Consider the following 144,179-nt stretch of genomic DNA (forward strand, 5'->3'; position numbering starts at 1 on the left):
TGAAAATTACGCTTACGCGAAATCCTTCTTCATTACGATTATGTACTTACGGCCATAATCGTAATTACACTAATTACGCGAAATTTCGCGAAATCGTAATTACGTCATTACGCTCATCTCTAGATGTGCTAACGTCTCCATTTGGTCTCCTCTGTCCAAATGCCAATGCTCCAGAAGTGTTGTGGTTTGTTCAGATGCAGTTGTGAAAATCTAAACCATGTCATTTTTAGTAATAAGAGCTTTTCTTGTGGCAACCCTTCCTAGTTTAGCCTTTTTAATTGTAATAATTGTATTATCATGAACCTTGACCTATAACACGCCATGTAAAGGCCCATTGAGTAAGAGTTTTTTTTTGCAATTTCCCTGAGCATTGTATAGACTGACCTTGGGGTGAATTTGCTGGGATGTCTAGCTGACTCCCCCTCCATTGCAGCCAGCACACACAGGGCTCCATTAGAGCTGATCTTGTTGCCACAGTCCGTGCACACCTGCAGCCCCAGGTCCAGCATCAGCAGCCGAACACATGGCTTGCCAGGATCACCTCCATCACCACCAGCCAGACTTACGGTGGTGCAAGGTACATGGAGCTGTTCGTAAGAGCTTGGAGAGCTGTGGGGCTGGGTTCTGTGATCATCTTATCACAGGGAGGCTGTCAGAGTTGAGTTGAAGGGCTGGCGTGGTGTTATGCATTAGTGGGGGCCGCCGCAGGGGTTTTTGAATGTGCGGAACACGGGTGTGGTGAAAATAAATGCACTACCTTGCACTTATCCCATGTCTAACCTTAACCTACTCTATCCTGTTCCTAAAGCTACACTCCACACATCCCAAGCCAAACTTATCTTATCGTGTGCCTAAAACTACCCTCCACGCATCTCAGCTGTGCAGGCCTGCAGCCCCAGCACCAGCAGCCAAACATTGGTGTTTCCAGGATCACACCTCCCCTCCCCCCCAGCAGCAGCCAGACTCAGTGCTCCACAAGATACCCCTGCACCATGCACCATAGATGTATCAGGGGCATTCATATGAATTGGCCACCGGGAGACTTGGGCGCAGGATACAGCCGGTATGGCTTATCCTGCTGCTGCACAAGTTCCTGGCGGCATTAAATACTATTCCCCCTCCAGGTCCAGGTGGATGGTGAGGAATGATGTAATTCGGCATCCAGCTATTGCTGGAAGGTGAATTACAGTGTGTATTTATTGTGCGCTGCTATAGCCATAATTCCTATTACGGCCTATGGTGGCGCCGGCTGCGCCTAATTCGCCTGCACTGTAATCACAGTGCTCTTACCAGGGTTAGTATATTTTTTCTTCCTTGTTTTTGTCCTCCAAACCCAGGTGCATCTCATGGTCAGGTGTGTCTTATACTCTGAACAATACGGTATGTATGTATTTGACCTTGTATTTCTAGTATGTAATTGTACAGTCTCTTAAACTTCTCATGGACATATGTTCCCCAATGTTTATTTATGTAATAGTGATGATTGTAAAGAGCATTCTAAGCTACGCTGGAATTACGCGTAATTTTCTGCAATTACGTTAGTTAAATTACATTTCAATTTGCTCAACTACTAATGTGCACCGTATTTACGCATTAATCTACAAAATTACACGCAATCCATAACGTAGTTGTATGCGGACGAATATGCCGTCACGCGGAAAAATTCCTCTTACGCGTACATTTCCCTGTCTAATGCATGAAATGCCCCTCAAAAGGAATCTATATAGGAGAGACAGGACAAAAACTGCGCACAAGAATGAACCATCACCGCTTTAAAATTAATGAGGGTAAAATGGATACACCAGTGGCGTAACACTTCTGTGAACCAGGACACAGCATGCAAGATCTAAAAGTACTTATTCTTAAGGGCAACTTCAAAAATGAATAAGCAAGAAAGATTTCTGAGTACAAATTTATGAAGATGTTTAAGACATGAACAAAGGGTTTAAATTGTGGAATGGGATTCATGACTCCTTATGCAACATGATTTACTTGGCTTCATGCTCTTCAGAAACCTGCTAGATTTCATGTTTGCTCGCATGAGCTCACTGGCTCCAGCCTGTTGATCACCTGACACCTAACTGCTAAACAGTAACCAGCACAACTGCCATCTTTGTGTTTACTATTTACCTGCATCAGTGTTTTACTTCAGCTTACATCTGGAAATATGCCTGAAGAAGGGGACTACATCCCAGAAAGCTTGCATTATTTAACTTTATCAGTTAGCCATTAAAAGGTATTACTTTTACAAGACTTTGTTTATTTCTACCTGTCTAATGAGTAATTTTATACGCGTAAAAATAGACGCATTAACACATGCGTAGTTGACTTTGCAATATACATTTTCTATGCGTAGCGGGTGTAATTACACGTAGCGGTACTACGTTACGCGTCAATTCGTAAGTGTAATTTTGAAACTACGAATTGAAACTATGATGCGTAGGCGTCAACTACGATGTGTAATTACGCATATGCTTAGATTACGGGCATCACTACTATGTAAAGCGCTACGGAAGATGTTGGTGCTATATAAATAAAAAATAATATTTTTAGCCATAGGCCCAGAACAAGCATGCAGATCAGATGTTTTACTGTATTTGCCGGTGCTGCATGCTTGTTTCAGGTGTGTGATTCAGACACTACTGCAGCCAAAGAGATCAGCCGGATAGCCAGGCAACTGGTATTGTTTAAAAGGAAATACAAATGGCAGCCTCCATATCCCTCTCTCCCTTCAGGTACTCTTGAAAGAGGATGCGTTTTTTCATTTAGGCTGCTTTCACAGTGGGACGTTACAGGCGCACGTTAGAGCAGCCTGTAACGCAGCCCACCGCACAGCAATGAAAAATCAATGGGCTGTTCACAGTGCCCACGTTGCGTTACATAGTAACGCTGGACGTTCAAAGAATGTGCAGCATGCTGTGTGTTATATGTGGTTTAGCTGTGTTAGACTGCTTGCACATGTGCAGTTATGTTGGAGGAGGAGGGGAGAGTCCGCTAGTGCCCCTAGCCACATGGCTAATTGATATTCACTGCACTATGTGACGTGCAGTGTTTACTTCCTGGAGTGGCTGCTCTGTGCGGCGATTGGCTGGCGGGACCGCGTGATGCGGATCACGTGTTCTCCACAGTCCATAACACAAAAAAGGCGCACCAAGAGCTCCATAACACGACTCTAGGTAGAGTCCTCCTTCAACATCACCAGGCGGTGCGTTTGGGGCTACGTTAAGGTCGCATAATGTGCCCCTAACGTCCTGATGTAAAAGAGGCCTAACCATGACCGTATGGAAAACATGGTAGAGAGAAGACTTGCTTTTACTATTTTTTGATAGTTAATTAATTTGCAGAGGAAGGTGTGGAGTGCCTGGTACACACCATGCAATATCCTGTCAGACGGGTTGAATCGAATATTTCTGACAGGTCCAATCTTACTTCTGATGGTTTTTTTTTCTGATCGATTTTGTGATCACTTCTATCCAAAATCAACCAGAAAAATGATCGGAAATCAGATCGGACCCATCAGAAATTACTCAACCACGGTAATTGCTTGGTGTGAACCAGGCATAAGTTAATTCCTATAGTGAAGCTCTCAGCTTGCGAAGCAGTTGTTGAGCAATGAAAGCGCTCTGAACACCAGCTAGATCAATGATTTATCAGTGACTTTCCTGAAAATGGTTCTCCAGTCTCTGTCGTGGTTTTCTAGCACCTCAATAGATCATTCTATACTTGGACCGTTCCGCTGAACAGATTGGCTATTTATTTAAGAAAAAGTACAATCCCATTGCTGTAATTCAGCTGTTTCAGCTGCGGCCAAAGGAATGTTTTATTTTTTTTTCAGGCGTGCCGTTACATAACCTCACTGCGGCCAGCAAAAATGATGATGTCCTTAAACGAATTTCATCCTCGCTCTGTGTGCCGTCCAACTTCAAATGCAGTTATGGAAATGCATCTGCCATTTCTATGGAGAACAGTTTCATGTTTTTATTCAGTTCATTACTGGATGGGTAAAAAAAAAAAAGATAGGAAAAGGTGACAGTAAAATAAGACCCAATTTTACCCTTTGCATTAGCCTCCCTGGCGGTAATCCCGAGTGTAGCTCGGGCTAGCCGCCAGGAGCTCAATACAGAGTATAGCGCGCAGCTGGTGTTTTTACTCACCTCCCGGGGGATCCAGACATCAGTAGCTGTTCTCCTTCCTGTCCTCCGAGGCTCTGAATCACTCCGGTGAGATCCCCGTCATCGATCTTACCAGAGAGTTACAGCGTCACCCGGAGGACAGAGGTAAAATTGCAGCGCTTGAGCCCAGGGAGGTGAGTGAGAGCAGGGGCTGCTGCAGAGACTCTGGCAGCATGATTTTTGGGTCTTTAAAAGGACCCTAAAATCCGGAAAAAATCATACCGCCAGGGAGGTTAATGCTTAAAGGACTCACGAGGCGAAAAACTGAAAAACAGTTGAATACCTGCATGAAATTAGAATGCACGGAGGACGCCATCCGCGCTCTCCATCCCATTCAGCCGGGTCCCCGCTGCTCAGTGTCCCCCTGGGCCGGCTCCCGACCCCACAGCCCGGGTCGAGCTCTCCTGCTGGCCGCAGCTGCGCAGTCCACACAGATGCGAGTGTGGCTGCGCAGCTCTGAGCCTCCCCCCCGATCCACGCAACAGGACACAGCCTGTAGCGTGGACCGGGGGGGAGGCCCTAGTGCTGCGCAGCCGCACTCGCATCTTTGTGGACTGCGCAGCCGCGCCCATTTTAGGGGAGGCAGGAGAGCCCGACCCGGGCTGTGGGGTCAAGAGCCGGCCCAGGGGGACAATGAGCAGCGGGGACCCAGCGTAACGGCACGGAGGGCGCAGATGGCATCCTCCGTGCATTCTAAGTTCATGCAGGTATACAACTTTTTTTCAGTTTTTCGCCTAGTGAGTCCTTTAAAGTCAATGGGAACCTTTAAAAAAAAAAAAAGCCAGATACCTACCTAGGGGGAGGGAAGGCTCTATAGTAACCAGAGCCTTCCCTCTCCTCTCCCAGTGCCCATTCCAGCACTGGTTCCCATCGTGTCAAATACTGCTCTTTCCGTCACCAACGGAGGTGGACGTATTCGGGAGTCTTCTCTCGCACACTCATGCATGTGCAGCAAGGAGCCGCCTGTCTTCAGGAGGACTCAACTCCCGAAGACTTCCGAAATCCCCCGCGGCGGGGGATTTAAACAGAGGAGCTGCTGCTGCAACAAGGGCACCGGAAGAGGAGAAGGAAGGCTCATTAGGACTTAGAACCTTCCTTTTCCTTAGGTAAGTATCTGGTTTATTATTTTTTTTAAAAGACTCCCATTAGCTTTAAGCTTTAAGTGACATTTTCCAGCAGGTAACAGCCCCTTTTCAAAACCCACTCATTGTGTAATAAATATGGGGTGTTCTTTACATTGAAACAAGAAATTTGTTCGGTGGAGGTGGTGCTACAGTTTGGGTGCCTCTTCGGCGTCCATGTTCATTACGGCTGTAAAGGGAGATTTGGGCATCGGAGGCACCCAATAAAACAATGGTGCTAAAATTTCCCTTTATAGTGGCAGTTAAAGTGATACTTAAAGAGAACACGAGGTGTCTTTAAAGAATGTTATCTGCATACAGAGGCCGGATCTGCCTATACTGCCCAGCCTCTGTTGCTATCCCAAACCCCCCTAAGGTCCCCCTGCACTCTGCAATCCCTCATAAATCACAGCCATGCTGTAAGGCTGTGTTTACATCTGTAGTGTCAGTCTCAGCTGCTCCCCCGCCTCCTGCATAGCTCCGGTCCCTGCCCCCATCCCTTCCCTCCAATCAGCAGGGAGGGAAGGGATACAGGCGGGGACCGGAGTTCTACAGGAGGTGGGGAGAGCAGCAGACTGACACTATAGAGATAAACACAGCCAGCTCTGACAAGCTGTTTGTCAGCAGCGTGGCTGTGATTTATGAGGGATTGCAGAGTGCAGGGGGACCTTAGGGGGGTTTGGGATAGCAACAGAGGCTGGGCTTTATAGGCAGATCCAGCCTCTGTATGCAGATAACATTCTTCAAACCCACCTCGGGTTCTCTTTAAGGAAAAACAAAGTGAAGAGATACACATTGGGCCTGATTCACAAAGCGGTGCAAAGTGTTTGCACGCGAGTGAAAACCCCTTTATCACGCCTAAACTCAGTTTAGGCATGATAAGAAGAAACTCGCGCGAATTTTCCGGCGCTTCGCGCGAAGCTCCCATTAAGCCCTATGCGAGTTAGAGCACAAAGCGGTGATAACTTTGCTAGTGCAAAGGTTATCACGCCTAAAGTCTTTTAGGCGTGATAACTGAGTTATCACCGCTTTGTGAATCAGGCCCCTTGAATCTATCCTCCTACTTCTAAAAATAACTTTTTTAAATACAGTCTCTGTGTCTCAGAGTGCTCAAACATATAAACTATTGGCATTTTGTTATCTACCCTCTACTGGCAGAGAACTGGGCTTCCTAGAGCAAAGTATTTTATGGCTATAATTCCTTATTAGTAGTCCAACCGTCAGTTGTATAGTAGAATGTTAACTCTTTCAGGTAAAAAAAGAAGAAAAGCATCACAGCATATTTATTTGTGTGCCTGGCAACTTTGCTCCTAAAAGAAAAGGCCAATAAACATAGCACCACTGTATAAAGTATATGAACAAATATGCATTCGCAATTCAAATAACAACACAATTATAAAAACACTTTAAGTAAAACTATAAGTAAAAAGTTTCCCTGGGGGTACTCACCTTGGGAGGGGGAAGTCTCTGGATGCTAATGAGGCTCCCCTGTCCTCTTCACCCTCTGAGATCCAGCGATGGCAGCCCCAAAAAATACAGCCTGCAAGCCTCAGTAGCTTGTCAGCTATGGGTCAGTAGCTTGTCAGCTATGGGGTCATTAGCTTGTCAGCTATGGGGTCATTAGCTTGTCAGCTATGGGGTCAGTAGCTTGTCAGCTATGGGGTCAGTAGCTTTTCAACTGTGGCACAGTAGCTTGTCGGCTGTGGCGCAGTAGCTTGTCAGCTGTGGCACAGTAGCTTGTCAGCTGTGGCACAGTAGCTGTTCGGCTGTGGCACAGTAGCTGTTCGGCTGTGGCGCAATAGCTGGTTGGCTATAGCTATAGCGCAGTAGCTTGTCGGCTGTGGCGCAGTAGCTGGTCTGCTGTGGCGCAGTAGCTTGTCGGCTGTGGCGCAGTAGTTTGTTGACTGCGGCGCAGTAGCTTGTGTGGCGCAATAGCTTGTCAGCTGTGGCGCAGTAGCTTGTCGACTGGGGAGATGTAGCTTTTCGGCTGTGACGCAGTCATTTTTCGGCTGTGGCGCAGTAGCTTGTCAGCTGTGGTGCAATTGCTGATCGGCTGTGGCGCAGCAGCTTTTCGGCTGTGACACAGTAGCTTGTCGGCTGTGGCACAGCAGCTTGCCAGCTGTGGCGCAGTAGTGGCTGTGCCACAGTAGCTTGTCGGCTGTGGCGCAGTAGCTTGTCGGCTGTGGCGCAGTAGCTTGTCAATTGTGGCGCAGTAGCTTGTCAGCTGTGGCGCAGTAGCTTGTCGGCTGTGATGCAGTAGCTTGTTGGCTATGGCGCAGTTGCTTATCGGCTGTGGCGCAGTAGCTTGTGTGCTGTGGTGCAGTAGCTCGTCTGAAGTGGCGCAGTAGCTTGTCTGCTATGGCGCAGTAGCTTGTCGGCTGTGGCGCAGTAGCTTGTGGCACAGTAGCTTGTCACCTTTGGCGCAGTAGCACCTGCAGTATTTACCTACCATATGTTTAGAGCTTCTGACTGGCTACCTCATTTACAGGTCCTGTAAAGAAGTGATTAGTTAGTGAGAATTTACAGCTATTTTGTGTTTACACCAGATCTCTCCTGGACTGTCTGATGCTTTCCTTCCAGAAACAAAGAATTGATAAGACACCACTCGCTGTGTAAATGCCACCGTTCAGCAAACTCTTCCAAAAACACATCTTGACATATCGCTGCAATCCCAGTGACAATCGGGTATGTTTATTTTTCAAACCTGGCAGCTCTAACTACAAATGCTTGTTTAGCCGAACTACAACCGAGCATGAATGACAACTCTCTGAAATGAAATATGGAGAAATGTTGAGAAGTTCTTGTCACTGGAAGTGAAGCCTTGGCAGCAAAGCAGCTTGATTCTCAATCATCGCCACTGAGGGCCGGGGGCGCAGGTCCGTGTACCTCTGACCATGTGTGGAGCCGGAGTATATTAACTGATGGGGATTAGACTTCACAGATCAAATCTCTGCAGCTGTGAAATCTTCCTAGTTCAGTACTTTTACCCAGAAAACATTGCAGATCCATTACAGCAATTAAACACCTTATCCTCCCACATCTGCCAACCTCACAGCTAACAAACCGACCCCGCCATTGCCACTTAACATTGATTCTTCCCTTATTTTGCTGGCTACTTGTAAAACATAAAAGCCGTTTCAAGATTGTCTTTCTGACATTTAATAAATCCAGCTGGGCGTTACGGACGAGCTCAGCTCGTCCAGTACCGCTGCGCTGGATTGCTCCGGCCCTGGTGGGCCGATTTGCATTTTTTTTTTTCAAACACGCAGTTAGCACTTTGCTAGCTGCGTGTTTGTTTAAATCGTCGCTGCTCACCACTGATCCGCCGCTACCCGCCGCAAAAGAGGGCCCCCCCGCAGACCCCTTGCGCAGCCTGGACAATCACCGCCAGGCTGCACTATGGGGTGGATCGGGACTCCCCTGACGTCATTACGTCAATGATGAGATAGACATAGGTATGTACAGTGCCTAGTACACAAATAACTATGCTGTGTTCCTTTTTTTTTTCTTTCTCTGTCTGAAAGAGTTAAAAATCAGGTATGTAAGTGGCTGAATCAGTCCTGATTTAGACAGGAAGTGACTACAGTGTGACCCTCACTAATAAGAAATCCCAACTATAAAACACTTTCCTAGCAGAAAATGGCTTCTGAGAGCAGGAAAGAGATAAAAAGGACCAATAGTTCATAAATTGTAGCTCTGGCATACTTCAATTAATGTGTCATTGAGCAAAAACAATAAAACAGTTAAAACTTAAAAAGTAGATTTAAACATAAAATTAAACTGTGGAATATCTAAAAAAGTCATTTTAGGAGAAGGAAGATAGATACAATTGTTTATTACAATAGTCTTTTTTCGCTTCGGGTGTCCTTTAACTCACAGTCTGTCTTTAACTTTAGAATTCTGGGGTTATTTTAAGGATTGAAGAGTTAACTTTAGAAATCTCACCTTAACTTAAACACAGAAGAGTTAACTTTAGGTTTGCCTGAGGTAAAATGTTTCCTGAATACTACATGCCTTATCACCATGGTGATAACTCTAGAAAAGTTATTAAGGACAGGAGATAACCTTAGTGAATTGAGGCCATAGTAAAGTGTGATTGTATCAGCTCCAGGGTCCGTATTCCACATATGGTCTTGAAATCCCTGCACCCTGGCTGAAATCAGGCCTGGGGAATCTATTTTCTTTCCAAACTATTGATGCAAAGGATGCTGGGGGATTGATGTCATACCTCCCCCCCGCCCCCTCCTTTCCGCCTCCCCTTCCCATGTCCTGCTTTCAGCCCACAACCACTGTGTAGGGAGACTAATCCAAGCAGGCAGACAGACGTGAATTAAGAGTTATAGCAAACAGACATGATAAAACAGGCTGCAGCAGTTCTTCTATCTCCACCCTTTCCTACCCACTGAGAAGAGAGATGTAATTTGATCCAGGCAGGCAGAGGGCAGGGGAGGGCACCAGGGTGGAGAGGAAGACACAATGCTCAGAGTGCACTTACAAGGCATCAGCATGAGGAGAAAGATGGAGGTGCTACTACAGATATAAATGTGCGTCTGTTCTATCCACTATAATGTACCAGATGTAAACTTTATTTGTTTATCTAACTCAGTGGTCCTCAAACTAAGGCCCGTGGGCCGAATGTGGCCCCCTGAGGCTTTTTTACCAGCCCCCCACACACAAAATGTATTACTTATAGATAAGGTCAGCCACATCTTTAAATATTGGATATAGAATAGCAGTGCTGGCATCACCCATCCACATGGAAGCCAGAAAGCAGTAATTCACTGGTTTCCAATCAAATTCCACATCAGGTGACACTGCTGTCCAATTGGACTGCAGGTTGTCACCTAGGTATGCTTCACTGTGTGGCCCGCAAAGACTTCTACATCATTTTATGTATCCTCAGGCCCCCCAGCAGTCTGAAGTATGTTGACCCTGCCCTCGACCCAAAACGTTTGGGGACCCCTGATCTAACTGTACGCAGTAGCAGTGCATAGACTTCATATATGTATTGCCATTCAAACCTTTTTATGACAGGAGGTAGTTTAATAAGCTACCCAACATTGGGCCCTTACACACCAAATCGCGCCAAGTAGCTTTAAATTGCACTGAAACTAGCACACTAATACAATGTGACTTTTTTGCCATAGTGATACAACTTTTTTCTGCTTGCAGCTAGTGATGGGCGAACACCTGGATGTTCGGGTTCGGGAAAGTTCGTCGAACATGGCCGAGATGTTCGGCATGTTCGGGCCGAACCCCGAACTTTCCGAACATCCAGCTTTTGGGGGCCCTATGGGGTCGCAGGCATAAGGGGGGAGCATGCCCCGATCGCGGGGGGGGTCGGAAATTCCCCCCACCCCCTCCGCTAGCGCTCCCCCCTCTGCCCGCTTCCCCATAACAAAGTTTCAAGAAGTACCTGCTGTGTCCGGTGGTAGTGTGGGTGGCTGGCAGTGGGCGGCACTATGCAGTGACTGAATGAGGAGGAGGAGTCCGGAGAGTGACGCGTTGAGGGAGGCCGGGCAGCGGGCGGTTCAGCAGTGAACCGTCCGCTGCCCGGCCTCCCTCAACGCGTCACTCTCCGGACTCCTCCTCCTCATTCAGTCACTGCATAGTGCCGCCCACTGCCAGCCACCCACACTACCACCGGACACAGCAGGTACTTCTTGAAACTTTGTTATGGGGAAGCGGGCAGAGGGGGGAGCGCTAGCGGAGGGGGTGGGGGGAATTTCCGACCCCCCCCCCCCGCGATCGGGGCATGCTCCCCCCTTATGCCTGCGACCCCATAGGGGGGCCGTATTCGGCCGAACAGGGCCCTGTTCGGCCGAACAGGGGCCCTGTTCGGCGGCCATTAGAAGTTCGGGGCGAACCCGAACTTAAAAGGCCGAACACCATCAGGTGTTCGGCCGAACGCGAACATCACCCGAACAGGGTGATGTTCTGCAGAACCCGAACAGTGGCGAACACTGTTCGCCCAACACTACTTGCAGCCCACACCTACTGTGGTGATACAAAACTGAGCGCTTCGACCCAATGCACAGTTGCCGTGCGTTTTGCGCCAACGTGCATCATAACGCACAAAAGTCGGGCATTTATATTCAAGTAGCTTTTTACTCTGTGACAAAAATACATCTCCTCACAAATTACTGCACGTACTATGCACTTTGAGTCTTATAAAAAACCAAAATACAAATATTGTTTTTGCCAAATGATGACAGTTTGGACACACCAAAATAATACCGTAATTGCAAACGCTTAGCGCTTTTTGAAGTGATTTTTCTAGGCGATTCTAGGCATGTGCCTAGCAACTTTCTAATCATGCCTAGTGTTTTTTGGAGCGTTTTGGTGTAGTGTTTGTTATTTTTTGTTACAGTAGAGATGTAACTGAACAGCTTCTGTAACAAAAACACTTGGAAAATCGCTCTGATCTGGCGCTTTTCAGAGCGATTTTCCACTTTCCTATACTTAACATTGAGGCTGAATCGCCTCAGAAATCAGCAAAAATGCTGCGAGACCTGTGTTTGCATTTGGGAGAAAATCACATCGCTCTGGTGTGCTCCATCCCATTCAGATACATTAGCCAAGTGCTTTTTAAAGGGATGGCATTTTTAAAAGCGCTCAGAAGCTCTTTTGGTGTGCCCTAGCCCTTTCAGGTAATATTCTGAGGTACCTGTAGACAGCACACAGCAGGTTGAAAAATCCTAATGGTACGTACACACTTGCGATAACAATCGTTTGCAAGGAAAGAACGATCAAAAAGAAATGCTGCGTACATATTTATGTAAAATTTAAAAAAAAAACTAAAATGAAGTTACATTAGATAAAAATATATGATAGTTAACTTGAAAACAAGGTTTATTTGAAATGTATAATATAACAATCTTTACGGGTCGTGCTACACAGGAAGTACGGAAGCTGGGTAGAATCCAACGCAGGCGCATTGGCCCTTGTAACGATCGTGCTCATCAGATAACTGTACACACTATAGTTTTGTAACGATTGTCGCTCGATACGATCCGTCCTGTTGGATTTTCTCATCGTGACGATATCGTTTGTTTGTCGTTGTACTTAATGATCTTTTGGTAAAGTTCTTTACCCGATTGTCGGCAGACCGATCGTTAAGCTGCTGTTTCAAACTACCATAGTCGCAAGTGTGTTCGTACCATAAGACTCCATACACCTATCCAATTTTAATCTGCAGATAACTGGCCAATTTTACCACTGCCATGTAGTATGCTAGCCAGGGATGCTCAGCAGAGCTCGAATATTCGAGTAGCTCGAATATTCGAGCTCTTTTTCAGCTATTCGAGCTCGAATACCGAGCTCGAATAGCTGCAGCTATTCGAATGGGCTATTCGAGTGAACTCGAATAGCCCACTCACTATTCGAGCTATTCGGGCAAACAGCGCTATTCGAGCTCGAATACCGAGCTCGAATAGCGTCATCATAGCCCAGATTGATGTCCTTAGAGCCAATCAGAGGGCTCCCAGGCCCTCTGACGGCAGCCAATCACAGAGGGGGACCCTGGCCAGCCCCTACCCTATAAATAGCGGCCGCCATGTTCCGTTTTTCCGTCCTTGCCTGACTTTGTACAGAGAGAGATCTGCTCCTTTGTGCTTTGGCTTAGCAAGTGCTCTATAGTGGTCAACTACCTAGCGTTTTTGCTCACATACACCTGCTCTATACACCTATATTGTTGTTAGCTAGATAGAGATTGTATTTTAGTTAGTAGCTTGTGTGTTACATAGAGACAGGCAGCTGTTGCAGGCAAGCTTACACAGCTTTAGGCCTCAGGGCCTTGCCTGTGTGGGCAGCTGTCCTCCTGTCCTCTGTTAGTTTATTTCATCTATACCAGTGTTTCTGCTGTTTATTCTACCCTGTCTTGTTCTTTACTTACTGATTGATTATTGTATTTTGTATACTGTACTAGGGACACTCACTGTTACTGTTCATAGCTCCTGCGTGTGTGTGTGCGTGCACTGTCTGTGTACAGTAAACACTCTATTCCCTTCTACTGAATTATCTGATTACTACTGAATCTGATTATTGTATTTTCTAGTTAGTGTACTAGGGGACACACTCACTGTTCACTGTTCACAACTTCACACTTACTGATTACTGAATTATTGTATTTTGTATTAGTACTGTACTAGTAATCACTTAGCGATCTAATCACTTAGTGATTAGTGTCACCTCACCCACCAACCCACTCCATTAAAGTACCCCACTTTTTCACCCGCCCTTTTAAAAAACTTTTTTGTTTACGCCCAAAACATCTAAGATGTCTGGAAGTGGCAGCCAGTGCGGTTTGGGCAAGGGGAAGGGCAGCAAGAGAATCAAGAGGAGAGGGAGCAGCATTGTGGCAAGCCGCGGCCGCGCCACCATGCACAGTTCCGCAGCAGCAGCAGCTGCGTCAGTGGCTAACATTCCGCCTATAGCCACTGGCCGTGGACGCCTTGGGCACCGCCCAGCAGGAGCAACTCACGCTGCAGAGACACAGCAGCAGCAGCGTGTAGCACCTGCTCCTATTTTCCTCCAGCCGGGTCGGAAACGTCCCATTGAGGAAAAGGTGCAGCCACTGTGGTGCAACTGATGACGGAGGATGAGCAGCCCGCCATCAGCTCTGCATCCGAGGCCTCCACCCTCACCACCACCACCCCTGTTCGCAGCAGCCGCCCAGCAGGGCCTGGGGAGGAGGCCAGTTCACCGTCAGTTGGCGACCTGTCATTCAGCAGTCTTTTGACCCCAGGCATCATGAGTCAATTGTCTGCTGTTGTTGGCGATTTGGAGGAGGAGATGCTGATGGGCACTTTGGGGGATGAGGGATTGGACAGCAAGACTGTGGCGACAGTCAAGCAGCCCATCCATGCATCAGGAGAGGAGTTTGGGGGGTCATCATCCCAGCAGGACATGTTTCAGGAGGGGGAGGATGATGATGATGATGATGACGTGGTGACAGACAAAGACTGGGTGCCGCCACCACCAGCACCTGGGGATGTCATCATCAGCAGCTCTCAGGAGGAGGAGGAGGATGCGCTTGTGGGACTTGCAAGGAGGCGCATCATTGCAAGCATTGGCAGCAGTAGGCAGGTCCCACAGCCTGCTGGTGTCTCAGGCTCAGCAGCAGCAGCAGCAGCATCTGCCAGTACTACCACCAGCCGCACCCAAGCCCCCCCCCCCCCCCAACCACCACAGGGAGACAGGCAGCAGCGGCTCCAGGCCGTAGGGGGCTTTTCTTGTCACCAATCTGGCAATTTTTCACCATGCCCACAGTTGACAGCAAGTACGCCACTTGCAACCACTGTCAGCGGAAGTTGAGCAGAGGTGCAGACCCCTTAAAGTTCAGCACCAGCTCTTTGATCAACCATCTTGCTGCTAAACATTTCCACCAGCATGAGGAGTTCCAGAGGCTGAAGACATCTGGTGCTGGCAGTGGCACCACACCCATCACTGCACAGCCTTCAGCAGCAGCAGCAGCAACAGCAGCCACCCGCCCTCCTGCTCCTCCAGCAGCACCAGCAGGAGTGAGGAAACGCACTGCTCCTCCCCCCTCTGCAACTCCTGCCGCCGACACTGAGGCCTGTTCTGGCAGCCAGTCCTCAGTGGCCTCCTCTGCTGTCTCCGCTGGTTCCCGTGCTAGCAAAAGGCAATGCCAGAGCCTTTTGAGCGAGTCCTTCCAGGGGGTGGTTAGCGCTCTGCCTCCCAGCAGCCGTCGCGTGCATCAGCTGAATGGCTTGCTGGCACGGGCCATGTGCTCCCAACTCCTGCCGTACACGCTCGTGCAGGAGGGGAGCGACATGCGTGCGCTGCTTGCTTGTGCAGCCCCAGACTGGCAGCTCCCCAGCAGACACTTCTTCGCCCGCCAGGTCATGCCTGCACTGCACCGCTTTGTCATGGCCAATGTGGAGCGAGGGCTGGAGCACGCGGTTGGTGAAAGGGTCCACGTCACCATGGACTCCTGGAGCAGCCGCTTCGGGACAGGCCGCTACCTGTCCTTCACTGTCCACTGGGTCAGCTTGGTGGAAGGGGGTGAGGATGGGAGAGCAGCAGCGGGCACAGCAGCAGCAGCAACACAGTGGGTGGTGCCACCCCGCAGGGTCAGGGGAACTGCAGCAGGTTCCTCCAATCCTCTGCCATCCTCCGGCACACCTGGCCAAACCCCCCGCCTCAGCAGCAGCGTGAAGCCACGCCACTGCCAAGCGCTGCTGCAGTTGGTCAGCCTTGGGAAGACCAAACTGACGGCAACCCATGTGTTGGCCAAACTCCAGGAGCAGGAGAGGATTTGGCTGACCCCCAGGGGCCTCAGAGTTGGAGAGGTGGTGGCCGACAATGGGGCCAATCTGGTTGCCGCGATCGACAGGGGAAACCTGACCCACATCCCTTGTCTTGCCCACGTGCTGAACCTGGTGGTGCAGAAGTTCTTGCGCACCTACCAGGGGATGGGCGAACTGCTGGAAACAGCAAGGAATGTTGTGCGTCACTTCCGGCGCTCGCCTGCAGCCTCTGCGAGCCTGGAAGACGTGCAAAAGGAGCTGGAGCTGCCACACCATCGGCTGATCCTTGACGTTCCAACTCGCTGGAACTCCACCCTGGCAATGTTGGAGCGTCTGGTTGAACAGAAGCACGCTGTCAACCAGTACCTTGCCCTGGTCACTGTGTCCGCCGCTCGGAAAAGGGACAAGACCAGCAACATCCCGTCCATCGTCCCCGATGACGACTGGGGGCACATGCAGCAGGTGTGCTTAGTGCTGGCTCCCTTTCTGCAGGCCACCAACATGGTGAGCAGGGACCATGCTATGGTGTGCGAGTGGGTGCCCCTGGTTTGTCTGCTGAACAGGGCCCTCGATGCTTTGCTGGAACAGGGAGCGGCAGCTTTGGCCCAGCAGGAGCGGCATGCAGCTGCACAGTCCACCTCTGAGGGAGAGGAGGAGGAGGACTTGGTGGAGGTCCCTGACCTTGCTGCTGATGAGAGGGATCAGCACAGTGCAGCTGAGTTGGTGCGGGGGTGGAGAGAGGATGAGGCGGCAGAAGAGGAGGATGAGGAGGACAGCACTGCCGTCGATGTGCCAGCAGACGTGGCCCGCCTCTTCCCAATGGCAGCGCACATGCTGACGTGCCTGCACAAGGACCCCAGGGTGATCTAGATGAAGCAGAGGGAGGAAATCTGGATCAGCATGATGTTGGACCCACGCCTCAAGGGGAAGTTGAGCCAGTTCCTGCCTCCTGCAGGAGGAGACCCAGCGCAACAAATAAGGAGCTTGCAGCAGGCCCTTGTTGAGCGTTCGGAGGAAGCCTTCCCCCAGCCTTCCACCCCCACTGTCCAGCCAGCACAGAGGCAGCAGCAGGTGCCTGCATCCAGCAGCAAGCGCCCTACAGACCTGCTGTCTCTCAGCAACGAGCTCTACAGGACTGTAGAGGCTCCAGCAGTGACTAGAGAGGAGGTGCATGCAGCAGCATCCTCCTCCGGTCACAGCCAGCGCCTGACCCGCATGGTGGCTGACTACATGGGGTCCTACAGCGGGCTTGACAGCGATGCCCCTGTGGATCCCATGGAGTACTGGGTCAAGCGCCTGGAGATCTAGAGCGAGCTGGCGCAGTACGCCCTGGAAGTGCTGTCCTGCCCCCCTTCCAGCGTGCTGTCCGAGCGCCGCTTCAGTGCAGCTGGTGGCGTGGTCACCGAGAAACGCTCACGTCTGTCTCACAAGTCTGTGGACAGACTGACGTTTCTCAAGATGAACCAGGCATGGGTGGAAGGCGAGTTCCTGGCCCCTGTTGTCGGCGAGAGGGGGACATGAACTGGCTGCCGGAACCATTGTTAATATGCCTTACCACCCTTTACCACCTCCTGGCTCCTGCTCACTACTAAGCCAGCCTGGTTCAGTTTGAATATTACGTCGCCTGTAGTAGCCACACATTTTACACCTCCAGTGGGCTGCTGTGTACTGCCCTTCTGCTGTCTGTGTTTCCCACTGCCAGGGTACACAGATTTTACCTTCTGCTGCCACTCTGCCACCAGCTATTACGTCCAACAATAGCTATATGTGTAATTTGCTGTCAAAAAAAAAAAAAGTAAACCATTAAAAAAAAAAAAGTTTTAATTTTTCTGAGGTGCCCGGGTTGAAAACTGTGTTGTCCCAGTTGTGTATTGGACACGATGTGGGCTGCACGACCGCTGTCTGGGACCTCCTGTTGTGTTTATTTACAGCCCTGGTATCACCGCTAGGTACCAGGGCTATTATGTCACGCTGCCTACCTACCTGCTGCCACACTCACACTACTCATCCATTCCTCCTGCTGCTGCTGCTGTCTGTCTGTCTGTGTTTCCCACTGCCAGGGTACACAGATTTACCTTCTGCTGCCACTCTGCCACCAGCTATTACGTCCAACAATAGCTATATGTGTAATTTGCTGTCAAAAAAAAAAAAAAATAAGTAAACCATTAAAAAAAAAAAAGTTTTAATTTTTCTGAGGTGTCCGGGTTGAAAACTGTGATGTCCCAGTTGTGTATTGGACACGATGTGGGCTTCACGACCGCTGTCTGGAACCTCATGCTGTGTATTTATGGCCTGGTACCACCGCTAGGTACCACAGCCTATTATGTCTCGCTGCCTGCCTCATTGACTGCCTGCTGCCACACAATCATCATCCTCCTCCTGCTGCTGCTCTTGCTGAATTTACCTCCTGCTGTCTGTGTGTTTCCACTGCCAGGGAGCACATACAATGGCGCTTCCACCATGCGCCACCAGCTATTACGCTCAAAAATAGCTGCATTTCTTTAAAAAAAATATATATATACTTTTTAATACTTTGTGATATTATTTTTAGAGGTGTCCGGGTTGAAAACTGTGATGTCCCAGTTGTGTATTGGACACGATGTGGGCTTCACGACCGCTGTCTGGAACCTCATGCTGTGTATTTACGGCCTGGTACCACCGCTAGGTACCACAGCCTATTATGTCTCGCTGCCTGCCTCATTGACTGCCTGCTGCCACACAATCATCATCCTCCTCCTGCTGCTGCTCTTGCTGAATTTACCTCCTGCTGTCTGTGTGTTTCCACTGCCAGGGAGCACATACAATGGCGCTTCCACCATGCGCCACCAGCTATTACGCTCAAAAATAGCTGCATTTCTTTAAAAAAAATATATATATACTTTTTAATACTTTGTGATATTATTTTTAGAGGTGTCCGGGTTGAAAACTGTGATGTCCCAGTTGTGTATTGGACACGATGTGGGCTGCACGACCGCTGTCTGGGACCTCCTGTTGTGTTTATTTACAGCCCTGGTATCACCGCTAGGTACCAGGGCTATTATGTCACGCTGCCTACCTACCTGCTGCCACACTCACACTACTCATCCATTCCTCCTGCTGCTGCTGCTGTCTGTCTGTCTGTGTTTCCCACTGCCAGGGTACACAGATTTACCTTCTGCTGCCACTCTGCCACCAGCTATTACGTCCAACAATAGCTATATGTGTAATTTGCTGTCAAAAAAAATAAAAAAATAAGTAAACCATTAAAAAAAAAAAAGTTTTAATTTTTCTGAGGTGTCTGGGTTGAAAACTGTGATGTCCCAGTTGTGTATTGGACACGATGTGGGCTTCACGACCGCTGTCTGGAACCTCATGCTGTGTATTTACGGCCTGGTACCACCGCTAGGTACCACAGCCTATTATGTCTCGCTGCCTGCCTCATTGACTGCCTGCTGCCACACAATCATCATCCTCCTCCTGCTGCTGCTCTTGCTGAATTTACCTCCTGCTGTCTGTGTGTTTCCACTGCCAGGGAGCACATACAATGGCGCTTCCACCATGCGCCACCAGCTATTACGCTCAAAAATAGCTGCATTTCTTTAAAAAAAATATATATATATACTTTTTAATACTTTGTGATATTATTTTTAGAGGTGTCCGGGTTGAAAACTGTGATGTCCCAGTTGTGTATTGGACACGATGTGGGCTTCACGACCGCTGTCTGGAACCTCATGCTGTGTATTTACGGCCTGGTACCACCGCTAGGTACCACAGCCTATTATGTCTCGCTGCCTGCCTCATTGACTGCCTGCTGCCACACAATCATCATACTCCTCCTGCTGCTGCTCTTTCTGAATTTACCTCCTGCTGTCTGTGTGTTTCCACTGCCAGGGAGCACATACAATGGCGCTTCCACCATGCGCCACCAGCTATTACGCTCAAAAATAGCTGCATTTCTTTAAAAAAAATATATATATACTTTTTAATACTTTGTGATATTATTTTTAGAGGTGTCCGGGTTGAAAACTGTGATGTCCCAGTTGTGTATTGGACACGATGTGGGCTTCACGACCGCTGTCTGGAACCTCATGCTGTGTATTTACGGCCTGGTACCACCGCTAGGTACCACAGCCTATTATGTCTCGCTGCCTGCCTCATTGACTGCCTGCTGCCACACAATCATCATACTCCTCCTGCTGCTGCTCTTTCTGAATTTACCTCCTGCTGTCTGTGTGTTTCCACTGCCAGGGAGCACATACAATGGCACTTCCACTATGCGCCACCAGCTATTACGCTCAAAAATAGCTGCATTTATTTAAAAAAATATATATAAATACTTTTTAATACTTTGTGATATTATTTTTAGAGGTGTCCGGGTTGAAAACTGTGATGTCCCAGTTGTGTATTGGACACGATGTGGGCTTCACGACCGCTATCTGGAACCTCATGCTGTGTATTTACGGCCTGGTACCACCGCTAGGTACCACAGCCTATTATGTCTCGCTGCCTGCCTCATTGACTGCCTGCTGCCACACAATCATCATCCTCCTCCTGCTGCTGCTCTTGCTGAATTTACCTCCTGCTGTCTGTGTGTTTCCACTGCCAGGGAGCACATACAATGGCGCTTCCACCATGCGCCACCAGCTATTACGCTCAAAAATAGCTGCATTTCTTTAAAAAAAATATATATATACTTTTTAATACTTTGTGATATTATTTTTAGAGGTGTCCGGGTTGAAAACTGTGATGTCCCAGTTGTGTATTGGACACGATGTGGGCTTCACGACCGCTGTCTGGAACCTCATGCTGTGTATTTACGGCCTGGTACCACCGCTAGGTACCACAGCCTATTATGTCTCGCTGCCTGCCTCATTGACTGCCTGCTGCCACACAATCATCATCCTCCTCCTGCTGCTGCTCTTGCTGAATTTACCTCCTGCAGTCTGTGTGTTAAGAGAAATAAGTGAAGAAGAAGAAGACGATATAGAAGAAGATATAGAAAAAGAAGAAGAAGATGAAGGAAAAGAAGAAGAAGATATAGAAAAAGAAGAAGAAATAGAAAAATAATAATAATAAGAAGATATAGAAAAAGAAGAAGAAGAAATAGAAAAATAATAATAAGAAGAAGATATAGAAAAAGAAGATATAGTAGAAGAAGAAGAAGAAGAAGAAGAATGAGAAGGAGAAGGAGAAGGAGAAGGAGAAGGTGAAGGAGAAGAAGAAGAAAAAGATATAGAAGAAGAAGAAGAAGATATAGAAGAAGAAGAAGATATAGAAGAAGAAGAAGAAGAAGATATAGAAGAAGAAGAGGAAGATATAGAAGAAGAAGAAGATATAGAAGAAGAAGAGGAAGAAGAAGAAGATATAGAAGAAGATATAAAAGATACAAAAGAAGAAAAAGAAGTATATACAGTACTGAACAGAATTTTGGACACAACTTCTCTTTCCACCTTTTTTTTTTCTTTTTAAAGGAACATCCCCACATAATCACTTGCTGTCGTTACTTGGAAAAAAAGATGTTTCTTGCATCATTCACCCCCAAAACAAGTGTTGGAAGCTATTTAAGGCCAATTCGAATAGTCAGCTCGAATAATGAGCTCGAATACCGACTCGAATAGTGAGCTCGAATTTCGAGGTCGAATCGAATAGTAAAAAATATTCGACTCGAATATTCGACCGACCTCGAATAATTTACTATTCGAATTCGACCTAACTCGAATAATAAAAAGGGGTATCCGAGCATCCCTAATGCTAGCCAACAGATACATAAATAAGAAATTGAGGAAATCAGCTATGGATAAAAAGTAGCAGTAAAGACATGAGGGTTGGTCCACAAAACTTATTTCATGAATTATATCAGCCAGGGAACTAGCATTTTTAGAAAGAGGATTCAGAAAGAGTTTGCTAATAGCAGTTGTCTTATACCTCTCATAATTAACGTCCTTTTAACTTTCAAAAAGCCAAACAAAATTAAAATGATCAGAATACAAATTTCTAAAGCTTTACCTCCGTGATACACATTCAAAAAGGGACAACAGACACTGAAACACAACTCCTAATTGTGTCGCTGCATATTCCAAATACATTATTGGACATTTGCATCTCATTTGCTTGAGATCTGCATTTTATTGCATATTAATGGCCAACTGGGACTGATTTTAATGACCACCTGGTAGGAGGGAATCTGCATATTGGGGTCTCAGCTTGTTTGGCGACCTTGGTCAATCTAAATAAAAAAACCTATTTCCATATTAAAAGAACGCAGGTGGATGAAACACTTTCATTTTGGCGCTTTATCTTGGTCAGCGAAGCGTAATGATAATCAGGGGGCTTTAATGATACGCGAGTATTCATGATGCAGCTTTCAGAATAAACAAAAAAAAATAAAAAATTAAAATGAATAGAGGATTACGCCGGGTTTTTAATTCACCCACTTATCAGGAGTGGAAGCTGGAAGCATTCATTCAAAGTTTATGACAAAGAGATGGAGTTCTCGAATGTTACCATTTACATATCAATGCGATGTAGCCTTGTTTTTGTGTTTGGTAAGTATCTCTAATACGCACCAGCACACCAGCTACGTTCCGTGGCGAGATAACAGAATATTATTTCCTTCAACTTACCCCTGGGGTCATCCTGCCCACTCTGGGAGGCGCGCTCGTTCAGATCCGACCGCAGATGGTTGGAGACACATTTCCGCATTGTTATAATTATGTGCTGGTTTGTGTTAGTGATTTACGGAGAGGAGATGTGCAGTGAAGAGCGGCGATGCCAATCTGTGTACGCATCAAACGTCCAATCGTGTGGGGGAATTTTGTAAATAAAAGAAAAATGAGACACTTTTTCTACCTGTGATTGGATAGAAATGGATGAGCAAAAATTTAAAGGGAACACTAAAGTGTACCTGAGACAAAGGGACTAAAATAATTAATACTTACCTGGGGCTTCCTCTAGCCCCCTTCAGGCCATGGGCTCCCTCCACATCCCCCTGGGTAACTCAGATCGTCCACTAGCTGTCCCAGTAACTTGGCTCATTCGCTCTCTTTGGCGCATGCGCGGCCCGGATGCGGTTTCATGGACGGGAGCCCTCTCACTCTGAGCAGTACTACTGGGCCGCACATGTGTGATGGAGAGTGACTAAACCAAGTAACCGGGATGGCTAGAAGCAGCCCAGGGAGATGGCGATGAAGACCTGAAGGTGGCTGGAGGAAATCCCAGGTGAGTATCCATTCTTTAAGGCTACTTTCCCATCAGGACGTTGCATTTTAGGGGAAGTTATGGTCGCATAACATGCCCCTAACGCAACGCCTGGTGGTGTTGAAGTTGGAGGTCAGATTGAGCCTTATGAGGCTCTTGGTGCTATCCTGGGAAGTCCGGATATTTTCAATGATTCGGTTCATTCGGATCATTGAAAAGATCCGGATCGTTGAACCGAATCTTTGAATCATTTTACTAGGGAAGCAGGAAGCAGGGGTGCAGCAGAGTGAGAGGTGCAGGAGAATGAAGGCACATTGAGGGTGCTAATGGGGAAGGGAGAGATGCAGCAGGAAGATTGTGCTTGTGCACAGAAGCTGCAGTTCCTTCCAGACATCCACTGTGAACCGAATCCTTCATTGTGATGATCCGGATGATTCGACTCACAAAAAAGATCCGGATCAAAGAGCCGAATCGTTCATGATCTGGACTACAGTGCAGTGAATATTAATTAGCCATGTGGCTAGGAACAATAGGGCTCTCCCCTTACTGAGCATGTGCAAACAGTCTAACGCACTTTTTTTGAACGTCCAGCGTTACACTGTAATGCAACGTGGGCACTGTGAACAGCCCATTGATTTTACTGTGAGTTGGGTTGCGTTTTAGGCGGCTCTAACGTGCGCCTGTAAAGTCCCACTGTGAAAGCAGCCTAAGTCCCTTCATCTTAGGTTTCCTTTAAATGACATGTGACATGATGAGATATTAGATATGTGTATGCACAGTGCCTAGCACACAAATAAATATGTTGTGTTGCTTTTCTTCGTTCTCTGCCTGAAAGAGTTAATATTCAGCTATGCAAATAGACAGTTTTTCTCCAGTTGTACTATAGCATCTAGGGATGCTCATTCGGATTCCGCGGACATGCAATTTCCGAAATTCCGATCGGAAATTGCATTTCCGCATCGGAATGCGGAAATCGGTAATCAGGGCAGTTTCTAGGCTAAATAGCTTGCAGGGTGAGGGTATAAAAATCTCCCCCCCCCCCACCCTTCTTTCCTGACTCGAGCATGCTGTTGGGATGTGGTAGACAGAGGTGCACCCCAGCATGAGGGTCTTGGGTAGCCAGATGTACCTCTCACCCTCTCACCCCTACCCCAATAGAGGTAGTCAGATGACCCCTGCAGTATAGGTAGAGAGATGTCTCCTTAGTATAGGCTGCTAGTTGTGCTCTTTCCCCTACATTACATTATAAAAAAAACAAAAACAAAAAGATACACAAACATCACCCCCCCCCCCCATATGTCAGATACACACACACAATTATTATTTACCAATTCATATTTATATAGCACTGACATCTTCCAAAGTGCTGCACAGAGTATATTGTCTTGTCACAAACTGTCCCTCAGAGGGGCTCACAATCTAATCCCTACCATAGTACTAGTAGGATTAGCACTAGTAGAATTAATATTACCCATTGCAGTATAGGGCCAATTTAGGGGGAAGGCAATTAACTTATCTGTATGATTTTGGGTGGTCAATGGAAGCTTGAGTGTCTGGAGGAAACCCAAGCAGACAGGGAGAACATACAAACTCTGTGCTGAAAGTGCTGGGATTCAACAAAAATTTGTGACAACATTAAGAGGAGAGGTACTTACAGACACGAGATAACACACACACACACGCAGGGACATGGACTGAAGCAAAATAACACACAAACTCACTGACGCACGCACACACACACACACACAGACACACACACGCACACACACACACTATCACACACACTGCACACACACTGTACACAAACACTCACACACACACCCAAGCAGGGACATGAACTGAAGCAAAACACACACACACACACACACACACACACACACACACACACACACATACATACATACATGCAGGGCCATGGACTGAAGCAAAATAACACACTCACTGACGCACACACTGTACACACACACACAGACACACACACGCAAAATATCACACACACTGCACACACACTGCACACACACTGTACACAAATACTCACACACACACCCAAGCAGGGACATGAACTGAAGCAAAACACACACACACACACACACACACACACACACACACACACACACACACACACACACACACATACATGCAGGGCCATGGACTGAAGCAAAATAACACACTCACTGACGCACACACTGTACACAAACACTCACACACAACCAAGTAGGAACATGAACTGAAGCAAAATACACACACACACACACACACAAACACACATACATGCAGGGCCATGGACTGAAGCAAAATAACACACTCACTGACGTACACACTGCACACACTCACTGACACACACAAAAGCAAGCAGGGACATGAACTGAAGCAAAATACACACACACACACACACACACACACACACACACACACACACACACACACACATACACACATATCATTCACACAACACAGAGACAGCAGGTCGGATGGGCATAGATAGGAACATTGCTGCAGACCTTCACACATTCTTCAAATGCCCGGGATCTGACCTGTGCATAGCCCCCAACCGTCCCGAATCCTGCGGGATTGTCCCAATTTGGGGGGACTCTCCCGCTAACCCGATATGACCCACCCAAGTCCCGGGCGGCAGTGGGCAGGGAGGAAGAAACAAATGATTGAGGCGCCAGCCGCGCCGAAGAGGGATGCCTGTCCTTATATTCTATCTCCCTCCTCCCTTGGAATCTGCCCCCCTGTGTATCCCCCCTGCTTGCAGAGTGCGCAGCTAAGCGGAGCGGGCTGTCAGCTTACCGGTATCCATGGATGCATACCGATGTCCGGCTTCAATATGCTTCCTGTGACGTCACAGGAAGCAGGAAGCCAGATGGTGGTACGCATCCATGGATACCGGTAAGCTGACAGCCCGCTCCGCTTGTCCCGATTCTTAACTTTAAAATGTTGGGAGGTATGCCTGTGGCTGGCTGCAACTAAATCTCTCTTCCTCACCCTGCGCTTCTTTGCCTCTATTGCACAAACTTCTCCTGCACAAACACAGTGCTCATCTGTCTGTGTCTGCAGGTCTTTGATCTTCACCCCCATTGAAATGACACATTTTTGATTTTTTTACACACAATTGTCAATTTACAGAGAGATTTCTCCCACCCAGCATGGGTATGTGTAAAAATACACCACAAAACACATTATACTACTTCTTCTGAGTACGGCGATACCACATGTGTGACACTTTTTTTGCAGCCTAGGTGCGCTAAGGGGCCCAACGTCCTATTCACAGGTCATTTTGCGACATTTGGTTTCAAGACTACTCCTCACGGTTTAGGGCCCCTAAAATGCCAGGGCAGTATAGGAACCCCACAAATGACCCCATTTTAGAAAGAAGACACCCAAAGGTATTCCGTTAGGAGTATGGGGAGTTCATAGAAGATTTTATTTTTTGTCACAAGTTTGCGGAAAATGACACGTTGTGAAAAAAAACAATTAAAATCAATTTCCGCTAACTTGTGACAAAAAAAATCTTCTATGAACTCACCATACTCCTAACGGAATACCTTGGGGTGTCTTCTTTCTAAAATTGGGTCATTTGTTGGGTTCCTATACTGCCCTGGCATTTTACAGGCCCTAAACCGTGAGGAGTAGTCTTGAAACCAAATGTCGCAAAATGACCTGTGAAATCCTAAAGGTACTCATTGGACTTTGGGCCCCTTAGCACAGTTAGGGTGCACAAAAGTGCCACACATGTGGTATTGCCGTACTCAAGAGAAGTAGTATAATGTGTTGTGTGGTGTATTTTTACACATACCCATGCTGAGTGGGAGAAATATCTCTGTAAATAGACAATTGTGTGTAAAAAAAATCCCCCAAAAATTGTCATTTACAGAGATATTTCTCCCACCCAGCATGGGTATGTGTAAAAATACACCCCAAAACACATTATACTACTTCTCCTGAGTACGGCAATACCACATGTGTGGCACTTTTTTGCAGCCTAACTGCACTAAGGGGCCCAAAGTCCAATGAGCATCTTTAGGCTTTACAGGGGTGCTTACAATTAGGCACCCCCCAAAATGCCAGGACAGTGAACACACCCCACAAATGACCACATTTTGGAAAGTAGACACTTCAAGGTATTCAGAGAGGAGCATAGTGAGTCCGTGGCAGATTTCATTTTTTTTGTCGCAAGTTAGAAGAAATGGAAACTTTTTTTTTTGTCACAAAGTGTCATTTTCCGCTAACTTGTGACAAAAAATAAAATCTTCTATGAACTCACCATGCCTCTCACTGAATACTTTGGGATATCTTCTTTCCAAAATGGGGTCATTTGGGGGGTATTTATACTATCCTGGAATTTTAACACCTCATGAAACATGACAGGTGGTCAGAAAAGTCAGAGATGCTTCAAAATGGGAAAATTCACTTTTGGCACCATAGTTTGTAAACGCTATAACTTTTACCCAATCCAATAAATATACACTGAATGTTTTTTTTTAATCAAAGACATGTAGCAGAATAACTTTCGTGCTCAAATGTATAGGAAATTTTACTTTATTTGAAAAATGTCAGCACAGAAAGTTAAAAAAGTAATTTTTTTGACAAAATTCATGTCTTTTTTGATGAATATAATAAAAACTAAAACTCACAGCAGCAATCAAATGGCACCAAAAGAAAGCTGTATTAGTGACAAGAAAAGGAGGTAAAATTCATTTAGGTGGTAGGTTGGTTGTATGACCGAGCAATAAACCGTGAAAGCTGCAGTGGTCTGAATGTAAAAAAAGGCTCTGGTCCTTGAGGGGCGAAAAGACTGTGGTCCTCAAGTGGTTAAGCAAAATCGATTTTTAGAGAGATGTCCACATAGAAAAATATACATCAGGACAATGGTTACTATGATTGGCTCTGACTGTCTGATGTATGTTTATTATTTTTTATTAATGTTATATACTTATACTAGTTGACCTAAGCCTGTTTAAAAATGGGCTGTAGGTCTCTTCTCACCACGCACCCGTCCGCCTGTGTACACGCCCGCCCGGCTTCCTTGCCCCATCCTCCTCTTGTCCCAACGGCTGCACTTGCGCAGTAGCCAAAAACACGGACACAGGGACAGGAGGATGACTCAGGGATAGAGATGGCTCGAACCTCAGATTATGGGTCAGCGGAGCGCGGACACAAACTTCCGCCAAAGTCCGCGAAACGGCGAACTCGACGTACCGCAATGGACTTCAATGGGCAGGCGAACTTTAAAAACTACAAACACTGTTTCTGGCCACAAAGTGATGGAAAACATGTTTCAAGGGGTCTAACACCTGGAGGAGAGCTGACCTGTACGGTGCCATAAAGAAGTTATGCTGTGTACAAACACCTATGCCTTCTCAAGTTGTAGTATCTGTTTTGATCAGTTTCAGAGTAAGAAATACAAATTTATTTATAAAAAATTAAAAAATTTCAACTTAATAAAATCATTCTAATTGATAATTTTCAAAAAAAAGTAAACAAAGTCAGCAGGTGTCAGGCTGGCAGCAGCAGGCCTGCTTGCCATTCGTGGTGGGGGTTGGGTCACCCAACACCAATGCAGAGCCACGCAGGGGAGACTTGCAAGCAATGGAACGCTTCTCTGATTTTTTGGCTGAGATCAAGTGTAGTATCGGTTTTGATAAGTTTCAGAGAAAGGTAGGTTATTGAAAAAAAAAATATTTTGAAACTTATTTAAGGTTATGGATAGATTTGTTATTTATAACATAGTAAGACATACAAATGTATTTATAAAAAAAAAATAACAGTTAAAGAACAATTTTCATTGATAAAAAGTTTCAATGATAATTTTCCTGCTCTCCCACCATCTCAGGCAAGGATGTGGCATTCCCACTCACTACATATGTGTAAAAAACACAGCAAACCTCAGCCCTGACCATTTACAAAGGTTGACTGCTAAATTGTTACAATTTTTCATTTATAAAAAAATAAGAAATACAACATTTAAATAAAAACAATTGTTAAAGCTTAATTTAAAAAAAAAAAAATTATGGTAATTTTTCTGCTCTGTCTGGGCAGTTCCTTCACCATGAGCCTTCCATTCATTTGTGTGATAAGCTCATCTTTCTTTAAGTGTTGGCAACAACGGGCATCGTTTTTTGCCCCCTTGCTAGGAATAGTTTTTTTATATTTGTGGGCTGTTTTTATTAAAGAGACTCTGTAACAAAATTTTCAGCCTTAGTTCTTCTATCCTATAAGTTCCTATGCCTGTTCTAATGTGCTCTGGCTTACTGCAGCCTTTCCTAATTGCACTGTCTCTGTAATAAATCTTATCTCCTTTCCTCTGTCGTGTCTGTCGGGCTAAGGCTTGAATGTGTGGAATGTGCAGGGCTGCTTGTGATTGGATAGAAGCGATACACACCCTCTGCAGGCCCCCTGCACACTCTGTATGACTCACACACTCTGTTTATGTGAGCCTATAACAAGCTGGTTAGTTTGTTTGTAAACACTGCCTAAAACTGTTAATTACAAGCCAGGATTGCAGCAGAGAGTGGCAGAAACAGCACAGAGAGGCACAGGAGAAAATAAGGAATAGAATGGTATGCTTTTTAGTGTAAGAATATTAGAGTACAGAGTCTCTTTAATGTGTGCATACCATTGGTGTTTGTGTTTTGCGATCAGGTGCTTTCGCAAAGCAGTTGTCCCTAGTTGGGTGTTGGGCTTCCCTAGAGTTGAGCCGAAATTTTCGTAATTTCGCATTACTATAATTACGCATGCGAAATTTGCGATTACGATGCGACATTACGGTAGCGTAATTGCCATTAAAATCGTAATTGAAAATACCGTAAGCGTAATTTTCAACGTGTAATTTCGCGTTTCGTTCATGCCGTAATTTCGCATTAAACGCTACCGTAATTTCGAGTTAAACCGTAACGCTCCGTATAATGTAAAAAAGCCGCCGAATTTAAGGGTTAATAGCAAAGCCCCCTTAAATGCCAAGAGCCTCACATTTGAAGAATATATTAAGGAGATCAGGAGGAATAAGAGGAAAAATTTTTTTTTCAAAAAGACCTTATAGTTTTTGAGAAAATCGATGTTAAAGTTTCAAAGTAAAAATGTATACATTTAAAAACCCGCCGACTTTAACGGTTAATAGCAAAGCCTGCTTAAAGTTTAGGAACACCAAATTCCCAGGGTATATTAAGGGGATCAGTGGGAATAAGAGGAAATTTTTTTTTTTCAAAAAGACCTTATAGTTTTTGAGAAAATCGATTTTTAAGTTTCAAGGGCAAAAATGTCTTTTAAATGCGGAAAATGTCAGTTTTTTTTTGCACAGGTAAAAATAGTGTATTATTTTCATAGATTCCCCCAAGTGGGAAGAGTTTTACTTACTTCGTTCTGAGTGTGGGAAATATAAAAAAAAACCGACGTGGGGTCCCCCCTCCCAGACCTCTTTAACCCCTTGTCCCCCATGCAGGCTGGGATAGCCAGAATGCGGAGCACCGGCCGCGTGGGGCTCCGCACCCTGACTATACCAGCCTGCATGGTCCATGGATTGGGGGGTCTCGGAAGGGGAGGGGCAGCCAAGCTTTCCCCTCCCCCTCCGAGCCCTTGTCCAATCCAAGGACAAGGGGCTCATCTCCACCTCCGATGGGCGGTGGAGGTGGAGGCCGCGATTTCCTGGGGGGGTTCATGGTGGAATCTGGGAGTCCCCTTTAAAAAGGGGTCCCCCAGATGCCCACCCCCCCTCCCAGGAGAAATGAGTATAGAGGTACTTGTACCCCTTACCCATTTCCTTTAAGAGTTAAAAGTAAATAAACACACCAGGGCCGGCCTTAGGTTTTACAGCGCCCTGAGCGAAGCCTGATTATGGTGCCCCCTCATCACACACACACACACACACACACACACACACACACACACACACACACACACACACACGGAATAGGTAATATTGGGATGGACAGACAGACAAATATATATACATTGAGAGAGAGAGAGAGAGAGAGAGAGAGACAGATATAGGGATGGATGGAGGGAGGGGGGGGGGGGAGAGACATACAGAGAGAGAGAGACATACAGAGAGAGAGAGACATACAGAGAGAGAGAGAGAGACATACAGAGAGAGAGAGAGAGAGAGAGAGAGAGAGAGAGAGAGAGATACAGAGAGAGATACAGAGAGAGAGAGAGAGAGAGAGAGAGAGGAGGAAAGAGAGAGAGAGACATACAGAGAGAGAGAGAGAGGAAAGAGAGAGAGAGAGAGGAAAGAGAGAGAGAGAGAGGAAAGAGAGAGAGAGGAGGAAAGAGAGAGAGAGGAGGAAAGAGAGAGAGGAGGAGGAAAGAGAGAGAGGAGGAGGAAAGAGAGTGGAGAGACAGAGACAGAGAGAGACAGAGACAGAGAGAGACAGAGGAGGGAGAGACAGAGACAGAGACAGAGGAGGGAGAGAGACAGAGATAGGAGGGAGAGAGACAGAAAGAGAGGAGGGAGAGAGAGAGAGAGAGGAGAGAGAGAGAGAGGAGGGAGAGAGACAGAGAGAGAGGAGGGAGAGAGACAGAGAGAGAGGAGGGAGAGAGACAGAGAGAGAGGAGAGAGAGAGACAGAGAGAGAGGAGAGAGAGAGACAGAGAGAGAGGAGAGAGAGAGACAGAGAGAGAGGAGAGAGAGAGACAGAGAGAGAGGAGAGAGAGAGAGACAGAGAGAGAGGAGAGAGAGAGAGACAGAGAGAGAGGAGAGAGAGAGACAGAGAGAGAGACAGAGAGAGAGGAGAGAGAGAGACAGAGAGAGACAGAGAGAGAGAGAGAGAGAGGGACAGAGACAGAGAGAGAGAAGAGAGACAGAGAGAGAGGAGAGAGAAACAGAGAGAGAGACAGAGAGAGAGGAGAGAGACAGAGAGAGGAGAGAGAGACAGAGAGAGGAGAGAGAGACAGAGAGAGGAGAGAGAGACAGAGAGAGGAGAGAGAGACAGAGAGAGAGACAGAGAGAGGAGGAAGAGACAGAGAGAGGAGGGAGAGACAGAGAGAGGAGGGAGAGACAGAGAGGGGAGGGAGAGACAGAGAGGGGAGGGAGAGACAGAGAGGGGAGGGAGAGACAGAGAGGGGAGGGAGAGACAGAGAGGGGAGGGAGAGACAGAGAGGAGGGAGAGACAGAGAGGAGGAAAGAGAGAGGACGAGAGAGACAGATATAGGGAGGGAGGGATAGGAGGGAGAAAAAGAGAGAGAGAAAAACATAGGGGGGGGGGGGGGGAGGGTGAGAGAGAGGGATGGATGGATGGATGGATGGATGGATAGATAGATAGATAGATAGATAGATAGATAGATAGATAGATAGATAGATAGATAGATAGGATATAGGAATAGATAATCTAGGGACATATATGAGAGAGAGAGACAGGGCTATAGGGATGGATGTATGTTTGGGGAGAGAGAGAGAGAGACAGACAGATATGGATGGATGGATGGATGGATGGATGGGAGGAGTAGAGAGAGAGACAGATATATAGGGATGGATGGATGCATGGGGAGATAGAGAGACAGACAGATATAGGGATGGATGGTAGGAGTAGAGAGAGGGGGAAGAGAGACAGAGTGAGTGAGTGAGTGAGTGTGTGTGTGTGTACTGCTGCACAAAGTCCGGTCCATTAAGGCTGCATTTCTATCTATGTAAAGCCCCCTGAGTGACTGACCTGCCTCTCTGCTGTCCCCCCTTGCTTGCAGTTTGCTGGCACTCTGTGGGAGCTGGGCGATGTGCTCCTGTCACACAGACCTGTGGGCTGCAACAAGTTCCCCTCTGTGGTGGCTCCCTCCATCCCCGGCACTCAAGACTGCCAGCCATGTAGTTCAGCGGTGGGTGGTCCAGCAGCATTGATGCAGAGCGAGGGAAGCCGCTGTATACTTCAAATACAGGAAGTGCTCATTCAGGAAAGCACTTCCTGTATTTGAGATACACAGCGCCACCACTGGGCTCCCTCTGTCATCACAGCTGCCGATTCACCCACAGCTGAACAGGGCTGACAGTGAGTGCCGGAGATCGGAGGGAGCCGCGAGTGAGGGGAATAGAAACCTCTGCACATGCGCCCCTTGGAGGCCGGCGCCCTGTGCGACCGCTCCGGGTCGCACAGGTCAAAGGCCGGCCATGAAACACACAAACACTTAGAAAAAGTATTTTAATTGAACAAAAAACATAACCACGAAAAAAGTCCTTTAATATTCTTAATTAACCATTAATACTTACCTGTCCCTTTAAATAAATGATCCCTCAAAATAGCCTCGGAAATGTTCTATCAGTTACAATGTAACAAAGTTATTACAATGTAACAACTTTGTTACATTGTAACTACGCCGCACCCGACGTCACTCGCTGCTCAGCCGCCGCATACGCGTCTGCGCTGCACGGTCCCGACAGAGCTCTGAGCTATATAGCTCAGAGCTCTAAGAAGCATCTTTGAATTTGGGCTCCAAGGAGCCCCATTGGTCCTTAGCAGACCAATGGGGTTCCTTCAAATCAGAAGGAACCTCTTATTCCTTCTGATCTCCTTAATATATTCTCCAAATTTGAGGCTCTTAGCATTTAAGGGGGCTTTGCTATTAACCCTTAAAGTCGGCGGCTTTTTTACATTATACGGAGCGTTACGGTTTAACGCGAAATTACGGTAGCGTTTAATGCGAAATTACGGCACGAACAAATACCCATTGTAATGCGAAAATTACGCTTACGCGAAATTTCGCGAAATCCTTCTTCATTACGATTATGTACTTACGGCCAAATCGCGAAATCGTAATTACGTCATTACGCTCATCTCAAGGCTTCCAACAACGTTTCTTTTAGCATAGGTTACAGATAGCATTGCTGGTATCAGAGGCACACAAACAAAAAAAATGCCACACTGGTGAGCTTTGGAATGTCGGCATTCGGGTGGTGGCAACAGCAGGCGTTGAAGGGCGTGTTGGCTGGATGACCCCAAGTGTATCACTAAATGCATCATGTGTAAATAACTCCTCTGACACATCGAGTGGAGCAGCTAGGTTGCTAGTGGTAGTAGTGTTAAGTTTTTGTGGGAAACCAGAAGCTGAGCAGGAGGAGGACGGTGCGTCGCGGAGGTTCTGAGTGGAAGCTGTAGAAGATGTGGTGAGCTGTTTAAGCTTGTCAACCACGTCCTCAGAACTGTGGTGGTTGAGTCGGGTACGTGCCTTCTGAACAATGTACTTTGGTCTAGGACCACACGAAATCACACCAGCGTGACTTTGAAAATACCTGCGGGCCGGGGTGACCATATTTTTCCCATATTGGGGGTATGCAGTACTACTAACAATATTCAATAGTTTTAGACAGTGTGTGTAATCACAATCAGTGTCAAATACACAGCAGGTATGTGGGTGTGTGAGTGTGTGTGTGAGTGTGTGTGTGTGTGTGTGAGTGTGTGTGTGTGTGTGTATGTGTGTGTGTGTGTGTGTGTGTGTGTGTGGTGTGTGTGTGTGTGTGTGTGTATCACTGGGCTTTGTACTTTAACCCTCCTGGCGGTTTTTCAAAATCCGCCAGGGGGCAGCAAAGTCATTTTTTTAAAAAAAAAATTTCCATGTAGCGAGACAAGGTCTTGCTACATGATAGCCGGATCGGTGATCAGGAGATCCCGTTCAAAGAACGGGATCTCCTGGAGGGCTTCCCCCGTCATCGACGTCGTGACGTCAAAGGGGACTCCGATCCACCCCACAGCGCTGCCTGCCGCTGATTGGCCAGGCAGCGCACGGGGTCTGGGGGGGGAGGGGCGGCCCCGGCGCGACGAATAGCGGCGGATCGGTGGGTAGCGGCGGCGATCGCATTGCACACGCAGCTAGCAAAGTGCTAGCTGCGTGTAGCAGAAAAAATAATTATGCAAATCGTGCTCAGCACGGGCTTACCGCCAGGGAGGTTAACACACACAGAGAGAGATCCTATATAGTACTTTCAATCACAAATACAGTTTCAAGCTAAGCACTGCTTATGATAGACACCGCTGGCTTGCTTGCAATAGTTAGAAGAGTATAGTAGAACTACAAGGGCAAGCAACTGACTGTGGCCTGTATGCAGTGTGTAACCCACAAAGATATCAATAATAGATACAGTTGGAAGCTAAGCACAGCTAAGCACTTATAATGATAGACAGTGTGCTGGCTTGTAATAGATAGAAGACAATAGTAGAACTGCAAGGCCCAGCAATGACTGTGGCCTGCCTTGTATGCATTGTCTGTCTCACACACACACACACACACACAAACACACACACACACACACACACGAATAGAATCTGAGCCCTCAAAAGGGTTTTTGTTTTGGGGTGGTTTCAGCAATAAAGAACAGCTTAGCCAACTGTCCCTGTCTCTCTGTGTGCTGTCTCTGTGGGCTGTATGCAGTTTAACTTACCTGGTGCTTCTTGCAGCTGCCCGGAGTCATCCTGTGCCCATAATGTCGATTTGACGTTGTTTTGAAACTGTGTACATAATCATTGGAAACCTTACTTCCGCAACCAGCGGTGTTGGCGTCCCCCACAAAGCTTGCCAATCGCTGCATGAAATAGAAATGTTTGCGTACTGGGCATGCGCAGATCGCTCAGCGCATTGATTAGGTATGTGGCCAGCCAGCATTGCAGGGTCACCACTGGTCGCTGGAGGGACTCGGACCGACATCATGGGCACAGGATGACTCCGGGAGTCAAACTCATTTTTCTTTTAATTAGACTTACAATTTCTCTTAAAGCAGTATTGTCACCATAAAAAATAAAATTTCAACAGCAACTGGTCTCAGTGTTTTAAGTGATAAAGATGCTAATCCTGCGTGTAAAACTTGCAAAACTTTTTCTGCTCTTATGGTTTGGAGTTATCACATACTTTAGGAGCACTGGCCCTTTAATAGCCATTGCCATTCAGTTGAATGCTGGGGGTTCTTTTTATCTATAATATATTCCTCCTCTTCCATGTATTACCCTGTTTAGCTGCTTATCTGAAACAGATCCTCTGCTCACTTGTGTTTACAAGCAAGGCTGAGGTGACTCAGCGATTGGAGGATAAGACAGTTCAGTTGTTAGTATACACCTCAGTGGGAGTGTCTGTAGACTCTGGGAGGAGGGCAGCTAATAAATACACAATGAGCAAGAGAAGGGAGGGTGGAAAACAAGAGTCAGGGAGGATATGATGTCAGCATTAGCTTGGCAAAATGGCCACTGCCTAGAATAGGATTTTCTGCTTTTCATTTATAAAATTCACAGGAATCGTTAGGTGGATAGCACAATACATCTGTTATGTAAGTAGAAGTAGTATTTATCTACTTATATATGTGTTTTTTTTATTTCTAGGTTAGCATGGGTTTCGCTTGTTTTTTAAGAAGGAGGCTTACGGCGGGTTTTTGTATAAAAAGTTTTGGAGTTTTTATTTACCACTTAGGACAACACGTTTTTACGGTGTAAGCCACTTCCTCAGGTAAAATAACGTGCCTGTCTGGTAAATGATGAAAAAAAAGTCACACCACATTGTAAAAGCCAGTTAACCTACCAGAATGTTTAAAATTTGTGGACTAAAACCAAGTGCAAGGAAGGCAAAAACAGACAAGCTCTCACAAACAACAAGCATAGGAAAAGTTGGTGTCCAGTCCAGCCTTATCGTTTTAAGTTTTGATGAAAATATTGTAAACATTTTAAAAATAAATCTTTGTGTCCTGGCGGGGAATCAAATCCCAATCACTGGAGCTGGGAGAGCTTTTATTTTGCTACCATACAAATCTTTATGGATTATCCAAATGGAACTAAGATGGAACTACATTTTGTAAATCCTTTTTTTTTATGTTCTTTCCTTTTACTTCTTAGGCCCGGTTCACATTAGCGGTGGCTATCCGGAATAGCCGTGCCGGAGCCGCACCGCATGCTGGCCGGACGAAACGGACGCACGGCATAGCAATGTAAATCTATGCCAGGGTTCACATGTGTCCGTTTCGTCCGGACCGGAGCCGGACCGGATCCGGACTCCGGTGTCCGTTCCAACATGCGCTATTTTTTGGTCCGGCTCCTCCGGCAGCCGTATCCGGGGCGGAGCCGGACTGCACCATCCGGCCAATGGAAACCAATGAGAACCGGAGAGCGCACAACACACTGGCAAAAAATCCGGATGTTCTACCCCACTTCCCTATGCGGATTTTTGCGGCGATATTGGCTGGGGACACATGGGCAAGCATTTTGGAGTGGAGCAGCACAGCTGGATCCGGATCCGGAGATGTTGGCAGCATGTCGGAGGTGGAGGTGAGTGCTAAACAGCAGAGGGCCTGATTCCACAGGTCCCCCTTCTGCTGACCTCCCAGACCCCAACATTTTTTTTTGTTTTTATACAGGTTGTTACTCTTTAAGAATCCGGATCCGGACCGCAACCGTGTTCATACCGCACGGAAACCGTATGCAACCGGACCGGATCCGGACAGGAACCGTACGGTTCAGGTCCGATCCGGCTCCGGTGCGGTCCGGACATCCGGTGCGGTTTTTGCAAAACCGCAAGTGTGAACCGGCCCTTATTGAGAGCTAATTGAACATGTTATTTTAATTAAAGAAGCTTTGAAAAAAATAAATATTTAAACAGGTTTCAATTTTGACTGTCGAAAAAGTTTCACCTCTAAACAAGGCTAAATTTAGTGGTTTTTTCCTTTTTTTTTTTTTGTCAGCAGTGCTTAAGTAATGATTAAAACTTTCCAATTAATCAGGGTGTACAAGTTGAGCAATGTTCAGTGTTGTTCCTAAATTAATTAATTGGTTCCTTTTAGAGAAGCCAAATGTGACCCTCCTGCAGTTCTAGTTAATGCTTTTGTTCCACGCCAAATACCATAAAATGCAATTAATTAGAGAAAAGGAAAGAGAACATCTATCATGGTGGAGGCAGCCATCAAGATATCGATGGGGGGCTGAGACGTCAACGCCAAAATTGGCGTCCAGCCTCATCAAAGGGTTAGATGAAAATATTGTAAACATTTTACAAATAAATCTTGGTGTATAATTAAATCTGACATGTTTAAGTGGAACTCCAGGTCGGTCAGGTCAAAAAAGAGGCTCCATATAAACTCCAGTCTTAAAGGATCACTATCCCTAAAATTTGTATAATTTAAAACACACGTAAACACGAAAGCAGCTCAATTCCCCCGAAGTCACATGCGCTATAAACTACCTTTTTTTCTATGTTGCTGTCACTTACAGTAAGCAGTAAAACTCTGACAGATCTGACAGGTTTTGGATTAGTCCATCTCCATATGGGAAGTTCTCAGAATTTCCTTTATTGTTCGAAAATTCACAGCCTGGAAAGGATTTATACAAAGATACCAGCCAGTCTCCCTACTCCTCACTTGCACACTATTTTGACAGTTGGACGGAGCAACTGCCATTCTGTAGATGCTTTTGAAAATAAGGAAAACCCTGAGATTCTCCTGTGAGGAGATGGACTAGCCCAAAATCTGTAAGATCGGTTAAATTTTGAACTGCCTACTGTAAGCGACAGAAACACAGCAAAAATTACATTTATAGTGAATTTTATTCTAAATCAAATGTACATTTTATATGTGTGAAATTTAAATTTAACAATTATTCGTGATAGTGGTCCTTTGACTGATTTTTTAAAATATTTTTTTCTTTTTATTCCCATTAAAATGCATTTAGAATAACATAATTCTTAGCAAAATGTACCACCCAAAGAAAGCCTAATTGGTGGTGAAAAAACAAGATACTGTATAGAGCATTTTGTTGTGATAAGTAGTGATAATGTTATTGGCGAATGAATGGAAGGAGCGCTGAAAGGTAAAAATTGCTCTGGTCCATAATGGGAGAAACCCCTTAGTGGTGTACTGGTTAAAGAGGCACTGAAGCAAAAAAAAAATGATATAATGAATTGGTTGTGTAGTATGGATAATTACTAGAAGATTAGTAGCAAAGAAAATATTCTCATATTTTTATTTTCAGTTATATAGTGTTTTTTTTATAACATTGCATCATTCTCTAATATTTGCAGTTTACACACTACTCAGCATTCTAAATGTTTTACAGAGCAGCCTTGTGAACTAGAGACAAGACAAATAAGACAAATAACATTTATATTGCGCTTTTCTCCTTGCAGACTCAAAGCGCCAGAGCAGAGCAGCAGCTACTAGGGCGCGCTCTATTGGCAGTAGCAGTGTAAGGGAGACTTGCCAAAGGTCTCCTACTGAATTAGTGCTGGCTTACTGAACAGGCAGAGCCGAGATTCGAACCCTGGTCTCCTGTGTCAGAGGCAGAGCCCTTAACCATTACACCATCAGCCAACTGTTGACTTGTCCTCTGGAAAGAAAAAAAAATAAAGTGACTGACAGTTGAGATGATAAGCTTCAGAAGAAAGAGCTCTCTTCGACTTCGAAAGTGGTGGAGCTCAATGGCTTTTTTGCATAGATAACAACTGGAGTTTCTTAACTCTTCCTGTACTGGAAACAATATTAGACTTATGCCTCTGCTCCTAATGTTTTATTTCTTAGCTGTATTACACATACAAATCATTATATCATAATTTTTTTTTCGCTTTAGTGTCTCTTTCAATAAAGAATAGTTTCCACTGCTTCGGACGGTCTGTAAAGAAGGGTCTCCCATCATGTCATTTTAACTACTATACGATCACCCCACGCCAATTGGCGTCAAGTCCTGGGGCTGCAGTTTGAAGGAGATTGCGCCCAGGCTGCATGCGCATCTCCTGCTTGGGGGTCGGAGCTCCGCCCCGTCTTCAGTCTCCGAGCGGCGATTGCAGCTCGGGAGACTGTTAGACGGCAAAACCGTTGTCTTTTCTGTTGGTGTAGCGCTGCGATCAGCATCAGCGCTGTACTGGGGAAAGCCGCGTGACACGGCTTTCCCCCTGGGGCACTTGAGAGCGATCGCAGAAGCGGCAGAAGCGTATGACAGCCGATCGCTAGGATTGACCGGCTGGCGGGAGGGAGGGGTTTTAAAAAAAAATTAAATAAAGTAAATAGTAAAAAAATAATTTAAAAAAATGAACATAAATATTTATAAAAAAAATTAAAACCGGGGGGGCAGGGGTTTGGCGATCATCACACCCCACCCAACAGACAGCTCTGTTGGTGGGGGGAAAAGAGAGGGGAGGGGAATCACTTGTGTGTTGTGTTGTGTGGCCCTGCAGCTTGGCCTTAAAGCTGCAGTGGCCAATTAAAGAAAAAACAGCCTGGTCTTTAGGGGGGGTTAGCACTGTGGTCATGAAGAGGTTAATGTTGAGAAAAAAATCTGCTAAATATCCAAACTTCTGCCCAGCAAGAAAGGGAAGTGGCCACAAACAAAGCAAAGCAGCAAGGTGATATAGCACAATGAAACACAAATGACAGTTGATAAGCGGCTTGTAGTCTCTTACATTTCCTGTTGGGTGGAGAGTTGTACATGCAGTAGATACAGAGTGAGTACTTTGCAGCATATCGGAGAGGGTTGGTACAGTACAGTAAAACCTTCACAGATATGTGAGGGAAATTTGCTTTTGACTTGGTGAAGGAGCTGTGATAGAGTCACACACACATGTGGAAGTCTCGTTATCTGGAAGCAGGAAATGTGGACGCCCGTCCATGACCGGCCTTTGACCTGAGTGACCAGAGCGATCACTCAGGGTGCCAGGCCGCCGGCTTCTAGGGGGGCACCGCGCCGCGCTCTGGCCGCATATTGTTAATTTGTGCTCAGTGCTGCAGCGGGCGGCGGCTGTGGGCTCTGGCTTGGTTGCGCTGTCTGAGTCTCCCTCTGGCTGCGCCCCCTGGTGCCGGTGAGGTTGATGGGGGCGAAGACCAGCAACTGCTGTGGCGCTGTCTCTTGGAGGCAGTGTGAGAGTCTCCGCCTGCGCCAGGCCCGTGGCTAATGAACGATTTGGGTACCCCATAGGCGCTAATGCAAATATTGTTAATACAGCACCCAAAGCAGATATTTGGGCGCCCAATAAATATCGTTTTCAACATTGGAACATTGGATTTATTAAAACATGTTATGGCTTTGAAACTAGCATTACAGTCTTCGTAATATTGTTTAGTTTGTATGGACAAATTTTACATCAAATATTTTATAGTTTCTATGTACAAATTTAGGTTTGTAAGGGTGACTGTGTGTGTGTGTGTGTGGGGGGGGGGGATGTTAGGGCTACATCAGGAAAGTTGGGTGGGTTTATGGTTAGGCAGCACCAAGGGGGGGGGGTCTTAGGGTTAGGCACTACAAGGGGGGGGGGCAGGTTAGGATCCACTAGGAGTGGTCTAAGGGTTAGGTGCCACCAGGGGGGGTCTTAGGGTTAGGCACCACCGGGGGGAGGGAAGTCTTAGAGTTAGGCACCACCAGGGGGGTTCTTAGGATTTGGCACCACCAGTGGGGTCTTAGGGTTAGGCGCCACTAGGGAAGGTTGTAGGGTTAGGCGCCACCGAGGGGGGGGGGGGGGGGGGGTCTTAGGGTTAGGCGCCAGTAGGGGAGTTCTTAGGCTTAGGCACCACCGGGGGTGGTTAGGGTTAGGCATCAGTAGTGAAGGGGTCTATGTGAGAGTAGGGTTAGTTTAAGCTGTAGTAAAATATCGGTAATATTTTCTACTTTTTGTTATCGTTATTAACAATTTTTGTTCTGCAATATTATTACAATAATATACACCATCTATACTTTAAAAACAAAGAATATCAGTATATATTAACAATATTTTTATAAACAAAATGGATATTTATGATGGTTTTATTAACAAAACCCTGCACCCCTTTTTTTCCTCGTGCCCCTTTTTATTTCATGCCTATATCTTTGATAGGTGCAGGTTTATTGCTATCTATATTTTATTCACAGTTATACACACTGGTGTTTGAACGTAGATGTCGCTAGGTGGCTCCACTATTTACCGTATTTTTCGGACTCTAAGGCACACTTTTCCCCCCCAAAAGTGTGTGTGGGGGAGAGTTAGTGCGTCTAATAGTCCGAATGTGCAGCCACATGTCCCCCACAAGCAGGTACAGGATGTACTGGAAGCCCTCACCTATCCACTCATGGGCTCCATGTCCTGCATCCTGGCTCTCCTCCTTCCTAGTGCACTCTCTGGCTCTCCTCCTGATGTCACTGCTTCTGTAAAGCCATCAGGAAGGACATCGGCAGCCGCTATGCAGCTGAGCGGCACCCTTGGTTCCTGGGTGCATGATTAGTGGTCTCTCCCTGCTTTTCTTCCGCCACCCAGACAGTAGACATCAGCGGTCGAGTCACGCGGGCCATCAGCTGGAGCTGCCCATGTGACTCCGATCCTCTCTGTGGCTTCAGCAGTCATCTGCTCCTCGACCGCTGATGTCCACTTTCCTCTACAGCCACCCAGACGGAGAAAATCAGCAACTGCTGTGCAGCTGAGCGGCACACTTGATCCCTGGGTGCAGGATCGGCGGTTCCGGCGGTTCCTCCACCCGATAGAAGACATCGGCAGCCGAGTCACGTGGACCATCAGCTGGAGCTACCCACATAACTGAAGTTCTTGCGGTGGCTTCGGCTGGCATCTGCTTCTTGCGGCCGATGTCCTTTCTCCTCTACCGCCACCTGGATGTTGGACATCGGCAGCTGCTATGCTGCTGAGCAACTCTCTTGGTCCCTGGGTGTAGGATCAGGATTCCTGCTTATCTTCTGCCACTCGGACAGTAGACATCAGCGGCTGAGTCAAGTGGGCCATCAACTGAAGCCCACGTGACTCCAGTCCTCCAGACCCAGGACGCCATCCCCAGCAGCCCAGGATCAACAGAAGCCCAGTCCCAGGCAGCACACTTCTCCCCTAGCATCGGTAAGTATGAAGAATGCATTAATAGCTCAGTGAAGGTAGTTGGGGTATAGCTTAGTGTAGGTAATGGGGGCATCGTGGCTTAGTGTAGGTAGTGAGGGCATTGTAGCTTAGTGTAGGTTTTGGGGGGCAGCAGAGGTTAGTGTAATGTAGTTAGTGGGACAGCAGGGGTTAGTGTAGCTGGGCAGTCAGTGTAGCTTAGATAGAGATAGTTTTGGGGGAAAAGGGTCCATAAGACTCCACTGCACCATAGACGCACCAGGTTTAGTCATTTTGTTTTTCTTACCCTTGATTTCTGCCCTCTAAACCTAGGTGCGTCTTATAGTCCGAAAAATATGGTAGTTATTGTTTCACAATTACAGCCTCTTCAATTGTATAGGTATACAAAAAATAGAATGAGGTAGCTCTAGGTGTAGCAAAAGAGTATTTTATATAAGATTCAAATTAATTTCTCAAATATTAATAAAACATATGAGTGAGTGTTTAGAATAATGATTTTATTGTGTAAAAGATATACTGTATACATATACACATATAAACACACACTATGAATATGCTCATACAATAGCTATGCAAGCAGCTGAAAATGTAAGTTTGTCAATTCATATACATAATGCAGATAATTTCACTACATTCAATCTATCTGTTATGCAGCTGTACATAAATTACAGCACTGGGCTGAGGCAGAGGCAGTGTAGGAGGGTGCGCACAACTCACTCAGCTATCATTCCCCTATTATATTTGAAGCAGAGAGAAATAAGAAAAGGGGATACATGGGATACAGGTTATGCTAAAGTCAGTTCTGTTATAAAGCCTCCCGCAATGATAATGTCTCAGATGTCTACGATCTGGAAATATTCCCTTAACAAAATAAAAATTGTGTACAGGTAAAAAAGGGAAGGGGGGAATGTCTCCATATGACCTCTGCTGGTTCAAGTATTGAATGACTAGATATTAGTATAGGAGCACTATCACACCCACTTGGTAGATGCCGGGGGCAGAGCCAGATTTCTGGAAAGGCCGCAAAGGCCCGGGGCTTGGGTGGCTGCACTCCAATGGGGCACCTGGACATAAAAGACTGGTTCCTAAATATGAAAAAGGAGGCTGAACATGGGGAGCAACACATGAAAAAGGGAAACTGATGCTCAAGGGAGTGGTTCATGAAAGAAATGGACTGTTGTACATGGATGATACACATGGAAGAGGGGGAGGCACATGGGAGGGGCTTCTGTACATGGATGATACACATGGAAGAGGGGGAGGCACATGGGAGGGGCTTCTGTACATGGATGATGCACATGGAAGAGGGGGGTTGATTATGTAAGGGGAGGAGAGGTGCTGCACAAGAAAGTGGAGCCACAACAGACTTGGTGTCAAGTCCTGGGGCCCGGCTAGAGCAGGAGATAGCGCGCAGGCTGCGCGCGCATCTCCTGCTTGGGGGGCGGAGCACTGCCCCGCCTTCAGTCTCCGAGTGGCGACCGCCGCTCGGGAGACTGTTAGACGGTGTAACCGGCATCTATTTACATAATACAGCGTTGTGATCTGCAGCAGCGCTGTACTTCGGACAGCCGTGTGACATGGCTGTGCCCCTGTGGGACACAGGAGCGATCGGCAGTGATAGGCTGAAGCCTATTACAGTCGATCGCTGTGATAGGCTGGCCGGGGGAGGGAGGGAGGCTTCAAATTAAAGAAAAATACCATTTTTTTTACTTAAAAAAAAAAGTAGATAAATATTTGTAAAAAAAATAAATAAATCTGGGGGGGGCGTTCAGACCCCACCATTAGAGAGCTCTGTTGTTGGGGGGAAAAGGGGGGGGGGTCACTTGTGTGCTGTTTTGTGCAGCCCTGCAGCTTGGCTTTAAAGCTGCAGTGGCCATTTTAGTAAAAAAAAAAAAAAAGGCCTGGTCTTTAGGGGGCTTTAACACTGCAGTTCTGAAGAGGTTAAAAGGAAATAAATATGGCAGCCTCCATATACCTCTCAAAACAGTGACCTTCAATAAAAAATAAATAAAAAGTTCTAATATAATCAAGTACTGTTCATAAAACAGTTCAAATCTAGACTGACATTTGGAACTTTTTTCAATCTTGTAGTAAATACATTGGCCTCGATTCATAAAGCATTTCCGCATGAGGAATGCTGAAAACGGCTCACTTTACCGACCACACAGCCAAATCTGTATTCATAAAGGCTTTTTCCGCATGAAAAGCCGACATCCACGAGCAGAGTGATAAATCACCGCCTTGCGCGGTGATTATCACAGCAAAAGTAACAAATGTCAATTCATAAAGATTAGAGGTAGCGGTATGCGGACGGGTATTACCGCTACCTCTGATGTGGCGAGAAGCGTGCGGAATCCGTTGCAGTGAATGGGACAGACCTCCCAAGCAGCTGCAGAGAGAACACCGCACGGAGGGATTCCGCCTGCTTCTCCTGTTTCCGCATGTCTCCCGACAGCCTAACGCCTGCCTACAGCGGAGTATCTCCGCACGCCTGTCACAACTAGCTAAATTTTTATGAATTACCACCCTGAAGGCGGAAATACCGACAGCGGTGTTTCCCCGCTCGACTTTCCCCGCTCGCAGGCACTTTTATGAATCGAGGCCATTGTGTGTTTGTATGTGCTTAAAGAGAACCCGAGGTGGGATTTACTTATGCTAGTGGGGCTGATTGGAGGGAAGGGACGCGGGCGGGTAGCGCCGTTACGGAGGAGGCGGGGGAGTGGCGCTAACAGACAGGCAAGAGGTAAACATTGTGCTGGCGACACGCTGCGTGTCGCCAGCACTGCGGGGGGTATAGCGGCGCGCAGGGGGGTCTTGGAGGCACACCATGGGGCAACAGAGGCTGGTGTTAGTGTGCACAACCAGCCTCTGTGCCCCACTAGCATAAGTAAATCCCACCTCGGGTTCTCTTTAAGCACTTCAGCCTTCAGTCGTTTTTGCACCTTATGCATCCAAGCAATTTTCACCTTCCACTCATTCGCTAATAACTTTATCACTACTTATCACTAGAGATGTGGCAAACATCTCCAAATCCCTGGGGCTCTTACTACTTCCGGGTCGCACTGACCCGGAGTAGTACGCCTGCGCTGCCCGGCGGGAGCGCATTCTAGATCGCGCTCCTGTTGCCGGGCACTTAATGCGCGTGTGCGTGACGTCATGAATGACGTCACGCTCATGCGCAGAGAGTGCCCAGCAACAGGAGCGCGATCTAGGATGCGCTCAGCCGGGCAGCGCAGGCGTACTACTCCGGGTCAGTGCGACCCTGTCACGGTCAGTTACCTGTCCAGGCGAGGTGGTCGGCACGTACGGATGCTGGCGGTCATCCTGGAGGGTCTCGGCGGGGTGCCCTGTCGGTACTTTCCAGTGTGCGTTGCGTTGCGCGGCACAGGCGTTGGCGCCGGAAGGCGTTGACGTAGGCGTTGTGTTTCGCGCGTGCACAGGGATGGTTGTTATGCATGTTTGTTCTGACAATGCGTCTGCGCGTGTGCGTGCGCGCGTGTGTGATTGCGCATGCGCGCGTGCGCGATCGCGTCTGCGCATGCGCGCGCTGCGCGTTGCGTGCATCGCGCGCGTGTCTTTGCGCATGCGCGCGCTGTGCGTGGTGCGTTGCGCGCCAAAACGCCTATTTAAGTCTGGAGAATGCAACAGCTCAGTGCTGTAGTATTGCAGCTAGTGTTGTGTTCCCGTGTCGTGACTTAGTGTCTGCCTGTTGCCTGATTCTTGGATCCTGACCTCGGCTTGCCTGATTACCAACTCTGTTACTGAACCCGGCCTGTACGACTTCCCGCTTTGTTGATGATCTCTGCCTGCCTGACTACCCGCTCTGTTGCCGAACCCTGCTTGTATGACTACCCGCTCTGGTGCCGACTTCTGCTTATCCTGGGATCTGCCTTGCTGTTTACTACACTGGTCTCTGAGTCCTTGCACTACCAGACTCAGCCAGTGAGGAGTGCCGTGGTTCCAGCCTGCTTACCTGATCTCCGGTTCCAACGAGCACTCCTGCCTCTTGTATACCTTGGTCCTCCTGTCACAACTCCAGGAATACCGGGTGTCGAGCTGCAAGGGTCGCTACACTCAGCACAACGGTCTCCGTCACTAGGACCTCGTGACATAATACTACAGCCAACAATGGAGACCGCTGAGGTAGCAAATGTGTTAAGCACCCTTTGCAATCAGATGTCTGCTTTAACTGAAGCCCTTAAGGAGCTACAAGCCGGACATCAACGCCTGGAAGGCCGAATCAACACTATGTCCTCGATTGTACCTGCCTCCAATCTGCCATCTGCCCCTGCCGATGCATCTCAGTCAGCTCCACCCGTCAACCCTGCACCTGCAGCAGCCTCCGCAGCAGCGCCCGAACCCCGGGTACCCACACCGGAACGCTTTTCAGGAGACAGATCCAAGTTCCGGGCCTTCCAGCACGCCTGCCGAATATATTTCGCCTTGCAACCACGTACGTTTTCTCTTGAAGAAACAAAGGTGGGATTTATTATTGCCCTACTCCAGGGAGAACCTCAAGCTTGGGCTCACAGGTTAATGGAGCAGAAACATCCAGCTCTAGCATCCATGGAGACCCTGTTCACTCACATGGCTACTTTATATGATGATCCACAACGTCAAGTAACAGCTGAGATGGGGCTGCGTAATCTTCGCCAGGGCCGAAGACTCGTAGAGGAATATACGTCAGAATTCCGCAGATGGTCAGCTGATACTGATTGGAATGAGGGAGCACTTAAACATCAGTACCGCCTTGGATTATCGGAGTCCCTGAAAGATGAGCTTGCTCGGGTTGGAATACCCGCCACCCTTGAGGAGTTGATCGAACTAGCAATCCAGATCGACAGACGTTTTCGGGAACGCCAGATGGAAAGAAATGCAGGTAGCTCGTCCCGTGCATCCTGGGTCCCTGCTTTTCCGGTCTCCTCCGCCACAGTGCCTGCTGAAGTAGGAGATCAAGGTGAACCCATGCAGCTTGGGGTCATGCGTCCATCATTATCAGCAGAAGAAAGAAACAGAAGGAGACAAGGAAATTTGTGTTTCTACTGTGGAGCCGCTGGTCATCTGATCAGAACTTGTCCAGTCCGACCTGCAGGTGAGGATCGCATTTCTAGAGACCCACCTACCGGGGGCCCCGCAATAGCCACTAATCATTTTATCATTCCTATCTCGTTCCAGTTCCCAGGAAGAACCATTAGAACCACTGCCATCATCGACTCCGGAGCCTGCAGTTGCTTTATGGACATTCATTTCGCCACTAATCATCAAATTCCGGTACAAAACCGCAAAGAACCCCTCCATATCCACTTAGCTGATGGATCAACCGTCAGCTCTGGACCAGTTACCATGGAAACCATTCCTGCCATGGCCCTGATCTTTGAAAAACATCAAGAACTCATCAAATTCGACCTGCTGACTTCTCCAATGTTTCCGGTAATCTTAGGATTACCTTGGCTTCAAGCACACAGTCCACTCATCAACTGGTCCACAGGAGCGGTTTCTTTCAATTCCGTTTACTGTGGGAGCTGCTGTTTACCCATGAGTCCTGTTTCCACTGGTCCACTGCTTTGCACATCAGAGGCACTTCGGAACACCGTTCCTCCTCAGTATCACGAATATCTTGACGTATTCGACAAAAAAGGAGCCGATTGTCTACCACCTCACCGTCCCTATGATTGCCCTATTGATCTAGTTCCCGGCTCCAAGATTCCGTTCGGGCGAATGTTTCCGCTTTCTGACCCTGAACAAGAAACTCTCAGACAGTATATTGAAGAGAACCTGAGGAAAGGTTTTATCCGCCCATCCATTTCTCCTGCTGGTGCGGGGATTTTCTTCGTGCAAAAGAAGGATAAGACACTTCGACCCTGCATCGACTATCGGGAATTAAATAAAGTAACCATCAAAAACCGTTATCCATTGCCCTTGGTGCCAGAACTTTTTCAAAAACTCCGTGAAGCAAAGATTTTTTCAAAACTGGACTTAAGAGGAGCGTACAACCTGGTGAGAATAAGAGCGGGGGACGAATGGAAAACCGCATTCAGATCTCGTTTTGGACACTTCGAGTACCTGGTAATGCCGTTCGGTCTCTGCAACGCTCCAGCAACATTCCAATATTTTATCAATGATGTGCTGAAAGACTTTATTGACCAATTCATAATCGTATATCTAGATGACATCCTGGTATTTTCGTCAACTCTGGAAACCCATCGTCATCAGGTGTGCCAGGTACTTGCTCGTCTCAGGCAACATCAACTCTTTGTCAAGGCTGAAAAATGCGAGTTTGAGAAGAGATCAGTACAGTTTCTGGGACTAATTATATCAGATGAGGGGTTTGTAATGGATCCTCAGAAGGTTCAGGCAATTTTGGATTGGCCAGCCCCCACCAACAGGAAGGCAGTTCAGAGGTTTGTGGGCTTTGCCAATTTTTATCGACGCTTCATAAGAAACTTTTCCGCTATAATTCTTCCCATTACCCAACTCACTCGCCAGAATACACACTTTTCTTGGAATAAGGAGGCTCAGGTGGCATTTGATAGATTGAAACAACATTTTACATCTGCTCCTGTTCTTAAACATCCGGACCCGGCATTGGCATTTGTATTGGAAGTAGACGCATCCAACTCAGCGGTAGGGGCAGTGCTATCTCAAAGACAAGGAATAAAAGCATTACTGCACCCAGTGGCATTCTACTCAAGGAAGCTCTCGGATGCGGAAAGAAACTATGATGTGGGGGACAGAGAACTGCTGGCTATCAAAGTAGCATTGGAGGAGTGGAGATACCTTCTGGAAGGTGCATCCCAGCCCATACTCATTTTCACGGATCACCGGAACCTTGAATATCTAAAGACCGCAAAAAGATTGAACCCGAGACAGGCCAGGTGGGCACTCTTCTTTTCAAGATTCATATTTCACATCACGTACAGACCAGGAGAAAAGAATATTAAACCAGATGCCTTGTCCCGCATGTTTCCTGAGGATGAAGGAGCAGGAACACATGATACAATCTTGTCCAACCAGAATTTTCTGATGATTCAGCCAACCATAGTCGACCAGTTTCGCCAGGGTTCAACCGAACCACCGGAAAAGTTCAAGGAATCAATGAAGGAAAAAGAGGGACTGTGGTGGTGGAATGATAAATTATTTGTTCCAGAAGAGTTTCGTTCAGTAGTGCTTGAAACTTGTCATGACCACAGACTGGCAGGGCACTTTGGAGTAACCAAGACCCAGGATCTGGTGCATCGCTCCTTCTGGTGGCCAAACTTTAGAAAGGATTGTAAGTTGTATGTTAACTCCTGTCCCACGTGCTGTCGGTTTAAAGGGTCAAAATTCAAACCATGGGGTCTATTAAATCCACTACCAGTCCCACCTAGACCTTGGCACTCCATCTCAATGGATTTTATCGTGGAGCTCCCAAGATCTGAAGATTGTAGTACTATCTTTGTAGTGGTGGACCGATTGTCTAAAATGGCTCACTTTCTACCTATGGAGGGCATACCTTCAGCACAGACAACAGCCAATACGTTTATAAGAGAAATCGTACGGTTGCATGGAGTCCCAGCCGATATCATCTCTGACAGGGGCTCACAGTTTACGTCTCGCTTTTGGAAAGCCTTGTGTGAGTCTCTAAATATCAAATTGAACTTGTCGTCAGCTTATCATCCCCAGTCCAACGGCCAAACTGAACGTACCAACCAAACTTTGGAGCAATACCTGAGATGTTTCTTGTCGTCCTCTCAAGACAATTGGGTTCAGCTATTACCATTAGCTGAATTCGCTTACAACAACTCGATCCATGCCTGTACGCAACAAACCCCGTTTTTCGCCAACTATGGCTTTCATCCATCATTTCTGCCGAATCTTCTTCCGGAATCCTCAGTTCCTGCTGCAGATAACCTGATCAAAAATTTACAGGATAACAATCAAATACTACAACAAACTATGGCCCGGACTCAGGAGAGTTACAAGAGGAAAGCTGATCTACACAGGAGAGGTAACCCTGATCTTAAAGAAGGGGATACTGTCTGGCTATCTACAGTAAATCTAAAATTGGCATGTCCGTCCAAGAAACTGGGTCCTAAATCAATTGGGCCATTTGCTATCAAAAGGAAGATAGGACAAGTGGCGTACGAATTGGATCTTCCGGACAGTCTGAAGATTCATCCGGTCTTCCATGTATCATTACTGAAACCCACTGGTCAAGATCCCTTCCCGGGCCGAAGAACGACTCCTCCACCACCAGTCCTGGTGGAGGGAGAAGAAGAATATGAGGTGGAAACAATCCTGGACTCCAGGAGGAGGTACAATCAGATCCAGTACCTCATTAAATGGAAGGGTTATGGTATAGAAGAAAGTTCATGGGTATCGGCAGCCGACATCCATGCCTCTCGATTAATCAACAGATTCCACAGGGAGTTCCCTGAGAAGCCGGCCCCTGGGGGCATCCGGAGGCTGCCCCTTAGGGGGGGGCATTGTCACGGTCAGTTACCTGTCCAGGCGAGGTGGTCGGCACGTACGGATGCTGGCGGTCATCCTGGAGGGTCTCGGCGGGGTGGCCTGTCGGTACTTTCCAGTGTGCATTGCGTTGCGCGGCGCAGGCGTTGGCGCCGGAAGGCGTTGACGTAGGCGTTGTGTTTCGCGCGTGCACAGGGATGGTTGTTATGCATGTTTGTTCTGACAATGCGTCTGCGCGTGTGCGTGCGCGCGTGTGTGATTGCGCATGCGCGCGTGCGCGATCGCGTTTGCGCATGCGCGCGCTGCGCGTTGCGTGCATCGCGCGCGTGTCTTTGCGCATGCGCGCGCTGTGCGTGGTGCGTTGCGCGCCAAAACGCCTATTTAAGTCTGGAGAATGCAACAGCTCAGTGCTGTAGTATTGCAGCTAGTGTTGTGTTCCCGTGTCGTGACTTAGTGTCTGCCTGTTGCCTGATTCTTGGATCCTGACCTCGGCTTGCCTGATTACCAACTCTGTTACTGAACCCGGCCTGTACGACTTCCCGCTTTGTTGATGATCTCTGCCTGCCTGACTACCCGCTCTGTTGCCGAACCCTGCTTGTATGACTACCCGCTCTGGTGCCGACTTCTGCTTATCCTGGGATCTGCCTTGCTGTTTACTACACTGGTCTCTGAGTCCTTGCACTACCAGACTCAGCCAGTGAGGAGTGCCGTGGTTCCAGCCTGCTTACCTGATCTCCGGTTCCAACGAGCACTCCTGCCTCTTGTATACCTTGGTCCTCCTGTCACAACTCCAGGAATACCGGGTGTCGAGCTGCAAGGGTCGCTACACTCAGCACAACGGTCTCCGTCACTAGGACCTCGTGACAGACCCGGAAGTAGTAAGAGCTCCAGAGATGTTCGCCGGGCGAACAGTTCGCCACATCTCTACTTATCACAATGAATTGATCTATATCTTGTTTTTTCCGCCACCAATTAGGCTTTCTTTGGGAGGTACATTTTGCTAAGAATTATTTTTTTCTAAATGCATTTTAACAGGAATATTAAGAAGAAAATGGAGAAAATTCATTATTCATTATACATGCTACCATAACTAAAATCCACGTACTTTATTTACCCATTTGTCCCTGTTATTACACCATTTAAATTTTGTCCCTATCACAATGTATGGCTCCAATATTTTATTTGGAAATGAAGGTGCATTTTTTTTAGTTTTGTGTCCATCACTATTTACAAGATTATAATTAAAAAAAATATTAGTTGTATACCTTCTTCACATGCATATTTTTAAAAAATCAGACCCTTAGGTAGCTATTTATGTTTTGTTTTTGTTTTAAATTGTATTTTTTTTGTTAAACATTTTATTTGGGTATTTTTTGGGTGTGGGAGGTAAACAGTTAATTTTAAATGTAATTTATTGAGTCTTTTTGTAATAAAAATGTATGTGCATGTAGTTTTACTATTTGGCCACAAGATGGCCACAGTGATTTTTTTTGTTTTTCTATCCTGTGAGCGAGCACACTCGCTTACAGGAACTACAAGGTGGATGTGAATTTTTTTCAGAAAGACCGCGCCCTCTGAAAAGAAGCCTTCGATTTTTCTACCGGGGACTTAGATCAATGAATGGGAACAATGTTCCTATTCATTGATCTCCGAGCTACCGGGGGGCCGCACGGGAGCGCGCCAGGGCATGCACGATCACGCGCGGGAACGTGCAGACTTGCGCAGCAGCCTTTTGGATGTGAAATTCACATCCAAAAGGCAAAAATGGTTAAATGGCCACAAGGTGGCACTATGCATTTTCTTAGTACGCACGTTTAGTGTTATGCCTTGTTCTTTTACTCTCTGTTCTATGATTTTTTTATTTATTTTTTTATAACTTTTCACCATGTGGTCCTACATGTGGAGTTCTTTTTATTCCAGTTTGATACACAAGTTCCATTCAGCTTTCAGTATTGCAAAACGTTTCAAAGTTTTATAGCATTTACCATCCAGCCTGTTTTGTACAGTGAATGTACAGCTTAAAGCGGAACTGAAATCACCGAAAAAATAAGAGCTTCACTTACCTGGGACATCTACCAGCCCCCTGCAGCCAACCTGTGCCCACCCCGTCCTGGATCAATCCTCTGTTCCTGCTCCACATCTCACTTTTCTTCACGCAGTGGAAGCCGACTTCCTAGTCGACGTCCACTGCGCCCTGGCCGCAGGTATTCTCATACACGTTCCCGTAGCCAAGAGCGTCCTGCGCAGTACGGGAAAATGTCTTCTGCGTCTGCGCAGTACGCTCCTAGCGAATGGGGACGCTCCCTTCAACTGTGTGAAATGAAAGTTAGCCGCACCAGGGAAACATAGACTCGCATGGTAACTTTGGGGGCACAGGTCTGCTGTAGGGGGCTGACAGAAGCCCCAGGTAAGTGAAACTCTTGTTTTTTTTAAGGTGATTTGACCTTAAAGAGAGAGGAATACGGAGCCTGCCATATTTTGTTCCTTTTAAAGGCTGTCAGTTGCCCGACTGACTCAGAACAAGTATACAAATAAATGTTCTGAGTGAGCCTGACGCGATTTTGAAATAAAAACAAACAAACAAACAAACAGATAATTACCTAAGGAGAGGGGAGGCTCTGGGTCCTATAGAGCCTTGCTGTTCCTCTCATGGTCCCCTTTTTCCAGCGCTGTCACCCACATTAGTAGTCTCCAACCGATGGGTTGGAGACTGCTCTCTTCGACCGTGGGAGGCTTCAGAATTCTTCGGGAGCCCCAGTGCATGGCTCCATAGTGCGATTGCGCGAGCGCGCTCTCTCACCCATGTGCAGTACAGAGCCACCCATCTTCGGGAGCACTTGGGCTCCCGAAGACTTCCAAAGCCTCCCACGCCAGGAACAGGGGGACCCCCTCCTTAGGTAAGTATCTTTTTATTTTATTTTTAAATTGCTTCAGGTTTACTTCAAAGGACCACTATCATGAAAATCATAACATTTTATATATACTGTAAGTAGCCCATTTCCACATGGAGATTCTCAGGGTTTTATTTATTTTCAAAAGCACTCAGTGAATGGCAGTTGCTCAGTCCAACTGCCAAAAAAAGAGTGCAGCGAGCAGGAAAGCTGGCCAATATCTCTGTATAAATCCTTTTCAGGAATGTCTTTATAATGAATAAAAGCCATGCTGAGAATCCCCCCATGAAGAGATGGACTAGCTCAAAACCTGTCGGTAATGTAAAAAGATTTCTATTACCCATTGTAAGTGACAGCAACATAGGAGAAAAGTAATTAATGGCTCATTTTATTCTGGAAGAAACACACTTTTATTTGTATATGTTTACACATATTTTAAATTTTACAACTTTTATCGTTTACCGTAGACCCTGAACAAGCATGCAGATCAGGTGTTTGACTGGATTTATGATGGTGCCATTATGGCAGAAAAGTTACCTACAGATGTACTTAGCTAGTCTAGTTTGCTGGCATGCATTAATCCTTACTTGCTAGCATGCTGCTCCTTTGTGGACAGATCACAGACAAATCACTCCAGCCCCCAGCCTGTGTTTCACTAGTGTACATACAAGGAGAGGGGGAAGAGGCAGGAAAGAGAGAAACACTGTGTGGATAATTCCTTATCTTAATATCTAAGCATTGCTGGAGACTAGAGCTTGTATTTTATAGACAGGTAGTTTTTTTTTACAGTCCCTATCCTGCTCAGTGTATGCTGCTGGAGCCTGTATACAGTTAACTGTATGTTACTGAGCAGGGAGGGGTGGTACTCAGAGGGGCACAGTGAGTCCCAAGGCGGCTAGTATCCCACCGTGCCCTAGTTTAGTGCCACTGCCACAACTTCCCCCCAACACAAATACCCTACCTGACACCTAACCCTAACCATCCAACCCCCCCCCCCCCCCCAAATCACTAAAAAAAGTTAACCGTAATTTTTGGAGTGCCGCCATAGGCACTCATTGAAATAGCACCATTGAGGGCTAATTTGGGCGCCCACAGTGCCCGATAATTATACTCAGGGCCTGCTATTTATCTGAGCCATGGGCGCCAACATTTTCCCCCGATTTCAACAGGTGCCTATAGTGGCGCCCAAACTTTGGCTGCTTTATTTTTAAGTCCCTGACTCCGTATTAGGGTGTATATTCAGATTGGTTTCTGCTGCTTTTAGTAATACCCCCTCCTTCCTTCTCTCCACTACCGTAGAAAGGTTATTAATAGTTTACAGGATATTGTATTTTTGAAAGATATGTTTTTAAATTACAATAGAAATTAATTCTTCTTGTACCATTATATCTCACAAAGATTCATGGGTAGCTGTTAAGTTTTTTTCTTTTTCTCCCTCAGAAGGGGAGATTTGTCTGTACAGCAAGTTTAATTTTTAATGGTATGTTTGGAATTTGCTAAGCATCATAATTTCTCCTGTTTTGATGATGTGTTTTATTTGCAGCAGACAGGCGTTGCTATGGGCGCCAAGTACGCTACCACTCGAGCTAATTTATTCATGGTACTCTGGGAGGAAGAGGTTATATATTGTAGTAAGAGGGATAATATTATTTACTGGAAAAGATATATCTATGATATACGGCAGATTTGGCAGGGAGATGAGTGCTCTTTAATGAATTTTATTTCAGAGATTAACAATAATAATAAAAATATTAGATTCACACATAAATTTCACGAGGGAGGCATTGACGCTTCTGCATTTAACAATTTTTGAGGATGGTAAGAATTTAAAGGGAACCTAAAGTGTTTAAAAGAAAAGCGAGTTTAATTTACCTGAGGCTTCTACCCGCCCCCTGCAGCCGTCCTGTGCCCACACCATTCCAAACCGATCCTGGTCAGTCGCAGGACAACAAAACTGGGCCGTGGCGGGGGACCGTTGGAACAGTTTGACACGCCGTGGGCACAGGGCGGCTGCAGGGGGGTGGTAGAAGCCCCAGGTAAGTTGAACTTGCTTTTTTTAAAAACACTTTAGGTTCCCTTTAAAGAGACTCTGTAACAAAAAAAAACATCCCCTGGGGGGTACTCACCTTGAGAGGGGGAAGCCTCAGGGTCCCAATGAGGCTTCCACAGGCAGTCCAGCGCTGGCTCCCCCGAAGCGTTCCACAATCCTCCCCGAAAAGCCTGACAAGTGCTGATAAGCGCTGATTTATTTACCTTGCCGGGATCCAGCGCAGGCGTACTAGCGGATCTCCCTTCGGGATAAGGGGGAAATAGCCGAACCCGATCGTATCTGCTCTACTGCGCAGCGGAAAATCCACTAGTGCACCTGCGCTGGATCCCGGTAGGTAAATATTGACATCGCCGCACTTCGGGGGGCTGCAGCTGGACAACGGAGGGACAGAAAAGAATGGAGGAAGCCTTGTTAGGATCCAGAGGCTTCCCCCTCACAGGGTAAGTACCCCCCAGGGGACTTTTTCTTCATTACAGGTTTTCTTTAAAGAGCAAGACTTTACTGAAATCCACTGGTACGATAAGTAGTAAGTCTGTTTCACAGTGCGATTCAGCCTCAGTGGTTAAAGAATGTCCCTATCGGGCTGTTTCGAAGGATTAATAAACTGCCATTATTCTGAAGATTTAAATCCTCAGTTGGATAATATTAAAGTGTACCAGAGCTGAATTAAAGTAAAAGTTTTATACATACCTTGGGCTTCCTCCAGCTCCATACGCGCTGATCGCTCCCACGCCGCCACCCTCCGCTTTCTGCAGCCCTGGTACTGGGTCCCGTTACTTCAGCCTGTCGGGGCCAGTCTACGCAGAAGGAGTGCACCCTCTATGTATCTCTCCAGCAGCTGCAAAGAGAACACTTCTCTTACAGCATACTGGCCGTGACTGACAAAAGTGACGGGAGCCGGTACCAGAGCTGCGGGCAGCGGAGGAAGGCAGCGTGGGAGCGATCCGAGCGGATGGGGCTGGAAGAAGCCCCAGGTATGTATAATACTTTTTCTTTTATTCAGCTCTGGTTCTCTTTAAAGACCACTATTGCAAAATATGGAAACATTTAAAATACAAGAAGTATGTTTCTCTCAGAGTAAAATTAGCTATAAATTACTTTTCTCCTATGTTCCTGTCACTTACAGTAGAAGAAATATGACATAACTGACAAGTTTTTGACTAGTCCCTCTCTTCATAGGGGGGTTCTCAGTATTTCATTTATTCTTTACAAAAGCACTCACTGGAAAGGATTGATACAAAGCTGCCCCCCACCCCCACCACCATCAGCTGCTTGCACACTATTCTGGCAGTTGGACTGAGCAACTGTCGTTAACTCAGTGCTTTTAAAAATAAAGTAAATCCTGAGAATCCCCCAGAAGGAGATAGGTTAGTTCAAACCCTGTCAGTTCTGTCAGGTTTCTACTACCTTCTGTGAGTGACAATAACATAGGAGAAAACTAATTTATAGCACATTTTACTCTGGAAGAAATGTACTTTTTATGTGTTTTCATGTATTTTTAATTATCATTTTTCGTGATCGTGTTCCTTTTAAGCAGCAATTTTTATGGGGGAAATTTGTTGCGGTAACCGGCAGCATGTTGTCTAAATTGCACCGGTGTTGTGTCTGATTACGCTACCTGTGGATTTGCGCTGCCGCGCATGCGCAGTAGGAGACAGTGCGGCCACAGTTCCTATTGAATGATGCTGCTGGAGGTAAAATACTAAATATCTCCGCTCCCACACCTCTTACACTCCCCAAATTTTCAGGGTAGGGAGGGGACCCCCCGAACTACCTCTATGCCGAATTGCAGCCCCCGAGACCTGCTGGTTCCCGAGATAGGTTTCTGTAATCCATCTCCTGAACCAGCGGGTCTCGGGGGCTGCAATTTGGCATAGAGGTCGTACTGGGGGTCCCCTCCCTACACTGAAAATTTGAGGAGTGTAAGAGGTGTGGGAGCGGAGATATTTAGTATTTTACCTCCAGCAGCATCATTAACTTCACACTGAGCATGCGTGCTACTTAGTGTGGAAGGGAGCTTCCGGGCAGCGCAATCAGACATTACACCGGCATGCCATTCAGATGGCAAGCCTACTGACAGAATAGGCAGCATGTCCCTGCTCAAACTGCATGCGGGGAAAAGCTAATCCAGTAGTGGAAATTGGCCCTTATGGCTGTAATTCCTTATCAGTAAGGATTACACTACAGTCCAACTAAGTCCCCATTGGAGGGGAAGGGAACTGTCACTTGCAGACTTTCAAGGCAGAAAAAGAAAAAAAAAGGATCACAGGATCACGGCACAGTAAGGCTTTGTTCACATCTAAAATCAAAATCGCTGATGCCAGCGATTTTCTTTTTTTTCGCGATTTTTTTTACCCTTCCGGCGCTTACTTGCATGTTGCGATTTTGTGTAAAGCACTTTTCAAAGCATTTTTGGAGAGAGATTTGTTTTTTCACTTCCTAACACAAGACAGGAAGTGAACTCTTTGACCCGGAAAATAATAAATACAATGTATCTATTTTTAAAAGTGCTGGGGAAATCGCAATACCAAGCGCTTTTTTAAGCATTTTGCGATTTCCCTATACCTGCCATTATAGGGAAATAGCCCCCAAGAATGGTACAGGCAGCATTTTGGTGAGTGGATCGGAATCGAACCGCTCAGATGTGAACTCTCTCATTGGGAATCATTGCACAAGTGCTTTTAGGGTGATTTTGAAAATCGTCAGCGTTTAAAAAAGGGCGAAAACGTCCCAGGTGTAAACAAGCTCTCACTTGTATGCTTGGCACTGTACCTACACATGTCCCATGTCACCTCAGGCACTCTTTATGAAGGATGCAGGTTTGAGACTGTCTTACCTGATAGGTCAGGTGTTCTTTTCAAGAGGCATAGAAGCCTAGATAGTATTTTTGCCCTGGAATAATACAGCATTCCATTTGGCCTTTTATATGTGACACCAAAGGTTTTATCCTTGTTAAAGCTGTAGGGCCTGTGCTCATGGTGAAGGCAAAGTGCAGAAGCAGGTATGTTTGAAGGAAATGCGGGTACATTCTATAAACTCAATTTGTTTTATTACTTGGAATGTCAAAAAAGTAGTATACTTGCTGGGATGTTGTTGTGGTATTTATCATACTTTTCAGGTTGTAAAACGCACTATTTCTCTCTCAAAAATGGGGAGATAAAGTTCTTGTGTCTTATGGTCTGAATAATACTTTAGGACCAGCGCCAGGTGTCCCCCCTCCCCCACACACATCCACGTTGCAGCGGCCTGCTCCCCGGATCACTCACCCTCTGTGGGAGGGGCAGCATGTGTAGGAAACCAGCCTTCAGTCTCAGTGAGTGCAGTGATTGGCCACATTGACAGAGCCATGGTCCTGTCCTCAAGACCATCGGCTCCAGTAGCAGTAAAGAAGCAGCCATGATTGGCAGCGCCCCCAGCCTGATTGGCTGCAAATCATGTGAAGGCTGGCCTCCTACACACTCTGCCTCACCCACGGAGGGTGAGTGATCAGGGAAGCAGACCGGGGACAGAGGTGGACACGGGGGACACAGGAAGGACAGAGGGGGACACAGGGGGACAGAAATGGACACAGGAAGGACAGAGGAGGACACAGGGGGACAGAGGGGGACACAGGAAGGACAGCGGGGGATACAGGAAGGAAAGAGGAGGACAGAGGGAGACACAGGAAGGACAGAGGGAGACACAGGAAGGACAGAGGGAGACACAGGAAGGACAGAGGGGGACACAGGAAGGACAGAGGTGGACACAGGGACACAGGAAGGACAGAGGGGGACACAGGAAGGACAGAGGAGGACACAGGGACACAGGAAGGACAGAAGGGGACACAGGGGGACAGAGGTGGACACAGGGACACAGGAAGGACAGAGGGGGACACAGGAAGGACAGAGGAGGACACAGGGGGACACAAGAGGCAAAAAGAGGGACACAAGAGGCCCAAGGGGGACCCAAGAAGAAAGGAGGCCCCATAATTGCAGGATATTGGGGGAGAAGATTCACAAGATGCCCTTGCATCATGGATGCACCAGGATTAGTATTTTTCGTTCTCTAAACCTAGGTGTGTCTTATGTTTCAGAGCATCTTATGGTCTGAAAAATATGGTACATGTACGGACAACAAAAATAGTGACTCGCGGTGTGTTACCATAGCAATGTACACGTTAAGTCGGTAACACACGTGGCCACACTGCAGCTATAATGAGCGGTGCAAAATGGTGGCTGAGAAGGTATGAGAGTGGCTGTGAGGGAATGAGGGTGTCTGAGACAGAAATGAGGGAGGATAAGAGAGTGAGTGAGAGTTTTTAATTGTAAAATGCTTAAAAGTTATTTTAAAGGACAACTGTAACAAAAGGGATATGGAGGCTGCCATACCAGTAGCCTAGCACCCCTGCTGATCTATTTGGCTGCAGTAGTGTCTGAATCAGACCAGAAACAAGCATGCAGCTAATCTTCTCAGATCTGACAATAATGTCAAAAACACCCGATATGCTGCATGCTTGTTCAGGGGCTGTGGCTAAAAGTATTAGAGGCAGAGGATCAGTTGGATAGCCAGGCAACTGGTATTGTTTAAAAAGAAATACATATGTCAGCCTCCATATTCCTCTTGTTACAGTTGTCCTTTAAGAGAATATGAAAATTATTTCCTAGGAGATAACTCAGGAAAAAAAGTTAATTGCATGCGTGCCAAGGAGAGATAATTCATGAGATAACTGTAAATCAACTCCAGTCATTAATAGTCATGGTTTGTTGCTCCCTCTTATATTTACCAAACAGCAGTAAAACCCGGACCTTCATGCAATTATAAGACTTGCCAATCAGCCAGCAGGTGGAGCTCTAAACAAATATCAAAAACTACCTTAAAGCGGATCCGAGATGAAAAACTAACTAAATCAAGTAACTTGTCTATATATCTTATCTAAAGTTTACACAGCAAATCTAGCTGCAAACAGATTTAATAGAAAATGATTATTTCTTCCTGTGATACAATGACAGCAGCCATGTTGTTTGTAAACATTACACAGAGGCAAGCTTATCTGCATCTTCAGCAAAAAAAAACCTAATCCCCCTCCTCTTCCCTCCTCCCCCCTCCTCCCCTCTGCCTCTGAAATCTCTGGCTAGTAATACCTCCCCCTCCTCCTGCCCAGACTAAGCTCCCATGAGCCCTTGCTACTGTCTGAAAGTGCCTTGGCTCTCTGAAAACCTGTGGGCGTGGCTTCTTTAGTTTATAGGGAATTAGAGTATTAAGACAAAAACAAAAAAGTATTTGGCTTGAGGAATGCCCAATAAACAATAGGAAAGGAACACAATTATGCAATGAGTAAAAGTTAATCTCGGATCCAATTTAAATTTTAAAAACTCCCTGTAACTTGGAAGTTTGAAAAGCTCCTTTTCAAGAGAAATAGAGTTGCCATGTTATAGTTGTTTCGCTTAGTATAAGGAAGAAAAAAAAAAGAGTAATTGTTTAACGACAACATAAGTTAGCCATTGTGATCAGCACTAGAAAGGTAGCAGTTTTCAGAGAATAATTTTGATCTTCACAATTTAAGGCTCTCATGAATAAAACATAAAGCCTGAAAATTTTCTGCACTTAAGAATCATATTATGTCTGATTTCCATAAGAAAAGGGTCATTTTACATCATATCTGTCTCTTGCTGACTTTAAAGTGATGGAAGCAATCATTGCATAGCGCCGAGAAGACCTTTATTGCCATAATTGATCAATCTTCTCAAACATCATTTTTTAGGGAAAAAAATGCAATTCTTAAGATTCCACTCCATTGAAGGTTAATCAAAGTAAGACCATGCTAAATGGTACAATCAAGTCAAACCGTGGTGAAGAGGGTGTCGTATTTAAGATGCATTGTTGTGCAACTCTGTTAAGTGCCCATTTTACCTTTTTTCTTGCTCCGGCGGAGAGCTCATCGACATAGCTTTCTAATCAACATGGTGAGATTACATTCAAAAAAGCAGAAGGGCCCACGATGACAGGGCAGCAGAGGTTAAAAGGTAATCAGGAGCAGAATGGTTCGCTCAAGTTCTCTCCAATCTGTATAGGATGTAGTCGGCAACCTTACAAGCCTTTATTAAACCCAAATCAGACAAGATAAAAATAAACTGCAATAACAGAACATAATAAAATATTCAGCATCTCCATTTTTACCTTAATTTACATTAATTTTTGGCACCAGAAATGCTTCTTATATTTATATACTAGCTGATTTCCCAGCGTTGCCAGGGTATGTATTTGGCTGGTGTTGGCTCCGCCCACTTTTTCTAACCATACCGCACAAACACTCAATGACCAAGTTTGTGAGCTTTGGGGTCTATGGCATCAATATTTTGTATATTTCCATAGAAATTAAACAAATCAGATTAGCAGTTTGTGACTCCGCCCCTCTCCAGCACTTGAACCCCAGTCACCCAATGACCAACTGTAGCAGGTTTGAGGCATCTGCTATTAAGAGTGTAAAAATGGCAGCAATTTAAATATTCCCCTTGAAAATCAACAGGTGAATTTTGATTGGCTATTATAGGCTCCACCCACTTCCATGAATATTAATCTCGGTCACCCAATGACCATTTGGGCAAAGTTTGAGAAGCCTGCCATTAACAGTGTAAGAAGGCCTGCAGTTTATATTTTCCCAGTGAAATTTGTTTTTGGCTCTGCCCATTTCTGTAACCTGGACACACAGTCACTCAATGACCAAGTTTGTGAGCTTTGGGGTCCTTGGCATCAATTTGTATTTTCCCAGTGAAATGAAACAAATCTGATTGGCTGTTTGTGGCTGCACCTCCTTTTCTGAATTTGAACCCCAGTGACCGAATGATCAACTGTACCAGGTTTGAGGCTTGTGCCATTAACAGTGCAAGAATGGCAGCAATTTTAATATTCCCCTTGAAAATCAACAGGTGAATTGTTATTGGCTTTTTTATGCTCCACCCACTTTTCTGAATATTAATCCCAGTCACCCAGTAACCAACTGTACAAAATTTAAGAACTCTGCCACTAAAGAGACACTGAAGCGAAAAAAAATTATGATATTATGATTTGTATGTGTAGTACAGCTAAGAAATAAAACATTAAGATCAGATACATCAGTCTAATTGTTTCCAGTACAGGAAGAGTTGAGAAACTCCAGTTGTTATCTCTATGCAAAAAAGCTATTAAGCTCTCCGACTAAGTTAGTCGTGGAGAGGGCTGTTATCTGACTTTTATTATCTCAACTGTAATTGAACTGTTTACTTTTCCTCTGCCAGAGGAGACTTCATTACTTCACAGACTGCTCTGAAAGACTCATTTTGAATGCTGAGTGTTGTGTAATCTGCACATATTATAGAATGATGCAATGTTAGAAAAAACACTATATACCTGAAAATAAAAGTATGAGAATATGTTCTTTGCTGCTAATCTTCTAGTAATTATTCATAGTACACAACCAATTCATCATATCATATTTTTTCGCTTCAGTGTCTCTTTAAGGCTACGTTCACATTATGAAACGCAGATGGCCGTGCATTTGGAATGCAATGCGTATAAACGCATGCCATTCGCATTTCTATGCATTGCGTGGCTGATCCCATTCACTTTCAGTGAATGGGTCAGCCACGCCTTTTGGGAAAAAATGCGTGCAGCGTGCGTTCCCGGACCGCACTGGTCCAGAACGCATGCAGTGTAAACATCAGACAGTGCAGTCTATGCACTGTCTGATGTCCTGCGTGTCGGCCTCCCGCACGCAATGCTGAAATCCGGACGGCAACACGTGCAGTGTGAACAGGGCCTCACAGTGAAGAAGGGCTGCAGTTTACATTTTCCCAGGGAAATCTGTTTTTTACTCCACTAAGTTTTTGTAACCTTGACACACAGTTACTCAATGACCAAGTTTGTGAGTTTTCGGGTTCCTGGCATCAAAATTGTGTGAATGGAAGCAGTTATCCAGCAAAGAAATCTGACTTTTTGTGGCTCCGCCCTTTTAGTGAATTTGTACCCCAGTCACTTAATGACGTAATGACTGTAGAAGGTTTGAGGCCTGTGCCATTAACAGTATAAGAATGGCAGCAGTTTCAATATTCCTCTTGAAAATCAATAGGTGAATTTTGATTGGCTGTTGTAGGCTCCACCTATTTTCCTGAATATTAATCCCAGTCACCCAGTGACCAACTGCAAAGTTTGAGAACCCTGCTATTGCCAGTGTAAGAATGGCTGCAGTTTACATTTTCACAGTAAACTGTGTTTTTGGCTCCGCCCACTTTTCGTAACCTTGACACACACTCAATGACCAAGTTTGTGAGCTTTCAGGTTCCTGGCATCAAAAATTTGTAAACACTGGTTCGCATGACAGCCGGGGGCCCCAGCCTCTCTCACTTGCTGGGGCCCCCAAACCACCATGCGATACCCAGAGGGAAATGTGGGCGAGCCCTGGCTCTCTCACCTCCAGGTACTTCACCCCCATCACCTCTAAACTGAATGCAAACTGCAACACACACAATTGCTCACTACCAGTTCAGGCAATTTCCTACCTCTATCTGGCCAGCAGGCACCCCCAGTCAGCCAATCAGGTGTACGGTCATACACCCTTTGCCATCAAAAATTTGTGAAAGGAAGCAGTTTATCCACCAAGGAAATCTGATTGGCTGTTTGTGGCCCCGCCCCTTTAGGGAATTGGGACCCCAGTCACCCAATGACCTACTGTAGCAAGTTTGAAGCCTCTGCCATTAACAGTGTAAGAACGGCAGCAGTTTCAATATTCCCCTTGAAAATCAATAGGTGGATTTTGATTGGCTGTTGTAGGCTCCATCCACTTTCCTGAATATTAATCCCAGTGGCCAAGTGCAGCAAGTTTTAAAACCCTGAGATTAACCGTCTAAGAATGGCTGCAGTTTACATTTTCCCACTGAAAATGAATGGTTGAAATTTGATTGGATGTTTTATGCTCCGCCCACTTTTCCTGGATTTGTAACCTCCATCACCAAGTGACCAACTGTGCCAAGTGTGGGGACTCTGGCTTGATTACTGTGAGAATGGCAGTCTTTTCCATTGACATGAATGGGTGAAATCTGATTAGCTGCTTGTAGCTCGGCCCAGGTGGGCAGGGTGGGACACGATACCCCCAGAACATATCATCCCAGGTAGTAAGGGATCTGTATACCAAGTTTCGTTCAAATCGGTGAAGGTGTTTTTGGTGATACACACACACACACAAGCACGCGCGCGCGCGCGCACACACACACACACACACACACACACACACACGATTTTATATACATATAGATTGCTGTATATTAGTATGTAGCCATGCTCCCCAGTGATGTTTAGCCTAGGCTGTGATGTCACACATTTTTCTTCCCCAGAGCACTCTGGGAGATCATGTAATGTACCTGGTTACTAGGGATGGTCCGAACTGCTGATTTCCGATTTCGTGGAAATTCCGATTGCCGCCAATGCCGATTACCAGTTCCGTGGGTTTCTGATTTCTGTATTCCAATTTCAGAGGAGTCTTTTTTTGGTCTTTTTTTGCATTCTCTGATCGGCTAAATACTTCTGAGTTGACTCTCCATTCTCTGATTGGTCCGATGCTTACAAGTTCTGTGATTGGGCTAAAATTACAGAATTGTAGTAATGGGGTATTTCTGATGAAATCTGATTTCCGATTTCTGGGGAGGTTTTTTTGGGTCATTTTTGGCATTCTTTGATTGGCCAAATAGTTCCAAGTCTGCATTCTCTGGTCCATTGTTTCCAAGTTCTGTGATTGGGTGAAAATTACCAAATTGCTGTAATTTCCATTGAAATCCAATTCCCAAGTTCTGGTTTCTGATTTCTAGCGTCCACGCTGGCTCCAGGCCTGGTGCAGGACAGGAGTACCTTCTGTAACCCTCGGACACTGGCTGTAACGATTGGTGTCAGCAAGAACAGATTTTCTGATTATTGGTGATCTGCAGTATCACCAATAATACAGATGCTATACCTGATTATGTAGTGATCTGCAGAATCACCAATAATGCAAGTATAGCGAGACACAGGACAATCAGATGTAAAGATAGGTGTTTGGTGCAACAGTAATACAACGTATACTGATCACCCGAGGAGCAGTTGATTTAGACTGCACTGCAGCCGATGATCACCTGAGGAGCAGGTGATTAACACCGTACTGCAGCTCCTAATCACCAGTGGAGCGGGTGACTAAGAGTGTACTGTAGCTACTGGTCACCTGAGGAGCAGGTGATTCAGACTGTACTGCAGCTACTGGTCACCTGAGGAGCAGGTGATTCAGACTGTACTGCAGCTACTGGTCACCTGAGGAGCAGGTGATTCAGACTGTACTGCAGCTACTGGTCACCTGAGGAGCAGGTGATTAAGACTGTACAGAGAATCCCTCACCAGGGACTTGGCTCACTGGTGAGGGCAGGAGAGTCAGACAAGCAGATTCGGCAACACACTGACAGATACGGTACAAAGATAGAAGGCTAAATCAGAGTAGTGTTCAGGCTGAGTCGGCTAAATCAGAGTAGTGTTCAGGCTGAGTCGGCAACAGGATTAGATAGGCAGAAGCACAGAATCAGTAAGCAGAAGAGTAGTCAAGGCTAGCAGAAGGTCATAACAAGTAATACAATTCAATTAGTACTTTAGCTATCCACAGAAACTGACTAAGTGTGGATCCCCAGCTCCTGCTGGTTCTAGCACACTTTGGGATTTGACTAAGGTCTGAGTGTTAACACATAGCATTTGCAACAGCAGACGAGGAGCTACTGACAGGCATGTCCTATATATACTGAGAGCGCCCCACAGCGCCGCCCCAGTCACTCAGCCAATCAGGAGCACTGCTGGAGTCAGCTGACTGGCCGATCAGATGACTCACCTTCTATTCGCATAAAGGTCCTGTCGCCTGGCGCGCACGCGTAGCCCTCAGTCTATGTGCGACTGAAGGACCAGGCAAGACTCCACCATGTGATAGCGTGGCGGAGGCCGCCGGCTGAGATGCGGAGACAGCCGCCATGCCGCTCACCGCAGCGGCGGCATCTCCGCTATCCATTACACTGGCTCTGAAAAACGTACAGAGCACAGACAGTAACAAATAAAAAAGATAAATAGCGGGCAACTTCTTTATGCTTCATTTTATTTGTACATGCATTAACTTTTTTTAAGCAAATTTAATTTTTGATTCACTTTTACAATAACTACCCCGCAGCAAGCAAACTACAAACGCATACGTCTCTAAGTAAAACGATTTACATGTTATAATTAATTAACAGCATTTTGTTGTGTTTAGAACGAATTCCACCGCTGATTTGTCGTTTTTCTAGTGGCCTAAAGTAATAATTTGTTTATGGTTTTGCCTTCCAGCCCATACATCTGTCACATTTCCCACCGCCGGGGCTGCCAGTCGCCGCCGTCTCGCTCGGCCATTATAGCGGATGTTATTTGCGGATGTCGAGGCTGGAGAAGGAGGGGGATGGAAATGACTCTCCTGATTTTCGAGAGACATCTGTTGTGATGGGCTGTGATACGATTGGCTTGAGAGTTTGCTTGCTCTGGCTTTTATGGTAATGTATTCATGTGTTTATGCTTTAGCTGGGATTCGGAGTACTGAACACATTTTTCGCCTGCCATTATATGGTCTGCGGAGTAGTTGTAAAACATTAGTGGCAAGATGGGAAGTTACAGGGACCCGTTTACTTTCCTACGGATGCTATTTACCAGCATCTACAGAATGAGGAGGCTGCTATTTATATAAACATGAATATAAATGCAGCTGAGAAATATAGGCTCGCTCTTTGTTCCTCCTCCTTGCCTTTTCTTTTTTCCTATTCACATTTTCTTTTGTTTTTGCTCATTTTTTTAATTCTTTCTATCTACCTTGGCTTGCCTTGCCTGGTCTTCCCTTCAGGGTTGACTCAAGTCACAATGACCTGGGGGCCCCTCCTGACCCCTCACCACCCAAAGCAAATTCACCCCACACGGACCCTGAGCAGTAAAAAGCTTGGCAGTTTTCTCCAAGGAGATAGTGTTGTCCGGATCATGAACGATTCGGATCTTTGATCCGGATCTTTTTTGTGAGGCGAATCATCCGGATCATCACAAGGAGTGATTTGGCTCACAGTGAGGAACTGCAGCTTCTGCTGAGCTGCGAAGAGTTAGGGAAGAGTTAGGGACTCGGGAGTGAGAGAAGCAACTCAGCTCACTGAGGGTGAGGGATCAGGTTATAACAGCATAAGCAGTAGAGGCATCTCTTTGGTTACAAAGTTAATAACTCCTGGTCTCACACGCCCACTATCACTGCTGGCCAGGCCTTGTGTCCTCACACAGCCACTATTATATATATATATATATATATATATATATATATATATATATATAGTTTGGCATACTGGGAGCTGTATCCCCCCCCCCCCCCATAGACACACATATAAGGCTTGGGAGGCATGGTGGGAGTAGTGATGCTCAAATACCCCTTTTCAAAATTCGAGTTAGGTCGAATTCGAATAGTAAATTATTCGAGGTCAGTCGAATATTCGAGTCGAATAATTTTTACTATTCGATTCGACCTCGGACTTCGAGCTCACTATTCGAGTCGGTATTCGAGCTCACTATTCGAGCTGACTATTCGAATTGGCCTTAAATAGCTTCCCAACACTTGTTTTGAGGGTTAATGATGCAAGAAACATATTTTTTTCCAAGTGACAACAGCAAGTGATTATGTGGGGATGTTCCTTTAAAAAAAAAAAGGTGAAAAGAGAAGTTGTGTCCAGAATTTTGTTCAGTACTGTATATACTTCTTCTTCTTCTTCTTCTTTATCTTCTATATCTTCTTCTTCTTCTTCTATATCTTCTTCTTCTTCTTCATCTTCTTCTTCTTCTTCTTCATCTTCTTCATCTTCATCTTCTTCATCTTCTTCTTCATCTTCTTCATCTTCTTCATCTTCATCTTCTTCATCTTCTTCTTCATCTTCTTCATCTTCTTCATCTTCATCTTCTTCATCTTCTTCTTCATCTTCTTCATCTTCTTCATCTTCATCTTCTTCATCTTCTTCTTCATCTTCTTCATCTTCTTCATCTTCATCTTCTTCATCTTCTTCTTCATCTTCTTCATCTTCATCTTCTTCATCTTCTTCTTCTTCTTCTTCTTCTTCTTCATCTTCTTCTTCATCTTCTTCATCTTCTTCTTCATCTTCTTCATCTTCATCTTCTTCATCTTCTTCTTCATCTTCTTCATCTTCTTCTTCTTCTTCTTATTCATCTTCTTCATCTTCTTCTTCTTCTTCTTCATCTTCTTCATCTTCATCTTCTTCTATATCGTCTTCTTCTTCACTTATTTCTCTTTTCATTTTTTTTTTTTTAAAGAAATGCAGCTATTTTTGAGCGTAACAACAAATAGCTGGTGGCGCACGCATGTTGGAAGCGCCATTGTATGTGCTCCCTGGCAGTGGAAACACACAGACAGCAGGAGGTAAATTTAGCAGCAGGAGGAGGAGGATGAGTGTGTGGCAGCATGCAGTCAATGAGGCAGGCAGCGTGACATAATAGCCCTGGTACCTAGCGGTGATACCAGGGCCGTAAATAAACACAACAGGAGGTCCCAGACAGCGGTCGTGCAGCCCACATTGTGTCCAATACACAACTGGGACAACACAGTTTTCAACCCGGGCACCTCAGAAAAATTAAACCTTTTTTTGTAATGGTTTTGTAGTTTTGGTTTTACAACCAATTACACAGATATATAGCTATTTTTTGACGTAATAGCTGGTGGCAGAGTGGCAGCAGAAGGTAAATCTGTGTACCCTGGCGGTGGGAAACACAGACAGACAGCAGCAGCAGCAGGAGGAGGAATGGAGGAGAGTAATTATGTGAGCAGCTATTGTTTGACGTAATAGCTGGTGGCAGTGTGGCAGCAGAAGGTAATTCTGTGTACCCTGGCAGTGGGAAACACAGACAGACAGCAGCAGCAGGAGGAATGGAGGAGTAGTGTGAGTGTGGCAGCAGGTAGGCAGCGTGACATAATAGCCCTGGTACCTAGCGGTGATACCAGGGCCGTAAATAAACACAACAGGAGGTCCCAGACAGCGGTCGTGCAGCCCACATTGTGTCCAATACACAACTGGGACAACACAGTTTTCAACCCGGGCACCTCAGAAAAATTAAACCTTTTTTTTTTTTTAATGGTTTTTTGGTTTTTGGTTTTACAACCAATTTAGCTATTTTTGGACGTAATAGCTGGTGGCAGAGTGGCAGCAGAAGAAGGTAATTCTGTGTACCCTGGCAGTGGGAAACACAGACAGACAGCAGCAGCAGGAGGAGGAATGGAGGAGTAGGCGAGCAGCTATTGTTTGACGTAATAGCTGGTGGCAGAGTGGCAGCAGAAGGTAAATCATCTGTGTACCCTGGCAGTGGGAAACACAGACAGACAGCAGCAGCAGCAGCAGGAGGAGGTATGGAGGAGCAGTGTGAGTGTGGCAGCAGGTAGGCAGCGTGACATAATAGCCCTGGTACCTAGCGGTGATACCAGGGCCGTAAATAAACACAACAGGAGGTCCCAGACAGCGGTCGTGCAGCCCACATTGTGTCCAATACACAACTGGGACAACACAGTTTTCAACCCGGGCACCTCAGAAAAATTAAACCTTTTTTTTTTTTTAATGGTTTTTTGGTTTTTGGTTTTACAACCAATTTAGCTATTTTTGGACGTAATAGCTGGTGGCAGAGTGGCAGCAGAAGAAGGTAATTCTGTGTACCCTGGCAGTGGGAAACACAGACAGACAGCAGCAGCAGGAGGAGGAATGGAGGAGTAGGCGAGCAGCTATTGTTTGACGTAATAGCTGGTGGCAGAGTGGCAGCAGAAGGTAAATCATCTGTGTACCCTGGCAGTGGGAAACACAGACAGACAGCAGCAGCAGCAGCAGGAGGAGGTATGGAGGAGCAGTGTGAGTGTGGCAGCAGGTAGGCAGCGTGACATAATAGCCCTGGTACCTAGCGGTGATACCAGGGCCGTAAATAAACACAACAGGAGGTCCCAGACAGCGGTCGTGCAGCCCACATTGTGTCCAATACACAACTGGAACAACACAGTTTTCAACCCGGGCACCTCAGAAAAATTAAACCTTTTTTTTTTTTAATGGTTTGTTTGGTTTCGGTTTTGCAACCAATATAGCTATTGTTTGACGTAATAGCTGGTGGCAGAGTGGCAGCAGAAGAAGGTCATTCTGTGTACCCTGGCAGTGGGAAACACAGACAGACAGCAGAAGGGCAGTACACAGCAGCCCACTGTAGGTGTAAAATGTGTGGCTGCAGGCGACGTAATAGTCAAAGTGAACCAGGCTGGCTTAGTGAGCAGGAGCCAGGAGGTGGTAAAGGGTGGTAAGGCACATTAACGATGGTTCCGGCAGCCAGTTCATGTCCCCCTCTCGCCGACAACAGGGGCCAGGAACTCGCCTTCCACCCACGCCTGGTTCATCTTGAGAAACGTCAGTCTGTCCACAGACTTGTGAGACAGACGTGAGCGTTTCTCGGTGACCACGCCACCAGCTGCACTGAAGCAGCGCTCGGACAGCACGCTGGAAGGGGGGCAGGACAGCACTTCCAGGGCGTACTGCGCTAGCTCGCTCCAGATCTCCATGCGCTTGACCCAATACTCCATGGGATCAACAGGGGCATCGCTGTCAAGCCCGCTGTACGACCCCATGTAGTCAGCCACCATGCGGGTCAGGCGCTGGCTGTGACCGGAGGAGGATGCTGCTGCATGCAGACTCCTCTCTAGTCACTGCTGCCGGAGCCTCTACAGTCCTGTAGAGCTCGTGGCTGAGAGACAGCAGGTCTGTGGGGCGCTTGCTGCTGCTGGATGCAGGCACCTGCTGCTGCCTCTGTGCTGGCTGCTGGACAGTGGGGGTGGAAGGCTGGGGGAAGGCTTCCTCCAAGCGCTCAACAAGGGCCTGCTGCAAGCTCCTTATTTGTTGCGCTGGGTCTCCTCCTGCAGGCGGCAGGAACTGGCTCAACTTCCCCTTGAGGCGTGGGTCCAACATCATGCTGATCCAGATGTCCTCCCTCTGCTTCATCTGGATCACCCTGGGGTCCCTGCGCAGGCACGCCAGCATGTGCGCTGCCATTGGGAAGAGGCGGGCCACGTCTGCTGGCACATCGACGTCAGTGCTGTCCTCATCCTCCTCCTCTGCCGCCTCATCCTCTCTCCACCCCCGCACCAACTCAGCTGCGCTGTGCTGATCCCCCTCATCAGCAGCCAGGTCAGGGACCTCCACCAAGTCCTCCTCCTCCTCCCCCTCAGAGGTGGACTGCGCAGCTGGTTGCCGCTCCTGCTGGTCCAAGGCTGCCGCTCCCTGTTCCAGCAAACCATCGAGGGCCCTGTTCAGCAGAGAAACCAGGGGCACCCACTCGCAGACCATAGCATGGTCCCTGCTCACCATGTTTGTGGCCTGCAGGAAGGGAGCCAGCACAAAGCACACCTGCTGCATGTGCCTCCAGTCATCATCGGGGACGATGGACGGGATGTTGCTGGTCTTGTCCCTTCTCCGAGCGGCGGAAACAGTGGCCAGGGCAAGGTACTGGTTGACAGCGTGCCTCTGTTCAACCAGACGCTCCAACATCGCCAGGGTGGAGTTCCAGCGAGTCGGAACGTCAATGATCAGCCGATGGCGTGGCAGATCCAGCTCCTTTTGCACGTCTTCCAGGCTCGCACAGGCTGCAGCCGAGCGCCGGAAGTGACGCACAACATTCCTTGCCGTTTCCAGCAGTTCGCCCATCCCCTGGTAGGTGCGCAGGAACTTCTGCACCACCAGGTTCAGCACGTGGGCAAGACAGGGGATGTGGGTCAGGTTTCCCCTGTCTATGGCAGCAACCAGATTGGCCCCATTGTCGGACACCACCTCTCCGACTCTGAGGCCTCTGGGGGTCAGCCAAATCCTCTCCTGCTCCTGGAGTTTGGCCAACACGTGGGCTGCCGTCAGCTTGGTCTTCCCAAGGCTGACCAAGTGCAGCAGCGCTTGGCAGTGGCGGGCCTTCACGCTGCTGCTGAGGCGGGGGGTTTGGCCAGGTGTGGCGGAGGATGGCAGAGGATCGGAGGAACCCGCTGCAGTTCCCCTGACCCTGCGGGGTGGCACCACCCACTGTGTTGCTGCTGCTGCTGCTGCTGTGCCCGCTGCTGCTCTCCCATCCTCACCCCCTTCCACCAAGCTGACCCAGTGGACAGTGAAGGACAGGTAGCGGCCTGTCCCGAAGCGGCTGCTCCAGGAGTCCATGGTGACGTGGACCCTTTCACCAACCGCGTGCTCCAGCCCTCGCTCCACATTGGCCATCACAAAGCGGTGCAGTGCTGGAATGGCCTTGCGGGAGAAAAAGTGTCTGCTGGGGAGCTGCCAGTCTGGGGCTGCACAAGCAAGCAGCGCCCGCATGTCGCTCCCCTCCTGCACGAGCGTGTACGGCAGGAGTTGGGAGCACATGGCCCGTGCCAGCAAGCCGTTCAGCTGCCGCACGCGACGGCTGCTGGGAGGCAGAGCCCTAACCACCCCCTGGAAGGACTCGCTCAAAAGGCTCTGGCGTGGCCTTTTGCTGACACGGGAATCACCAGACACAGCGGAGGAGGCCACTGAGGACTGGCTGCCAGAACAGGCCTCAGTGTCGGCGGCAGGAGTTGCAGAGGGGGGAGGAGCAGTGCGTTTCCGCACTCCTGCTGGTGCTGCTGGAGGAGCAGGAGGGCGGGTGGCTGCTGTTGCTGCTGCTGAAGGCTGTGCAGTGATGGGTGTGGTGCCACTGCCAGCACCAGATGCCTTCAGCCTCTGGAACTCCTCATGCTGGTGGAAATGTTTAGCCGCAAGGTGGTTGATCAGCGAGCTGGTGCTGAACTTTAAGGGGTCTGCACCTCTGCTCAACTTCCGCTGACAGTGGTTGCAAGTGGCGTACTTGCTGTACACAGTGGGCATGGTGAAAAAGCGCCAGATTGGTGACAGAAACATCCCCCTACGGCATGGAAGCGCTGCTGCCTGTCTCCCTGTGGTGGTTGGGGGGGGGGCTTGGGTGCGGCTGGTGGTGGTACTGGCTGATGCTGCTGCTGCTGCTGCTGAGCCTGAGACACCAGCAGGCTGTGGGTCGCTGCCAATGCTTGCAATGATGCGCCTCCTTGCAAGGCCCACAAGCGCATCCTCCTCCTCCTCCGAGCTGCTGAGGACGACATCCCCTGGAGGTGGTGGCACCCAGTCTCTGTCTGTCACCGGGTCATCAACATCATCCTCCCCCTCCTCAAACATGTCCTGCTGGGATGATGACCCCCCAAACTCCTCTCCTGATGCATGGATGGGCTGCTTGACTGTCGCCACAGTCTTGCTGTCCAATCCCTCATCCCCCAAAGTGCCCATCAGCATCTCCTCCTCCAAATCGCCAACAACAGCAGACAATTGACTCATCATGCCTGGGGTCAAAAGAGTGCTGAATGACAGGTCGGCGACTGACGGTGAACTGGCCTCCTCCCCAGACCCTGCTGGGCGGCTTCTGCGAACAGGGGTGGTGGTGGTGGTGGTGGTGAGGGTGGAGGCCTCGGATGCAGAGCTGATGGCGGGCTGCTCATCCTCCGTCATGAGTTGCACCACAGTGTCTGCATCCTTTTCCTCAATGGGACGTTTCCGACCCGGCTGGAGGAAAATCGGAGCAGGTGCTACACGCTGCTGCTGCTGTGTCTCTGCAGCGTGAGTTGCAGATGCTCCTGCTGGGCGGCGCCCAAGGCGTCCACGGCCAGTGGCTATGGGAGGAATGTTAGCCACTGACGCTGCTGCTGCTGCTGCGGAACTGTGCATGGTGGCGCGCCCGCGGCCGCGGCTTGCCACAATGCTGCTCCCTCTCCTCCTGATTCCCTTGCTGCCCTTCCCCTTGCCCAAACCGCGCTGGCTGCCACTTCCAGACATCTTCAATGTTTTGGGCGTATAGACAAAAGTTTTTTAAAAGGGCGGGTGAAAAGTGGGGTACTTTAATGGAGTGGGTTGGTTGGTGAGGTGACTGAGTGAGTGTCCCCTAGTACAGTAAGTAAGTAGTAACAGTCAGGAAGTACAACTAGCAGTTACAATAATCAGTAGTAATCACAAGTAAATTTAGTGTGTGTACACTCAGACAGTGAGTGCACGCAGGCAGGAGCTAGTAGCCTATGAACACAGTGACTAAGTGTCCTAGACTCCTAGTACAGTAAGAGTAAGTAGTAGCAGTAAGAAGAACTAACTAATTACAATAATCAATCAGCGATCAGAAGGAAATGGAGTGTGGGTGTGTGTACACTCAGACAGTGAGTGCACGCACGCAGGAGCTAGTAGCCTATGAACACAGTGACTGAGTGTCCTAGACTCCTAGTACAGTAAGAGTAAGTAATAACAGTAAGTAGAACTAACTAATTACAATAATCAATCAGCGATCAGAAGGAAATGGAGTGTGGGTGTGTGTACACTCAGACAGTGAGTGCACGCAGGCAGGAGCTAGTAGCCTATGAACACAGTGACTGAGTGTCCTAGACTCCTAGTACAGTAAGAGTAAGTAGTAACAGTAAGAAGAACTAACTAATTACAATAATCAATCAGCGATCAGAAGGAAATGGAGTGTGGGTGTGTGTACACTCAGACAGTGAGTGCACGCACGCAGGAGCTAGTAGCCTATGAACACAGTGACTGAGTGTCCTAGACTCCTAGTACAGTAAGAGTAAGTAATAACAGTAAGTAGAACTAACTAATTACAATAATCAATCAGCGATCAGAAGGAAATGGAGTGTGGGTGTGTGTACACTCAGACAGTGAGTGCACGCAGGCAGGAGCTAGTAGCCTATGAACACAGTGACTGAGTGTCCTAGACTCCTAGTACAGTAAGAGTAAGTAATAACAGTAAGTAGAACTAACTAATTACAATAATCAATCAGCGATCAGAAGGAAATGGAGTGTGGGTGTGTGTACACTCAGACAGTGAGTGCACGCAGGCAGGAGCTAGTAGCCTATGAACACAGTGACTGAGTGTCCTAGACTCCTAGTACAGTAAGAGTAAGTAATAACAGTAAGTAGAACTAAATAATTACAATAATCAATCAGCGATCAGAAGGAAATGGAGTGTGGGTGTGTGTACACTCAGACAGTGAGTGCACGCACGCAGGAGCTAGTAGCCTATGAACACAGTGACTGAGTGTCCTAGACTCCTAGTACAGTAAGAGTAAGTAGTAACAGTAAGAAGAACTAACTAATTACAATAATCAATTAGCGATCAGAAGGAAATGGAGTGTGGGTGTGTGTACACTCAGACAGTGAGTGCACGCACGCAGGAGCTAGTAGCCTATGAACACAGTGACTGAGTGTCCTAGACTCCTAGTACAGTAAGAGTAAGTAATAACAGTAAGAAGAACTAACTAATTACAATAATCAATTAGCGATCAGAAGGAAATGGAGTGTGGGTGTGTGTACACTCAGACAGTGAGTGCACGCACGCAGCAGCTAGTAGCCTATGAACACAGTGACTGAGTGTCCTAGACTCCTAGTACAGTAAGAGTAAGTAATAACAGTAAGTAGAACTAACTAATTACAATAATCAATCAGCGATCAGAAGGAAATGGAGTGTGGGTGTGTGTACACTCAGACAGTGAGTGCACGCAGGCAGGAGCTAGTAGCCTATGAACACAGTGACTCAGTGTCCTAGACTCCTAGTACAGTAAGAGTGAGTAAGTACAAGTAGTAACAGTAAGTAGAACTAACTAATTACAATAATCAATCAGCGATCAGAAGGAAATAGAGTGTGTGTTGTGTGTGTACACTCAGACAGTGAGTGCGCACACGCAGGAGGTAGTAGTAGCCTATATGAACAGTGACAGTGAGTGTCCCTACGGGTACAGTAAGAGTAAGTAGTAAGTAAGTACAACTAACAATAATCAAACAGTAATGAGAAGGAAATAGAGTGTGTGTACACACAGACAGTGAGTGAGTGCACACACGCAGGAGCTAGCTAGTAGCCTATAAACAGTGACAGTCAGTGAGTGTCCTACTCCTAGTACAGTATAACTACAATACTATTAGTAAAGGACAGCAGAAATACTGGTATAGAATATGAGAGAAATAAACAGAGGACAGCTGCCCACAGAGGCAAGGCCCCCCTGAGGCCTAAACCTGTAAGCTTGCAGCAGCTGCCTGCAGTTCTCTAATGTAACACACAAGCTACTAACTAAAATACAATGTCTATCTAACTAACAACAATATAGGTGTATATGGCAGGTGTAGGTGAGCAAAAACGCTAGGTAAATGACCACAATAGAGCACTTGCTAAGCCAAAGCACAAAGGAGCAACCCTCTCTCTGTACAAGTCTCAGGCAAGCATGGAAAAACCGAACATGGCGGCCGCTATTTATAGGGTAGGGGCTGGCCAGGGTCCCCCTCTGTGATTGGCTGCCGTCAGAGGGCCTGGGAGCCCTCTGATTGGCTCTAAGGACATCAATCTGGGCTATGACGCTATTCGAGCTCGGTACCGAGCTCGAATAGCGCTGGGTGGCTCGAATAGCTCGAATAGTGAATGGGCTATTCGAGTGTACTCGGATAGCCCATTCGAATAGCTCCAGCTATTCGGAGCTCGAATACCGAGCTCGAATAGCTGAAAAAGAGCTCGAATATTCGAACTACTCGAATATTCGAGCTCTGCTGAGCACCACTGGGTGGGAGTTGTATTCCCCTCGCCTCCACCCTCTTGCCCTGGATCTCCAGGCTCTTCATACTGAAGTCCACCCTGATGGCGTTGGCCTGTCTCTCCACAAACACGCCGCTCTTGAACTTCTGCACGACGTACGTCTTCCCGACCCCGGCATCCCTGACCAGAACCAGCTTAAACAGGAAGTCATACACATCGTCCGACTCCAGCGGGGGCTGCATGCCGGGGGCCCGGGAGCATGGGAGCGCACCACGTGACGTGTGCCGACACTGCGGAACTACAGCGGCAGCTTTACAGAACACCCAGCATGCTCAGGGAGAATCAGATGGGCAGGCCATAAAATGTTAACTCTTGACTGTTACTTAAAGGGAAGGTTCGCGCAGACTATAAACAACAAACTGCACTTACCTGGGGCTTCTTCCAGCTCCTGGTAGTCGATCGGTGCCCTTGCCGCAGCTCCTATCCCTCTCGGTGTCCAGTGATGAAGAAGCTGACCTCGCCAGGTCGGCTTCTGTGCGCTCCATGGCGGGGGGGTCACGTGGTGTAGGAACGTCATCGGGTCATCGGGATTGTACAGCGCTTGCGCAGTAGAGACCAGATGACGTCACTTACACCACGTGACTCGTGCCGTGGAGCGCACATGAAGCCGGCCCGGAAACCGCTGGACACCGGGAGGGAGAGGAGCTGCGGCGAGGGCACCGATCGACTACCAGGAGCTGGAAGAAGCCCCTGGTAAGTACAGTTTGTTTTTTATAGTCTGCGCAGATCTTCCCTTTAACTCTAGAGGGGATAAGGCCCCTTGCTTGCTAAACCTCTCTCTTTAGGTGGGGAAAGGTTATCTTATCATCCTGCAGGAGTCTACATATCATGTCTTAAAACAGAACTAAAAGTAAACTATATCACTGAAGTTGACACACAGCTTGCTATACTAGCAGCCCGGATTGAACAGAATGTACAGTGCAGGGAAAGTCCTGTGCTGCTAGTCATTTCACCCCCAGTCTGCTTCCCTAGTAAAATGATTCAAAGATTCGGATCAAAGATCCGGATCTTTTCAATGATCCGATTCGAATGATCCGAATCCTTTAAAAGATCCGGACTTCCCATCTCTACAAGGGGAGGCGGGGCAGGAAGTCGAGGGATGTGACTCCTCGGTTGACTACAATTTTTTTTTACTAGGAGACTGAAGGATTTTTAAAATTTCTCCGGAGAATCGCTTTCAGGTTCACTCGGACCGAGGACTTTTTCTTTAAATCAACAAATTCAAAATACAACAATCTCTCCCGGAGAAGGTCGTCTCTATTTCAAAGCACAATAAACATGCCTATCTATTGAATTATTTGACTTTTGTTATAGCAGAATTCATCACGGGTGCTTAGTCACATTCATAAGAAACTTTACAAGCTCGGTTTTGTTTGATAACTTTCTAGTTGTTATTTACTCACATTGTTACAGACGCTAACGCGTCTCGATGTTTTTACTCATGCGTCCGAAGGGACCAAAACGATTTCTGACACAATCATCAATCATGTCAGTTAGTAAATGACACAGAGGGGCTCCAAACAAGTTTTCCTCTTAAACAATGTCGTCTACCAGTTGTAGCAACCTCTTGAAGACAAAAGGGGATTGTACAGCCTCGTTCCTCGTAAGGAAATAAAGGATACAACTGTAACTTCAGAACTAAGGAGACAACTGAATTGATGGCATGATTAACTGGAAGGCGATGGGGGAAATAATGGCTGAACAAAAAAAAAGTGAATTGGAAGGGGGATAGGAGTATTAAAAATAAAATAGGACATGAGGCTGGCACAGTAAATGGATGTCCGTTGGGACGGTTTGAATGACAGCAGTAAAAGACAGGTATTTCTTGAAAGCCACAGGGAAGCGGCCAACAAAATGAGTAAACATGGAAGTTTCTGTAGTCGGGGACTTCTTTTTTTTTAATCAGCTGTCTGGAGATTTGAAATGTTGTCTAGCAACAAATGGAAGACCTTGGTGACTGTGACATCAATGTCACAGAATCTGGAGGCACACTTTTTATATACTTAAAAGGAAACTCTACTATTGTTAAAAACTAATATATATATATATATATATATATATATATATATATATATATATATATATATATATGTGTGTGTGTGTGTGTGTGTGGATATGCCAACTCCCCTCCTTCCATACACACACATAAACTCCCATGCTTTTAGCTTGCAAAGTAGGCCAAAAGCCATGATGTTGTGTCTGAAGATCAGGAGTAGAGATGGCTCGAACGGTTCGCCGGCAAGCGGTTCGCGTTCGCCCCCATAGTGCATCATGAGGGTCAACTTTGACCCTCTACATCACAGTCAGCAGGCACATTGTAGCCAATTGGGCTACACTGCCTCCTGGAGCCCCACCCCCCTTATAAAAGGCAGGCAGCGTCAGGCATTGGACTCACTTGTGTGCCTGCATTAATTAGAGAAGGGAAAGCTGCTGCAGACTCTCATAGTGAAAGCTTAGTTAGGCTCTTGTAGGTTTGTTAGCTTGCTCCTTGCTGATTCTTATTGCTAAAAAAAGCACCCCTCAATAGCTCTTTTGAGAGCTAATCTTGTTCTGGTGATCTATTTTTTTTTTTTTGTGTGCGTGTGTCCCACTGACACTTGTGTTGCGTAGACAGCCTTGGTAATTCCTATTGTGTGTGCCACTGCCAGGCCCAGCACATTCAGTGACTACCTGTGTGTGTGACAGGTGCACATTGTAATACCCATCACTGCATATAACTACCTGTTGTTCACTGTGCACCCACCTACCTACGTGAGTGCATGCAGTGTGATATACCACTCCGTACAAGTCAGTGTATACCTCTTACTTCATCCCCCCAATATGGACAAAATAAAAGGCAGAGGCAGGCCACCTGGCAGGTCTGTTCGAGGTCGCGCTGTCGTGATTTCGTGCGACCCTCGACCAAAGTACAGTGTTCAAAAGAAGGCTCGTGCCATCAACCCCCAATATTGTCAGACTCAGGATGTAGATGACTATTTAACACAGAACACCTCATCTTTCTCAGCTTCCACACGGAAGCTGCTCTGCTCCGAGCTTCCTGCTCTGATTCTGGCACCCCACTTAACACTCGGCCGCCACCGCCAAAGTGCCATCACCCCAAGGCTCAGCGGTGTGGAATTTTTTTTTGTGTGTCTGCCTCAGATTAGAGCAATGTCATCTGTACTCTCTGCCACCGAAAATTGAGCCGTGGAAAGACCAAGACCTGCGTAGGGACAACTACCTTACGAAGGCACATGATTACAAAGCACAATCTGCAATGGGATGACCACCTGAAGAAAAGCAGCACACAAAAGCAAAGCCACACACCGCAGTGGAAGATACCAGGCCGCAATTTTATCTAAAAAAAGGTGATACCTAAACTGTACCGTGATGTTGAAAGGCAAGTGGTACATCTCTGGCACACAGCGTTGGGTCAAGGGACCATCTGACCACGGATGCCTGGTCTGCAAAGCATGCTCAGGCCTGCCCAAAGACTAAGTCACCCACACAGCACCTCTGCCTGCAGGCCGCTTGACTGCCTTTTCCGCCACCACCAACAGGGTCCAGGACTCCAGGTGGATTCTTGAATTTTTAAGGCCGCTGCTAGCAGCAGCCGCTATACTAATTTTTCTGGTGCGTGTACATGCCTGCCTAATTTTTCTGGCTGCATTGCAGCTGCAACAACAAAACAAAAGGCATGTACATGTGCCAATTCCCCTTCGTGATCATTACCTTGCCGCGGTGAAGGGGCTTGTGTATCACAATGAAGCAATGACAGCCGGCTATATGAGTGTCTCGGGAGGGGGGCACACCCAAGATAATAAGGTCGTTGCTTCATTGTAGACAGACCAAAATTGATCAGCTGGACAGTCACTGTTGCTCTATCATTGAGCTACCACAGCCCGGTGACCATATGGGCTTGAAAACTGCCAAGGCCTGCACTCTCGCGATGGTGCGCACCAGTCCAGCACGACCGTCACTACACAAACAGCTGTTTGTGGTGCGTTACACAGTGAGTTTGATGTGTCAGTGCGAAGCAGTACTCTAATTACACTCCCTCATTGATGTATACACATGCAAGATGTTTGAAAGCACTTTAGGCCTGCAATTTAGCATGCAATGTGATTTCTGCCCTTAAAACATTGCTTTGTGTCAAATCCAGATTTTTCCCTGGGACTTTTGGCATCTATCCCACTCCGCCTTCCTCCAGGTGTTAGAACCCTTAAAACATCTTTTCCATCACTTTTGTGGCCAGCATAAATGTTTCTAGTTTTCAAAATTCACCTCCCCATTGAAGTCTATTGCGGTTCGCGAAAGTTTGCAGGAACCGAACTTTTGCGGAAGTTCGCGAACCCGGTTTGGGTTCGGGCCATCTCTAATCAGGAGCAGACCCTGTTGACCCAGTCACAGGCAGTAGGCATGGGCTCTCCCGGGGCATGAAATCTAAGTGGCTATGGGTCTTCACCAGAGCACCCTGCAAGGGATGATGGGCCACTACCCATACTGGGCAATGGGCTGCTTTGCTGCCTGGTGGCCACCAGGTCACGACCCCTGGGATTGCCCCACCTGTGACCAAGGAGAACAGGTGACGCTGCAGTGTGGAGATCTGTAGAAGTAGCACTGGAACAGCAGAATGACAGTGTACTGGAGGTCACTAGCCGAGGTCAGGGCAGGTGGATAGCAGGCAGAATCGAGGTCACTAGCCAAAGTTGGGGCAGGTGGATAACAGGCAGAACCAAGGTCAATAGCCGGGGTCAGGGCAGGCGGATAGGAGGCAGAATCGAGGTCACTAGCTGAGGTCGGGACAAGTGGATAGCAGGCAGAATCGAGGTCACTAGCTGAGGTCGGGACAAGTGGATAGCAGGCAGAATCGAGGTCACTAGCTGAGGTCGGGGCAGGCGGATAAACAGTGGAGTCGGGTAAACAAGCCAAGGGTGATGACGAAAGATCAGCCTGGAAATAGACTCAGTAGAGCAGGGATTCACCAGGGACAGGCTCATCCAGAACTGTCAGAACAAACAGCACTGTGGTTGTAAACAGGGGTGGTTTTATAGAGGAATTTGGCACCAAAGTGCGGCGCATGCGTACTAACGTACGCTGACCGCCCACACATCATATTCCAGAGCATTTCGCGTCCGCATGCATTACTTTACTCACCTGCCCCAGTGACCTTGCGTACACCTGCGCACTACGTGAGCTACCTGAAAACAGCCTCCACAAGGCAATAAAGCCACGAGATGTACTGGATGTAAAGATGCACGCATGAAGACGTGGGCTGGAACCAGGATGGTGAGTATGACACATGACCGGCCGGTGGCCTATCTCCACTTGTGTAACAATAGGGGATGTGACCCCTGGCGCCACGGGGGGGGGGGCCTTAGGGCCCGCTCAGGGACTTTTGTGGGGCAGGAGGGATCGCAGCATAAGAGGAGAGCGTGGCCGCAGATCGGTGGGGTGGGGGGACATTACCCTCCCTCACCTCGGGCTCTCCTCTCAGTGCTCCCTTCCTGCAATCATTGGTGACAGCAGCGGCGGCGGCAGGCAGGTCACATACCTTCTTCTCGCCTGAGGTTTTCCGATCTCTAAGAGCAACTTCCTGTTTACACAGGAAGTTGCATGAAGCTCTTAGAGATCGGAAGACCTCCGACGAGAAGGAGTTAATGTGTTCAGCCTGCCGCCGCTGCTGCCTGCCTGCTGCCACCAATGTATAACGATCGGTGTAACACAGAGAGGATTTGATTACCGGCGATCTGCAGTATCACCGAGAATGCAGATATATACCCGATTATAGATGATCTGCAGTATCACCGATAATCAGATATATCTCTAACCTCTGGACACCTGGGTAATATATGAGTGTTTTGATGCAACAGTAATACTTTGAGGAGAGCACCCGTACAGTGGGTGTAAGGCAATAGGAGGTACTGCCCAGAGAACAGATTCCTTCCAATGGCCTGAGGCTCCCCAAGGGGCGGAGCCAGGCTGAGAGTGGGAAGGACAGAACGTGAGTGACACCAGTGAGGGGGTGCCACTGACAGATCTGTGAACTATCTCTTAACAGGAGAGAGAGTTCTCGAGGTCGGACAGGCCAGGTCGTTAACACACGGACAGATAAAGTACAGAGACAGTATACAGATGCAGAATCCTAAGACCAGCAGAGTTTGGCAACAGGGAATCAGAAATGACAAAGGTACAGAATCAGAGATCAGAAGAATGGTCAGGAAAGCAGAAAGTCATAACAGATAATCAACAATGCCTAGGCTTGAGTGTGAGCTCCAAGATTCTCAACACTCCTGGAACTAGACTAGATAACAATAATAATACAGATGGTACAGAATTCCTAGACTAAGGTGTGAGTTCCTTGATCATCAACACCTTGGAAACTGGTCTAGATAATAATCACAGATAATAACAGAATTCCTAGACTAAGGTGTGAGCTCCATGATCATCAACGCCTAAGAAACTGGTCTAATAAACACAGATACTGACAGGGTCTGAGTGCTACCACGTAGTGATCGCAACGCCAGACACCAGAGAAATGACCAGCACCCAGTATATATACACCAGCGCTCTCCAGTGCCTCCCCTAAGTGCTGGACCAATGAAAGCTGCTGAATTTGTCAGCTGACCGGCTTGGTCAGCTGACCCCCTTCTGACTGTCATAAAGGCCCTGCCTCTCTGCACGCGGGCGCATCCTTCTGAACCTGTGTGGACTATCAGTCCCAGCCACACCAGACATGTGTTGTAATGTTTCTGCTGTGTTGGATGCGGAATCCGCCGCAGCGCTGTCTGTGCGTGCGGCGTTTTCTCCGCATTCAGCATTGCTAATAGGAGTAAGCCTATGCGTGCAACCTGCCGTGTCGGACGCGGAATCCGCCGCCCTGTTGTCTGGGCATGCGGCGGTTTCTCCGCGCTCCGACTGCGCGCCAGCTGCCATGTTGAACGTGGAATCCGCTGCCTTACTCTGAGTACTGGCGGCGGCTTTTCCGCGTTTCCTCACACAATGATTGTAGGAGGGGAGCGCTGAGAGGAGAGCCCGAGGTGAGGGGTGGGGGGAATGTCCCCCCTCCCCACCGATATGTTGCCACGCTCTCCTCTTATGCTGCGACCCCTCCTGCCCCACAGTCATTCTCTTTACTTGCTGTTTCTTTTTTTGTCATACTTGTTTTTATTTTTAGAAAGTACTGATTTCTCATGTTTTACAATATAAATAATAATACACCAAATATGATTATATGGGGGAGGGACAACCAGAACAGTAGTCCAAATCAGAAGGGTAGATATAACAGAGTCCCAATCAGTGTCTTTCCATGAAGCTTTAAGAAATAAACGAAGAAAATTGAAGAAGAGGAAGAATCTTGACTCGTAGGCGTAGGGTTTCAGTTGGAGATGTGGCAGATAAGTGGAGTCTAAATTCGGTGGGTGATAATGAGCTTCAGAGCCACCTTCCCGAGTCATTTGTAGAAATGGAGAAGCGGTAGGAGAGGAAGGAAAAGAGGGAGGCGGGAGGAAAAGATGGGCTTTACTTGCTGTTTCTGCCTGTGCCTGGTGCTGGAAGTTGCCTCACTTGGCAACATGGGTGGACCAGACCTGAGTACATAGTAATACAGTTGATACAAAAAGATACATATAGATAAGCCAAAGAGAAGGACCAAGGGACAATCTGTTGCCATCGGTGCCACTTTGCAGCGATATATCAATCAGACGCCCCACTAGTGTTGGGCGAACAGTGTTCGCCACTGTTCGGGTTCTGCAGAACATCACCCTGTTTGGGTGATGTTCGAGTTCGGCCGAACACCTGATGGTATTCGGCCAAACTGTTCGGCCATATGGCCGAACTAAGAGCGCATGGCCGAACGTTACCCGAACGTTCGGCTAGCGCTGTGATTGGCCGAACGGGTCACGTGTAATGTTGGGCGAACATCTAGATGTTCGGGTTCAGGCCGAACATGGCCGCGATGTTCGGGTGTTCGAGCCGAACTCCGAACATAATGGAAGTCAATGGGGACCCGAACTTTCGTGCTTTGTAAAGCCTCCTTACATGCTACATACCCCAAATTTACAGGGTATGTGCACATTGGGAGTGGGTACAAGAGGAAAAAAATTTAGCAAAAAGAGCTTATAGTTTTTGAGAAAATCGATTTTAAAGTTTCAAAGGGAAAACTGTCTTTTAAATGCGGGAAATGTCTGTTTTCTTTGCACAGGTAACGTGCTTTTTGTCGGCATGCAGTCATAAATGTAATACATATAAGAGGTTCCAGGAAAAGGGACCGGTAACGCTAACCCAGCAGCAGCACACGTGATGGAACAGGAGGAGGGTGGCGCAGGAGGAGAAGGCCACGCTTTGAGACACAACAACCCAGGCCTTGCATGAGGACAAGAAGCGTGCGGATAGCAATTTGCATTTTGTCGCCATGCAGTCATAAATGTAATACAGATGAGAGGTTCAATAAACAGGGACCGGAAACGCTAACCCATCACAGATGTTCATTGTTCATGTTACTTGGTTGGGGTCCGGGAGTGTTGCGTAGTCGTTTCCAATCCAGGATTGATTCATTTTAATTTGAGTCAGACGGTCTGCATTTTCTGTGGAGAGGCGGATACGCCGATCTGTGACGATGCCTCCGGCAGCACTGAAACAGCGTTCCGACATAACGCTGGCTGCCGGGCAAGCCAGCACCTCTATTGCGTACATTGCCAGTTTGTGCCAGGTGTCTAGCTTCGATACCCAATAGTTGAAGGGTGCAGATGGATTGTTCAACACAGCTATGCCATCTGACATGTAGTCCTTGACCATCTTCTCCAGGCGATCGGTGTTGGAGGTGGATCTGCACGCTTGCTGTTCTGTGTGCTGCTGTGCAAATTTTCCCACTCCAAGGACACTGCCGATACCATTCCCTTTTGGGCACTAGCTGCGGCTTGTGTTGTTTGCTGCCCTCCTGGTCGTCCTGGGTTTGCGGAAGTCAGTCTGTCGGCGTACAACTGGCTAGAGGAGGGGGAGGATGTCAATCTCCTCTCTAAAGTCTCCACAAGGGCCTGCTGGTATTCTTCCATTTTGACCTGTCTGACTCTTTCTTCAAGCAGTTTTGGAACATTGTGTTTGTACCGTGGATCCAGAAGGGTATAAACCCAGTAATTGGTGTTGTCCAGAATGCGCACAATGCGTGGGTCACGTTCAATGCAGTCCTAGGCCGAAGAGGTCATAGCCTAGGGTCACAAAAACCTGTTTATTTGGGCAATTTCAATGGTAGTGATGCTGACGTACATAAATCTCAGCCATGGCCGTTAGCAACGTCTGAATTTCACGAAATGTCTCATGCAGGTAGAAGACATATTGTTAGACTTGGATTCCAAAGATGGGGTCCCTACATCTCTGCAAACCAGAGTTACAGGGGTCCAAAATTGGTAAAATCCCCCATAGGTTTTCATTGCCTCCCTATTTCACTTTCCAAAATCTCACATCTTTTCAAAGGGCAATTGCTCAGCAGTGGCAAATTTTCTAGCATTGTAGGGACCCTTAGGGGGAACATGACTGGTGAGTTTCGGGCCCCTAGGCCGAAGAGGTCATAGCCTAGGGTCACAAAAACCTGTTTATTTGGGCAATATCAATGGTGGCGAGTCTGACGTACATAAATCGCAGCAATGGCCGTTAGCAACGTCTGAATCTCACGAAATGTCTCATGCAGGTAGAAGACATATTGTTAGACTTGGATTCCAAAGATGGGGTCTCTACATCTCTGCAAACCAGAGTTACAGGGCTCCAAAATTGGTAAAATCCCCCATAGGCTTTCTAGATGTTCGCCCAACACTACGCCCCACAGTCCGTAAAGTCACGGGGAAGAGAAAAAGTGAGAGCGATATGGTGGGTGCTGGCTGGATAGTGTCCTGGAGCAGCAGCCAGCTAAAAGAGGGTGCAGGGTGAAGACCCAGAATGGAATAGTGGTGAGAGAAACACATAGAGAGGAGGGGAGGACCTCTGCACCTGCTCGCTAGTGTTGGGCGAACAGTGTTCGCCACTGTTCGGGTTCTGCAGAACATCACCCTGTTCGGGTGATGTTCGAGTTCGGCCGAACACCTGATGGTGTTCGGCCTTTTAAGTTCGGGTTCGCCCCGAACTACTAATTGGCCGCCGAACAGGGCCGAACAGGGCCCCTGTTCGGCCGAACAGGGCCCTGTTCGGCCGAATACTGCCCCCCTATGGGGTCGCAGGCATAAGGGGGGAGCATGCCCCGATCGCGGGGGGGGTTGGAAATTCCCCCCACCCCCTCCGCTAGCGCTCCCCCCTCTGCCCGCTTCCCCATACAAAAGTTTCAGGAAGTACCGGTCCGGTGGTAGTGGGTGGCTGGCAGTGGGCGGCACTGTGAAGTGAGTGACTGAGGAGGAGGAGTCCGGAGAGTGACGCGTTGAGGGAGGCCGGGCAGCGGGCGGTTCAGCAGTAGTACCGTACTACTGCTGAACTGCCCGCTGCCCGGCCTCCCTCAACGCGTCACTCTCCGGACTCCTCCTCCTCAGTCACTCACTTCACAGTGCCGCCCACTGCCAGCCACCCACTACCACCGGACCGGTACTTCCTGAAACTTTTGTATGGGGAAGCGGGCAGAGGGGGGAGCGCTAGCGGAGGGGGTTAGGGGAATTTCCGCCCCCCCCCCCCCCGCGATCGGGGCATGCTCCCCCCTTATGCCTGCGACCCCATAGGGCCCCCAAAAGCGGGATGTTCGGGGAGTTCGGGGTTCGGCCCGAACATGCCGAACATTGCGGCCATGTTCGGCGAACTTTCCCGAACCCGAACATCCAGGTGTTCGCCCAACACTACTGCTCGCCACCGTTGAACTTTTGCTCACTGCCATTACAGGATAGGCTTCTTTAGGCCAGCCAGAGTGCTAAACAGGGGCGTAGCTAAGGGTGGGCAAAGGGGGATATATGTTCCTGGGCGCAGCACTGTGAGGGCGCTCAGCATGGCTGCGACGCCCCCAAATGTGTGAGAGACAGCTTGCTGGCCACCTGTAGTGCCACTGCTTCTCTCCCTCCCTCTGCAGAGGAGTGAGTAAACGTTAACACCAGAAGATTTACCGGCTCTGACGTTCCGGAGATGACATCATCTCTCTTCTGGAGAGGATGTTGTGCAGTGCAGAGGACAGCTAATGGCGTCACTGGAACGTTGGAGCCATTGAGTCTTCTGCTATTCCATCTAAACGGAGGAAGGAAGGCACATCTGGCAGCTATAGGGGGCACACGGGCTATCTGAACGGGGAAAGGGGCACATTTGTCTATCTAAACGGGGGGGGGGGGTGGCTTGCACATCCGGCTATATAAACAGCATTTGTACATTTGGCTCCACCCATGACCTCGCCCGCTTTCTGATGCGTGTTCACACCAATTTTTTTGCTGGTGCACAAAAACTGTCTTTGTCCCCGGATGCTGAAAACCCTAGCTACGCCTCTGGTCCTGAAATATAAGTTACCCAAAAGTCTCTTTCCATATTGGCAGAATCAGCCGGCCACTTCACACATTGGTCAGCCAAATCTCGAAGTGGTCAACTTCGGTAAGGTTCTGGCCATAACACACACACATATTTACTGGTGTAGACTCAATGCCGGATTTATACTTTTTGTGCCTCTAGGCCAGGTGTATATGGCTCCCCTTTCTTGCGCAGCAGCGGCCCTCTCATTCCATGTGCAGCCCCCTCTTCCATGTGTATCATCCATGTACAGCCCCTTTCTTTCATGACCAGCTCCCTTGAGCATTAGTTTTCCTTTTTCATGTGTTGCTCCCTGTTTTTAGCCTATGTAGCAACCCCTCTTTCATGTCCCGGTGCCCCCTTGGGCTGCAGCCACCCAAGGCCCGTGCCTTTGAGGCCTTTCCAGAAATCTGGCCCTTTGTAGACTGCATTCCCAGTGTCCCGTCATCATCCTGTATCATGCCAGTGTTTTAAAGAGACACTGAAGCGAAAAAATAAATAAATGATATAGTGAATTGGTTGTGTACTATGAATAATTACTAGAAGATTAGCAGCAAAGAAAATATTCTCATACTTTTATTTTCAGGTATATAGTGTTTTTTCTAACATTGCATCATTCTATAATATGTGCAGATTACATAACACTCAGCATTCAAAATGAGTCTTTCAGAGCAGTCTGTGAAGTAATGACCTCTCCTCTAGCAGAGGAAAAGTAAATAGTCCAGGAACAGTTGAGATAATAAAAGTCAGATAACAGCCCTCTCCACGACTAACTTAGTCGGAGAGCTTAATGGCTTGTTTGCATAGAGATAACAACTGGAGTTTCTCAACTCTTCCTGTACTGGAAACAATTACACTGATGTATCTGATCTTAATGTTTTATTTCTTAGCTGTGCTACACATACAAATCATAATATCATCGTTTTTTTCCGCTTCAGTGTCTCTTTAAATGTGTTGTTTATAGGGAGGGAGCACTGTATGGCCCTAAAACAATCGCCAGTTATCGTATGGTGCTTTTTGAAGAATGAAATGTGATTGGGCCTCATAATTCTGCACTGACACACCTCTGGTTTTCTGGGGAGCAGCGAGGTCAGCAGCAGAGAGCTCAAAGGCATTTGTACTATTAGCTACATTTTCGTAAGTGGTTTGAACTCACTTCAGCTGCAGGATTTTGTGACTCTGTACTCACTCAGGAGTGGAGCGGCACGTTTTGTTATCAGTATGAGGTCAGGCATTGGAGAGGATAGCAGCTGTCAGAATTCACAAGACTGACGCTCTTCCCCAGAGTCATCCTCAGACAATGAAAGCAGGATAATTCTTTCATGATTAATTCTGCACAATTATGATAATGTAATAACAATGCATATTCAAATTCCTGCACAATCCCAGCCACCACCGGTTGTCTCTAAGCATCTTTGTTCTTTTATAAAAAAAAATACTCCTATGTTACCTATGACATAATTAGCAGTCATGCACAATCAGGGCCGTTTTAAAGGGACCCCGAGCACCTCTCATGGGTATGGTTTTCAAGCCAGACGACTTCCAACAAAGTCGTGCTATGACCCCTCTGGAGGAGCCTCTTGCAATGGCCATGCGTGTCACTTCCTCTTCCTCCTTCATTCAGTGATGCACTTCTCTAACAAAAAAGACAGGGGTGACCTGGAAGTTATAACATAGCCAAGATGGCAGTCGTGGTTTTTAAATTGAAATCGAACGAAATAGAACGGCGATTCAGGCATCAAATGAAAGAGGAGAGCACAAGCTACAGAAAGGTATGCATCTTTAAGTACTTTGCAGTACTTGTTGAGTCTCTAGGCATATTCATGAGAGGTGCTCGGAGTCCCTTTAAGGCATAGACATCCTAGGCAGATGCCTGGGGTGAGTTCTGCTTGAGGAGACAAGAAGCCATTCTTTTCAGACTGTGCTTGATGTAATTCCTATACACAGCTGCTAGTTCCGTTAAAATGGATGAATGGTGATTTTAACACCTAAATGGGCGCTGCTGATTAACATAACTCAGGCTTCCTGAATAGCATAACAATGAATGTGTAACGATTTGTGTCAGCAAGAAACAGAATTCTGATTATTAGGTGATCTGCAGTATCACCTATAATGCAGATATATACCTGATTATATGGTGATCTGCAGAATCACCTATAATGCAGGTATATCAGACGAGTACATTTGAAATCGGTGCCGGTAGACTTAGGCGCACTGTCTTAGCTGATCCTGCTTCTGCACAAGTCCGGGCCGATTTAATTACTATTCCCCCTCCAGGCCGCCATGGATAGTGGGGAATGAAATAATTCGGCTTCCAGCGATTGCTGGAGGCCGAATTATTATGTTTTTAAGCAACCTCGGCTCTGTCTGCTGACGGCCCTGACGTTACTCACTGAGCGCTGCAATAGGAATGATTCCTATTGTAGTCTATGGAGGCTCTGGCTGCGCCCAAATCTAGCAGCGCTGTAAAAGCACTGCTCCGATATCAGACAGCTGATGTGACAGCAATAGCAAGTATAGTGCTTGGTGCAACAATAGTACTGATAGGTTTAGCTATACCTCACCAGAGGAGCTGGTGGGTACTAACAGTGCAGTGCCCCTCACCAGAGTCAAGGGCTCTCTGGTGAGAGTAGAGTACTCAGACTAATCAAGTTGGCAACAGACAGGCAGAGAAGGTACAAAATCGGAAGGCAGAGACTAGAAGGTATTAACAGGCAGAGTCGGCAGCAAGATCAGATGGGCAAAAGTACAGAATCACAAATCAGGAGGGAAGTCAGAACAAGCCAGAGTCATACACAGAGATATACAGTCTAACAATGCTAAGCTTTAAGCTATCAAAGAGTCTGGGCGCTAAAACCTAGTATTTGCAACAGCAGACAAGTTGCGAGTGAAGACCCAGTGCTTAAGAAGCCGCGGTGAGCCTGCGGCACGCCCCCTGACGCCCAGCCAATCCGGAGCGGCGGCCGCGTCCTATGACGTGACGCGACCTGTATGTCAGGTGACGCGCCTCTTCACCGCATAGAGGTCGCATCGATGAGCGCGCGCACTCGCTAAAGCGACCTTGTGGGCAAGAGAAAGACCCGTCCTTGGCGTGCTAGACGCCCGAGGTACAGGAGTACTGCTAGGCAGGGAGGCCGAGACAGCTGCGGTGGCAGTACGGTTCGCCGCAGCTGCCCCATTAACATTTATTACAGAATGACAGGTACTGCTCACTCATTAGCTAATTAAGCTGTAATTCTTTTGATTTGGTCTCTATTGACTAGTGTTGAGCCAACATTTTCATAATTTCGCGTTTCCTTAATTACGGAGGTGAATTTTGCTGCTACGACACAAATTCGTATTTTCGTAATTGCCATACAAACTGTAATTCGGAATTCCGTAGACGAAATTTCAGTTTCACAATTTCGCGTTTCGGCGCAAATTCATGTGTGACACGTAATTTCGAGTTTTCTATAGAAACAAAGTTATTTTTTTTTTACAATAATGGACGTTTTTTCATTTCTAATAGTAATTATGCACATTTAGATAATGACTAAACTCAGGAAAGTCACTCATTGATTGCAATTACTGATAATGTAAAGGCCCCTGCACATCACTTTAAATCTATCAGGAGGCTCTATCTGCAGCCACTTCTAAGACAGGTGCTTTTTGCCAAGGTGCACTTAGCGGTCATGTTGAGACACTTGGTTTTGGGCCTTGCAATATCTGATAATGCAAAGGTCCCTGCACGTGCTGTCCCTTTAAATATATAAGAAGTCTCTACCTGCAGCCACTTCTAAAGGCTCATACACACATCAGACCATAGGCTTTGGAAAATGAAAGATCACAGACCAATTTTACCCCCTTCCATGTAGTATGAGAGCCATACCTACACAGTCTATTCTATGGAGCTGAACTCCCCATCAGACAGAGATCTTTGCAAGATGCTGCACACACACATGCTGTACAGACACAAAAGATCAGTATCTGCAAAAGATCTGTTCCTGCAAAATGCATTCAGGCCTGGTGCACACCAAAAACCGCTAGCAGATCCGCAAAATGCTAGCAGATTTTGAAACGCTTTTTCTTATTTTTCTGTAGCATTTCAGCTATCATTTTGCGGTTTTGTGAAGCGTTTTTGGTGTAGTAGATTTCATGTATTGTTACAGTAAAGCTGTTACTGAACAGCTACTGTAACAAAAAACGCCTGGCAAACCGTTCTGAAATGCCGTTTTTCAGAGCGGTTTGCGTTTTTCCTATACTTAACATTGAGGCAGAAACGCCTCCGCAATCCAAAATCTGCAGCAGCCCGGGCGTATGCGTTTCTGCAAAACGCCTCCCCAGGGGCGTCGCTAGCCCTGTTTTAGGGGGGCACGTGCCCCCAATCTTTCCTGGGGTGCCACGGATCTCCGCCCGGCCACCCCCTCTGTCAAGACTCAGCGGCTCCCTCCAGCCGCCGCGTCACTGACAGTCTCAGACCTCAGGATCAGGCGGCGAGCCGGCGACCAATCGTGCGGGCGCTAGGACCCAGCGCCCGCACTGATATGCGGAAGTGACATCACTTCCGCATATCGAGTGGGTGCGTCCAGCGCCCGCTCGTACATCTGGTCGGGTCGCCGCTGATTCTGAGGTCTGCTGAGAGGTAGGGGGGGGGAGCGGCGGCGGCTAGAGGGGGGGCCTCCCTGTCACTCACTCACTCACTCCCTAAAGGGGCTCCCTGGCACGCACTCACTCCCTAAAGGGGCTCCCTGTCACTCACTCACTGCCTAAAGGGGCTCCCTGTCACTCACTCACTCCCTAAAGGGGCTCCCTGTCACTCACTCACTCCCTAAAGGGGCTCCCTGGCACGCACCCACTCCCTAAAGGGGCTCCCTGGCACACACTCACTCCCTAAAGGGGCTCCCTGTCACTCACTCACTCCCTAAAGGGGCTCCCTGGCACTCACTCACTCCCTAAAGGGGCTCCCTGTCACTCACTCCCTAAAGGGGCTCCCTGGCACGCACCCACTCCCTAAAGGGGCTCCCTGGCACGCACTCACTCCCTAAAGGGGCTCCCTGTCACTCACTCACTCCCTAAAGGGGCTCCCTGTCACTCACTCACTCCCTAAAGGGGCTCCCTGGCACGCACCCACTCCCTAAAGGGGCTCCCTGGCACGCACCCAGTCCCTAAAGGGGCTCCCTGGCACACACTCACTCCCTAAAGGGGCTCCCTGTCACTCACTCACTCCCTAAAGGGGCTCCCTGGCACGCACCCACTCCCTAAAGGGGCTCCCTGGCACGCACCCACTCCCTAAAGGGGCTCCCTGGCACGCACTCACTCCCTAAAGGGGCTCCCTGTCACTCACTCACTCCCTAAAGGGGCTCCCTGTCACTCACTCACTCCCTAAAGGGGCTCCCTGTCACTAACTCACTCCCTAAAGGGGCTCCCTGTCACTCACTCACTCCCTAAAGGGGCTCCCTGTCACTCACTCCCTAAAGGGGCTCCCTGTCACTCACTCACTCCCTAAAGGGGCTCCCTGTCACTCACTCCCTAAAGGGGCTCCCTGGCATGCACTCACTCCCTAAAGGGGCTCCCTGGCACGCACTCACTCCCTAAAGGGGCTCCCTGGCACGCACTCACTCCCTAAAGGGGCTCCCTGGCACGCACTCACTCCCTAAAGGGGCTCCCTGGCACGCACTCACTCACTAAAGGGGCTCCCTGGCACTCACTCACTTCCTAAAGGGGCTCCCTGGCACTCACTCACTCCCTAAAGGGCCTCCCTGTCACTCACTCACTCCCTAAAGGGCCTCCCTGTCACTCACTCACTCCCTAAAGGGGCTCCCTGTCACTCACTCACTGCCTAAAGGGGCTCCCTGTCACTCACTCACTGCCTAAAGGGGCTTCCTGTCACTCACTCACTCCCTAAAGGGGCTCCCTGTCACTCCCTCACTCCCTAAAGGGGCTCCCTGTCACTCACTCACTGCCTAAAGGGGCTTCCTGTCACTCACTCACTGCCTAAAGGGGCTCCCTGGCACTCACTCACTGCCTAAAGGGGCTTCCTGTCACTCACTCACTGCCTAAAGGGGCTCCCTGGCACTCACTCACTACCTAAAGGTGCTCCCTGTCACTCACTATCGGGGTCCCTGTCACTCACTACCTAACTGGAGGTGCCTGTCACTCACTAGCTAACCTGGGGGTCCCTGTCACTCACTACCTAACTTGGGGGGGGGCTACCATATTAAGGTGGCATTCTGCCTATTTATGTGAAATGCTGTCTATTTATGTGCCTCATGACTGCTGAATGTGTCTTGTTGGGAGCCTTATGATTTGTTGGGGGCCTCATGATTGCTGAATTTGTCTTGTTGGGGGCCTCATGATTTGTTGGGGGCCTCATGATTGCTGAATTTGTCTTGTTGGGGGCCTCATGATTGCTGAATTTGTCTTGTTGGGGGCCTCATGATTTGTTGGAGGCCTCATGATTGCTGAATTTGTCTTGTCGGGGGCCTCCTGATTTGTTGGGGGCCTCATGATTGCTGAATATGTCTTGTTGGGGGTCACATGATTGCTAACTGCGAGACTATGGGAAAAGCTGAATCCTTATCATATGAGACAATAGCATTAAACCTACTTTTTTAGCGTTTTAAAACAGAAAATAAAACTGGGAGGTTCTAAAAAATTGAATACATTTTTCAGGAGTAGGATGGATGAAATTGTTTATCTTCACAGTTTATTTTCAACTTGGATTTTCCATAATGTTCATGTATGAGTTAAAACGTTTGTACAGTATTTAGTTTAAATTGCTGTTGCCACTTTGCGATAGATACCGGTAAGTGACTTTTGGGTTGCAGTTTGGGCACTCGGCCTCCAAAAGGTTCGCCACCACTGTCCTAATCTGATGTCCCACCATTGCTAGGTTCATGTAAATTTGTCTCCACCCGTTACTACACCTATATTCTGGTCCATGGCCCACCCATTTTTTTGGTGCGGCGCGATAAGCACGCCGCACAACGTGATCGTCATATTTTTGGCACGCTAGCTGCAGTGTGCTGAATTCTGCTGCCTACAGTATGTACAGTATACGCTGTTCTCTAGTGCTTGCACTGTGTGCTGATTTACCTCCAGTGTGTACAGTGTAAGGTGTTACTCTGTGCCTTTATTGATTGTAAACCAGCTGTATTGTATGCTGATCCCTGCTACTTTCAGTATGTACAGTATTAGCTGTAAAGCCTGGTACACACATACAATTTTAATTAGCCAATTTTAGCTCTGTTCATAAAATTCATTGTCTGTTGGCCCACTTACTGCACGGGGGTGGGAAATTGGGGGTCAGTGATTGACCAATCAAAATTGTATGTGCGTATACATCTTTGATCTATGCCTATACTGATTGTAAATGATCGAAATAAAGGACAGGGGGCTCCGTCCAATATTTCGATGGGCAGGCCCGTTATCCGTAGCTTACACCGCTGCTAAGTTCATGTACATTTGGCCCCACTCATGGCCACGCCCACTCACCGCATGGCCACGCTCCCCGCCTGGTGCCCACAGGTGCCACTGATCTCCAAGGACCCTAGAAACGCCCCTGCGCCTCCCGCTCTGGTGTGCACCAGCCCATTGAAATACATTACCCAAGCGTATCCGCAGCCGCAAGCGGATCGCAAAACGCAGCCGAACCGCTCTGATGTGCACTAGGCCTCATAGTCTATGATATCTGCAGATCCTCATACTCACCTTGTTTAACAGACATTCATCTGCAGATCAGATCCACCAGGATGGATTTTCAGATCTGCAGATGATTGTCAGATCTGCAGATGAATGTCTGTTAACCACTTCAGCCTACAGCTTCGAAAATCTTATGCATCCGAGCAATGTTCACCTCCCATTCATTCGCTAATAACTTTATCGCTACTTATCAAAATTAATTGATCTATATCTCGTTTTTTCCGCCACTAATTAGGCTTTCTTTAGGTAGTACATTTTGCTAAGAGCCACTTTACTGTAAATACATTTTAACAGGAAGATTAAGATAGAAATGGAAAAAAATCATTATTTCTCAGTTCTTGGCCATTATAGTTTAAAATTAATACATGCTACAGTAATTAAAACCCATGCATTTTATGTGCCCATTTGTCCCGCCTATTACACCATTTAAATTACATCCCTATCACAATTTATGGCGCCGATATTTTATTTAGAAATAAAGGTGCATTTTTTCAATTTGCGTCCATCACTATTTACAAGCTTATAATTTAAAAAAATTTAATAAGATACTCTCTTGACATGTATATTTAAAAAGTTCAGACCCTTAGGTAACTATTTATGTAGTTTTTTTTTTTTTAATTGTAATTTTTTTAATTTTTTTTTTAATACAAAACTGTATTTGGGTAATTTTAGTTTGGGAGGTAAATAGCCAATTTTAGATGTAATGTAATGTATTTTTTATTCAGTACAGGTATGTGGGTGCAGTTTACTATTTGGCCACAAGATGGCCACATTCAAAAAATTCCTAGATGCGAACGATGTCGCATCTAGGAACTAAAAAGAAGAGAAGAAGTTTCCTGGGGGCAGAAATGCCACGCTCTCTGATGAGAAAGCGTCTGTATTTCTGCCGGGGATTTAGATCGGTGAATGGGAATTATATTCCCATTCACTGATCGGGGGGGCAGCGGGAGGGAGCGGGAGCACGTGCGGGCGCGCGCCCGATCGCGCGCACCACACGGCTGCAGCACCACTGCCTATCTGGACGGATATATGCGTCCAGATATGGCGAAGTCGTTAAACAAGGTGTGTATGATGATCTGCAGATATCATAGACTATGAATCCATTTTGCAGGAACGGATCGTTTGCAGGAACAGATCTTTTGCAGATACTTATCTGTTGAATGTCTACAGCATCTTTTTGTGCAGCATGTTGCAAAGATTTATGTCTGAAATCTTCAGCTCCATAGAATAGACTGTGTAGGTATGGCTCTCATACTACATGGAAAAGGGTAAAATTGGTCTGTGATCTTTCATTTTGCAAAGACTATGGTCTGATGTGTGTATGCACCTTTAGACAGGTGCTCTTTGTCAAGGTGCATTTAGTGGTCCTGCATGCTGAGACATTTGGTTTTGGGCCTTGTATATCTGATAATGCAAAGGTCCCTGCAATTACTGTCGCTTTAAATGTATCAGCAGGCTCTGGACTGGAACACAATTTCGAGAAAAGTCGAATTTCCGCGTTAAGCACAAAATTCTGATTTGTTTGTGTGGAGTGTAAATTTGTTTGTGTAAATTTCATGTAATTTCTTGAAATTCATGAAATTTGGATTATGGCCATAATTGTAATTTCGTGAATTACGCAAAATTTTGCATAATTGTAATTAGGTCATAACGCTCATCACTACTATTGACTATGCAACTCTTCTGGATTTCAAGGACAATTTCCCGACCTGCAAAGACCCAGGCTTCGCACAAACAGTATTTTTTTTCCCTAAAGTTGCTACATAACTCCCTTAATATTTACAGGATTGATTTCTTATGTGGATTGAGTGGGTTTGAGAAAGTGTGGTATATATGGCCTAATCCTCTGTTTATCTATCCTAGTACAAACTTCAGAGGCTCATCAGATCAATGGAGAGGATAATCGGAAGACCCCTCCTCTCACTCGACCTCCTCCAATGCTCCAGACTACACTTCAGAGTACTGAGGATCGCCAACGACCCCTCACACCCTGGTCACCACTTCTTCAGGCGTCTCCCATCAGGCTGTAGGTTTCGGGGCAATCTCCACCAGAACTTTGACGCATAGGAACTTCTTTTGCCCTCTGCTGTCAACTTCTTGAACTCTCTTCAGGCACTCCCACCTCTAACTCCCACCCTCATCATTTCCCCCGCCCCCCAGGCTGCAGTTGTCAGATTGATAAGACTGTCTAGTGCAACAATGTGTTTGTACTTACATCCTGATGTCACTCCTCTTGTCACTCCTGGCTATGCTTGTTGCTGTATCTATTTTTCGTATTCCTACTCTGGGCAGTTGTATGTGCAAAACCCAATTCCAGGCACGACCTGGTCGTTCTTGGCGATTAAAAACCTTTCTGATTCTGATAATGGCCTCAATTCACTAAGCTTATCTCCTGTCTTTAATAACATTTCTATAGTTATCACCATGGTGACGAGGCATGTAGTATTCAGGAAACATTTTACCTCAGGCAAACCTAAAGTTAACTCTTCGGTCTTTAAGTTAACTCTTCAATTCTTAAAATAACTCCAGAATTCTAGACAGGCTGTTAATTAACTGCATGTGAAATAACTACAGAGGAGGTAACTTAGCTACAGAGGAGGTAATTTAACTACAGAGGAGGTAACTAAAGGAATGAAGAGATAAGATAACTCTCTCACTGTGCTGTGGCAAGTTTACTCTGGCCTTATTATCTCCAGCATGATCTTAGCGAATTGAGGCCAATGTGTATATCCTTTATAAGTTTGAGAAACAATATTTTTTGTATACAACCAAAGCCAATTAAAGAGGACCTGAACTCTTGCACAGTACAAAAGGAAAACATAGAGAAATGCACCCTGTATGTACAGTATTTAGAGAGTTAAGCCTGTCTAATCCCCCTCATCTGTGATTAATCACAAGTTGTAATTTGATCTCTCCCATGTCAGATGACTGCTACGGCAGATAAGCTAATTTGAAAAGCACAGGAAGTTAACTATTGTCTGCTTTCATGAAAGCAGGAAGTAGAAACCGTGTAGATTTATTGTAGGATTTCTAGCAGCTGTTACAAAGAAATGTTTTTCTGTAAAGCTTATTATGCTGTTGCGTATCTTTTAGAGCAGAGAGGAAGTTCTGAGTTCAGGTCCGCTTTAATGTAGGCTACAGCATTCATATTAATTATTATTATGGGGGGGGGGGGGGGTACAGGCAACAGCTGCTTGAGTGCCCAAATGGCCAGAGCAGGCCCTGTGCAGGGTACTTGACATTCAGTAGGTCAGTGGGCGTGTCATTAATTGCTGCTGCTGCTGCTGAGAGCACAGACTATAAGTTAGCGGCCCTATTAGTTGCAGTGTATATCGGGGCACTCAGTGTTCAGCGATAAGCATATGTTCTCTATCTGTAAGCCTGGTACAGGCTCAGCCAGCCGCCTGCATGCTGAATAACAAGCTGATGGCTTATTTTTCCATGAAAATGTCATTTGTTCATGACCCATTCAAATCGCAACTGTCACGGTCTATTCTGCTGAATGTAATTCATTCTGTATTCCGTGGCCCCGGCGGTCATCCTATTATTTGTTAATATATTACTGGTAAAAAAAAAATACAGCACACTTCTCCAGGTCTTCTTCCCTGCACTGAATCCTGCTCTGAATGTTTGTGCTGTAGAGCGGTAGATACAGGTAAGTATATAGATAGATAGATAGATAGATAGATAGATAGATAGATAGATAGATAGATAGATAGATAGATAGATAGAGATAGGTAGATAAATATATAGAGACAGACATCTAGACAGACTTACTGTAAGTAGACAGACAGACAAATACATTAGATAGATAGATAGATAGATAGATAGATAGATAGATAGATAGATAGATAGATAGATAGATAGATAGATAGATAGATAGATAGATAGATAGATATCCATACATAAACATATTGGTAAATAAATAAATAGATAAATAGAGAGATAGGCAGACAAACATAGATGGATAGGTAGATAAATAGACAGGCAGACATACAGTTAGGTCCATAAAATATTTGGATTTGCTGGCTTTTTTAGAAGTTCACCCTCTGTATTTACTTTCATGCAGTCTACTCTTTATGGTAGACTTGCATAGCAATACAATTAGCCAAAGGAGAGTATTGTTCACTTGGTTGGCTGTTCTGAAGGGGGTTCTCTTCTCCATGGAAATGATTGTGTTATCGTCCACCACTGTTGTTTTCCTTGGTTGTCCAGGTCTTTTTGCATTGCTGCGCTCACCACTGCTTGCTTTCTTTCTCAGAATGTACCAAACTGTAGATTTTGACACTTGTTAAAAATTTAGCAATTTCTTGGACTTGTCTTTTCTGTTTTCGCAACTTAACTTAACCACTTGACCACTGAGGTTTTTTTCCCCTTTAGGACCTGAGCAATTTTCACCTGTCAGTGCTCCTCCCTTTCTTTCGCCAATAACTTAAAGAGGAACTCCAGTGAAAATAATGTCATAAAAAAGTGCTTAATTGTTACAATAATTATGTGTAAATAATTTAGTCAGTGTTTGGCCATTGAAAAATCTTTTAAATCACTGATTTACATTCTGACATTTATTACATGGTGACATTTTTACTGTTGGCAGGTGATGTAGCTGCTGCATGGTTTTTTGGCAGTTGGAAACAGCTGTAAACAGCTATTTCCCACAATGCAGCAAGGTTCCCAGACAGGAAACTGCCAGGAGTACGTACTCAATAGTTTCTTGTGGGAGGGGTTTCACCACAATATCAGTCATACAGCGCCCCCTGATGGTCTGTTTGTGAAATGGAATAGATTTCTCATGTAAAAGGAGGTATCAGCTACTGATTGGGATAAAGTTCAATTATTGGTCGGAGTTTCTCTTTAACCACTTCACCACTAAGGGGTTCTACCCCTTGAACATCAGAGCAATTTTCACCTTTGAGCGCTCCTTCCATTCATTCGTCTATAACTTTATTATTACTTATCGCAATGAAATTAACTATATCTTGTTTTTTTCGCCGCCAATTAGGCTTTCTTTAGGTGGGACATTATGACAAGAATTATTTTATTCTAAATGTGTTTTAATGGGAAAATAGGAAAAAATGTGGGAAAAAATTATTATTTTTCAGTTTTCGTTTAAATTATGTCCCTATCACAATGTTTGGCGCCAATATTTTATTTGGAAATAAAGGTGCATTTTTTTCAGTTTTGCATCCATCCCTAATTACAAGCCCGTAGTTTATAAAGTAACAGTGTTATACCCTCTTGACATAAATATTTAAAAAGTTCAGTCCCTAAGGTAACTATTTATGTTTTTTTTTATTGTATTTTTTTTTTATTACAAAAAAAAATTGTGGAGTGTGGGAGGTAATGAGTTAATTTATTGTGTAAAACTAATGTGTTTGTATGTGTAAAATGCTTTAGGGTGTAGTTTTACTATTTGGCCACAAGATGGCCACAGTGTGTTTGTTTACATACGACCTGTAAGCGTCCAGAAGGACGCTTACAGAAGCAGTACGAGGCTGGATAAATCACTATGATCGCGCTGTTTCTAATAGAAGCAGCGGATCATTGCGGGTGCTTAGATCAACGAACGGGAATGGACTTTCCCGTTCATTGATCTCTGGGCGAGCGGGCGGCGGCATGCACGAGCGGCGGGAGCGCGCGCACGAGGGGCGGTAGCGCGGAAGGTACGGATTTCTCCGTCCCTGGTTTTTTAGGAGGGAAAAAGGGGACGGAGAAATTCGTACCGCGGGGGGTAAAGTGGTTAAGCACAACTAATCACAATGACATGATCTATACCTTGTTTTTTCACCACCAATTAGGCTTTCTTTGGGAGGTACATTATCCTAAGAATTATTTTATTCTAAATGCATTTTAATTGGAATAACAAGAAACAAATGTAAAAAAAAGTCATTATTTCTCAGTTATTGGCCATTATAGTTTTAAAATAAAACATTCTACTGTGGTAAAACCCGCACATTTTATTTTATTATTTGCCCATTTGTCCCAGTTATTGCAACATTTAAAATATTTCCCTAGTACAATGTATGGCGCCAATATTTTATTTGGAAATAAAGGTGCATTTTTTCAGTTTTGTGTCCATCACTGATTACAAGCCCATAAATTAAAAAACAACATTAATTGACATACACATTTTAAAAAAATCAGTCCCTAAGGTAAATATTCATGTATTTTTGTTATGTCATTTTTTTATTTTATTTTTTATGAAAAAAATATTTGGGTACTATGGGAGAGTGTGGGAGAGAAGAAGGTAATTTTAAATGTAATTGTGGGTATTTTTATTAAATAAAATGTATTTAGGTGTAATTTTACTATTTGGCCACAAGATGTCCTCATGCATTATTTCTTATTTGCATATGTAGGTATATAAATAGGAAGTAATGCGTGGCACTGTAACTCTGGAAGATACAATGACACGGGGGGACTTAGATTAATGAATGGGAACTGGGTTCCCATTCATTCATCTCATCACTAACGGGAGGCGATGAATACCCATGCGGCAGAGCGTGTGGAAGCGAGCAGTGGCCGCCCGCCATTGAAGACAAATATTTACGGCCCTGGGACGTCACTTCAAGTTATGTTTTCCCAGGCTGAGATTATACTGCACCTGGTGCAGTGGCCCTATGGAAAAACTTTCATGGGGCCCTCAGATGTAGGCACTCTTAAGCAATGCCACCTATGGATATGTTAATTGGGCAATTTACATTTTCATGCAATTAGCACTGTACAAGTTCATGGACATTGAGACAAAGTCAGAGGTTGGAGAAACACAAGAAAGTTAATGGTGAATACATTAAGTACCACCCGGGCCCCCTCTCCTCCAGGGCCCCATAGCAGATGCTGTGACTGCTATGGCTATTGCCACACCCCTGACCTGGTGCAATAAGTGGTTAAAGTGAACCTAAACTGAACAGAAAAAAAAAGAGTTTCACTTACCTGGGACGTCTACCAGCCCCCTGCAGCCACCCTGTGTCCGCTCCGTCACTTAACGATCCTCCGGTCCTCCGCAGTGGCTAAGTTTTTAAAAGCCACTATATTAATCCAAAGCTTTGTGGTCTGAGCAGCTTAGGAAGACAAGAGAATCATATAAGATTACAGAATCATGTAAGATTTGGAGACCCTCTGCATAGTAATGTGAGGTTGGAGAAACCATTGAAATGGTTCTGTATTTAAAGAGACACTGTAAGAATAAAAACGTCCCCTGGGGGGTACTCACCTCGGGAGGGGGAAGCCTCCGGAACCTAATGAGGCTTCCCCCGTCCTCCTCTGTCCCACGGGGGTCTCGCTCGAACAGTGGACCGACAGACCCGACAGCCTGTTCAATATTTACCTTTCCAGGCTCCAGCGGGGGCGCTGTTGCGGCTCTTCTGACAGAGATAGGCGGAAACAGATGATCTCTGTTGGGTCCGCTGTACTGCGCGGCCCGACGGAGATCGGCTATTTCCGTCTATCTCCGTGGGAAGGAGCGGATACTGCGCCTGCATGGAGCCAAAAGGTAAATATTTACATCGCCGCCGCTCCGGGAGGATTTTCGTCGCCACCATGGGACCGAGGAGGACAGGGGAAGCCTCAATAGGATCCGGAGGCTTCCCCCACCTGAGGTGTGTACCCCCTAGGGGAGGTTTTTGTGTTAGATTTTTTTTAACCTCCCTGGTGGTAAGCCCGAGCTGAGCTCAGGCTAAGCCACCGCGGAGAATTTCTCAGGCCCTGGTGGGCTGATTTGCATTATTTTTTTTTGTTACACGCAGCTAGCACTTTGCACTTTGCTAGCTGCGTGTACAAACCGATCGCTGCCGCTCTGAAACCAATTCGCCGCTACCCGCCGCACCGCCCCTCCCAGACCCCTTGCGCAGCCTGGCCGATCACCGCCAGGCAGTGCTAAGGGGTGGATCGGGACTCCCTCCGACGCCATGACATGGATGACGTGGATGATGTCATCCCGATCGTCGCCATGGCGACGGGGGAAGCCAAACAGGAATCCCGTTCTGAATGGGATTTCCTGTTTGCTCTGATCGCCGGAGCCGGTCGGAAGGGGTGGGGGGATGCCGCTGCACAGCGGCTATCATGTAGCTAGCGCTAGGCTAGCTACATGATTTAAAAAAAAAAAAAAAAAAAGTTCTGCGTTGCCCCCTGGTACTTATAATAGACCGCCAGGGAGGTTAAAGTGCACCTCTGGCCAGAAAGCTATTAATGTTTACATTATCAACCCAAGTTATATTTTTTGGGAAGTGTTTTTTTTTCCCTCTCACCTGTGCTGTGTTTCAGCCTACTTCCTGCTGTTAGCTCCGCCCCATGAACAAAAGGCCATGCCTTTTTCGCTTTCTTCTGCTAGAGGCTGTCCCAGTGAGGTATGTGTGGTATATTACAAGCAGGCTTTCATATAGGAGAGAGGGAAGGGAGGGCACAATGCTAAGGTGGACTTGAAAAGAATCAGCCATCAGTGGTGCCAATTAGAGATGCCGCGAACCTCCGATTTTCGGTTCGCGAACCGGGTTCGCGAACCTCCGCGGAAGGTTCGGTTCGCGTAAAAGTTTGTGAACCGCAATAGACTTCAATGGGGAGGCGAACTTTGAAAAATAGAAAAAATTATGCTGGCCACAAAAGTGATGGAAAAGATGTTTCAAGGGCTCTAACACCTGGAGGGGGGCATAGCGGAGTGGGATACATGCCCAAAGTCCCGGTGGAAAAAATTTGGATTTGACGCAAAGCAGCGTTTTAAGGGCAGAAATCACATTGAATGCTAAATTGCAGGCCTAAAGTGCTTTCAAACATCTTGCATGGGTATACATCTATTAGGGAGTGTAATTAGAGTTCTGCTTAACACTGACACACCAAACTCACTGTGTAACGCACCGCAAACAGCTGTTTGCGTAGTGACGGCCGTGCTGGACTGGTGCGCACCATGGCCAGAGTGTAGGCCGTGGCGGTTTTCAAGTCCATATGGTCGCCGGGCTGTGGTAGCTCAATGATAGAACAACAGTGACTGTCCAGCTGATCAAATTTGGTCTGACCACAATGAAGCAATGACCTTATTATCTTTTGTGTGCCACCCCCACCCGAGACACTCAAATAGCCGGCGGTCATTGCTTCATTGTGATGCGCAAGCCCCTTCACCGCGGCAAGGTAATGATCACGAAGGGGGATGGGCACATGTACATGCCTTTTGTTTTTTTGTTGCAGCCACCCGCAGTGCAGCCAGAAAAATTAGGCAGGCATGTACACGCACCAGAAAAATTTGTGTAGCGGCCGCTGCTAGCAGCGGCCTTAAAAATTCAGGAAACCGCCTAGAGTCCTGGACCCTGTTGGTGGTGGCGGAGAAGGCAGTCAAGCGGCCTGCAGGCAGAGATGCTGTGTGTGGGGACTGACTTAGTCTTCGGTCGTGCAGTAGCCCTCCGTGATCCATTCCTCATTCATTTTGATAAAGGTCTGGTACTGAACACTGTCGTGACTTAGGCGACTTCTCTTCTCAGTAACTATGCCTCCAGCTGCACTGAAGGTCCTTTCTGACAGGACGCTTGCGGCAGGGCAAGAGAGAAGTTGTATGGCAAATTGGGACAGCTCTGGCCACAGGTCAAGCCTGCGCAACCAGTAGTCCAAGGGTTCATCGTCGCTTTTTGCAGAATCTACATCCACACTCAAGGCCAGATAGTCGGCTACCTGCCGGTCCAGGCGTTGGTGGAGGGTGGATCCGGAAGGACTATGGCGAGGAGTTGGACTAAAGAACGTCCGCATGTCCGACATCACCCTGAGATCGCTGGAGCGTCCTGTCCTTGCCTGCGTGGACTTGGGAGGAGGCGGGTTACTGCCAGTGGTACCTTGATTGCGTTGTGCAGCCACATCACCCTTAAACGCATTGTAAAGCGTCATCGACAGCTTGTTCTGCAAGTGCTGCATCCTTTCCGCCTTGTGTTGACTTGGTAACAGGTCCGCCACTTTGTGCCTGTACCGAGGGTCTAGTAGCGTGGCCACCCAGTACAGGTCATTCGTCTTGAGTTTTTTGATACGGGGGGTCCCTCAACAGGCTGGACAACATGAAAGAGGACATCTGCACAAAGCTGGATGCAGACGTACTCTCCATCTCCTCTTGCTCTTCCGTAGTGACGGGATGCAACTCCTCTTCCTTACCCCAGCCACGAACAATACCACGGGAACGTGGAGCAGCAGAAGCCCCCTGTGACGGCTGCCGCGGTTGTTCTTCTTCCGCCGCCTCTTTCTCCTCCACAGAAACACCTTCCTCATCATCACCATTATCAGAGTCTGACTCCTCTCCTTCCCCACACGACTCCTCTTCTTCCTCCTCCTCCTCCCCCCTCTGTGCTGCCGCAGGTGTTGTGGGAACATCGGGTTCGGGTGTAAATGGCTCCCATGACTCCTGCTGCCGTAACTCTTCTCGTTCACGCTCCTCCACAGCTGTATCCACCCCTCTACGCACGGCACGCTCCAGGAAGTAGGCGTAGGGGATCAAGTCGCTGATGGTGCCCTCATCGCGACTCACCAGTTTGGTCACCTCCTCAAAGGGCTCCATGACCCTGCATGCATTTCGCATCAGTGTCCAGTTGTTGGGCCACAACATCCCCATCCTCCCAAATTGTGTCCTTGTACTGTAATGATACAGGTACTGGGTGATGGCTTTCTCCTGGTCTAGCAGGCGAGAGAACATCAGCAGGGTGGAATTCCAGCGAGTCGGGCTATCGCAAATCAGGCGTCTCACCGGCAAGTTGTTTCTACGCTGAATGTCCGCAAAGCGTGCCATGGCCTTGTAAGAGCGCCTGAAATGCCCGCACAACTTCCTGGCCTGCTTCAGGACGTCCTCTAAGCCTGGGTACTTGGACACAAATCTTTGCACGACCAGATTCAGCACATGTGCCATGCAGGGTATGTGTGTCAGCTTTCCCAAATGCAATGCAGCAATGAGATTGCTGCCGTTGTCACACACCACGTTGCCGATCTCAAGCTTGTGCGGGGTCAGCCATTGCTCCACCTGTTTGTTAAGAGCAGCCAGGAGAGCTGCTCCAGTGTGACTCTCAGCTTTCAGGCAAGACATGTCTAACACTGCGTGACACCGTCGTACCTGGCATGCAGCATAGGCCCTGGGGTGCTGGGGCTGTGTAGCTGGAGAGGAGATTGCGGCACCAGCCAAGGAGGAGGAGGAGGATGACGACAGCGAAGCGGTGGTAGCAGGTGGAGAGGAGGTGGCTGGAGGCCTGCCTGCAAGCCGTGGAGGTGTGACAAGTCGGTCCGCTGCGCAGCCACGTACTCCCTGCTTGCTGCCATCGGTCACCAGGTTGACCCAATGGGCTGTGTATGTAATGTAGTGGCCCTGCCCGTGCTTGGCAGACCAGGCATCCGTGGTCAGGTGGACCCTTGACCCAACGCTGTGTGCCAGAGATGACACCACTTGCCTCTCAACTGCATGATACAGTTTGGGTATAGCCTATTGCGAAAAATAACTGCGGCCTGGTATCTTCCACTGCGGTGTACCAATGGCCACAAATTTACGGAAAGCCTCCGACTCCACCAGCTTGTATGGTAATAGCTGGCGAGCTAATAGTTCCGCCACGCCAGCTGTCAGACGCCGGGCAAGAGGGTGACTGGCAGACATTTGCTTCTTACGCTCAAATACTTCCTTCACGGACAGCTGGGTACTGCTGTGGGCAGAGGAGAAGGAACCGCTGAAGGGAAGAGGTGGTGTGGAGGAGGGTGGCTGTGAAGGTGCAAGGGAGAAAGTGGATGAAGACGATGCACCTGAAGGAGGAAGACGTTGAAGGACATGTTGGCTGGCTGGCCATAGCTGGTGATACATGGCGCCGGACACTGCCCCCAGCTGTTTCTGAGGACGAGCTCCCTCTGCTTCTATCATGGAGTCGTCTCCTCCTACTCCTCTCTGACTCCTCCTCTGAACTGTCCCCCTGGTCATCTCCTCTACCGGGAACATATGTGGTATCCGTATAATCGTCATCATAATCTTCCTGGCCAGCTGCGCTTTCCTCAGACACCTTCTCAAGTGCACCAACTTCAGGTGGTCCACCATCATCCCCATCCACACACGTTATGTCCATAATATCGCCACCTAACTCAGACGTATGAGGTAGTGTACCTGTGCCTTCTTGTTGTTGTTGCAGTAGTGGCTGGGAATCAGTGATTTCACCACCACCACCAAATAACTCCTGCGAAGTGTCAAATGCAGCGGATGTGGTGCTTGTTGTAGCGCTGATGGCTGCGGGAGATGAGGTGTTCTGTGTTAAATACTCAAGCACCTCCTCACGATTTTGGGAAGTGATGGCACGTGCCTTCTTCTGAGCACTGTATTTTGGGGCAGGTCCGCAAGAAATCACAGCAACACCACCTTGCACAGCCACAGACCTACAGGTGCCTGGTGGCCTTCCTCTGGGTCTGCCTCTACCTCTTCCTCTACCTGGTTTGTCCATTTTGTCTATCTCGGGGGTATGCTAGCTATATGCAGTGAGGTGGGTTCTCACTCAACACAACAGGTAGTTAGATGCAGTGAGCTGGGTTCACTGAACACAGCAGGTAGTTAGATGCAGTGAGCTGGGTTCACTGAACAGTAAAGGTACTTAAGATGCAGTGAGGTGGGTTCTCACTCAACACAACAGGTAGTTAGATGCAGTGAGGTGGCCAGGTGGGTTCTCACTCAACACAACAGGTAGTTAGATGCAGTGAGCTGGGTTCACTGAACAGTAAAGGTACTTAAGATGCAGTGAGGTGGGTTCTCACTCAACACAACAGGTAGTTAGATGCAGTGAGGTGGCCAGGTGGGTTCTCACTCAACACAACAGGTAGTTAGATGCAATGAGCTGGGTTCACTGAACAGTAAAGGTACTTAAGATGCAGTGAGGTGGGTTCTCACTCAACACAACAGGTAGTTAGATGCAGTGAGGGGGCCAGGTGGGTTCTCACTCAACACAACAGGTAGTTAGATGCAGTGAGCTGGGTTCACTGAACAGTAAAGGTACTTAAGATGCAGCGAGGTGGGTTCTCACTCAACACAACAGGTAGTTAGATGCAGTGAGGTGGCCAGGTGGGTTCTCACTCAACACAACAGGTAGTTAGATGCAGTGAGCTGGGTTCACTCAACACAACGCTAGGTATATGCAGTGATGAGGTGGGTTAAGTAAACACAACAGGTACTGGGGTATATGCAGTACTGGGTAGTACAATGTGCAGCTCCCTGTCACACACACAGGTAGTCACTGAATGTGCTGGGCAGTGGCACACACAATATCAATTAGCAAGGCTGTGTATGCAACAACAGTGTCAGTTTGACACACAGAAAAAAAAAATATGTACAGGATGAGCTCTGAAAAGAGCTGTTGCTGGGTGCTTTAAAAGCAATAATAATCAGTCAGGAGCAAGCAAAGCAGCCTAGAACCTAACTAATCTGTCCCTAGGAGAAAAAGTCTGCAGCAGCTGTCCCTTTCCTCTCTCTAGCAGGCACACGAGTGAGGCTAATGGCTGCCGGACCCTGCCTTATATAAGGGGGGTGGGGCTCCAGGGCTTAGTGTAACCTGAATGGCTACAATGTGCCTGCTGACTGTGATGCAGAGGTCAAAGTTGACCCTCATAGTGCATTATGGGGCGAATCGAACTTCCGCAAAAGTTCGCCTGGTGCAGGCGAACGCGAACCCCCTAAGTTCGCCTGGAACCGTTCGCCGGCGAACCGTTCGCTACATCTCTAGTGCCAATAGAGAGTTTGATGTGATTCTCTACTACTCACCAAGATATAGGTTTGACAGATATCACATTTTTTACCTAAAACTAAGTGTACAGAGTGCATAGACTAAATATGAGAGTTGTTCTTTGGATTGTTTTTTGTTTAGTTTTTTTTTGCCCAGAGATATTTATGATTATTATTATTATTATTAATAAAGTATGTATATCTGATTTAAGCACAATTTCTCCCACTAAAGCAAGTGGTGTTTACCCAGCAAAATAGTGGCCCCCTCCACTATACAGTTCCCTGGTGTCTAATGCCTCCTCCCTTCCCTATACAGTACCCTGATGTCTAGTGGTCCTCTCTCCCCTATACATTCCCCCGGTGTCTAGTGGCCCCTATCCCTCCCTTATACAGTTCCCTGGTGTCTAGTGGCCCCCTTCCCTCCCCTACACAGTTCCTTGGTGTCTAACGCTTTCCCCCTCCCTGCTCCATAAGGATTCCCTGGTAATCTAGAGCTTCACCTCCAATATAGCTTACCTGGCTGTCTAGAATAGGCCAAATATAATACAAAGTGGGGAATCCACTTGCAGACCAAATTTGATGGCTCTGTGTTCCAAATATGGCCCATGGGTCGGAGGATTTGACATGTATACTGTAGATCTGACCAGCCAATTTGCAAAGTAGCTGACTACTGTGGCCATTGCACCTTTATTGGACTTTGGCTTTCTAAAACGCGAAATGACTAGACCAAGCCAACCAAGAAGGCAAGAGAGTTCAGCAGCATACGCACATTCCTCCTCTTCCTCTCTCCCCCTTTCACTTTTTTACCCCACCAGGCTAATTTATAGCACCATCTGCACCCCTGCTTTGCATCATCAACTCTTTACTCCTGTTCACCTCCATGCCGGAGGAAATTCTGATTTAGAGATAAGTTGCCTTGCCAGTAAAGCATCACATAATGCCAGAAGATTGAGCTATAGATGCCTCCAGTTGTACTCTACTAGAGCCGGACATCGGAGGTGAATTGGAGTTAAGGGCAGGAGGTGTAAAGTGGGGGACAAGGGGGTGCGTATTACACCATAAATCAGCGCAGGGGGTGAGAAAATAGATGGTGAATGTACGGGGGAAACATGGAGAGTGGAGAGGTAGGAATGTGCAAATGCCACTGAATCTCTTGCTTTCTTCAGGACTTGGCCAGCCAGGTCCGGTCATTTTGCATTTGGCTGGCCAAAGTCTGAACAAGGAAAAAATGTTTGCATGCATATTGGCCGCATCTGAAAAAGGAAGAAATGTTTGCATGCATATTTGCCACATCTTGGCCAGCCAGATCCCAAAGTTTCCAAGTGTAGTTGAGCATTAAAAGATGAATAAGCAGTAGTAACAGGCATCAGTTTGTGTTATGTAAATATTACAATTTCACATGTGATACTTTTTTTTTTAATCAGAATTTGTTCCCCATTAACAGTTGCTTTTATCCGAGTGTCAGAAATACGAGCGCCTGAAGAAACAATGGAGATTAGATCTTAGAAGCCTGCTGCTCCCGCCCGCTCATATATCATTGGATGTCCTACATGTTCGCTCTCTCTGGGCCTGATCCAATTCGCCTAAGTTTTCTTCCAGGAGACAATTTTCATCTTCTGTTTAAAATAACTTCTCGGCACTCTGCAAATTAAAAAAGTACCACAAGGTAAGTAAAAAAAATAATGGCAAAATTATTCTCAGTATTCTTTTGCTTGCTGGTGGCTTAAAATGTTATTGGTAAAATGTAAAATATCAACTAGGAGAAAAAGGGAATTGGAACGGACCCTCACTGTCAGGGCTGGCTTCCATGCATGGGATGATGGGCACTAATAGGAAAGCAGGAAACAACATCAGGTGGGTGGGGAGAGACAGGCTGCAATGCAGTCACATGCAGTGGAGGGGCGTGGCCACTGTTGCACTTCTGCCCTCACCCCCTGTATGGTATCCTTAGAACCACAGAGAGGGAGCCAATGGGAGAAGATGAAGATAAATTATTTTAACCCTTTGAGGACCGGCCACCTAACCCCCCTTAAGTACCAGGTATTTTTGCAGAAGGGGGGTGGAGGGGCACGTTTGGTGGGTCAGGCAGCCAGATCCCCAGTGGGGCTTGCTAGGCCAGGTGTCCCTTCCTGTAGCTGGCAGCCATTACTCACCTTCCAGGCTCCAGCGATGTGCCGCAGTGGACCCCTCTGCTCCGGCCGGCATCTCCGCTCCTACTGCCGCTCAGTTCCGGATCGAGGCTTGATGACGTCATCAAGCCGGGACCCGGCACTGACGTCAGAGGGAGCGGGGATGCCAGCCAGAGTGGTGGGGAGCGCCGATCCTCGTGGGAATGTCAGGGAGGTGAGTGGATGCTCTTCTTCCCCCCTACCTCCGCGGCTGCCAATAGTGATCACTTCGATCCACCGGCGATCGTAGTGATCACGTGATCAGCAGCCATACACGATGGCTGCTAGTCACTGAGGGGAGATGTCAGCTGTCATATGACAGCTTAATCTTCCCTCTCTGGTGCGCACGATCGCATCGGGAGCGGTAACAGTGGGTGGCGTAGATCCTACGCCGCATCAGGCTAGAACAACCACAAGTGCGGCGTACGATCTAATACAGGCGGTCCCCAAAAGGTTAATTGAGTGAGTGCAGAATCTTCCCCTAGGTTTGCTGCATTTTACCTATAAACATCCTGATAGCTTGCCAACAAAATGCGAGTATAGGTATATTTGAAATGGTAGATTTATTATTTTTAGATACATTATCTGAAAGATCTTTAGTTTAGGTTATTGTGCATCTCTGAAATGCCATTTCCATGTTTTTTTCCTATTTCTCAAGTACTATTTATTTTCTAATGCACTAAAAAAGTGCTTTAACCTGTGTCAAGATGTTCTCTTGTACTTCACAACTCCTACAGTTCTGCTCTTTAAATTCCATTTAGTCTGTTTTTCTTTTTTTCTTCTTGGATGTTTAAATGTATTTGTAGAGTGTGACTTGGGCCAAAAGCTTTGACTTTTATTTACAAAGTGCCTGAAGGCAGCTGCTGTGTAGTCAATACACAATCTCTGGTTTGGGCCCCACTGTGGACTCCTGGGTCACTCGGTGAACGTGCGAACACAATGAGCGTGTGTCTGATCCTAAAATAAAACAATGTGTATTGATTTACTTTAGGAAATAACAAAAAGTGGCAGTCGACAACCCTTTTTTTCTTTTTCTTTTTCAGAACCCAAAGTAGAATTCACATTTGCAGCCCCGAAAGTGCCAACACTACCTACCAGAGGCTTAGCTTCATCCGTCTAGTAGTTGTTTGATGATGAAGGCTAGAACTTAAAGTGTTCTCAAGGCAACATGTGACATGATGTGATAAACATGTATATATACAGTACAAAACATATTAATAACCAGGCTATTTGACTTGTTTTATGTTGCTGCCTGAAAGAGTTAATTTCTAGGCATGGAAGTGACAGCTTCTGTCTTGTCGGTACCTTGTCAGGAATATAGCAGGCCTACTTCACTGATAAGCTAATTACAGCCATAAAAGATTTCCTGGCAGAATACAACTTTTGAGAGTAGGTCGAGATCAAACACATGAACTAATGATATTTTCTAACTCTGGGACACTTAATAGGCTGCCACTGATTAGAGACATTCAACCTATTTTGTAAATGTTTAAATATAAATAAAGCCATGGAGTAGGAGGATAATTATAATTGTTTCTCTCATCAGTTTATTTTCACCTCAGGTTCATTTTAAAGGGAACTAAACACCTTTTAAAAAAATAACAAAACATCAAATGTAAATTTTCAAATGGTATTGGCCTATTTTTGTTGGGGCCACATTCACATACGACGGCCCCAGCTGCTGCAATACATGCCGGGAGATAGTGCATGTATTGCAGCAGCTGCATGTATTGCAGCAGTGTTCATTTTCTCCTCAAGTCCTGGCAGTGCTGCTCGGATACCCCTTTTCAAAATCCGGATTGCATCTGGATACCCAGATATCCGTTCCAGGTCGGATATCCGAGTTCAAAATTTTCTGATCCAAATCGGATAGTCGACCTCAGTATCCGGGGTATCCGGGCGGATTCGCATATCTGGATAGAAAAACCGGAAGTGGCCTTTAAGTTGCTTTAAAACGTTTTTTTTTTAGGGTAAATGAGGCATGTAGCATCATTATTTTTTTAAAAGGAAACACTAATTGATGATGTGGGGACTTAAAATCCCCCCCCCCCCCAAAAAAAATATGGCTGTCAATTAACATCAGGACTAGGTTCCAGACAGCGGTCGTGCAGCCCACATTGTGTCTAAAGTCCAACCGCACAACTGGGACATGGCAATTTTCAGCCCAGACACCTCCAAAAAATTACGCAGCAATTGTGTTTTGGATTAAATACAGGTGGTATCAGCACAGCAGCAGCGACCTGTGGCACCCTGGCGGTGGGAGCAGCAAAGGCAGCGGGAGCAAGGCAATGCAGCAGCAGCAGGTGTAACATCTGCCAGGAGCATGCCAGACGTGGCACTTGGCACATTGCACTTTGCACGTTGCACTTGGCACGTGGCACTTTATACTTTGCACTCGGCACTTTGCACTTGGCACGTGGCACTTTGCACTCGGCACATGGCACTTGGCACGTGGCACTTTGCACGTGACACGTGCCAAGTGCCACCTGCCAAGTGCCACGTCCCACGTGCCGAGTGACAGTCAGACAGCAGAGGAGAAGACACTAACTGTCACACTGGCACTGCTCAGCAGCACAGCAGTTCTGTAGTAAGCTAACACAGTAGTACTACTACTCTAACAACTACTAGCACTGACTGCAGTACTACAGTACTAACTACACAATAACACTGTAATCCTATTCCCTAACCTAACCTATACTGTAGCTAAGGCTAGCTGGCCAGCAGGAAGCAGCTGGCCTGGTCTGTGCACAGCACACACACAGACACATAGCAGCTGCAGCAGCCCTGCAGCACACATTCTGACTGTCACACAATTAAATCAAGCTAATTAACCACCCTGGCGTTTGATTGTTTTGCGGCACTCGGCCGCGGGTGGTTTTTTTTAATGTTTTTTTTTTATCATGTAGCTAGCCTAGCACTATCCACCCCTCCGATCGCCGCAGACGATCATACCCAACCGGAAATACCGCTCTGAACGGGATTTCCTTTTAGGGCTTCCCTTGTCGTCATGGCGACGATCAGAATGACGTCATCAACATCATGACGTCAGGGGGAGTCCCGATCCACCCCTTAGCGCAGCCTGGCGGGAATTGGCCAGGCTTCGCAATGGGTCTGGGGGGGGCCCTCTTTTGCGGAGCGTAGTGGTGGATGGGCGGCGAGCGGCGGCAATCAAGTGAAACATGCAGCTAGCAAAGTGCTAGCTGCGTGTTTTAAAAAAAAATGTCAAAAAAGACCTGAGCAATCCATTGCGGTGGTAATGGACGAGCTGAGCTCGTCCATACCGCTAAGGTGGTTAACAATAGAACAATAGTAGGGATGGGACGAATCCACAATTTTTTCGAATCCGAATCCGAATCTGAAAAGGTTCTCGAATATCTCGAACCTTTCAAATCCCGAATCTCACGAATCTTGTACAAAATAATTGTGTGATATATGGAAGAAACATAGTAAGGTACAGTACTTTGTGCCCCTCAAAAAGACAAACAGAATGCGAGTATATTACTACTTTTCTTACTGTAGCAAGATGTCTGTGGTGGTGTCTCTTTCCTACTTTGGAGGCAGCTTGTGTGAGGCTCAGGCAACAGCAGCCATCAGCGAGTATCTGGCTTGTGTGGGACTTCGACTGCAGGCATTCATAAAGGGAGAAGGGTAGGAAAGGCTCATTAAGTTCAACCACCAAACCTTTTCTCAAAGAACAAGCACATGATAATCAAAATGACAGTATAGGTAGCTTCTGGTAAAGGTGCCCCCAGTATAGATAGTCAGGCATAGGTCCCCCCAGTATAGATAGACAGGTAGATAGGTCCTCCCCCCCCAGTGTAGGTAGCCAGGCATAGGTCCCCCCAGTATAGGTAGCCAGGCATAGGTCCCCCCAGTATAGATAGACAGGTAGATAGGTCCCCCCCCCAGTGTAGGTAGCCAGGCATAGGTCCCCCCAGTATAGATAGACAGGTAGATAGGTCCCCCCCAGTATAGATAGCCAGGTAGATAGGTCCCCCCAGTATAGATAGCCAGGCATAGGTCCCCCCAGTATAGGTAGCCAGGCATAGGTCCCCCCAGTATAGATAGCCAGGCATAGGTCCCCCCAGTATAGATAGCCAGGTAGATAGGTCCCCCCAGTATAGATAGCCAGGCATAGGTCCCCCCAGTGTAGGTAGCCAGGCATAGGTCCCTCCAGTATAGATAGCCAGGCTTAGGTCCCCCCAGTATAGGTAGCCAGGCATAGGTCCCCCCAGTATAGATAGCCAGGCATAGGTCCCCCCAGTATAGATAGCCAGGCATAGGACCCCCCAGTATAGATAGCCAGGCATAGGTCCCCCCAGTATAGGTAGCCAGGCATAGGTCCCCCCAGTATAGATAGCCAGGTAGATAGGTCCTCTCCAGTATAGGTAGCCAGGCATAGGTCCCCCCAGTATAGATAGCCAGGCATAGGTCCCCTAGTAGGCCGCCCGCCCGCCCGACCTCACGTAGGCCCGCACCCGAACTCCAGCCGACCACCAGCTGACCCCCACCAGCAACGTCCCCCACCAGCAACGTCCCCCATGGGTGCCCCCAGAAATACTGTACCTGTCGCTGTTCTGTCCGTCCACGCCTTCCGATCTAGTCCGTCCGTCCACGCCGGGTCTTCTCCGTGAAAGCGACGTCTAGAGGCAGGGCAGCGTCAACGTCATCACGCGGGAGCGACGCGCGGATGGACGCGAGGTCGGAGGTGGTCGCGATGACGTCACAAGCGGCGCAGGTAATGTATACGCGTGCGACGAAATGTTGCGGCGGGTTGCGCGGATTCATCGGATTCAAATGCGCACAAATGGCCTGGGGATTTGAATCCACGAATCTCGAATCTTTCCTAAGATTCGATGGATTCGTGGATTCGCCGGATTCGAAGTCTCATCCCTAAACAATAGTGTAGTGATAGTGAAGGGGTTAATCACTGAACAGCTTTAGGTTTATCACTGTGTACAGCACTTGCTAGGCCAGCAGCACTGGAGCATGTCTCTCAGTGAGCATTTAGCAAGGACGATATTTCTCATCATGGCATCTCTCCTTATTTTACAGGGGGGCTGGCCAGGGTTCCTTTCTGTGATTGGGTGCCAGGGCTTAGGCTGGGAGCCCTCTGATTGGCTCAATGAGGTCAGGTGGGGCTGGCCAGGGTTCCCGTCTGTGATTGGTTGCTAGGGCTTCTGCTGGGAGCCCCTGGGAGCCTTCTGATTGGCTCAATGATGTCAGGGATGTCATATCCATAGTTACAGTATTTCAATAGTCGGATATCTGCAGATATCAAGCTAAGCTCGTCCATAACCGCCGCAGGGCACCACTCAGGCCCTGGCAGGCCGATTTTCGTAATTTAAAAAAGAAAAACCATGCAGCTAGCACTTTGCTAGCTTCGTGTTGGGGACAATTGTCGCCGCTCACCGCCGATGCGCCACTACCCGCCGCATAACAGGGCCCCCCCCCCAAGACCCCATGCGCAGCCTGGCCAATCGATGCCAGGCAGCGCTGAGGGGTGGATTGGGACTCCCTGTAACGTCACGACATCGATGATGTCGATGACGTCATTCTGTTCATCGCCATGGCGACGGGGGAAGCCCTAAAGGAAATCCCGTTCAGAACAGGATTTCCGGATGGGCTTGATCGCCGGCAGCGATCAGAGGGGTGGGAGGGATGCCACAGGGAGGGGGGAATCATGTAGCTAGCGCTAGGCTACAGATTAAAAAAAAATGCAAAAAATACTGCTGCGCCGCGACCCTGGCGCAATCAATAGAACGCCAGGGTGGTTAAAGGATATCCAAGGTGGAATGAAAACTGTAATGTGGAGTGGGGAGGGGTGTAAGTGACATGTGTTGTGTGTACGGGATGGGAATTGTGTTTTGAATGGCAGTGTATAGGAGGGGAACATTTGCATGGTGTAAGATTTCAGCCGTGTAAGGAGGAGGTGTGCATAGATTAGTGGCTACTCCCACAAGGCGGGCACTCTAAAGTGTTAAAAACTCCTGCAGGATGTGAACAGCTGAGGGAAGAGGATATGACATCATACGCAGTCGTCTTGCAGGTCCACACTCCCAGATTTGATACTTCCTGGTTGATCAGTTTGAATATATATATATATATATATATATATATATATGTATATATATATATATATATATATATATATATATATATATATATATATATATATATATATATATATATATATATATATATATATATATATATATGGATGCAAAGGGTTTCTGATGCTGAAACCAGGGTGACAGCTGCAGCGCCTCTTTAAATTAATCCTGTGTTTACGATGGAGGTGCCACAATTCCCTAACAATGTGTTTTACTTTCAAGCCACTTCCTATTCATGCTTACAGATCACAGCACCATGCCGCAGCACCATGCCTCAAAAACTGAGACTTGACTTTTTAAAAAAATCCCCAGCGAGCCTCGAGAAAAAAATAGAAGCAAACAGATGTCAGCAATAGACGGGCCTCTAGAGTCCTTCTACCTGGCGCAGGGACGGGTAAAATATGGCTCTGCCAGTGAAAAAAAAATAAATGATTTTCCTGTAGCAGCCAGCATGCGAGTGGCAGGGAATTATCCTGCCGAGGATACAGGAAAATAAAAATTTTCTTACAGTGATTCTATATTTAATCAGCCGCTCGCTCTAAACAGTAAAATGATGGGAAGCGGCCTTCTGTCAGCCGATGTCCTGGGAAGAGGGGCGGAACTGACAGCACAACTGGTAATAAAACTGTAAATTGGAAAAAAATATATAATTCTCAAAGGGCCCGAAAGGAATGCATTGCAAATCTATCTGGCATCATTAAAGGTAATGGATAGCTTTCCTCTTCATGTGTGTATGTAGGCATGTATGTATATGCTCACTCGGTGCTAAAAGAATGGGCTAGTGTTATTTACTTACTTGGAGTAGTGAGAAAATACAGAATGTTAAAGGGGAAAAAAAAACTTTACTTATCTCGAGAGGGGGTGGGGGGAAAACTTTGGGTCCTCCAGACGCTTCCACTGTCTTTCTCCACCTAGCTATTCAGGAGGAACCCCTGCAGCTTAGCATGGACCCGTTCTGGCTTCAAAAGAAAAAAGCCAAAGCCCGAGCAGGTCTGTGTTACAGCACAAACACGAGCAATCAGGAAGCCCTTAATGATGGTTTTTGTGCAGGGACAGCACTGGAACTCTTGAGTGACTCTTGGGGGAAAGGAGTGTTGGGCAGTGAGTGAGTCTGATAGAGAGTGCTGGTTAGTAACCAGTACCTTGTCCCCCCCACCCGAAAAAAAAATCTTTGATGAGACACCCTGTCTTAGCCCCACCCACACATGCCGTTCTTTATTTCCTCTTTGGACGGGAACCGGGCGGAGCCGGACTGTACAGCGTGTCTGAGGAGAGGAATGAGGTAGGTCTATAGCTTAGCTGAGAACAATGAATGTGTGTTTCGTCCACTTACGCACTTTGCATCTCACCACAGAAGCAAGCCCCCTTTGCCCCCAGTCCCTGCGCGGTGTTGGAGCTCACGGGGGCTATTGTTATGCCGTTGACCAGAGCAGTCTCATATTCCAATTTTCAATTTAATCTGTTAAAGAGACACTGAAGCAAAAAAAAAATGATACAATGCTTTGTATGTGTAGTACAGCTAAGGAATAAAACATTAAAAGCAGAGACATAAGTCTAATATTGTTCCCAGTACAGGAAGAGTTAAGAAACTCCAGTTGTTATCTATGCAAAAGAGCCATTGAGCTCCACAACTTTCAAAGTCGCAGAGAGCTCTGTCTTCTGAAGCTTATTATCTCAAGTGTTAGTCACTGTATTGTTTTTTTTTTCCTGCAGAGGACAGTTCAAAAGTTCACTAGCCTGCTCTGTAAAATTATTTAGAATGCTGAGTAGTGTGTAAACTGCAAATATTAGAGAATGATGCAATGTTATAAAGAAAAAAACTATATAACTGAAAATAAAAATGAGAATATTTTATTTGCTACTAATGTTCTAGTAATTATCCATAGTACACAACCAATTCAGTATATCATTATTTTTTTTTCGCTTCAGTTTCTCTTTAAATTTGATTTCTGGAGGAAGCACATCAGTCATTTCAACAAGGTCTAAAACTTGGTTCACTTCTTATCAAAAAAAAAATAATCAACATTTAAACGTACTGTATTTTTTGTACTATAAGACTCACTTTTTCTACTCCAAAAGTCGGGGGGGGGGGGGGGGAGTCACTGCGTCTTATAGTCCAAATGCAGGGAGTTCCTGACTTGTGAACGCCTGCAAATACTAACCTCCAACCCACCGCAAGGGTTTTTGTCCTCTAAACCTAGGTGCGTCTTATGGTCCAGAGTATCTTATAGTCCGAAAAATATGGTACTCTTTTTTTTGTAACAGCAATGTTTGCTCACCCAGATAAAACAAATGTGCTTCTATTTCCTCTTCAGGAGAGCTGTGGCTGCATTCAACTTGCTGTTCAATTGCCCCAGTTGCATACTGATATAACATTGCTCTCTTAGCTTAGCTCCCGTATCCAGGAAAATAAAAACTAGAGACAAACAGATTCTAAGTAGGTTTATTACCATATGTACCTTAAAGAGAAACTCCAACCAAGAATTGAACTTTTTCCCAATCAGTAGCTGATACCCCATTTTACATGAGAAAGACAATGATTTTCACAAACAGACCATCAGGGGGCGCTGTGTGACTGATTTTGTGCTGAAACCCCTCCCACAAGAGGCTCTGAAGACCGCGGTACTGCTGGCAAACTGCTACAATGTAACAATGTTCAGAGACAGGAAATAGCTGTTATTAGCTGTCTAACAGACAGAGCAGCTAGAAACAGCTAAATAACCTGCCCACAGTAACAATGTCTCCATGTAATAAATGTCAGAATGTTAATCTGGGAGAGGAAAGATTTTACAATGAGCAAACACTGACTAAATCATTTATACATAATTATGGTAAAAAATGAAGCACTTTTTTTACTACATTATTTTCACTGGAGTTCCTCTTTAAGTTTATGTTATTATGTCACATTGAGGTATTCTTTAAGAGCAAAGCTGAAGCAAAAATTCTATATCTGCAATGAGGGTGGCTTATATGCTTGCCTTGCATTGCAAGACATCCATGGTTATAATTACTAGGTAATGGTGTTGATCCAGGGATTTTATCTGATTGCCATCTAGAGTTGTCTAGAGTTGGGAAGGATACTTTTCCCTTTTGGGGATAATTGGACCATGCCTTGTAAGGTTTTTTTTACCTCTCTCTGGATCAACGGGGATATGCGACTTATTTATTGGTTGAACTTGATGGTCGTATGTCTTTTTCAACCTAAATAACTATGAAATTAAAATAAATGTATGGCATACAGTAATTCATTGTATGTATAGTATGGATAATAAATAGAATATTATTAGAAAAGAATATAGTCTCATATTTTGATTTTCAGTTATATAGCGTTATTTATAACACTGCATCATACTGTTACAGTGGCAGTTTAGAATACACACTGTAAAACAAAGCAGACCCTTCAGTAAAACCTTTTCTCAAGCTGTCTCTCACTGTTTATTGGCTGTTTAAGCTCTTTAAAAAGGCAGGACATAGCTTAACCAAGTTAGTCGACTAGCTCAGAAGCTCTTTTGCATACATAACAACTTTAGTTTTTTTTTAACTCTTCTTGTACTGGAAAACAATATGAGTTTTTTTTCTTTGCTACTAATTCATTTTTCATAAGTTTATTTTCGCTTCAGATTTGCTGTAAGGTCCAAGGAATGCCAGATAAACAGTACAGCTAAAATCCTGAAGCCTACTACACCGGGCATGGTAATTTGGAGGGGAAGGGCACATAAGTTACACATTTTTATCTGGGCAGGTTTTTTTTTCTCCTGCAATTTGTCCTGGTTTCTAAAAGCTGTAGGAGCTGCCATTCCTCTCTAACCCCTTCTCTTCCCTCTGCCCTTATTTATTAAGAGTAACATGTGAATGTAATCAAGTGTGACTTTCTGTTTCAAATACAGTGTCCTATCTCCCAAACCCCTGCTAATGAAAGCTTTTCTTTGCTCATTGCTACTGCTAATTACAGCAGTCCTTATCGTGTACGAGAGATAACGACGCTGGAGACTTGGGCGCAAGACACAGCCGGTATCTGGCTCATACTGCTGCCGCACAAGTCCGGGCCGTATTAAATACTATTCCCCCTCCAGGCCATCATGGATAGTGGGGGAATGAAATAATTCAGCTTCCAGCTATTGCTGGAAGCCGAATTATTGTTTTAAAAGCAACTTCAGCTCCATCTTTTGATGACGCTGAAGTTACTCCCTGTGCGCTGCTATAGCCGTAGTTCCTATTACGGCCTATGGTGGCGCCCAAGTCTCCTGCGCTGGATTCAGCGTGTTCGTCCTTATCTGCCTGTTCTCTCTGAGGACCACAGGTGCGAAAGTAGAGCAATAAAAGCCTCTAACAAACATTTAAGTGTAAAAAGAAGAGGTAGAATTGATATTTTTTTTTGTAATGAGCCACATTGTTAGCATGCATTTTCAATGTGCTATTGAGAAGCCATGGGTGCTAAAAATGCTGCTTGATCCACTTTAATACGGCAATAGCTTGTTTTACTGGAGTCACAGGGGTTATTAAAAAATAGATCTGTCACTAGTTTAGCTCCTCTGTGGTTTATTATTCAATAAAAGTTGTTTTGTTGTTCCCATGAAACTGAAAGCTCTGAATACATTTAGACGTTATCTGCTCAGAGTACACAAGCCGTTACATTGTTGCATTATGATCTATAATTTGGCGGCTGAAATGATTTAGCTTATCTAGATGAATCAAAACATTTCCAGACATAAAGGAATCTTGTAAGAGATGATAAGGGCTATCTGTGGTATGAAATAGGTTATATAGCAACTATGATCTGATGTTACCAGTACTATGAAACAGCACTTTTTTATCATTTACTCCTCACACGCTCTGGTGAGCTTAAAGTGCACTTAAAAAAACAAACAAAAAAACACTAATTGAAAATTAAACAAAGTGTAAAATTGCTCAATCTTCATCTTGATATACTGATCTATTGTTTTCTTTCTCAGAAACTGCAGCAACCATCAGTAAGTGCGCCAAGACTGTAAGACTTCCAAGTACTGGTGATCTGGGCACACCTTGCAAGCCACGCCCTGTGCACCAATACATGAGCAGAGCATGGTCTTATGGGGAGGGGGTGTGGCAAGCAGGCCGCTCCTGGTCAGATTCAACCATTTTTTGGAATCTGTAGGGGTAAGGAAGTGTTACAGTACTACTGTTAGAATTGTGGCATGCAAATAGGGAGGCCGGCCAGAATTTTTGTATAGCTCCTGGTTGCCATGGAGTAATTATTAAAAGCACAAAGGAAACCTTGAAAATTATCCCATGATGAGATGAACTAGTCCAAAACATGCTGGTGGTTTGAAGCTGCCACCTTAATAATACCTATTATACATATGACCCTATACGGGTCAGGTGACATGTTGGGATCCGTACACTGAGAATGCCGGAAAGCTGCTGGGAGCTGCAGGATGCATAGAAATGGGTTCCTGGAAGATCAGTGAGTAGTTCCTGCTGCTCTGGGGGAGGGAGGGGTAGTGCTATTTAACAACGGTTCAAACAAGCGGCAAGCACATGTATGCAGCATCAGGCAATCCCTGCCTCTGCTGGATACTGGGGACATTGCTGCAGTGGTGTAACAATAGGGGCTGCAGCCTCTGCACTAAGGTGGTGGGGCCTGGGGCCCCTCCAGGGCCTGCTCGGGGCCATTTTTGGGAGGCCGGAGGGGTCGCAGCATGAGGCGAGAGCATGAGCACACCACGGCAGGGTGGGGGGGCAGTCTCCCCCCTCCCCCAGTCCCCCCTCCCTCACCTCGGGCTTTCCCCTCAGTGCTCCCCTCCAGCATCTATCAGTGGCAGCAGGTGGCAGGCTGGAACACATACCGATGTGTGCCCATGTTCTCCTCATGCTGCGACCCCTCCAGCCCCCCAAAACTGCCCTGAGTGGGCTCCCATCCAAAGGTCATGAGCGGGGCCCATCCACATTTGTTTGCAGGGGAGCCCGGTGATTTCTAGTTGCGCCCCTGCTTTACTGTATAATTTAGTGCACTTTCTTGTGAAGCTACGAGTGCACTCTTACGGCTTAACTCACCAAACTTTTGTAACGTAATAGCACAATATTCTTTTTGAAAAAAAAAATGCAATTGAGTTCATGTTCTCCAAGCTATGTAAATTTACCCAAAAGTGCAGGCTGATGTAAGGTACCACTTTAAACATGCAATAAAGGAGTTTGAAAATTAGCATCCATCACGCAATAAAACAAATATTAACATTTTCTCGTACAGCCAGCGCTACATAATTAATCTCCTGGCCTTTTGGGCAGGAGGCTACGGAAGAACATTTCTGGTGTGTTTGTGGTGGTAATGAGGAGCGGGACCTAATTTGGCTTTAGACCACCTCATTTCAGCCTTGATATTTCATCCGAGAGTGAAGTCCGTTTTTCGAGACATACCCCAGCCAGATCTGATTTTTCTGCCTGCCCCGTGGATACGTCGGTCGCGGCATCGCAGGGTTGTTGTTTTTTTTAATTTATGAGATTATGCATCTTGTCACCTTCTGTCATTTGGCTTCACGCTACAGACTTGGAACTCTGATTTAACCTGTCTAAATGTCTGGCCGGTGAAGTCTGAGATTTGGATCAAAGCACTCGCTCCTCGCCCATCTCTTCAGCTGTAATAACCGTTTCAGGAGGAAGCCAGCGTTGCCCGTCTCTGCCTCTCATGCCAGCTGGCTGGAGCTTTTTTTTTTGGTGTTCATTTGTTTTGCAGTAATTTAATTTTTGCAGATAGCATTGCAGGTTTCTGCAGCTGCCAGGGTGACCATCGAGAGCGGCGTTATCAGAGAGAACATCAAGCATGCTAAAGCACGGGGGTAAAGTTAAATGGGATAGCCAAAGAGACGTAAAATACTCCTTAACCTCCTTGCCGGTTATCCCGAGCTCAGCTCGGGGTAACCTGCGTAGGAGGATTTCTCAGGCCCCGCTGGGCCGATTTTCAAATGTTTTTTTTCTACACGCAGCTAGCACTTTGCGGTATGCGATCGCCGCTGCTACCCGCCGATTCGCGCTACCCGCCGCGCCGATCCACACCCTCCCCCCCGGACCCCTGCGCAGCCTGGCCAATCAGTGCCAGGCAGCGCTGAGGGGTGGATCGGGATTCCCTCTGACGTCCCGACGTCCATGACGTCGACGACGTCATCCCGCCCCGTCGCCTTGGCGACCGTGGAAGCCCAGCATGAAATCCCGTTCTGAACAGGATTTCCTGCTTACTCTGATCGCCGGAGGCGATCGGAGTGGGTGGGGAGATGCCGCTGCTTAGCCACAGCCTGCCACAGACAAGCATCCCCTGCTGACCCGCTTCACAGCTCTCTGTCCACAAATAACTTCAACACCCATCCTCGCCCCAACCTCATTTACATCCATCCCACTCACAAGCACATGCTCCCCCTACCCTGCGGTCTCTGGAATGCCAGATCCGTCCGCAATAAACTTACAGAGGTCCACAACCTCTTCCTCTCCAAATCCCTCACCATCCTCGCACTCACTGAGACATGGCTCACCCCCTCTGACTCTGCCGCAGAGGCTGCCTTCTCATACGGGGGGCTTCACCTCAGTCACACCCCCAGACCAGACAACAGGACCGGGGGAGGGGTGGGTCTGCTCCTCTCCCCATCCTGCACATTCCGTGTCCTCACTCCATCTTCCTCCCTACAATTCACATCATTTGAGGCCCACACTATCCGCCTCTACAATCCCCTCCCAGCCATTGTTGCAGTCTTATACCGCCCTCCGGGCTCCACACGACAATTTCTCGACAACCTTGCCTCCTGGCTCCCACACATCCTCTCCTCTGACCTCCCCACCATCATCCTCGGGGATTTCAATATACCCATCAATGAACCCAAGAACTCTGTTGCGACCCGGCTACTCACCATAGCCAACTCACATGGCCTAGTACAACACACCAACGCCCCCACTCACACTGCACGTCACACTCTCGACCTTATATTCACTAAATCCACCACCATTGCAGACCTCGACATCGCACCATTTCCACCCTCAGACCATTACCTTCTCGCCTTCAACCTCCTCACGGAAGGCACCTCCAAACTACCCGCCCACCCACCTGGTCGATGGCAGCGAGACCTACGCAAGCTCAACCCTGGCGTCCTTGCTGACTCCCTCCATGGCCTATCCTCCACTCTCCCCACCCTAACCTGTCCTAATCTTGCTGCAGCTCAGTATCACCAAATTCTCTCATCAGCCCTAGAGAAAGCTGCTCCACCAATATTCCGCCGCAACCGACCCCCTAACCACCAGCCCTGGCGCACTACCCATACTCGCAACCTCCAGAGGGAAACACGCGCCACTGAACGAAAATGGCGGAAAACTCGACTAAACCAGGATTTCCTACAGTACAAGACTAACCTGCAGCAGTTCCACACTGCCCTTGCTGATGCGAAGCAGGAATACTTTACAAAGCTCATCGGAGCACAAGCTTCCAATCCCCGGCGTCTTTTTAGCACCTTCAACTCCCTGCTTAAACCCACACCCCCACCTTCTGTTTCCTCCCTCTCTGCCACAGATTTAGCCACCCACTTCACCAACAAAATAGTCTCCATCCGTCAGGAAATATCCAATCTTCAATCTTCACCTCCCACCTGCTCACAACCTACTCCTTCTCCACCCTATCCTCCCCTCACCTCCTTCACTCCTACTACCACTGAGGAGGTCAACCACCTACTGCAGACTTCCCATACCACTACCTCCCCCCTTTACCCTATCCCTTCTGATCTACTTCAGCCTCACTTCACGGATCTGGCCCCAGTCCTCACTACCATGTTTAACCTCTCCCTATCCACAGGCACCTTCCCCTCAGACTTCAAGCAGGCCACTGTACTGCCTCTGCTCAAGAAACCCTCCCTCGACCCCTCGCTACCCTCCAACTACCGCCCGATCTCCCTCCTCCTCTTCGCCTCAAAACTCCTTGAGCGTCTGGTTCACAAACGCCTGACCCAGTACCTCAATGCCAACTCACTACTAGACCCACTGCAATCTGGATTTCGGCCTGCCCACTCAACAGAAACGGCTCTCACCAAAGTGGTCAATGACCTTGCCTTAGCTAAAGCTGAAGGTAAATACACCATTCTCCTCCTCCTTGACCTTTCAGCAGCTTTTGATACAGTAGATCATACCCTACTCCTCCAGTCCCTCCAATCCATGGGCATTCACGATCTCGCCCTGACCTGGCTTTCATCCTACCTCTCCAACCGCTCCTTCACGACCTCCTCCAATGAGTCCTCGTCAACCCCCAACCACCTCTCAGTGGGAGTCCCCCAAGGCTCGGTCCTTGGCCCCCTACTGTTCTCCCTATACACATCCTCCATTGGCAAGGTTATCTCCTCCATGGGTTTTAACTATCATCTGTATGCAGATGACACCCAAATCTATCTCCACACCCCTGACATATCCACCACTACCATGGACAAGGTCTCCTCCTGCCTATCTGCCATCTCCTCCTGTATGTCCGCTAGGTTCCTAAAACTAAATCTAGACAAAACGGAATTTATGATCTTCCCACCCCGGTCATCCCTGGACCTCCCAGATGTGCAGGTCACTGTTAACCACACTACTATTCACCCTACCTCTCAAGCCCGCTGTCTGGGTGTCACCCTGGACTCCGCACTCTCCTTCACTCCCCACATCCAAAACCTCACAAAGTCCTGCAACTTCCACCTTCGTAACATCTGTAAGATTCGCCCTTTCCTGACCCCTGCCACCACCAAACTCCTCATCCATGCCCTCATAATTTCCCGCCTCGACTACTGCAATGCCCTTCTGTCTGGACTCCCTAAGATCCGAATAGCCCCACTGCAGTCCATCATGAATGCGGCTGCCAGAATTATCCACTCCTCCCATCGCTCCACCAGGGCGGCTCCCCTCCGTGAATCCCTCCACTGGCTTCCTATCCAGTCCAGAATCAGATTCAAGATATTGTGTCTGACCTACAAATCCATCCACAAAACCTGTCCAACCTACATTTCTGATCTTACTCAGAGATACACACCAAGCCGCTCACTCCGCTCCTCCAATGAACTTCGCCTGACCGTCCCCCGCATCACCCAGTCCCATGCACGCCTCCAAGATTTCTCAAGAGCCGCTCCGACACTATGGAACTCCCTACCTCCACCCATTAGGGCAGCCCCCTCCTTCAACACCTTCAAGAAGGCCCTCAAAACTCACCTTTTCACTCTTGCCTACCACCCCTCACAATTGCTCTAAACCCACAGCCAAACTCTGGTCCCCTACCTCTCGTGTCCCTACCTCTCCCTCTAGATTGTAAGCCTTTGGGCAGGGTCCTCACTCCTTTTGTGTCCTACCTGATCATGCACCTCTATTACTGTGCACCCATGCTATGCATTTGAGTGAACCTAACTTGCCTAACTCCATGCTCCCATCCAGTGACTGACTAAGCATTACCTTGTACTCATACTGTGCTGTGTGATCTGGTTTTCTTGTATTCCTGTATTGTCATATTGCTGTTTGTCACCCCTAAATATTGTCTGTAACCTAAATTAATGTCCAGCGCTGCGTAATATGTTGGCGCTTTATAAATACAACAAATAAATAAATAAATAAATAATAATAGCGGCTATCATGTAGCGAGCCCTGGGCTCGCTACATGATTTAAAAAAAAAATTTTAAAGTGCTGCGCTGCCCCCTTGCCGTGGGAATTGGACCGGCAAGGGGGTTAAAGAGAGTCTGAAGCATTTTAAAATACCTGTTTTTATGGAGCAGGCTGCTTCAGCATTATAATCCAAACAGATTTGCCACATTCCCGCGGCAGAATAAGGTCTTAATCATGCCAAAATCCCCAGGGCGAAATCCCCAGGGAAATCCTTCTGGGTAGAGGCAGAGCTTTGTGCAGTAGCTCTGCCTCTGCTTCATTCAATCTCTGCCTCTCTCCGCCCCTCTCAGTCTTCTGAGAGGCGGAGATCGACGGATATTGATTGGACTGGAGGCAGAGTTACAGCGCAAAGCTGTCTCCCCGGGCTGCGAAATCCATGTCCTGGAAAGTTGTAGAAATTTGCCCCGGGATTTCTTGGGGATAAAGACCTTATTTTGCCGTGTGGATGCGGCGAATCACTTTGGATTATAATGCTGAAGCGGCCTGCTCCACAAAACAGGTATTTTAAAACACTTCAGACTCTCTTTAAATGATGATTGCGTCTACCTGACCATCACTACTTCACGCTATATTGTATTGCTATATAAGCTAGTGAGAGGTATGTGTACGCAGGTCTACAATATGCGTACATGTTTTTGGTATACATTATATTGTATTTATGAAAGGAATTTTTCCCGTTTGAACACGAACAGTATGGGCTTGATTCACAAAGCGGTGCTAACTGTTAGCACGCCTGTGAAAACCCTCTTAGCACGTCTAAACGAGTTTTCGCGCGTAAAACTTTACGTGCGCAAAACTTTATGAGCGTAAAACTTTACGCGCGCACTGCACAGAGCGCAAGGCGATCCGCGCGAAGTGCCCATTAAAGCCTATGGGACTTAGCACACATAAGACTTTGCGCGCGTAAAACTTTGCGCAATCTGATTGAGAAATCCGGTGCTAACCTACTTAGCACCCTGGTTAGCACGTCTAAAGACTTTAGACGTGCTAAATAGGTTAGCACCGCTTTGTGAATCAAGCCCTATATGTGTACTTTTTGTTGATATTTGTACTCTGTGCATGCATTGAGGAGTATTGATTGTTGTTTTAGGCACTGTGATTGGCCTGAGGAAGTGGGCTGAGACCCGCGAAACGCGCTGCCTGTGCTAAATAAAATTCTTTGTTCATACAAGAATTCTCGTAATTGAGGTAAGCCACCTCACCTTTTTGATTTTAAACAGCTTTTTAATCCATTTTATACATAGCAGGTCGCCTTTTTCCCTTTAACTACGTGGTATATGTAGTTACGCCCCCCCCCCCTCCATCGGGATGCACATTGGAGCATTCACTCGCCACTCCATGCCACCAGGTCTCATTTTTAGCTTGTCTCACACACAGAGGGCGCATAGAAAGGAGACTGACCAGACAACCTAACGATGGGCCCTGGCAGTGTGAGGTAGTAAATGAATGCTCCACTGTGCACCCCCAGGGGTAACTCAGGACACTCGGGGGTACTTTAACTACATACACCACAGGAGCATATGACGGGTAGCCCACTCGGGAAACGGAAATATATTTACTGCTTAGGAAATGGCACTACATATAACGTTCAGGTGGGGGGCACATAATAGGGAACACACTTGGGGGAACCCAGATATAATTTATGCATATGGCTCCAGCAGGGTACCCAGCATCATTAGTGATTCAAGTATAAGCCGAGGCCCCAACTTTTGGGCACATTTTCTGGTCCCAAAAACTTGGCTTATGCTCGAGCACATGCATTTTCATTGACTTAATCCAAATGCAAACAAAGGAGAAATGCTACTCGCAGTGCATTGAATCGTACCAGTGGAAAAATGGCATCCCAATTACTGTGTGAGTTACAAGGCCTTTGAAATCACTGAGTCATGTGCGATCTGAAACGCAGCGTGTGGAAAAGGTCTTATTTTAACCATTTCAGACAGTTGTTTAAATTGGAGTCTTTTCTTGGTAATTTTACAAAAGTGCTGAATCCTTTGGAGAAAACAGGACATTTTCACTGTAATTGCGCTTTACAACCGTATACATTTTTTTTTTCAAGGAGAACTGAAGTGAGAAGAATATGGAGGATGCCATTTTTATTTCCTTTTGAACAATACCAGTTGCATGGCAGCCCTCCTGATCTGTTTGGCTTCAGGAGGGTCTGAATAACACCAGAAACAAGCATGCAGCTAATCTTGTCAGATCTGACAATAATGTCAGAAACACCTGATCTCCTCGGCGCTCAGAGGGTAACTTGGGCGCTGGCAAAAGACAGAGCCCAAATTACACAGACACAGAACATTTATATTGCACTTTCTCCTGGCCGACTCAAAGCTCCAGAGCTGCAGCCACTAGGGTATGCTCAAGGCCGGTTCAAGTAACAATTGGGCCCTAGGGCAAAAGTAGCCTGGGGGCCCCCCAACAGAGACCCCCGACCAAAAATGTCATTAGAGGCCCTTTGTTGCAGGCCAATTTTCCTCCTGAGCCCAAGAGCTGGCTGCTGACCCTCCCCCAACCACCTCCCAACTTAACAGACTCTGCAGAGTCCCTGGGGAGCAACAGTTAAGATGGGGAGGGACACCTTGGGGGGCCCCTACAGGCTCTGGGGCCCTGGGGCAATTGCCAATTTTTTCTATGGTAGCTCCGGCCCTGGGTATGCTCTATAGGCAGTAGCAGTGTTAAGGAGTATTTCACAAGATCTCCAACAGGTGCTTGCCTACTGAACAGGAAGAGCCAAGATATAAACCCAGGTCGCTTGAGTCAGAGTTCTTAACCAGTACACATTCATACAATTATGCAAAAAACTGTGCAATTCAAGCACCAGGAATAGCTAGCAGCCAAATTGCATGTTACACCTGAATCCTTGGCAGCCAGAAGGAGGAATAGTAATCTACGCTTCCAGGAAATTTGCGGCTTCATCCTGCACCCAAATGTCCCAGCACCCTCTTTTACATGTATACCCACCTCTTAAATCTCTTAATTTTTGTGTATTTATGCTCAGTTTAATTTATAATAATATTGATCATATTAATAATGTTAAATATGCCGTAAACCTATTATTTTTTTTCCTAACTTTTGTTAGGAGATGAATGATCTCATGCACCACTGGTTGTAAGTTGAAGACTTCTTGTGCATATTAGATTTTTTGCATGCGTATCCAGGTTTTTGAAACAGTTCAAACCTTACTTCTTATAATTAGAATCTTATCTCTGAGCTCTGTCTCAGCTAAATTAACTACTTACTTTGGTTCAATCCCCGTATTAAACAACTTTTTCACAACGGAATGACATTTAAGTGCCTGATCCATAGTTTTAATTATGTATTAGAAGGGAGAAAAAATCTATACGATTGACAGAGTAAGCAGACAGGAGTTTGAGAGGAATAAGAAGAGAAAATTCATAATTTTCTCAAGTTGTCAAACTGTCACGTCAATATTTTTTAAGACTCCTAATAACTGCAGTTGCCAGGGAAACAATTGTGTCAAATCTCTGCACAGACATGTATTTCACTGATAATTGCTAATGTGAACAAGTGCTATCACATACCTTAGACTCGAACTCTTGAACATGTCTATCTTACCGTAATTGGATGTGCCAAATTGGAAAGGTAGGTAACATCTTTATTTTAAAGCATTGCTACAATTTTTGTATTATAATTCTTCACTAAACTACACATTACAATATTGATTTTGATCCACATGGCGGGTAGACCTGGTAAATACAGATGCTGTATGAAGTTTTGTCTTCACTCAGCGGAGCCAGCTGAAAACGAAGATAAGTGGGGAAAAGAGGGGGAGTGTTATGCTAAAGGGAGGGGCTTACAGGCTTTCTGCTGAATTTCTCAAGGGCTGTTACAGGTTTTTTCTAAGAGAACTGACTTCTATAGATAGGAAAGGAAGGGGTGTGATATATCATGCAATAGGGGTCCAAGTCACACACCCCTGCTTGTAGGGCGGGTAAATAACTCTACTTACTGACTGTACATTCCTAATTGCAGTTATCTATGAACGTGTTCATCTAATCACATAATTTCCAAGAACATACACTTTCAAATCCTCCTCTCAAGTGGGATAGCATGTGACTAAAATATTAGAAGTGATTAAAAATTACTTTTTAACTGGCTGGACTATGGGAGAGCTGCGTGCCCACTCTCCCCGCTGCATGGACTATGGGAGTGGGCGCGCAGCTCTCCCATAGTCCAACCGGTCGATCCAACTTGCACCACTAAAAAGGAGTCTTTTCACCTTGCCCTTACCAGTGAGTGCCTATCGTGGATCTAGCAGCCTCCGCCCAAGTCGTCCAAGGTTACATGAGTGAATCAGCAGCACAGACTGCCCGACTACCTGAGGTTTTCAAGCCATATTTACTGCATGAACTATGCCATTATTTGCATGAGTACTCACGCACAATTAAGCTACTTATTATCATCGTAAACGAGCCATAGTGCATCAGGCTCCAGTTGTATCAATCTGTTTGTACCCAAGAAGATTGCAATTATATTGCACCCAACTATAGCATCTAGACTAAGGAAACTTTGAAACCTTCAATTATTTTTCGGTCTTATTTGGGCATTTATCTTTTTATTTTTATATTCTCATTTTTAATTTTTTTATTTTTGGACACAACCTTGTCCCCTTTTTCTATATGCATGTTTTTGTGTGCATGAGATTTGTAAGCTGGGTGTGACAACGCTGCACGTCTTACAGAGTTTTGTCGTGTACACAGCACCATGGAAAGTATGTTTTTATGCTATTTTAATAAATGTTCATTTGTTCATATGCAAAGATTTGTATTGAATTATTACTATAACTATTGTGGTTTAAGTGCAGATTAAGAAAAACTGTTTATCATTTACTTTCTTGACAAGGAAGGGATCACCCTTGTCTCTTCAATCTGCAGCTAATATAAGTGTCAATTGGGCGCAGAGATCGTGAATCATTCACTAATTAATATATTAGTTTCACCTTTTAACCACTTCAAGCCAACGGGAGAGTGGCGCCCCCAGGACCGCCTAACGCTGATTGGCGACAAAATGCAGGAGGTGGGACTAGTAGGAAACGAGCGCTTGCATGGCCATTCCATGCGGGTGTAAACAGCTGGGATCAATGATCAGCCTGCCAGCCACGATCAGAGCTGGCAGGCTGAAATATATAAAAAAAGACAAACATTTGCACAATGCAGTGATCTAATGTAGCGCTGTACAGGGGAAAGCCTTGTCACTTAACTGTCCCTCCTAACGGCTTACAATGTAATCCCTATCATAGGCTAATGCCTATGAGAGTGTAGAGTAGTGTATGGATCACAGTCTAGGGCCAGTTTAGTGGGGAAGGGAAACATAAATGTAATAGGGTTTAAAAAAAAGTTTTATCACACAAATCCCACTGGTCCTTTCTGTCATCAGTAGTTTTCCTTCATTTTAACATTTGAAAATAAGAAATAAATCAATTTAAAGGATGGGAATAAAGTTTACAGTCTATAAAACACAGCTTTCAGTTGAAAAAATACATATATTTACAGAGATCTGTACACCCCTCCTGAAAGAGGGACACATGAGGAAGAAATAGGGACAGGGGGATTGGGTTCCCAAAGAGGGACTGTCCCTCTGAAAAAGAGACGATTGGGAACTATGCCTTAGCGCTGGTTCACACGGATGGCAGGTGGCATTTGGACGCCCGGTACAGCGCTCATCGGCTTCCCGTCACGATCAGTGTTTTTCGTCCCTGCAAGGGGACATGAAGCCGTGGCGGCTAGGCGACCCTGGACGCCACATGCGGCTTCTAGGGTCATCTGAAACGACGGGGAAAATTGGGATCGAAATGCTGCATTTGCGCAATCGACAGTAATCGCCGGTAACCGCGCAATGCTAAACGCTCCCATTCAATTGAATGGGAGCGTTTAGCGACAAGTCCCGAACGCTTAGCGGTAAAAGCCGCCAAGCGTCCGTGTGAACCGGCCCTTTGTGATAGACGTAGAACAAAAACAGTATCCCTGGACAGACCACCATACTCCATGTATTCCCTTCTAGGATTTCATTTTTCCATATCGATTGGAATCTTTAAAGACACCGTCTGTTGCAATTAGTCCAGGATTGACTTGGGATGGAGTTAAAAATTGAAATTATAAATACCATATTTTCTACACGCCGGAGATGTAGTTAATATAAAATGTGACACTTGGTGATTAGATGGTGACATTCTATTCCTTCTTATCATGTTTTATTTCATTAATATCTTCATTTCAACTGAGATGATTCCGACCTTGCTGGAAATTAATGTGATTTTAATAAAGCCTTACCAATCTTCAATGAAACTCCAACTATTAATTAAAAGTTTCATTTTTTTATTTATTTTTTCCAGAAAGGGAGCAAAATTTCTTATTAGCGGAAGATTCACAGGTCAGTAATAAGACCTCCTTTATTTTACATTACCCATTTAATAAACCCTCGGAGACCTGAGACAATTACGCATTATCAAAAATATTTGTAAGAGGAGCCTGAAGAGAATTGGATTTAAGTTTGTCAGATTAAAAGTAGATTACTTTTAGATTACCAGAGAGTTGAAAAGGTACGTGCTTAAATAGGATTCATGCTTAGCATTCCAACGATGTTGATTACGCGAAGTATGTAACTATGCCATAACTGTCATAAAGCCACAATTTAAAAAAAATTGAATTTAGTATCAGTATGAGGTATTCTTTATATTTACTGTAAAATTTTGGAAAGAGGAAAGAAGGGCGCCGGCGGTCGGTGGACGAAAAGGGCTCCCCCATAGACTCTAATTCATTTATCACTAATACAGTACTCAAAGCAGAAAAAAGGGCACCTGATAAATATCATTAACAACATTAGTACTTTAAAGTTTTTGAAATGTTATCGTTTTAGAAGATCGCAATGTTATAGTTTTTGTCATATAATTTTATTTGTAAGTACAGATTTTACGTTATCAAATATATTATCGTTTCTATGTGTGTAATGGTGTTTCTGCTGGTGGAGTGGTTAGGGTTAGGAGAGAGGGATAGGGTTAGGCACCACCTGGGGGGTTGTTAGGGTTAGGCACCACCAGGGGGTGGTGGTTAGGTTTAGGCACCACCAGGAGGGAGGGTTATGTGTGAGAGTAGGGTTAGGTTAAGCTGCATTGTTGAATTACGTAATGATTTTTAACATTAATATCTTTTCGTTTTCATCTCCCGTCTGTTTTAAAACAGTATTTATCATTAACTAATTTTGTTACTGATGTTTATCGTTATTGAGATTTTACTCTGTACAATCAGGAAATCCAGGAATACTAATACATACTGTATGTAGTTGATGTGTGTGGTTTGAGACCTCACAAATACTGGTACATGTATATGATAAATTACAGTAGAATAAGAAACACTAGGTGGAGGTCCCTGCCCTTGCGAGCTTACAATCTAGAGGGTAGTAGGTTTGAGACATTAGGAAAGGAGACACCGGGGTTAGCAGATGAGGCAGTGAACCTCCATTGCTATCTATAGCAGATTATAGGCTTGCCTGAACAGGTGTGTCTTGAGGGGATGTTGAAAGGTTTCCAGGCTCAGAGCATGGCAGATTGATTGTGGGAGAGCATTCCAAAGGAAAAATGATACCCGTGAGAAGTCCTGGATGCGGGAGTGAGAGGAGGTGCCAAAGCTATAGGGTAAAGGGTGTCATGGAAGGAGCGAAGGTTCCGGGAGGGATGGTATCTGGAAATTTAAGGAGATAACAACTTATGTCGACCTTTGTAGTATAGGGCGAGGAGCTTAAACTCGATCCCTTGGGTAAAAGATTGCCAATGGAGAGATTGGCAGAGAGGGGCTGCGTCAGAGAGGGACGGTCGCAAAATTTATATTTTTGCCAATGCCGATGACCAATTTAGTAGATTTCTGTTTTCCAATTTCCGATTTTCAAGTTGTCTTTTATTTGGTCATTTTTTGCATTCTCTGATTGGCTAAACACTTCTGAGTTGACTCTGCATTATCTGATTGGTCCAATGCTTCAGAGTACACGATATTTTTTTCATACTATGTACAGCGCTACGAAACATGTTGACGCTATATAAATAAATTAATAAATAAAACAGTACAATAATTTAAAAAATACAGAGGAAGGTAAACCCCAAAACAATAATTTTTTTGCACACATTATCCAACATTCAATTGATATTTTTTTCTTTCTTTTTGGACATCATTATTGCAAAAAAAAAAAGTTTAAAAAAAAAAAGCTGTGAGTGACAGCAACATAGGAGAAAAGTAATTTATGGCTCATTTTACTGTGGAAAAATGTACTTCTTATTTGTATAGGTTTGCACATATTTTACATTTTACAATTTTTCGCCATAGTACCCCATTAAATGCACTATAATTTACTTATTTAGTTATTTTCCAGTGTTGCTGTCAGTAACAGTAGGTAGTAAAAATCTCAGGATTTTCCAAAGTAGTGAGCAAACAAGCAGGAAGGCACCTTTGTATAGATCCTTTCCAGGGTGTGCTTTTGTGAAGAATCAAAGAATCAAGGAAATGATGATGAGAATTTCCCATGAGAATAGGGACTAGTCCAAAATCTGTTGAACTGTAAAAGTTTTTTACTACCTACCGTAAGGGACAGCAACACAGAAAAAAATTAATGCAATTTACTCTGTGACAAATGGACAGAGCTATGATATAGCCCCAGCAAGAACCAGCTCACCCATCTAACCCCTCTGACCCCCACCCTAGTTCTGCCACTGACACCACTGCATGTTTTGAACGGACCGTTTTTGTATTATAAACTTTTTCTACTTTCAGGAAGCCTATGTACTTTGTGTTTATTTAAACTTCGAAAAAACGACTTTATGTTTGTGATGCCAATATCAGCTGATGTAGGTAAAATATGATATTCTTGTCCTTTAGTTCAAAAATGACAAAAAAATAATAATAATAAAAAAAGGTTTTGGCCCGTATTGGCTGCCCTTTTCCAGGGAGGATGGATTGCTCTGGACACGAGCGGAAGACCTGTATATAACATTCACGTCCGATAGAAGAAGATGAATGGCTTTACAAGCTGATAACTTTGCTGCACATTCTTACCTCATGGGTCTTCCACAAATTAGCAGCAGCGTGACAGGGCTTGCCTGCGGATGCAACGTGCGGAGGATGGAGATGTCAGGGTGACAGCGGCAAATGATGGTGTTTGCCGGATGTGTACCGAATTGTACTTCTAGAGCGTTGAGAAGCACGTCTCGGCTGCTTGAGCGAATGTCAAGCTTACTTTGCTGCTGCTGGACACCAAACATCCGAAGTGACAGCGTGATTAGCTGCCGTAGCTGGCGATGATGGATTTCTTCTTACATGTAAATTGTTGCTGATGTTCAGTCCCGCAGTGGGAAAAAATAAAGGAGACCGGAATGAAACAGACAATTCTTTTATTCAGGATGGTTGTTGCTATCACAAGCTTTCAAAAACGTTATTAAATCATTGGATACCGGCTGAGACAAGGATCTACAGAACTTTAGGCGGAGATTCCAAAGTGTGCCCCCCCCCCCACTCCGAATTGTGCCCCTTCCAGTGTACGTAGCAGATGCAGAGGCATAGCTAGGGTTTTCAGCGTGGGAACGAAGACGGGTTTAGTGCCCCCTTCCCCATGGTTAGGTCTGTGGTGCTTGTAATGCCCTCTTCTGACCGCCTGTGCCCTCCAGACGGTCTATTCAAGACCTTTGACCTGGAACTAATGGCTGCCGCATGCTTAGTAGCTTTCCTTTACATGGGTAGACAATGCTGTCCACACTCCCACTGCCAGCCACACATTCTCCTCAGCTCGGCTTCTCTGGTGGGGGCGGGCATTTTTCAGGCAGGGAGAGGGCTCCTACCAGTCCCAGACAGACAGGCCCTCCCCCATTGCTGTATTTAGTTTCTCTGGTGGGGTGGGGTGGAAGAGGCTTCAGGATTGTTCATTCTGTGCAACATAGTAGATATGCTGCCAGCTGCGACAGGCAGCCACTGAGCACCCCTAAATCACTGTGCCCAGGGACATATGTCCCCACTTGCCCACCCTTAGCTACGTCCCTGAGCAGATGTGGCCCCTGTTATTAACCTATTTTGGTTTCTGGACGTAGAAACTACGTGCACGCGCACTCCCGGCCGCGGATTCGGTAGCCACGGAATCAATATATCGGGCTATGGTGGCCGATCACTGATTCCTCTCCCCCGCTGAAAAAGCGGCAGCTTCTCTCGGGAGCTGTGCTTTTTCTGGCCGTTGCCTCCCCACTGCGTCACTCTAAGCGTGTGCTACGCTTAGAGTGACGAAATGTAAACAAACTCATGGCCGCCATCTTGTGGCCAAAAAGTAAAACTACGACTAAAAGTGAAAAAAATTGAAAACAACACACAATTACATTATAAAACTATAGTTTACATCCCACCCTCCCAAAAATACCAAAATAAAATGTTTTAATATAAAAAAAAAACATTACAATAAAAAAAACATGTAAATATTTACCTAAGGGTCTAAACTTTTTAAATATCAATGTAAAGATGAAATATTTCTATATTTTTTTTATTTTAAACTTGTAAATCTTGATAGATGCAAAACGGAAAAAATGCACCTTTATTTCCAAATAAAATATTGTCCCCATACATTGTGATAGGGACATAATTTTAACGGTGTAATAACCGGGACATATGGGCAAATACAATACGTGAGTTTTATTTGTGGAGGCATGTATTATTTTAAAACTATAATGGCTGAAAACTGAGAAATAATGATTTTTTCCATTTTTTTCTTATTTTTCCTGTTAAAATGCATTTACAGTAAAGTGGCTCTTAGCAAAATGTACCCCCCAAAGAAAGCCTAATTGGTGGCGGAAAAAACAAGATATAGATCAATTCATTGTGATAAGTAGTGATAAAGTTATAGGCTAATGAATGGGAGGTGAACATTTCTCAAGTGAAAACGACGGAACGCGAATGGGTTAAGTACGCTGCCCCATCCCCCCTCTATAAGTAGGAAGATATGCTAACAATATAAGATAGGTACCTCCCAGCAGTGTTGCTTGCAAATTTTAAACATCAAAAAAAATTGTATTCACCAAAATACATTATATCACCATGTCAAAATAGCTAGAATTTTGCATAACTTGCCATTCACCAGTTAAGTTGTCAAAAATAGCAAAAAACAAAAACAGAAAAAACCCTGAAAAAACTTTTAAATTCCAAAGTTATTTTCAAAGGCATTCTCACTCAAAAGTTGAATTTTACATAATTTTCACAAATATTAATGAGAAAATAATATTGGCACTTTTGCTCATCACTGCCCCCCCCCCCCTTTCCCCTCCAGGATAGGCAGCTAGTTGTTTCTCAAGTAATGTATTAGATAGTTCCCTCCCCAGGTTACATATCCAGATGTGCCCCCAGTATTAGGTAGATCCTCCCACCCCTTCTTATAACTATAACTAGTCAGATGCGCCCCAAGTATTAGGTAGCCCCCTCCCGGGTTTAGATGGCAAGATAATCCTGCAGTATTAGGCAGATCCCCTCCCCAGTTTAGATTGCTAGATGTACCTCAAGCATTTGGCAGCCCCTCCAACATGCAGAGCATGCGTAGCGAGGTGCTGAAGAAGTGCTACTCACATTTCAGCTACACAAGTACACAAAATTTCCTCTCAATTTCTTCTAGTGACACTTGTAATGATATATGAAACTCAGAGGAGCATAGAGGCACGGATGTGAGCCTGTGACATGCTAAAGAGAGATCCAGGCACTGAAACTTGAGGTGGTTAGTACTTCTACAGAACTACGTTCTGCGTGCTATGCAATAGCTGGGTAAGGGGAGCATTTGGGGGGGGGGGGATAAGGGGCATGTCCATGCCCTCAGGGCTGTGCACCCAAAGGTTGGTGACTCCAGAGCCTTGACTCAGCCCTGATCCCCAGAACCCATTTCACTCAGTTGGCACGGGCATAGCCACAAATTTCAGTGAGGTCTATGCCGGCGGACAATCAAAAGTGGGATTAAACTCCCGAAACATACAATCATTGCCAGACAGCTGAAGCTCTCTGCCTCTCTGTCCATCCTCCTCCCTATGCTTTCCAGCCTCTTCCGTGCTTTGTGGCTTTTATGTGCCCCGTACTCGGCTTGCACAATCAAGATTGTATCTGTAAAATTCTGTGCTACCTTCCTGCTGTGTTTCCTTGAAAGGAGGGGACCTCTTCAGTTGTTGACTCTTTAACCAATAGTTACTGCTTTACCCCTTACCTCCCACTACCTGCTCCTCCTCTCCTTTCTTGCCAAACCTTCTTTCAATAAATTATAGAAACTGGACAAAACTCAACCCTACTACAAACACTAAAGCCTCACATGCACTTTAGACCTTTCTCGGCTCAGGTGGCTGGTCAGGGTGGCTGTCTCAGCTGAGAATCTAGCAGTTGTCCTCTGAGGTCTGCCGCAGCTGCTTTCGGATATCAGATCTTCAAGTGACAGTCAGTAGCCGAGTCCATTGCTCCCTGTCCTAGCCTGCCCATGGAAGTCACCCTAAAGTTTGAGTTCGAACCCGGCGGGTGAAGAGTATTGAGGGGAAATTATGGAATTTTATATGCCTATTATAGAAGTGTTAATTAGTAATTAGATATGTACATATTCTGCCCACTATAAAACAATGTGTCCCCAAAATAGAACGAAAAGATGACGTTGACTTCAATAGGTTAAAACTATTATTGTTTTATACAAAACGCCCTTAAACATTTGCCACTAAGAAAGAAAGGAACTTTTTGTGGATTCCTCCCGTGAGGAGGAAAAAGTGAAAGTTAGAGAACGTGACCGTTCTCACGCATGCATTGGATAGCGACCCTAGTAGGAATGGCATATCTGTAAAGTTCTTATCAGACATACTTAAAGGGTCCCAGCACTGAATTGAGGGGTTCAGGGAGGATGAGGGAGGCCTTCAGATGATCTGGTTCACTTTAAACAGAAGATGGTCCTTGTACCTCCTTGTTGCTTCTTATTCTCTTTACACATCATAGCAGTTTTCGTATTGTATATTCCTCTGATATGAGTTGACTTCATGTAAAGGTCCACCCCAATATTTGAAGCTTTTCAGCTACAATTTTTATACAACCCAAGTATAAGCCTACCCAGAAAAGTGACCTACCACCACCACCACCAAGTAACCCCTCTACCAATTCCCCTAACATGCAGCCAGTGTCCTCCATCCCCCCAAAGTGCACCAAGTCCCCCTCAAGTGCATCTAGTGTCCTCCATCCCCCCAAAGTGCACCAAGTCCCCCTCAAGTGCAACCAGTGTCCTCCTTCCCCACACTGTGCACCAAGTAGCCCCAATTACAGCCAGTGTCCTCCATTTCCCAAAAGTGTAGCAAATCCCCCAGTGTAGCCAGCGTCCTCTTTCCCCCTAAGTGCAGCTACTGTCCTCCTTCCCCACATACTGGAGACATTATCATCCTTCCCCTCACCCCTCTTCCCCCTCCCCAAGTGCCCCTGCCTCTCTCTTTTTACCCAATACTATATGCAGAGTGGCCCCGAGGGAAGGAACATTCCACCCTTCTCCCAAGTTTGGCCGCTTCTGTCTTCCCCCATAATGCAGAGTGGCCACAGCGAAAGGAACATACTGTATCTCTTCCACTTCCACCGTTTACTCTCCTCTTCTCTGTGGGCCAGTCAGTGTGTCCCAGTGACTCTCCATAGTCTACCGATGTCACATGACATACATCGGGAGCGTCTACATTCTGCGCTGGTACACACTGACCAGCAGACGAGAGCAGTTGGTGCCCAGTGGTAAAATAAATACTCTATGTTCCTTTCACTATGACTATTTTGGGGGAAAACAGAGGTAAGCTCACTTGGGAGAGGGGTGCGGCCACTGTGCATATAGTATTGGGTGAAAAGACGGAGGTCTTCCAACCCACATCGCGGTGACTCTTATACTTTTCTATTGAGTCACACCTAAATTTCTTGACTTATAGCCAAGGATATACAGTAAATCTTAGAACCCTTAACCCACCTGAACCCAAAATGAAATTGCCCCTTGTGACTAGACTTGGTATTTAAAACTTGCTGGTAAATGTCCTTCTCCAACATCTATCTAACTTCTGAAACAATCTAATTTGTTGCAGTGTGTGCCATTTCTCTAGACCTAATTTGAGAAATACCATGTTCTTAAAAGTTTTGCTCTTTATCCACACTTACTTTTTTCGATTGAACTCTACATAGTGAGGTCTTGAAGTCTCCTGTGATATATTTCCAACATTAATACGCTCTGCTCATCAAGATTTTTTTTTCTCTATCACAAAAATCTAACAAAAATCATGAAATCTGTCACCTATTTGCTATGAAATTACCCAGGACATCTAATAGCGGCTTATGACATTTTAAAATAAATGGGCGCTAATAGAAGTGTTTCTGTTTTGTCATAATGCCTTTATTTCAGTGCTTTCACGCTTCCCACTCATAAACTAAAATGCCAACATCTTATTTTGCCAGAGTTTAGCGTTCACCTATGATTGGCACGCGGATTATTGCAAATGAGAAAATCAACCCGTAGTTTGAGGGCAAATTATTTTCCTCTGTTCATAAATTACACTTGAAGGTATAAAGAAAATAATGATATATAAAAAACAACTGCTCGCATTCAGTAATAAACTGTCATCATAACCTTAAGACTTCATAAAATGTTTGCAAAGAGATGATGAAATTCAACAGCTTTGGCCTTGAGATAAATTTGGTTTTATTATTAAAAAATAAAAGCCACGCTAGAAGTAAAACTTTGAGTGTTTTTTCAACCGTCTTGTGTTTTCTTTTTTGTGGTGCTAGTTAGGAGATGCTCTTCAATAACTTTTAATAAATACAATTTTATAGTCTAGTGTTATTGGTTCCAATTTATGGCCGCTGTAGAAATTGCTCTGAGTTGTCATAGGAACCGCACTGCCAGCTG

General features: G+C 46.6%; 1 long non-coding RNA gene across 2 annotated transcripts; it reads left to right on the plus strand.

Moving 5' to 3' along the window:
- Positions 1 to 2,095: 2,095 nt before the first annotated feature.
- LOC137543670 (uncharacterized) lies at positions 2,096 to 113,906 on the plus strand. 2 transcript variants are annotated; one of them, XR_011025563.1, is made up of 5 exons: positions 2,096 to 2,236; positions 7,840 to 7,978; positions 67,209 to 67,408; positions 111,806 to 112,027; positions 113,573 to 113,906. It is a non-coding gene; the product is annotated as an uncharacterized lncRNA (long non-coding RNA). The 2 variants fall into 2 exon arrangements; XR_011025564.1 differs by lacking the exons at positions 2,096 to 2,236; positions 7,840 to 7,978 and adding an exon at positions 25,596 to 25,632 and having other exon boundaries at positions 113,573 to 113,905.
- The last annotated feature ends 30,273 nt before the right edge of the window (positions 113,907 to 144,179 follow it).

The sequence above is a fragment of the Hyperolius riggenbachi genome, chromosome 2 (genome assembly GCF_040937935.1).
Source record: "Hyperolius riggenbachi isolate aHypRig1 chromosome 2, aHypRig1.pri, whole genome shotgun sequence".
Classification (NCBI taxonomy): Eukaryota; Metazoa; Chordata; class Amphibia; order Anura; family Hyperoliidae; genus Hyperolius; species Hyperolius riggenbachi.